The sequence below is a fragment of the Falco cherrug genome, chromosome 11 (assembly GCF_023634085.1).
Source record: "Falco cherrug isolate bFalChe1 chromosome 11, bFalChe1.pri, whole genome shotgun sequence".
Lineage (NCBI taxonomy): Eukaryota > Metazoa > Chordata > Aves > Falconiformes > Falconidae > Falco > Falco cherrug.
Genome location: NC_073707.1, coordinates 20,896,124 through 21,018,019, shown reverse-complemented (window position 1 = coordinate 21,018,019; position 121,896 = coordinate 20,896,124). Strand labels below are relative to the sequence as shown.

Sequence of the window (121,896 nt, the reverse complement as noted above, 5' to 3'; positions counted from 1 at the left end):
GAGGCTGCTCCACCATCCTCTACCAAAGCTGGTTGCTTCACCAGAAGCCAGCCAGCACCCTGCTTCACTCCCCAGACTGCTGCACACCCCAGCAGCACACAGGGGCTGTGACACCCTCCTCCTGCTCTCCAAATTGCCTGAAGCTTGCCAATGGTACGTAAGTTATTAGGCGGCTGGATACAGAGCAAAGGAGATGGACAGGCAGCCAAATGCGCACAGAGAGGTTTGCTTAGTCCTGTCCACATCAGTTCTCTTGACACTCATCCAGCACGGGGCATCTGTGTGTGCCCTAGGGCCTGGGGCAGGAAACCCCAAAGGGAGAGGCACCATCGTGAGACAAACTGCGTATCCCCCAGTCTCCCCTTCTAATATTTGGCTTAAAAAAGACAAAGACAGGCCAAGATGTTGTGTTTAGTTTATTCCGCCTGGATTTAGACACAGCTCTGGCTAACCACCTCAGCAGCAAACAAGCCATGACTGGTGCCAGCCCCTCGCCTCCCCCCAGGAGGACCAGCCAGGGGGATCCCTGCAGCCCCGGGAGGGCAGGGGCTGCACTGAGCTGCTTGGAGGGGGCAGCTCTGCAGGATGCGCTCAGGCAGACATGGCTGTCAGGGAATAGCAGCACAAACTTGCACCGAAGGTACAGCACACAGGAGTCAAGCCTTGGATGAAATAGCATGGTGCAGGCAGGGGGTCAGCATAACTGGTGTTTCAGGTCTCCAGCTGCCTTCCTCTTCTTTCCCCCAGCTTTTCCTCTAGCTGCTTTTAAAAGGGGGTTTAAGCATTTACAGAAGAAGCATTTAAGCAGGGAAGGGTGTCTGAAGGCAGAGACCTGTGGGAAGTTCTTTGGGGAGACAACACAACAAATCTTTTCAGCGGTCTATGAGGAAGGGAAATAGACAACCTCAAAGAAACGCACCACTCTGGTGGCTCAGAAACACGCAGAGCTTTCTCCCCTGCAGATTCGACATTGGAGGAGGTGCAGCAAATAACTCTTCCATCACTTTCTAGGTGGTAATGGTGCCTGCTTCCCGGTCTGTGCATTTTGTTTTCTAGATGTGTTGAGCTCCCCTCTATCTTGCCCAGGACCAGTTTTTGAGGAGGTCTCTACAGAAGGGCCATCCTTGTCTACGGCCTCTGCATGGGAAGAAGGTGCTTCAGAGCCTGGAAGGTTTGGATAGGCACAAGCTGCATGAACAAAGAGAAAAGACAATTCCCTATTGCAGATTTTAAGTGCTGGGAATGCCAAAGCTGGCAGAGGAGCGGAAAAGGACTGAGAAAGTGCCAATGCTGCAGGGTGCTGAGCAAAGATGCTCAGGGATGCAAACTCCAGCCAAGATCCCTGCAGTGCTTCCCAGAGAGAAATTCAACAGTGAAGATTGCTGCAACTGGCCTTTTAGGAACTTCTTTCTAGCAGCAAGGAGCAGTTGTTGGGTCAAAATAAGAGCTGTCCCTATGTCTGGGGCATGGGCAATTCCGTGACTTAGTGCTTGTTCTGACTGAGATAGTGGCTGCTCTGATCCCATGCACAGGACTTGATTTAATGATGGGACAGAGATGATTTACTAGCTTAGCAGCAGTTACTGGCATAGTAAATCTCTTGTGATGTGACATGTACTTTCACTGCAACACCCTCAAACTGGGTCAGAAATACCCTGAGCAAATAGATGCCACCACACCATGAACATCTGCTGCTTCTGCACTGCCAGACTGGAGGACACAGCCAGGACATCCCGAGTACAAAGCCGCACCATGATCATCCAACACCGTAACACTGTAACTTCCCTAAGTCTTTCAGCTCTTTTCCAACATGGACCAGGAAGTGATGATATTTTAACTTTGGAATTTACCAGCAGCAGCACTGGGCTGGAAGCTCAAAGGGTGCAAGTGTGAAACAGTTTATTTCGTGCATCCCAGGATATTAGCCAGAGAAGGGACTGAACATGCGTGACAGACCCTGTTTCACCAGCGTCAGCTGCAAATCAAACCCCTTCATGCCTGTGCACAGCTCGTGCCCCTGCCCAGCAGGTGATTTCTGGAAGCTCTACTCAGAATTAATGCCCAGACTCCAGCTTTGCATGGCTACACAGAGACATGCATTTTGCTAGGGCTTGGGGTTTCCTTCGCTTTTTTCCCTAAAAAGCATTATTTCAAAGGGTGAAGGATGCCAAGATGGAAAGGCCAGCCACAACTGACTCATGCTCATTTCCCCCACGGCAGCACTGCCCCGGTCTTCAGCCTAGCACTTAGCAGGGGCAGCAAGACTGGGCTGTTAGCACACCTGAGACATTTCTCTAGCAGAAGCTAAAGAAAAGCAGCTATTTCTGGTTAAGAAAGAAAAAAAAAAAAGGTCCTGCAAGGGGGTATAGTGAGCCGGAATGAGTCCTGAGAAGTGCTAGAGAAGAACAGGGAATGCTGCTGGTGGCGGAGTCAGCCCCAGCAGGAGATGCTGGCACAGGATAAGGGGTCCCAGCAAGAGCTGTGCTAAACACAGAAGAGGCACTCCTGAAATCCACAACCATATTAACCTGTTAATTTATACAGCATCTCTGTACAAAAATAGAAGGGTTCTAATAAGATTAACAATATTAAATAAATATATAATAGAAAAAGTCTTTGGCCTAGTTCATAGCTCATCCTTTGGGTTGATATTCATTTCACTGGGTCCTAGATGCTCCTGGTCCAGCATGGCGATCACTTCATCTGCTTGGATTCGCTCCTGCAAAAGGGGAAGGTAAGAAACTGTAACGGCAGAGCTTCAGTGCCTGCTCCCAGCTTATTCAGCGTGGCTCAGCCTGCTGGGAGGGCTCACAGCAAGCAGCTCATCCAAGGGCCAGCAGTATAGCTCAGAGGACAGGGGACAGCCTGGGCCCTGACGTGGCGGTTTGCTGGGCAGAATTAATTAAATCATTTTGTACCTCAGTTCTCTCCTCCCTCCAGGGGCTGCAGTAGTTGGGGCAGAGCTGAGGTACTGCAATTCCCTTATCACAGCTCGCTAGCAGCCACAGCCACAGCACACCCCCCTCCTGTCCCGTCCAATTGATGTCGATTTCCAGCTCCCTGGGCAGGGCGGATCTCCTACCATGCACCAAGCATGGAAGAATTTCAGCTAGTGCCAAAAAGCAGGGAGGCAGTAAAGTGCATGTCTGAAAAGAAGCTTCTTCCAAAAACCTCACAACGCACCTGTATCGCAAGGCAAAGGCATGAGGGTTTTTCTCTCTCCCTGCACCTAGTTGTGCTTGGTCTTTTATCTTTTATTCTAATAGACCAGGTTTGCTATCAAAGGGAGACAGGGGCTGGCACAGCACGCTTTCAAAACAGAATCTGGAGGTTCTCTGGTAAAAGGCACTACAGCGCAGATCTTGCAAGGCATCCGGGCGCCCAGACCCATGGACTTCAGGCTACCAAACCACCTAGGAGGACCTAGCAGCTGCTGCACATCGCTCCGGCCTCCGAGCTGTGGATGGCTGCGGAGAACTTCCCTGTTCATCAGGTTATTGCCACTAGGTGTCAGAAATGGCCAGCCCAGCCCTGCAGAGCTTCCCACACCCCACTCCGCACACAGCCCTGCACCCCCGGCGTGCTCAAAAAGAAGGCTGGCAGGGAAAACCAGTCAGCCCTGGGGCCACCAGTTCAGGTCCCTATGGTGCAGTGGATGAGAAGGCTGCTGCAGGGCGTGCAGTGGGGGGAAAACAGATCTGCTGGGACAGGAGGCTGAAGATGGTCCTGGTTCCTCTGGGATGCTGGATACCCCTTCTAGATCCCCGCATATCATAATGGATGGACTTACCAGCTCTCTGTACAGTGGGTCCAAGGTGAACCAGAGAGCCACAGCACACCGCTGGCCTTTGGTAACTGCCTTCACCCCGTGGGGGTTCTCACCTCCTGACGAGAAGCTGATCATTCGCCCACACTTGGGCTTGATGGAGGCCTGTGGGAAAACAGGCAACACCAGGGTGGCAAGGAGCAGCATGGCTGCACGCACTGGCCTTGTCTGGGCTTGCCGTGGTCCAGGGCCTGAGACCTTACTGGGCATCTCTGCATCACCCCAGTGAGCTGCTCTGGAGGACATGCAGAGCTCTGGGCATGGCTGCAAAAATGTGCGGGGTAAATAGGGAGGTGTGAGGCTTGGTCCTGCTGTGCAGGTGTCACACACAAAGGAGATGGTGGCACGCAGTTCTTGCAAAGCCTGCAGGTGACCAGCTATGGCAAAAGAGAGCCACGGATAACTCCAGGAAGGTTCAGGCTAACCCTGGCATGGGCTGTGAAATGCCCTTCTTCTCTCTGCTGAGTTCACAAGAGGTATCCTGCAGGACCTCAGCAGCAGAAGTACCAACCAAATCAGCCCTCAGGCACTTAGGTAGACACAGTCTACCCTCCAGCATCTACCGGACTTCAGAGCCCCAGCATGGCGCCCAGACCCTCTGTCCAGTCATGGAGGGGGTGCCCGGCTTCCCTAATGACCCCACACAGAGCTGGGGGCTCGTGCCTGTGCCCCATCCGTCTCAGGGACTGATGTCCACTGCTGTGAGCCACTCTGGAGCAAGAGACCTGGGCCAGGCACTGCCTATGTATGGAGGCATCGCTTCATGTTCGGCCACGAGATGGGGTGGGAGCTCAGCAGTCCTCCAGGCAGGGACAACCATCAGCCCTCCCTCAGCCTGTGCAGGGGTGGTGCAAAGCCCTGATCTGCAGGCTTCCAGCTCTGCACAGCCTCTGGGAGTGGAAGAGGTCTGTGCACCTCTGACAGCAAGTTTTTGTATGGGCTGTTTGCACGGTAGGAGCCACAGGCTGCCTGGGGGACCCCAGAGCCCCTGAGCACGGGCTGCCAACGAACAACATTTGGTCCACAGCACTGACTTACCGTCACAGTTTTGGCATCCATCTCAGTGAAAATGAACTCGCCTCCTTCGAAATCTGCATTCATATACAGGAGGGCACTAGGGGAGGAAGCACAAGACCGTCGTTGAGGGGAGCAGCAGGGAGGGCTCACGGCTGACCCGACCCCCAGGACAGATCCCACATCGCTCCACCAAGATGTGGGTGGGGGATGCCAGAGCGGGAGAGGACCCACTGCAGGGCTGGTCGGGGCTACCCAAGGTACACCCATTTCAGAGCCACAGCTGAGCACCAACAGTTCTCGCCTAGGGAACAATTCTCAAAATGTCCCCTGGGTCCTACCAGCTCTCACCCTCCTGTTCTGCACCAAAAACACCTGACAGAGACACAGTGCTGTGGGCCACAGCTGGGATCTCCTGACCCTGAAATATCCCAGAGGCATTAGAGTTAAAACTCTGCCTTGAAGCTTAGCCACGATGCTTGTTGCCAGCAGAAACTACCTGCTGGATCTCCAGGGGGTCCCTGGGTGCCCTTGGGAGCAGCTCCCCCTTTGTTTCCTTCCTTCCTTCCTACCTGTAATCCCGAAAGGTGTAGGCAGGAGGCTCCTTCCAGCACTCATTGGCCTCAGGGTCCAAGAGGCAGTTGTCAGCATGGATGGGGTGGCTCAGGTCATTCCTCCTCTCCTGCTGGCCTAGGCAGGACCATGTGGAGGAAGGGGGAAGGAGAAGGGGTGGATGAGATGGAAATGCCATGGTGTGTGGGGTTCTTCCCAGGGTGGCAGCCTGCCCCGACCCCACTCCAGGCGATGTTCACAGGTGAGAGGAGGAAAGGCAAGGCTGGGGAGAAAAGGCAACATCTGAGGACTCAGATCTGCACAGCTCTCCCTGTTCCTTACTGCAGGGAAGCGAGATGGAGAGCTGGGAGTGGGATGGAAAGGAGAAGGGACAGTGAGAAGAGGCAAGAGAGAGAAGAAAAGAGGAAGTTGGAGACATAAAAAACAAGAGACATCCCAGAAATCAGCTTCTTTGGGACAGCAGTGCCCACCCTTTGCTGCTTTAGGGATGGTGACTTTCCCCAGCTCTTGGCCACCAGTCTAAGCGTCAGGCAAAACCAACCTACTCTCAGGCTTGGGTCCCCCAGTTGTAAACCCACCGTGGGGGGTTGGACCCCTCCTGTCCTCCCAGCCCTGCCCCGGTGGTCCCCTGAGCCCTCACCAGACAGAGCGGTGCGGCACACCAAGTGGGTGTAGGAGAAGTAGAGCGTGGAGTTCAGCATGAAGTAGGACTCGACGATCCTGCGAGCCTTCTCGCTGATATCATAGAAGAGCCGGGCACTCTTCAGCGGGACGCGGCCCTCATAGCCATACTGGGCAAGGAGAAGGCGCGAGAGAGGTCAGTGCCGCACACCGGCTGGGAGGGAGGGCATGGGAGAGGAGGAGGAAGGAGATGGTACCTTGAGGGCTTTGAGGACAGTGGCTCCTTCAAATCTCTCATTCGGGGTGTGAGGGGAGGTTTTTCCCCTGTAACCGTCTCCAGCCAGCATGATCCCCTGAAGGACACAAACCCACGTTAGGAGTGGACTGGTTCCCCAGGAGAGGGGGAGCGGCAATAGAAGCACCTGCCACCCTCTTCCCCAAATCCCCCAGGTGCTGCAGCTGTCCAGGAACACAGTCCATTCTGAAATGCTGGAAAACAGCCAGCGACCTCCCAGCCGGGGATGTTCAGACACCCACAATCCCTCCCAGGCTCAGTTAACCATGAATGAGAAGGCTTAACCAGGCTTGTGGATGAGCATCCTTTGGGGTTGTTTATAACACGGGGCAAGGAGCTATATAGATACAACAAGGGCAAAGAGCACAGGCTCTGTCTTGCAGCGTGTTTCCAAGAATAGCCCAAGATAGAGCAGCAGCTCCTGTGCTGCAGTTATGGATGTGTTAGGAAGCATCTGACTGCTCTCCATGGGCATCCTGGCATCAGTTGCAAGACTCAAGAGCGAGGTATGAACCCAGAGCCTCCCCAGGGGTTGATCACACATTCAGCTCTAACAAGCCAGATGCTGGGGAAAGCATCAGATACTCAGCCCAGGTGGCAGTCACATCCACGCAGGGGCATTGCCTACTCACACTGGCCACTCTGTGAAGCTCTCGGCACTGCTCCTCCGAGATGACATTATCCAGTAGTACTCGCTGGGTGCCATTCAGCTGCTGTGAGTTGTAGACAAACTTCACGTCGCTGTAAAGAAGCGGACCCCCTGATGGAAAGAGACACAAAACAACCCTGCTGAACATGCCCTGGCCTCGTTGACATCTTGTACCGTGGCTGAGGGCCAGCTGAAGTCACCCGGGTGTGTTGCCAGGGAAAGAGCTTCACAGCAGAGAGCCGAGTTTAGCTTCACATCAGCAACAAAAGAAAGAGAAACAATGGAAACACACAGAGATTAAATCCATTTGCTGCAAGAGCATCAGCATTTTCCACCTTCTCATTAGCTGCCTTGCAAACGCAGTGATCACAGCCTGAAAATGCCAAAACCTGACGAGACACGATGAGAGACAGGGACACTGGCTAACTTGGCTCTCCTGCCCAGCAGCCAACATCAATGGAAACCATAAGTTTCCATTGCATTTGAGCTGTGCAGATCTTGCCAGCTTGGCATGGAAAGCTGCTCTCTGCAATTGTCATCAGTGGGTTTTTTGTCTTACACACACAGAAAAACTAATGCAGTGCCGAGCTTGCAGCAAGTATCGCTTGTTCTCCACCAAGAAGTGGGGCTGCGAGTGGGTGAGCTGGGGGACCCTGAGGACAATCCTCCTCTGCAGAGGCAGAGGAGCTGCCATGGTCATCCCTGCCATCCCTTTCTCCCTGCCTCCAAGCTGCCTCCCCCTGCCCACCAGAAGCTCGGTTGCATTTTGGACGTCCCAGGTAGCATCCCTGGGATGGGAGTACAACTGTGGCTGGGCTCCCGCCTGATACAGGGCGACTGAGCTTTGCCACACGCTGAGTGAACAGACAAGAAGAGAGAGATTAGCTCTTTACAAGAAATTTGGATCCATCCCCATCAAATTTGCCTGATCAGAAAAACGTGGCAAGGCCACTAAATCACCATCCTCTGAAGCCTCTTCCCCTCATCTGCTCGAAGAGAGAGAACACAAGAAATAGCAACAATAAAAACCTAAACCAGATGTTTCTCCAGGAGGAGGGCGAAATGCATCTAAATTGTGGGGAAAATTATCTGTTGTCACAGAGCCACAATAAAACAGAGGAAACAGAGCCACAGAGCTCCTCTCACCATGTGGCACAAGGAAACTTCTCTGTTAAACTGTTTTTATAATTACTATTTTTCCTGTCTGTTGAGGCATACTGTGTGGTTTTGGAAGGTCTCCCTGGCCTATGGAGGACATGTAACCCTGAGGGCAGAGCCCCACCACTAGCCCACAACTTTATTGCTGAAGTTAGGATTCTTGGAACCGGAAAAGATGGGACATTCCTCATCCTCACTTTGCTGTTCTTGTTGCTCCATAATAGCATTTATTATAAATGCAGCTGGATCAGAAACAGGACTCTGAATTCCAGACCCCTGGCACTCTCCAACTCAGGGCTGAGTTTTCCCCCTCGGATGTTGCTCTCCCCCAGCCGTAAGCATGCGAGAGATGAACCTGGAAGGCATCACTCACCACTTCCCCAGTTCCTTCTGTTCCTCCCAGGGAACCAGCGGGGGCTGCCCTGTGCTGTGAACACTGAACACTTGTACCACACTGGTGCGCACTCCTGGCTGCCTTCCTTGCCCCCACCGCCTCTAAGCACCAGCAAAGAGAGAGACCCGTTCCCCTGTGTGTGCTCTGTGAAAAACACCCCAAGAAACTGGGGATCTTTTTGGGCTTTTGGGAGTGAAGGAAATGGCAGAAAGGAGGAAGGGGGAAGGAGAAAAGTACAAAAGAGAAGTACAAAATTAAAAAGGGGTTTTCGTTTTCTCTTTTGGCCTTTTCTTTTTCCAAGTGAAAAGAGAGAAAGAAAAAAAGACAAAAGAGAAAGGAAGCTGCTGGATGGACAAAATTTCCATTTTCTTTTTGAATGGTTTCAGTTTTCTTTGTAAACTGGAAACATTCTGCAACTAAACCAGAACAAAGGCAGAGAGAGAAGAAAAAACAGAGAAAGACACACTCTGAAATTATTTGGTTACAGAAGGCAAACAGGCCAACACATATAAATCAACCAGCGCTTGGCTTAAGCAAGCTCTACAGCATCTTTCTGCGGTATTCACCTATTTTATGTATGGCTAGGGAAGGGATAACAATACTCTGAACATAACGCTAAGCAGCTGGGGACAACTTGGGCCATGGAAAGCTGTGAAATTCCCCAAAAAGTGCAACCATCCATTGCATTACAGGGAGGTTTAATTGCCTGCTGCTGTGGAGCTGGCCCACTAGAGACACAAGATGCCTCCTGGCTTGAGATGCCATTGTTTTGCAGTGAGGAGAATGCTTTGGTATTTGGCTACAATACAGTTTTTCAAAATTGTTATGGGGGAAATCTTGTCTGTAGTAGAAAATGTTATGGTATCTTCTTTGGTTGCTGAAAATGTGCTGAAATTAGTTGAAATATCTGCCGACAGGCCCTAAAACCAAGTGATTTGATATAAACCAAAACATGAAATAACTAGCCAGTCTGCAAACAGAAATGTTTTTTAATATGGTGCTATCCAGCACATTTAGCAAAGCCAAACCAAAGTTCCCAAACCCTAATGCCTCCAGCATCCATCCTTCAGCAGCCTAGACAACAGGGAACATTTAAATCTTAAAAGTACTTGGGGAAAAGACTACTGGTTGCTGGTGCTACCTTCCCCATGGTGAGCAGGACCCAGCTCCACATCTCATGGCTCTCTAATGAGCAGCTCAGCAGGTGGGAAAAGCAAGCCCAAGAGCAGAGCAGTGCCCAGAAATGCTGTGACAGCATTGACAATTTCTCTGTCTCTTAAACAAAACTTCAACCTCTTCAGACAGGATTGGCCCTCATTACTCAGCAGCCGGCCTTTGCAGTCTGTAGCCTCTAGTGACAGAAGAAAACCTGATTTTCTTGAAACATCTTCATCAGACTTACCCTCCTTCAACTCTCGATCTGGCTTTGGCATGGGTTTCTTTGCCAGGGACAGCCGTGGCCCATCCTCTGGTTCACTGCTAATACTTGATGGGACACTGAGGAGCAAGAGAGAAGAGGAACATCACGACTTAGCCACAGGTCTCCAGTTCTGGGAACAGTCTGTTTTGCACTCTTCAGAAACCAATACATGGGAAAAATGGGCAAACTGGTACTTTGTGCAAATATCACAACCATACAAGTAGCAGCCCCCACCCTGTCCTGTGGCAAACTGAGTTTTTCTGGAAATGGGAACAACAGTTTCACCAGCAACACACAGACACCAACAAACTGGAACAGCACCACTTGCCTTATCGACCAAGTTCCCTCTAGAACCTTTCTAGTTTTGAGGCACTCAGCTAAAATAAGGTGCTTGTGGGAATGTTTGTAATGGTAAGGGGCAAAGGGCCCTAATTCCACCATGATGGTGTGCTGGCATGGATGGGCAGCACCCTGTAAGTGGCAGGCTGGTACCCCATCATGGGCACATCCCCTTCACCCCACTGTGGTTTCACCTGAGGTGGGTGGTGGCTCACCTGTGCTCATCCTGGCGGGCGCCGTACCTGTTCCAGTAGTTCTGTGGGAAAAGAGAGTGGTCATGCTTCTTAATTTAATGCTCCTGCTGAAACCAGGAAACTACCCGCTCTGCCTTGCACCCGGGGACATCAGGCAGCCTCTCTAGTATGGAACCATCCCACACAACTTTGGGCAATTGCCTGGAGTCATCAAACTGAAAACGTAACCCCAACCCAAATGGCATTATATGGTGAGTACAGAGGGAGTCTGGCTTGCCCAGCCTTCTCTGTCCCACCCCACCACCACAGCAGTGGCTGAGACACAGCCAGACACCACGGCAGGAGAGAGGGACTAGGCTGCACCTGCACCTCCTTCACCCTGGGAACAGCTGCCTTCCTTGCTCTGCCACTTTCCCATAGGGAACAAACCAGACAAAGACCCAGGTCCTGAGTCACCTACACAGGACTCGCTTTATAGGAATGGGAAGGGGGGAGCTGGTCCTGCAGCTCCTAAAGGTCCTTGCCATAGCAGACCCAGGCATTACCGGCTCTGTGTAGGTGTATCCCAGGCCGGCTGCAGCCACCTGCAAGAGGTGAGACTCCAGCTTATGGCGCCGCAGCAGCGTTTTTGCTTCCTGAAAAGAAGAGGAAAAGGGGAACAGTTGCACATCTATCTTGCACGTGACACAGGCAACACACCTCTGCTTCAAGAGGGGTTTGCTTTTCCTGCAACACCACAGATCCTGTGGGGCAAGGGATCCTTGGATCATGCCTTAGACCAACCCTGGACACAGGGCTGAGCCACTCACCATGTTACAGAAGGGGAGGTGTTCAGCAACCATTCAGGAAGCCTGAATACCCAAAATACATGTCCACAGCTGGCAGAAAGTGCTGAGCACCTTGGAAAGCATCTAGATACCTGGGCAAGAGGCTGGCCAGAGAAGGCCCAGCTCCAGAACAGGAGGCAGGTCCAGGCTGGCAGAGCAGGGACCCTGGCTGGGCTGTGCCTTGGTGCCCCATCCGCAGCGCAAAGCCCACAGCCTGGTGGTGGGTGGGCTGCAGCATCGCAGCCTGTGACACTCAGGGCACTCCGACAGGGACCACAAAGCACAGCAAGCTGGAAATCATCCATCAGAGGGCCTTTTTTTTTAAGAATTTGTAAACAAAACACTGGGGGGGGTTCTTTTAGAAAATTACTTTGCAAAGCAAAAATTATTTTCTTTTTAATGGAAAACTTCAAAACACTGGAAACAATGAAATGTTTTTGTCAACTTCAGGTTTTTTCCTAGACTCACTTTGCAAGGAGAAACGATAATTGTTCTTGTTTTCTTTTTCATCACTTCCCTTCTCGTTTTTAGACTTTTATCAAATTCACCTTGATATTCCTGGAAATCAAGGAATTCCAAAGTGGAGGAAAATCCATTTCCTGCCTACCCTCTGCTTATGGTGCCAGGGGAATGAGCCTCAGCAGGGCTATGATGGGATGGGAGGAACTTCTCCTCTTCTGCATCGTGAGAAAGGCAGCCCCAGGGCCACAGATAAAGGCTGCCTGGACCAGAGAGGAAGCCTGTCCTGCTGGGTGACTGAACACATACCGTTTGGTTGTTTGACCCCAGCCTAACCCTGTGATAGCAAAGTTACCCCCCGCAGAACAGGCTGAGCACTGAACTCTCAAGCTCAGTGACTTGAGAGTAACACTGACATCCCAGCCTCCCCCTGGGAAAGAGATATTTCTCAGCCCTTTCTTAATGGAGGTTGCCCTCTGCTCAGTGCTTGATTGCACTCCTCCTCCACATCCCCTTTGCGGCACTGAATGAGAGGAGGGTTTGTGCTGTTGAGGCACTCGGTCATTGCCCTCCCTGCCCTTGCTTGGGCTTTGCTAAGCTGAAGACTCCACTGAAAGAAGCAGCTGCCCTCCAGCTTCCCCCCTACACCAGTGACTCTGGACTTGCACCCTGACAATTTGCATCGCCAGTTAGTCCAGCATCTCCGCATCTGTTTTCAGAGTGGTCCTACTGTGGGAAAGCTGCCAAGCTGCTTTTGTTTCCAGCTGATGCTTTTGTTAAAGCCTCCCGCCAAGGGCTCTTAGATGACACTCACTCTCACCTTTCTGGGTTTGATGGTGTGTGGATCCACTGTACCTTCCAAGAGGCCCTCATAATAACCTGCATTCTCCAAGACATCTTCATCGTCTGGGTGGAAGAGGAGGTAGGTCTTGGCACACTCCAGGGCTTTTACGTAGTCACCAACTGGGAGGCAACACAACAGTTGTCAGGGGGGCAGAGGAGGCACAGCCCCACCAGCAGAGCTGGGGGCTCACACAGAGCACGGCAGGGCAGAGTCAGGGAGGGCAGCCCGCAGAGGGGGAGGGCACAGCCTGAGCTCTCCATCGGCTGGAGGGTGAGCCCAGCACTTTACAAGGCTCTTTTGATACAACTTTGTCTTAACTACTCCATTTCATTGACAGGGAAACTGAGGCACATAGACACAACTTCTCTACAGTCATGCACAGGTTGGATAGTATCCAAACTGGATCCCGCTGGATGGGCAGGATGTGGATGCTGTCCGGCAGCAAACCGCCTCTCTTCTGTGCAGCGTCTCTCAGGGCTCTGGGGGGGGGTTACCCACCACATTAAACCTCTAATCGGGCCGAGGAATAAAAAAAGCCTGTACACCACACACAAAATGCTGCTGACTCCTCAAGCTTTCTTCCCATTGCATTGACAAATGAAGAAGCTTTATGTTCCAGTACCAATTTTGACCCTCACACGTTCTGCCCTTTTCAGGAAAGAGCTCTTAGCACAAGCCTGAGATAGCAGAATTCCGTCTCAGTTTTCTTTTCTGCCACAGAACATAGTAAAATACCATACAGGACCACACAACGGGCAGTATTTTCTATCACTGCCAACTCCTGATATTTTGCAATGCTGCCGACTCCTGCAACTTTACTGAGAATCTTAAAATTAGGAAAAATTGGCATCTTGGGGTAAGCTTGGCCTGACTTGTATATCTGTTATATATTAACTTAGAAAATGTATTAATTGGTTTCAGAAAATGTGAAACATATAAATCCCCAGACCTTTAATATCAAAAGGCAAATGAAAGGACCCTAAAAAAGCATGATTTATTTAAAAAAGAATAATGTTTAAGCTAAAAGTTGGGGTTTTAAAACCTGACTGATGATATAAAACTTTCACAAAAATACGTAAATTGCATTTCAGTCAAGCTAACTTTTGAAGAGACAATTTCCAACGCTCCTTGCTTCCTGACCCTTTCAGACCACACCACTGCATCACTGTAGCACAGACAACATGGGGATATATCCTGATTTCCACATGAAACAATTCAAACTTGTACAAAATGTAGCAAAACTCAGCAAGCGCTACTAGGAACAGAAAAATAGCCTTTACCTCTGTAATAGGCAAACTGCAAGTAGTCATAATGGAGGGGAAGGAAATTTTCGATGGGCGAGATACGGCCTGAACGCGTGGCGAGCTCTCGGACACAGTCATGTTTGCAGGCCAGGACTTGCATGTAGTGGTCTGTCAAGAAAAGAGAGAGATGTTCTGAACTGAGAAGGATGGTGACGGTGCTGAGACGGGGACAGACAAAGGTTAAACCTCCCCAACTGAGAGACATGCAACTCATGCTGCTCTGGTCCAGCAGGTGACTGTGCATCTAGAGGAAGAGCTCAGACTCCTTCCCAAAGTCAACAGAGAGCTGCTGTCATGCTTTTACCCCCTTGAGAAACGCCTTTCTCCTTCTGTCATCTGTAGAGGGAGCCTGAGCATCTCTTTTAGGTGCCGGGAGCTGCTGCTTCTGCCCAGGAAAGCTGGATGGGTGCAGGGACGTGCAGGTGGCAGGTAGCTCTTCAACCCCAAGCGCAAAACCGAAGGCAAAGACACCCACACTGCAAGCGGAGATGCGAAGACAAGGGTGGCCACGTGTGCTGCCACATGAAAGCCATCTCCACACCCCCTTCCTTCAGCTCATCTTTAATCCTCTCCTTTCTGCAGCAAGAAAGCTCCCGAGGGCATGTGGAGGTCTAGGTAAGAGGGGTGGTTGCAGCTTCTCAAGCCTGGCAGAGCAAGGCACCAGCACAATGAGTCTGAAAGGTCTGAGGTGCAAATATTGGCAGCACAATCCCCGTGTCTGCTGCTTCTCAAAGATGAGGTATTTCCCAGGGAAATGCAAGCACATGGTAAACTTCTGCCATTAGCAAGGTTTCTTAATTGGTGGGAGTCCACAATATAAGCGTTGTATCAGCTGTACAATTTTGAAGCCAACACTGACATCTGATTCCAGTTTGGAGCCTTTGCTGCAATGCGCTTACAAATCTCCTTTGCTTGCTCTGTCTCTGTACACCATTAAAAATCTTAAGAAACAAACACAGGCTTGAAAAAAAACAACCATATGCTCAGCTACCAAAGCATTTCTCAGAGCTGCCAAAAAAACAGCCTGAGGAATTTGCAATGAAAGCAAGTGGAAACTCAAAACAGTCCCCATTTGCTCTGGGCAGGTAGTCCGAGTAGTTATCTGATTTACCATACACATCCAGGGTATTACATTAAGCAAAGCAAGAAGGAAAAGGACATAAAAAATGTTGTAATTTAAACCTATTTAAGCATCCTAGACCTGGAATAATCCATCACTGAGAAGCACTGCTTTTCCTTGGTACTGTCAAGGTGCCTTCAGAAACAGGCTACATAGACTGGAATCAGTTCACTGAAATGCATCTGTCCCTGGGGTGGAGAGGTGAGAGCGAGAGTGTTTCAACCTCCTGCAGCAGCACAGCTGACCAGTCAGCTTGGGATTGAAATGAGAAATGCATTTTGAAGAAACTTAAACTCTCTTTTCTTGGTGTTTCCTGCTGAAACATCTGGGGCTGAGTGCCCTGGACCCAGGGGTAGACTCTGGATTATGCTGTCCTGTACGGAACCACGTAGTTCCCTATAGCAATGCAGTAGCACTACTTATCTTATTTCTCTCTGTGTGCCTTCACTTCCCTGAATGGCTCTGGGTTTGGAGTTGTTGTTCCCAGGCATATCTGACCTAGCCAAGTCACAGCACTTTGCTGAGACCATCCGGCTTGGTCTCGCTCCCAAGTGACCACACCATGACCACATCTGTGCTCCATATGGCTCAGCGCAGAAATATCTTCTCTGCTCACCGGAGCTACACTCGATTTGAACAGCACGGAAACAATTTAACAGAGACCAAAACCTGTTTGACGAGCAGCAAGCAGCTTTCAGTGAGAAGGAAGGTAGGTTTTCTTTGCCACTGAAGGCTGCTCTCTTGGAGGGTTTGTTATGGTCCTTGGTCTCCTGGTCACAGCTTTAACAGCAGGCTTGATCAGCTGACAGCTACGCTAGTACTAGTTCAGCCCTTACAACACTTCTCAAATTTTTTGCATGGGTAAATAAACCCAACAAAGGCAGTTTCCCATCCGGTATGTTGGTGGTTTCTCATCTTGGTTGTTTCAATTAGATTTCCCGTCTCGACACAAACAGAATTATGCAAAACCAAAAAACAATCTGCATCTGAGTAAAGTATTTTCCACACAAGAAGCGAAACTCCAGAGCCTGATGTGACTCCAAGACCATGAGAAGATAAATAAGATTTCTGTCACCAAACAAACCTTAATTTATTGCTCTTCTTTCCCTTACGACTAATTAAATGTAATCTCATTTCTACCGAGAATGAACTGTTTTAATCCCCTCTGGCTCAGAGCCACACATGCAAATCTGAAGATTACATAGCAACGTTCAATTCTCTCCAGAGATCTCAGTCAAGATCATAATTAGATGGGCCTCCACTAATGACAAATCCATCCCTTTTTTCCATACACTATCTATATTCTGAGCCTTTTTGGCAACTTTCCTGGACATCTGGAGCATGGCCAAGAGGACTCTGCTGCTCTCTTCATATACACTGGCAAACAGAGAAAATACAGAGGCCAGCAACGTCTAGATCCCAGTGAGATATGTGAGACCGTGTACACGGGGAAACTGAGGCAGTTTATGTTAAAGCACCTATACTTCCAGCTCTTAGAGGAAAGCTGCAAATGCTCCACACATCTGAAAATGCAATTCTTCTAGCCCAACTTCTGTTCAAGACCAAAACGAGATGTTCTGGTTCCCTGCCCTCTGGATTTGCATTTTCTTGCCTTTCAAGTGCCTCTTGCAGCATTACTCACCAGCTGCAGTGATGGAAAGGAAGATGCTTCACCAAATCCAGTCAAAGGCCCAAACTTAATAATTAAAATCATCGCAGGGCCAAGGGAGAGAACTCTAAAGGCACAAGATGATCTCACCTGCAATAGCTTCATAGAGGCCAGCCTTATATTCCAGGTACTCGTGCTCCTCAAATCTCTGAGGTCCCTCGCACATGATCTGGCAGTCTTCATCCTCGGAGTAGTACCCTTTCAGTGCACGCTCCAAGAACTCAATGGCCAGCTCGTATTCCTCTTTGTCGTAGTGCTTTACTCCAGCACTGTAGTCCTCCTGCAAAGTAGGTAGGCAGAAGAGAAGACTGTGAGTGGGCTACACCGCTTGGATCACAGCATCCTGCCCTTGCCAATTACAGGTGCTTCTCAAAAGAAGGTACAAGCAGGCAGGGACACAATGATCTCCCCAGGTACCTACCAGATGTAAGCAGTGTGTACCAAACCATGTCTAAGCCATCAGTGGACTTTTGGACCAGTGGAACCTCGTAAAGCTGTCTAAATGCTCTTCTGAACTCCTCCATACTTAGGGAATCCTCAGTGCCACTGCTGGATTATGTATTATGTGAAAAAACATTCTTTGTTTTTTACCCTCCTACCCAACAACTAAGCTGAATGCTAAGGGAAAAGACTGCTCTTGACCCAGGCAGATCTGTCTTAGAACGGCCCCTAACGAGCACCTCCATTAATTACACCAAACAGCCATTCCTGCTTCCTTATGTCTTCTGAAATCAGAAAGTTGGGGGTGGCCCTGGCATTTGTGTTGGGCTTTTGCTTTGGGGAGGCAGAAAAATCTGTCACTCTCCTGCCTGCCAACCTGCACCCTCACAGCCACTCACGTGCATGTACCCTGCCAAGGTGGGAGAACCCAGCTCAAAAGAAACACACGTAAACCAAGACCTGTCCGTCAGTGCCCATGAGGCATCCAACAAAGCTGCCTGCTGGTGCACGTTCTCAGCCGTGGATGACCCCAGAGCTCCCTGAAGAGATGGACCAGGCTGGGGACACAGCCATCGAACAAAGAGCAGAGTACCTGAAAAAGCAGGAGCTGGCTTGTCTTAAAGGATAGCGCTGAAAGGGAGAGTTTATTTTGCAGTATTGTAATATGGACCTCAGAAATAATCTCCCCATTCATTAGATGATGCTCTCTTGGCCTCGTAGATCTCTCCAGACCGCCTGACACTTCACACAGGCACCTCTTTAGCTCAGACTCACCATGTGCTGCCTGGCCTCCCGGTCAATCAAGCTGACTTTCCCTGATGTGGTCTTGTAGTTCTCGATGTCCTGCTGTATCTCCATGTGCTCAGGGTTTGCCATAAAGAAGGTGTGAGCTGCATTTGCTGCCTCCTCCAGCTTGTTCAGCTGTAACAAGATAAGAAAGACCAAGTGAGCTGGTGACGTAGGACAGTGAGCACAGCAGTTTATGCTGCACCCTCTGACATCTATACCTCTGACACCCTTTTGACACCACTGGACTGGGCAATGATGGGATAACCAAGGAAACCCTGTACACAGAGGCTCAAGAGAAGTGCTGGAATGAGAGGAAAGCCCACTGCAAGGGAAATTGGAAGAGCTGGAGTTCCTGAGAGCCAGACAGGTCACTTATCCGTCTGCAACATGGTCTATTGGTGATGGAGTCCAGCCTAGTTTCCAGCTGCACATCCTCTGAACTCAGCTACTCCAACCCCCTGCACAGTCCCAGCTGGAGAGATGCTCTCATGAGATACAAAGTAGAGAGAGGAGGGGAAAGCAGCTGCTGTGACTGCTCTCTCTACAAGCCCTAGAGGCTGAGCTACATCCAGGCTAAAGGCTTCTACTTGTAAATTGGATCTTGGGATAATTTGTTAAGCTCAGCTGTGTATAGCTGCAAAGGGCCAGACTCAGCATGCTGACAGTGGCAGAGATATAAAGAGGAGTTTATCTTGGTATATCAAGTCACTTTGGATTTAAAGATTCAGAACTGACACCAGACATTAGTTTCACCCTGACGAAAGCCTCATGAATAAACAAAAATGTTAGTGCTAAATACACCCACAGCAGCTGCCAGAAGCTCAGGGAGCAGGGCAGATGTTCAGGTGAAACATCTGCATGACCCAGCAGGAGAGAAGCCACTTCCATGGCTAATGCACTTGCTCCTGAAAGAAAGCCAACACTACTGAGTGCTGGCAAGGTGCAGAGTCAGGCCCCTGGGATACATTTGCAGTCTGAGCAGGCTCAGTCAAGCTTATTAGCCAGGACCAAGCTAATGCTAGCCTTGGCAAGGCTGTGTCCAAGTGTTCTCCTTGATAGTGAAACCCACATGGCACCTGTGCCACTGCTGCTAGGCTCCTCCTGAGGCACCGGAGCCAGCAAGCTCAGGCATGTCTACGCTATGCTGCCATCACGGTACAGCAGCTCCCCTGCAGCAGCCTGCACACGTAACCCCTGGACAACTCGACTGGCAAAATGGTGAGAACGGAAAGAGAGACCTGCAGAGAAGCACGAGCTTCACACCCTGTTATCTTAAGCCTGGAGCAGGGCAGAGGTGAGGTGTTGGCCTGTTCGTCTCTGGGAGACAACAGCAGCTTCCTCGGGGCTCCTTAACACTGCGTTGATACTTGTATGCACTTACTGAGCACCAGCTATAGCTTGCCTTTCAGCCAAGCCATGAGACACATCCAAAACCTCTTTCAGTGAGCCCCTGTAAACTGTCTCGTACCCTGTGTATCTCAGGGGCTCAGAGAGGACATACACTCATCACCAGCCAGGCATATAAGTAGTTTCACCTCTGACACACGATTGCCTTCAGAGATCTGGCTGAACTGTCAATTGCCTGAGCAGCCACCTTGTCAGCAGGTTGCCCATTACTTCTGCAGAGGTGTTTGCAACCGTCTTTAAAATTAAATTATACATCCGATAACACATGAACTCCTGTTGAACCAAGTGGGATTGACATCTGAGTGAAATCACGAGGCCTTCTCCTTGAGGGACGCCCTGCGTATGTATATCTTACAGCAATTTTGAACGCACAGCTTGTGAAAGCTTTGTGGTGAAATACTAAGGGAAAAAATGCAAAGGATTTGCTCAGGGCACTTGGCTGCAGCAACAGTACAGCAAGAAGTCCTTTTTTATGCTGAACAGTGCTCTGAGTAGGAATAGCTGGAGTGGGGCAAGAGCAACAGGTTCAATTTGACTAGACAAGGAGAGTCCCCCTGGAAGCACCCAGCCCACACCAAAACACTCAGCAAATCCGCTCCTGTTTGGAAAGCAGGGCTGTCTGCCAGGGTTAATAAAATAGCCCAGTTGTTTAACTAGCAGAATGATGCCTCCTTTCCTACTGCACATAAAGCCTGGCAAGACTCGGGAGAATCCAGGAGGAAGATATGCATTATTTTTGCAAGGTAACCCTCTCTAAGGGCAGTGTGGAGGGAGCGTGTTTTGGCTGCAAAGGAAGCAGCTGATGTCCTTTGAATTGTGACTCCCAAACACAATTTCTAAGTGGCAAATATTTAAAAATTACTGTAACAGGTTTCCTTTGGCTGTTCCTTAAACCAAAGTGGAATTAGAAAGCAAGCATTTCAGCAAGCTGCTGAAAACAATTTTGGCCTTAAAGAAAAAGGTATAGATAGCTGACAGTGATTGGGGGCCCAATTTAAAGGCAAGGGAAGCAGGGAAGATGCAGAGCACAGCAGGACATGCACTGAGCCTCCTGGCATGCAGCAAATCCCCCAGAGAAGCGCCCAGCGCTTTCATCTGGGCTGTTTAGATTAGGACTGGTGCAAACACAGTCTGCAGAGCAAACAAGGGGGCTACCATGAGTCAAACTGGTGGCAACTGGAGATACCATAGCTGTGGGCAATCACTGGCTGAGCTTGTCAGGGATGCCTGAGTGATTCTGTTAGGGAGACACTGAATGGAAGCAGACACCCAAATCTACCAGGGGATTTGTGAAACTGGCACTTTGATATCAGACAAGCTGTTCCAGACACACTCTCACATTGCTTGCTGGGGCATGGAAATGTTTTAAAAGCAGGTACTCGGATACATGAAGACCCTTTGGAGGAAAAGCCCAGTCATCACCACGGGGCCAGACCCATGCCAGGCAGGTGCTCTCCTAAACCCCCTCTGATGCTCCTCAGCTCCAGCACAGCCAAAATTGCTTGTGCAGTTCCCAGAAAGGCCAGGGCAGAGCTGGCCGAAGAAGCACGTGTGAATACCTCCAAAAGGAAGATGAAAGCTCCAGTCAGATGGCATTTCAGTCCACTCCCCAGATCTGCCCTTTGAACACCAAAGCACCACTGTGTTGCAGTGCCCACAGAAATGCAAAAAATTTGCCTTGTGTAAACTTCAGAAGTTTTTCAGGATTTTCTCTGTGCTGACAACATATACAGGGAAGCCAGCTTTTACTGCAAAAACAAGACCTATTCCAGTCCTTTGCTTGGAGTTTTCCTAAGGACATCACGCTCCAGAGTAACCCCTTGGCTTCCCAGCAGGCAAGCAAAATTACTATAGGAAATTTTCATCCAGGGCAGCACACAAAAAAAAAAAAGCCAAGCACCTTCAGTGTAGGAATTATTTTTTTTTAAAAAAAAAGAGACATTCCTGTTCAGAAATATACATCCCACCCCAAAAAACCTTGTTCTACCGTAATCCCATCCTGGAAAAGCTCATCCCAGCTGGACAGCATCTGATACAGGATAAAGGATAGACCAGAGCATCTCACGATGGGAATTTTCAGGTCATGCCAAGTGTAGGTGGGACTGCCACTGCAACTGGTAATTAGAGAGGTCGGTCGAGATGGGGCAAGAGGTTTGTTATGGACACATGAGCTGCTGACCTGATCCAGAGGACTGCTATTAAGCTACTATTTGAGCTGCTCGGGAGAACTGCATTCTTCCATGCCACACCACACATTTCTATTCCCAGACAGCATCCTGTCTGTGCAGACTTAAAAGGGACCAAATGCATTTCAGCAAGGGTACTGCTTGTACCTTTGGGTACTGGGAACTGGCCCTTCAAGACACAAGCTGCAACAGTCTCTTGTAGGATGTTCTTTTTTCCTTCGGTTCTAGCTCCTTTTCAGAAAACTGTCAAAAACTGTCACAAATCCCAGGATGGTCTTAGTTCTTCCTGGGTAACATCCACCCAGTGAGACAGAAAGAGTCTGGTTTCTAGCCACAACACAAAATCCCTTTCCCACCCTCCAAACAGGGCTCATACTGTGTCTAGTCCCGCTGGCTCTTCGCAGCAGAGATGACCTTTGGAGTTTGCTAAGTGAACTCAAAGCAGAACATTTCAGCTCAACACTTTTCAATCTATCATGTCTCATATTTGCCTTAAAAACATTCAAGTAACACAAAGAAGCCAACAGCTGCTAGGTTTTGCAGAGTTTTTAAGTGGATGCGTGCACATAAAAGCAAATTCCTAACTGGTAAGACACATTCACAGTCTAGCACTGACATTAATTATGAAACACTCTGGGGGAGCTTTTGCCAAAAACACTCTGAATTCACAAGGAGCAGGATATTTTGGTATTTAAAGGTCTGGGCTGGGACTCTGGACACCTGGACTCAGTTCCTGGCCCTGTCTCAATCTCACTGTGCAGCCACTGGGAAAAAACATTTTATTTTCTTTGCGCCTGACTTTCCATTGTTTTAAATGAATAACAATGAAAATAATAGCATTTCTCCTACAGGGTAATAATTTTGTTTATTTAGATGGCAAGCAGCTCAGGGACTGTAAGCATAGCAAGCATATAACACAAGGGGATTTTGATCTTTGTACAACCATCGCTAAACGAAAATCAGCAAGGAAAAAAATGACAACTGGAGGATCACAACCTTAGTACGTGCTCTAAGGTCTGCTTGTTCACCCCACTGGAATAAGATTGCTGGGCTATTGCTGCAGCTTTGCACCAAACCCTGTGTATTTCGGCCAGAAAGGACACATGAATTCACACCACCAGCACTGAGAGAGCCCTGGGAACACCCTGTCGGTTTTGATCTTACCAAGCCAATGGCTAGAGCCAAGAAGGGGAAAACACAGAACTTAAGTGCTGCTGGGTTTTGACGCTGAACATACTTTTTTCCCTCATTCAAATATTAGGAGTGTTTCATTTCACACAAAAACAGGGAAATTATTTCAAGCAGCAAAACCTCAGATTAAATTGCAAATGCTAGGTTTCGTTCCCATCTGGGACAGCGCTGGCCTGGACTTCAGTGGGACTGTGACTCCCAATCTGCTGTAGTGGCTTGGATTAGGAAGGCTGTTTTAAACTGGAGCGTTAAACAGGACCAAACACAGGCTGGAGAAAGGACCTTGAGTGAACATCTTGAACATCACTACACAATTGATGCCAATTCTCATTGATAACCATGAAGAAAATCCTTTATGGAACTTCCAGGGGCTGTTCATTGACATTCTGGTACCTGTTGAGCTATGTATCAGCCAGTAAACTCCATGCCAAGCAATCTAATTTGTACCTGTAGTACCACTGTCACCAACCTGCCATGCTTAGGAAATAAACTGCCTCGCTGGAACACGTCTAACTTGCTGTTTGATTTTATCATCACTTCAGCTGCTCCATCCCTCAAAATGAAACACGGAGGATTTACCTCATCACTGATGCCTACCTGAAAACAGCTCAGGCTGGCTCAGCTCCACGTGCAAGCACATGCTCTGAATTCACGCTTGCCCTCACTATTTGCTGATGAATGAATTCTGACCAAAGCCCCTCTCATACCAGCTGCTCAGCAGGCTTGCATAAACCCCTAGCCCCTTCCTTAGGAGACACACCATACAGCAGCACTCTGGGTTAGCTACGACTCTAAACTTGCAGTCCTGAAAGTTTGCTCTGTAGTGCTTGGCAGTGAGGATAACGAAGTGGAACAGGTATTGTGCCAGGGCTGTGGGATGAGCATCACACAGCTTTACAGTCCACTCATGCAGCTGGGGGCACGGTGTGCCGTACCACCACCACTTTGCTTATGTTGAACACTGACATAGTGCGTTTTATGGAGAGAAACAGCTATAGACAGAACATATACAGGTATTCAGGTGCTTCCAGCTCATCCTGAAGTTCTCACAATGAAAACAAGCATAAAAGAAGTGCAAAAGTCAGAGGATTTTAGAGACAGTGTAGCCAAAGCACTATTGATTCTGACTGCCTGAGACAAGGAGTCACAGCGCATGATATAACCAAGACCTCAGACTATTTTTCACAATGAGTTCCCATTTTATTTAACTTATTACCAGATACTGGCAACTGTCATGCGTTCTGTGTGACAGTCGTAATCCAGCCTGGTTCTGTATTAACATATCTTCAGCACATAAGACATCGTTTGAATGAAAACAACTTTTTGGGGAGGGGAAGAGAAGTAAGACCTATGCACTGGAAAATGTGTCAGATCCCTCAAAACTCCTGCGTTTCTTGCCATGCCAAGACTGGAGCTACCTGCACATAACCTCAGTTAATTGCTAAGTGCATGAGCTTGGCATGGAGCTTGTGAGAAAAAATTTCAAACCATTCAGCTGACCTAGAAAATAAAGCCTCAAACCTCCCAGACAACTCCTGGTTTGCTGAACAGATATTGTTTTTTTAAACTTTTCCATAGTTCCACTGCTGCTGTGTTGTATCAAAGGCTTAGCGCACTGGGCTCTGCAGAGGAGGGAGGCTCTGGAGTCAGTAAGCACAGATAACAAGGCAAATAAAAGGTTCAATGTCATGAAGGATTAATCTCGCCGTGTCTGTGCAGAGCTTACTGCCTGGGTGAGTAGCAGCAAGTAGCAGTGAGATAGCTATAAATAGCATGTGACCTCGTCTCAACTATTTTATTATTGCAAATAGAGAAGGAAGAAATTCTCCAGAGAAGTTAATCAGGAAATTTTCCCTCTGCTGATGGGATTCCACATATGCAGAAAGATGCTTGAGCTGTCTGCAACCCACAACAGCACCCACTGACCCCACAGAAACACCAGGATATGGCAGAAGAGGACCTTAGTCAAGTGTAGGAAATAGGTACCAAGTGACAAAGACATGAAGCAGCCTTAAAGTTCATTAACACACCATCGCCTGCTCTTCAAAGACTTTACCAGCTTCTTGGGTTCCAACTCAAGATGAACAGGGTTGGTCACTGCCCTTGCTGCTACTGTGATAGGCGGCAGTAGTGATGCCTTCCTGGAGGCTCCACATGCATCTTTTCAGGTCTTCTCCATTTTCAAAATGCAGACAACCTCCAATGTGCTTTGGACAGTTCCTTTCAGACCACCCCAACTGCGTGCTGCTGCTCACCAGTCACTCTGGTAGACTCAAATCCAAAACAGAACAAATTTGGAGAAATGCCACAGGGAAAACTTCTCATGAGAAAGGAAACTTAGGAAGGGTTTGGGGATTTTTGTTAAGCAGTTTTTCAGTACACAAACACATGCATATTGGTAGGTACACGGTCAAAACAACTGACTAGACATCAAATTAGTCTCCAGAAAGTGGCAGATGCTTGGAAATTTAAAACAAACCACTTCAATATTCTTCATGGAACAAATTCTTTCAATTAGCCAAGATAGAAATTAGATTTCCTAACGAATCTCTCACTTGAGCCGTGCTGGTAGTATTTTACATAAGTGCATGTGCACACACCAGCGGACTGAGGGCATCCCCTGCCTGAAAAGACCATTTTGCATTGAGAAAGCAGATCAGACTGAGACCCCTCCTTCCGTCCCTCTCTGACATTCTTCTCTTAAACTGTTCCCAGGCAGGTAAGAATGAAGATTTTCGCATGTTTCTGGCTGTGCATTATATGCTTCAGTGCACACATGATGTAACAAATACTGCAGAAGGAGCAGGGCATTACTCACAGCAAGTGACTTGCAAAACCACTTCCCAGCAGGAAGGACCCTTCCCACATAAATCTCAAACACATTGAGGCATTGCAGAGCAAGCAGTGGGAAATGTGTTTGTGTTTACTGAACCTTCAATCTGACTGATTGTGAAAAACACTCTAAGCCAGATTTTGTCCTGCATAAACACTCTGTTCTGTCTAACATACTCTGACGACAGCTAAGTTGTGTGTGAAAGAGATTTTCAAGAAGGAAAAAATCCTAGGATATGCAGTGTGGGGCCTCCTGGCAAAAACACAAAACCCATAGAACTGGGTTTTTAAAGCCTGGGCAAGAAAGAAACCCCTTGTAGGTGAGATTCTTCCCTCTGTGCCAGTAGACAACAGTTAAGATCACAGACAGGAGCTGGCAGTACATGGATTTCAGCACATTACTCTGTACAAAAAAGTCACTTCTGTCCAGTTGATAGCTGGTGAGTTGTCCCCTTCCCTCCATCCGCAAACAAAAAAACATGCTGCCAACACACCATGGCCATGCTACAGTCAGTGCTGTGAAACACCCTGCACCCTGGACCATGGGCTCTGAGCAGCTCCTCCAAAAGCTGTGTCTGGCTAGAAATGGGCTTTTTCTCTATACTTTAAGGATGCCAGCATAATTCGAAATCTAAGTAAGAGTTTCCATATTAATTATCACTGGAAGAGGTGGGATGCATTCAGTCCTCAGCAACATGTGCAGATGGTTACCCATGAGGCTCCTACACCCCAGAGTTTTCCTTGGTCAGGTAATTAGACATGAGCCAGTGGCCCTTGGGGATGAACAGCAAGGGAGAAGTAATACACTTACAGACTAATGGCAAAAGGCAGTGCTAGATACTAAAAGGGGGGTGGGGATAGGTATAAAGCCAGCCAGGCTTTCCAGGACAGAGGTTTTCTCATGCATGTCCTTCCTTCTGTTGTTACAGCATCCCTGTGGCAGCCCCAGTCATTGCACACCTGGGAAAGTATCAGTCAAAGATTAGCCTGTGTGTTTTAAGCTAATGAAATCGAGCAGCTGGGAACAAGCAGTATGTGACTATCCCCTTCTCACAGACCACCAGCAAGAGTCCCATGGGCCACAGCCTGTTAGGCAAATAATGAGCTTTCATCTGATATATTGGCTGATAACAGACAGAGAGGCAGGTGGTCCCCTTCAGAGAGTCTCGGAAATACGTGGGAGGACAGAGGTGAATCTTGCTAAACCCACTGGCAAGGAGCGAGGGAGCCCCTTTGCCCGTGAAGGGAGGAAGGTCAAGGTTGGAATGCTTCAATCTGATTAAGTCTAAAACTGATCACATGCTTTTAGGGGGAAAACAGAACAAAACAAACTTGGCAGGCAGTTAAAAGGGCTGGGGGGTGCATCGTGTAAGTGTGAGTCACAGGAGGAAACAGGCAGGGCGCTCTCTCCAGCAGATACTACAGGAACATATTCTACATTTCCACAAAGTTTTCCAGCCTTAGCAATCTGAAGGCTTAATTTGGGCCAGAAAGAAAGCAAACTCTGTGATGAAAGAACTGAGGCAAAGTGATGACACGGACATTGAGTGGGAAACGCTTGGGACAGGATCACTGCACGGTGCTGTTGCAGACAGTCCTACAGTGTCTAAGATCCCAACACAAGTATAATCCGCAACACAGAGGCATCAGCACAGAAACAAACTTAACAGTAAAAGGAGGATGAAGGCCAAAGCATGCTGCAGCATGTCTCTATCAAAAGACTTCTCATCAGTAAAGGATTTCACTAAAACAACAGTGACACACAACCTCCTTACCAACGAGGGGACGAGAGTTATACTCCTGTGACTTAACTGATGAACAAATACTACACAAGTAACATGGGGGGACTGGGCACGACAGGCTGATGCCATCCATGTGCCTACAAGAATAAGGCAAAGCAGGTTATTCTGGTGAACTTCTGGGTATCAGTACTTCTGCCTGGAAAAGATCAATAGTATGTCTCCAGTATGTGTGCAAGAATCCAGCAACGCAAGTTGGAGACTGGATCCCAAATTAGCAGAACTGTCACATACTGTCTGCTTTCCAGATACTGCATTTTCCCTGCTTTTACATATCTTCCCTCTCTTGAGACCCAGAAAGCAACAGCTTTACAGTTTGGATGTGAATTTTCTCTAGCATCCTGCCTCCCTCGGACATTGCAACTAGGTGAGGTGCGCTGGTTGACAACACAAGGCGCTGGGGCAGACTCCTAACCAAGCTGTCTCCATGCTGGTATCTATAGAAATAATTACTAAAACACTTACGAAAAACACAACAGAAAAATCCGAGACAAGCAGAAAAATTCTTACAGAGGAAACTTTCCACCCTTTCCAGGGTTTAGCAATGGCTCAGCACCTTTTAAAAGAGTCAGACATGATGAGCTGCTGAATGCCCTTCGGGAGCCAAAGTTTCCTGTGAAAATGTGTATGCTTGTCTGCTGTCACCCAACCTCATCCAAGCAGCTATGCCTGCCCCTAGGAAAGGCCTTTCTGAGGGGACACATGAATTACCACTCGTGACCACCCTGGAGCCAGAAAGCCACTGCTGACCTGGTGATAAAAGTTTTTGCATCCCTTTTCTGATGTAAATATTGTCAAAGGGCTTATCTAAGCCCTGTCCCAAGCCTGAAAACAACCTCTCCCTACCCTTCCCTTGAGCAACAGAAAGGTCATCTCCTGAAGAAGGTACGGACTGACCCTGACAGTGATTATGTTCAGTTTATCGTATTAACACCAGAGCATTTGTTTGAAAAGCAGAGTGCATAGCCCTGAGGGTGGGCTGCAAATAGGACTGTGCTATCTGAGGTAGAGGCTATCTCCCTCTGCACTGAGCCGCCGCGGGACAGCAAAGGGAGGAAACAAACCATAAACCCCAAGGAGAAAACAGACTCACAGCATATCTATTCATTGTCCCCTCACCTAAAACCCCTGATAGTCTTCAAGGAAATTGTTTTAATTACTGTGTTTCTTCCTGATACAATGTTTCTGGAATACCTTTTCTAAGGCTCAAGTCATAAACCAATGGATCATGACTCACAACCGCTGAATGCCTGGAAGCCATCATGACAGTCATGGACGTTAGAGTATTGCAGACCTGATTAAATAAATCATCAACAAGCATTTTGCAAAGACTAAAGAAGACCTACAAATCAGGGGGTGGGCTCTGCTCACCATGATGGGAACTGACCAAGGGGAAGCAAACTGAGCTTATGCTTTAAGTGACTTTGGAGAAAACTGCCATCTTTGAAAATAAACTTCTGTGCTGATCTGATACATTCACCACTACTGGGCCAGCATTAAGGCACTGCACTGGAAGCAAAGCTTGCAGAGAAAGGTGTAGACAGTACAAGGAGGGAAGTGAAAATATATCCATAGTTCTGCAATACCTCAGCTGGTCTGGAAAGCAAAGGAAAGGTCTTGCAAGGGTAACTACGTGTATAGGTTGCCCAACTAGTTCAGGCCAAAGGTTCATGTATTGCCGTGTGACCAGGGATGGCCACTTGTAGGCAGAGCGTAAGGACGTGGCAGGTACACAGAGACTTGCACACAGCATTTTGTCAGTGAAAGCAGCAGCTTACAGGCTTCCTGAATCAGGATTTGCCTCTGGACCACTGTGCTTAAAAGCCACTGACGGACCTATCCTCCGGGGAGCTGTGTAATCCTTTCTGGAACACATTTATACAAGCTGCAATAAATAAGGGATTTGGGAGCTTTTAAGACAACAGTATATTATTTTCCCCAGAGTAGATGTGTGGCTGAGAAAGACCTACTGCTAGGCTACATTAAGAGTTTTCAGAAAATGTGGGAGTTGCTGCCAAATACACCCGTAGGCACGTTTACATGCCTGGAAGGCAAGAGCCATTGTAGCAACACTGCAAACCCCCTCATGTTCCTACAATATTTGTCACACTAAAACTCAAACCCATCTGAGTAAAACAGAGATCTTCCTAAAAAAATAAATAAATAAATAAAAAATACAGGGTTTTCCCACAAGAATGCATCCTCTGAAAGGAAGGCAAACAAAACAGGGCAGGAGAGGGGGCCCACAACCCACCCTTTCATCCAGAACTAAGAGCACATCAGGGCTCAAGGGTGTTCCCTTGGTAGACAGGATGGGTATGCTGACATGAGATGGACTGTGTTGATTTCACAGTGTACCAACTGCCAGACACATTCTCAGCAAAATCTGACCCTGAAAATCCTGGAGGAGAGGGTCTCGTTCTTAAAAGCTTCTGACTGCTGCAGCTGAGGTTGACACACGGAACAAAAGCACGCTGAAGAACCCACCTTCATGCACTTCCACCTTCAGTTCATCCAGCACTACTGAAGAAACAAGTATTTCATTTGGCGAGGATGTAATTCTACCCTTGCAGATGTGACTCTTACCCTACTCCAGCTCCCCAAGCTTTGATGAGCACTGTTACTAATTTGAGAGAGAAATTGCTGGCTGTGAGAGAAGAGTAACACCAGTCTCCAGAATGACACCTCTGAGCCCCGGGGCACGTTACAGAGAAGTAACTCTTCTGAGCTGCTGCTCAGGCTCCTGGTGCAGTCCCAGCTTCTCCTGTGGAGTTACAGCAGGGTGAATTTGGCTCATGCTTCAGTGAGCGAGGCCACATACCATTGGACAATTGCCTCCATACATGACACACACCACAAGTCTCAGCTGGCTTTGCTGCTTCTGAAACGAAAACACTTTGCTTGCTTTCCCCAGCCATAGCTTGGTAATCATTACTAAACACTTATCAACTAGACGGCCTTCATTTCCTGAGAGCCTGGACCTAATTACACCAGGAAATGCTCTGCTTTTTTCTTCAGACACTGAGAAATGCCGGTTTCTGAGCCCTCCTCCTACAAAGTCAAACTCTGCTCTGATTAGTAGTGGATAGGGGAGGGAAAAAATGCAGCCAAATCTCAAAAGGCAAACAACAGCGATTATTCACAGAGATGCCCTGGCTTCACTCTACATCATTAATAATAACAATAAAATGTCACAGTTATTTCATCTCCCCTCCCTCTCTTATTAATCTTAGCTGAGCCCTGCGAGGCCCCTGCAAAGAGGTATCATTTTCCCCCGCTTGCAGGTAGGGATCCGATGTCTCACAGTAAATCAGAACCAGATCTCAGGGTCACTGGCTCCTAATGCCATTCCTCGAAGGAGTGAAACAAGCCCCCTCAGCTCCGTTTCTTTATCAGGACGTTCAATCCAGCAGTGGGATGAAGGAGCCTTTGCCAAACGTGCTGCATACAGAGCAGCACTTTCAAATCCCTCCTTTGTGCCACGGGGCCAGCTGGGATGTTGAGTTACAATCGCGCGCTTGTAACAGAGTTTAGAATACCACAATCAAATCAAACTGTTGGTTAATTAGTGTATCAAAAGAACTCTACAAACGCACAGTAATGGAGTTATAATGCCAGTAGTACCAAATCGGAAGATGTGCTGCTGCACCAGCATGAGTTCTACCCTGTGAGCTGCCCAGGAGCTGCCACCCATCCCGGCAGGCAGCCAAGCAGCAGCTGCAGGTGCCGCATCTGATGGGAGTGACCTACAGCAAACCTGCTTGGGGAAGAAAGGTGAGGAAGACTGGTGCTAAGGGGTCATGTTTCCTCTGACTGAGGTTTCCAGGCAGTCTCACTAATTCTATTATCCTGGCTTGGGAAAGAGCCTACAGAAGGGCTGGTGGAGTTGGTGGAACCGCATGGGTAGGATGTGTCAGCTCCCAGTTTGGCCAGTGCATGTGTGGCCAAAGGCGTGACCCAGCAGGAAGTGGGCATGTGTCTCTCCTTGAGAGCAACCAATGTGCCCTCTACAAAGGGCTGATCAGCAGCACATCCCACATTTCTGACTCTGGGTTGCTCTCTTACAGGTATGCATCTTCACCTTTCTTCTTTCTCCCAGCTAAAAGCTGGCATTAAGACACAGACCTATTACCCTGGGCAAGAGCAGTCCATGGACTAGACTGCTGGGGACTGGTATAATCTAGGATGGCCAGTGAATCACAGCCTGCACTTCCCATTGACTGCTCCAGCACTGGTGACCAAGCACCAAACTAGAAGCACCAAAGAGCCTGAATGAAACAGAGCTGAGGTTTTTTGTACCACCATCCTCCTTGGTCTCCCACACAAACACGTTGCCAGTGATGCAGTTTATTTATAATCTACAGTACAACATGCACATGGCTTGGAGATTGCAAGCCTGCGCCTGTATTTCCTTGGCATGTCTGCCTGGACTTTTCCTGCCAATACGGCACAGGAGGGAAGCGGCTGCAGGCTCAGGGTGCTTTGGCAAATCACCTCTCACCCCTGACACATATTAAGCCCTGCCTCTGCAGCTCTGTCATGATTGTAGCAACTTCTGTGGCCCTTCAGCAACGGAGTCTTCTCATTTCGGGCTGGCAGACGACACTTTTGGGAGCACAGTGCTTTGCAGCACGGGAAGAGCTCAGTCCTTGGGCAGTGAGGCTGCTGTGCCCTGACGCTGTGTCCTGCACAGGGACATCTGCAGCAGCCACTTGCAGAACACAACTTCAGACAGGAGACCTTTGTTCACCACTGGAACCAACACAGAGACAAAATGCACGAATACCTAGCTCTAGGCAGATAAATACTTGGTCTGCACAGGTTCCTGTACTGGGGACAGATATAGGCAGAGCCAGGCTGGATGCCAGCCACAATCTGGGCAAACGCACACATGTAACATTCAGCTCCAACTTCTGACACCCTTGTGGCCCTACTAGCTGGAAACCCTGTAGAGACACACTCCTCCACAGCTGCCTCCATGTCAAGGGCTTAAAAGCACCCGCGGTGGTGGGTGATATTCACTGGTCTCCTACCCAAGTGCTGGATCCTCAGTTTCTCAACTCTCAGCAGCACCAGGAAGCAACATCCTAAAGAATGTGTGTGTCGCTTGTAGGCAGAATGCAGGTGTTTATTCCATTACTGCTTGCTTTGCTGTGCCTGCCCGGGACGGGGAAAGCAGCTGACTGGTGTGGCTCCAGCAAAGGACGGCAGCCCTCTGGAGAGGGAACCCCGCCAGCAACTGCAGGATGAACAGCAGCCCAGAGCCTGCAGGGAGCCGGACACTAGTATCATGCAGCTGCGTACGCGGCAGTGGTGTCTCTCGCAGGGATGCTGGCAGGGACCCCCCGAGCACAGGCTGTTATGACTCACAGCACCGACACAACTCTGCATCCCGGCCCCGGCTGCAGCCCCACCACTGATGTCACCCTGGCAGGCTGAGCCACGTTACCCGCTGTCTGGGGCAAAACTGTTTTCTAGTATGCAAAAAATGAGAGGCTGTCTGTCCTCGCTGAGGACACGGCTGAAGTCATGCTCCTGCCAGAAGCCAGTGTTTTCTGAGCGCTTCCGAAGCGAGTCTGGATTTCTGCTTTTAATTCCTGGCTCTGGTTGTGACTTACTGGGAATTCTTCTACCAGCCACTAAGCATCTCCATGACTCAGTTTCCCTGTTAAACAGGAGCATGAAACTTTTGGCCCTGGCTGCTGGGAGGCTGAATGACGGCATTTAAATACCTCAGATGACATTTCAGGGCTTAAGACATTGCAAGATTTTTCTGTTGATTTTAAAATTATGCACTGGTCTCCTGTCAGGGCTCACTCAATCCTTGTAAGTGGCTCTTTGTCACTGTTCTCATCCACACCCTGGTTCCTCTTTGAAAAGCAAATACCATAAAAGGCTGTTTGTAGAGACTGAGATCTAGAAAGGAGAAGTCAAATAGGGTCAGGTTCACTACAGCTTTGCTGCCCTGAGCTGCGGCCAGGGAGAGGTGGCTTCCCACTCCTCCCGCAATCCGCAGGGAACAGCAGCCCATCTGTCTGAGGAGCCTCTGACGTGGGTGGGTGTCTCCTGCCCCTTTGCAAAGAAACGTTTCATCTCCAGTGGAAATAGTGAAGATGGAAAAGGCGGATGATGCCAAGATTAAGTAAAAGAATTTGGAAAATAGCAAGCGACCCTAATCAATCACGCTTGGACACTGAGGGTTTTATGTGCACAAAGGCTTCACTTAAATTCTTTTTTGCATTTATCCACAAGAAAGAAAAAATATAATCTGGTGGCTGAGGAAATTGCCAGATGTTGATTCACCCTTGCTTTCTGCAAATGTTTCTATTTTGTCAAAAACCCAATTTGCAAACTCAGGAACCCTCAAAAAATAGTATATTTTTTTTTAAGAAAATAAAACCTGCAAGCAGCTTCAATGACAGCACATGACATGGATGAAGGCAGAGGAACTCTGCCACCTAGCAGATTCATGCTGCTAACTTTTCCCTGGTCTGGAGCAGCAGAACCGAACCAGTTGCTCTCTTGCAACCAAGTACCAAGTCTGGGGGTCTTCCCCAGCATGGAGAAGAGAATGTTTAAAGAAACAGATATGTCAATGCAGGGATTTTTGAAAGAAAATATGGCTAACTATTAATAAACCTTATAGGTTAAGGATCCTAATCATCATCTGATTCACGAAGGTCCTTTAACTTGGCTAAAGATGATCCAGGGCCACAACTGAGAGGTGCAGAGACTGAAATGGATGCCACAGAAGGCAGTGAGTTAGCCAGGATGCAATGACATCCTGTGGGACTCACCCCAAAACACCTGAATGGAAACCACGAGCCCTAAGAAATCCCATCAAAGCCAGTAAGAAGGATTTGCATTTTATATCTCAGTATGAAGACAGCATTTCCAGCACAGCAGCCCCTTAGAAACAGGTCAGGGGATACTGCAGTATCAACTTTAAAAAGACATTACTTAGGAAATCATCTGTGACTTCATACCTCATCTCTCCTAAGGTTGAAAGCACGCTTGCTCAGCCTGAGTAATCCACAAAACCTAGAGCCAGTAGGTATGGCTTCCCCAAAAAACCTAAACCTGTGCCCTGGTTGCACCAGGCAATGGTACACCACAGACCATGGAGCCAACAGTGGGTCTCTCAGGCCCTGCACACCACCATGCACCGCTACCAATATCTCAGAGCACCAAATGCTGCAAAGCGCGGGAGCTGCACCACTTTGCAACGTTCTAAACATAAATTTACAGCCAGCTAGTGATGGATTAAATAGGAAGGAGGGAGACCAAGTCACAAGTCTATTGTCTCATTTACTCATTTAGCCTCCTGGCATGTGCACCTAACCATAATACCACATTCAACTTCATTTTTGTTTTTAAAACGAATCACTTTGAACTTACTTTCCACAAAGTCCTTCTGTTTGATTTAGTGCACAACAGCTGTTCATTTCAAGAAGCCATTGGAAAAACATTCATCTGCTCCCAGCCCAGACTACTGTTAAAAAAGCAGAGCATACTTGTAAAATTAAAAAAAAAAAAAGAAAAAAAAGATGCTTTAAAAAGTACAAATATGAAGAACTTTTGACAAAGGTGTTTGGGTCGTTGCTGAGGATAATTCAAAACAGAAATCACCACAGGTGTCACTTCACTAGAAAAACACAGCTTTCCATCCAAAATAAATCTGGGCCACAGAATAGCATCCACATGACCCAAACAGTGACTTGGTTGGCAAATGGAGGCATGGGCAGACTTGCATAGCTAGCAGCAGTACTGCATTCAGCCCTCTGGGTTATTATTTACAGATGCTTCCTATGACGACAGCATCTCTTCCCTCCTGCTCCTTGGGAACACAGGGTGCTCCTGAGCCTCTGCCCATGCCGGGAAGCACAGCTCCCCAGGCTGAAGCTGCTCTGGAGGTCCAACAAAGTAGTGAACAGGTCTCTCAGTTGCACTGCAAAGCCCAGCAAAGCATGGCATGGTGGGACAGAGCCCAGAGCCTGTGTCAGGGCCCTGGGCTGCACCTCCAGGCCCTCAAGGTCAGACAAAGCGTGCTCAGCTTGTGCTGCCGGGCTGCGGCACAGGCGTGCGCAGCAGGAACATCCCAGAAATAATGCAAATATAAAAAAACCCACCCGGTTTCCACTGACGGCAGCAAAAAGCTCTCTGGCTGCCAAACCATAAAGAATCTGGAGACATTTCCCCCCTCATCTCACCTGACACGAGAGCTGAGCCAAACTCATTCTTCAGCAGCTCTCCAAAGGGTTTACTGCAAGACCATCCATATGTCTGACTCCCAGTTGCGCACAGACCTGTCCTTCCACTGGCGAGGTGAAAGGGCTCTGATTTACAGGGCACTGATGGCAGCACAAGCACTGTCTTGTGATGGGTGAGGAGGGACAAACACCAACTTCCAATTTTACAGCAACCCCAGGCTGGATTTTACACCAGACCAACAGCAGCAGTAGCAGCTTCTGACTCCTGCGAAAAAACAGAGCCCCAGCTGAGCTCCTCAGCAGCTGTGCACCTCGGTTTGCCCCGGTGTGCGGGCAGGGCAGGGTGGGCTTCTCACTGCAGCTTGAGATTCAAACTTGCCTTCATGGGTTGAGGGCCGCCCACCGTGCCTGGACCCCTCAAACCAGGGCTGCAAGGCAGCCGCCGTATCTCACTCATTGCCACATCACACGCTTTTCTCCTGCGCCCAGCAGGTCAGGGGGCATGCCAGCACTTCGGGTCCCAGGCTATGCAGGGAAAGAGGCCAGACTTACACGCCTATTAATGGCACAGAAAAACAGCCCTCTTCATCAGCCCTACCATGGAAAAGTTGTTCCTTAACGTACCTGGTGACAGTGGTCTGAAGAGACAGCTGAGCAGGCCCTCTATGCCAGCTGGCCAGGGCAGCCCCAAAAACATACAAGGTGGGTAACTCCTTCTCCCGTGCCCAAGTCAACTGAGGGCTTTAAGATGCCCTGACCCCAGAGCGCTCATGAACAAGGCTAAGGGAAGGCCCCAGAGACCAAGGACGGGAAGAGAGGGATGGCGAGGACAAAGAGGGATACAATGAAATTTAGCTTTTGGAAAGCAGATGGGCCCAACTCATGCAACAAGGCTTGACAATCCCTCAGGCAGGATGTCAGCGATGACATACCATCATGTTGCTGTGTCAACAGCTGACACATCGCAGCAGGGTAATTGCACAGACTCCCACGTTATTTTAAAAGCTCTCTTTGAAATTGCAGAGCTAGGGCAGGGGAGCTTCAAGCCTTACAGAGCAATGGCTCTGTAGCAGACACACTGCTGTGGGAGACCTCAATCCCTGGGGAACCAGCCTGTGCAGAGGAGCTGCAGCCAGCCCTGCCATATGCAGAAGGCATCTGGGGCTCATCGCTGATGGCTGCTGACACAAGACCAAAGCACCAGTCTCCCTTCCCTTTCCCCCTCCAAGAAAACACTACTTTGACCCAAAATGTGTTCAAAGGGTTCATTGTTGTCTGGCCGGCACACGCAATGCTTGAAGCTAGCCTGGAAGTCCTCAAGGTTGTGGACAAAGTTCTGCATGTCTCAAGCAGGCTGCAGCACTTCTGAGAGTCTCCTTTAGCCGTGAGAGGGGCTCTTTGTTCGCTTTTAACATTACACACCACAAACAAAACATTCCTCCCTCCTGCTGCTCTCCCTCTCCTTCTTATCAGAAGCAGCCACTGGCATTTTCACCGACAAAACTGACAGGCTGTTTTTCTAAGGGACTGACTGTGTGTTTACTTTCTCTGCTTTTTTCCAGCAGTGGGATGCAGGATCCAAATCCTTGAGGACTCACCCACTGGGGTCCTGCCATGCTGGAAACCAGGAGGTGTATCTCTAGGAAACCTTTGATTTCATAGCACTGCCAACTAGAACTGTTTCTGCTTCCAGCAGTGGGTTTGGCACAAGGTACATACATAGATACCAGCACAAAATGCAAAACCCTACCAGCCTCATGGAAAGGCTACCCCTATTCAGCACAAATTCTGGAAAATCCATTCAATCTCTAAGGAACATCTTAATTTATAATCTGGTTTCATTTTCTGGTCCATGATGTTAAAGACAGCCTCTGTGTAGATGCATCTCCCATGTGGTTTTGCTTTTCAGTGATCCTGCCTTTGGGAGAAGTTTGCTGGAGTTACCAAGTGAGCACACACAACCCTCTCCCCGGAAAGCAACATGTTAGGAAACGGTCTGGGCTCATACATCAGAGTAAGCGTTTTTACTTGTTAACCTATTCATTTACTCACACCAGCAAAGCCTCCCACCTGCTCCAGGGCAGTGCCTCCATCCCCTGCAGCAAGCAGCACACATGAGCATCACCAGCAGATCTGCTCTGAACCAGCCACAGTGCTGCTGGCCAAAGCGGGAGGCAGGATCCTGGGCCACGGCTGTGACTCATTCTCCCAGCCCTGCCAAAGTAGTAGTTCTGGAGTGAGGAAGTGACAGGGAGACTTAAATTAGAAAGCTGGTGAAACAAAACGAAAGAAAATCCTCCGCAGCTCTCCTTGCTTGGATTCAGCAAGGAAAAAGGGGAAAAGGTGTGCAAAGTGTGAGACGTGTCCAAGCATGGTATGGTGCTGCACTGACACAGAGACAGGCTCTGGCCAGGCAACCTTTTCTTCTGCCTGAGTGAAACACCCTTTCCAGCATTTCACCACCTGCTCCAGTAGAGCAATGACTGCCGTTTGGCACGCAGCGTGCAAGCCCATGCACTGCACAGGCACGTCAACATGCTCTGTAGGGTGCTGCCTACTACAATGGTGCTGGGCAGGTGTTCCTCACTACCCTCTTCCATCGAACATCAGAAGAAGTACAATGTGCTGAATATTTCCCCCACCACTACATGTAAGGCTGAATGGTTCTGCGTCCACATATAGGTGCAGGAAAGCATCAAGACTTAGAACCACTACAGTCAATGGCAAATCTCCTAACGCTAAGTGGAGCTCAAAATACAACCACAGTGGCCCAAAAACCAGACGCTCCAGGTTTGCCTACCCCTTCAAAACCACTCGCCAAGCCCCCTCTCAATTTGGCAGATCAAATCCAGCTGTTTCTTACATAGTGGCTACATAGCTACAGCTGTGTGGCCAGGCTGGCACTCCCGCTGCAGCACAGACACAGGCACACAGAAGCAGACTGGATGGTGCTCAGCCAACAGCTCTGCTCCCCTCCAGCTCACACTTCTCCCTTCCTTGCTGTGGGGACCCTCCTAGGAAAGACAAATCCACCTCTGAGCATCACCATGGACAGGCTGGGTCACAGGGGACCCCACACACCTTCCATCCTCTGTGGCCAAGGGTTAACTCCACAGCTTGCTGAGATGGTTATATCAAATCTGCAGATGGGGAGAGGGGACCTTTTAAGTTTCCCAGGGAGAAATCCGTATTTCTCTTGCTATACTTTGACCATCATAATGAATGACTCTAACAAGACTCAACCATGCATTTAGCTGTCAAGAAGATATCAGAGGTACAGCAGATCAGCATGACGCACAGTCCACAAATACTAACAGAAGAAATCTGAAACTAGGACGAGTGCCCTGCCCATAAATCACTCTCTGTGTAGAAAGCTGGAGGCATAGTGATGATGGTTCAGGCTGGCATTAGCCTTGCAAGATAATTTCCTGCTTTGTGTTCGTTTAAGGCAGATCCCATTTTCCTGGTCTCTCAGGTCAATATCTGCTTAGGCAGATTAAATATGCAATATGCTACTAATAAAGATTAGGAAAAAGAAGAAAAAAAAGAGTGGCCAGTGACTTGGACTCAGCCATCACACTGACCCAAGAGATCACTGTGCTGGGACCCACTCAGCCATGCCCCCAGGCTCAGTGAGGACAGAGCTGAGGGAGGTGCCCATGGCTGCAGTCAGCACCAAGCGCGATGCCAGCCCACAGCAGCACAGCTGTGGTCGACACTATGCCAGGACACATGCTGGTAAAGCTCAGCAGGACTTGGTGACAGCAGCTCAGCACCGGCAAGGACAGTGTGCAGAGTAAGCTCAGCCATGGCCAGGGAAGTGCCGCATCTCCTTACCTGCCCTAGCTCCCAATGTAAACCCAGATACTACAACTCCAGCATTTGCCAGTATAACTACTAGTTTAGCATTCAAAATAAACAACAAACTGCACCTCTAAGCATCAGCAGCCAGAGTTTCCAGTGCAAAATCCCTCCTATTCATTCTCCCAGCCAACTTTTACGGTAAAAAGCTGTTATTGGGACTGCTGGGAAACAAAGACAAGTCACTTGGGTTGAGTCTGCAAGCCAAGGGAAAAGCGGGCTTGGCCAGGGGAATGGGCCTGGACCAGCTCTGAGCTAATGGAGTAAGTAGATGCTTGCTTTTGAGGTTCACCATCATTACAGGATACCCATCCTGGAGCAAGTACAACCAAGTCAAACCTGACCCCTCTTCCTGTGCTTATGCCCCTGATCCAGGATGTTTCCTACAGGAAAATCCATTATATTCTGTCACACACACACACACTTCACCCAAAAACCTTCTTCGCCAAGTCTCAGCCCCTGACTGAGAGTTGATAGCCAAATGAATAACTTGGGGAGGTGTCAGTTCTGAGCAAGAATGATGACAAATTCAGGCTTACTCTTTCCCACAGCCCTCCGTGCCTGGTAAGTGGGACGAGCATCCGGAAAGGGAGAAGGTTGCTATGCCATGGCCCTTGGGAAAACCTGCTGCATGACCAGCTGGGCATGGTGGATCAGCTCCCAGGCAGGCAGGGCAGATATTGTCAAGGAAAGAAAAGGTCTAATTAGGCCTTTCTACCACTAATAATATCAAAATAGCATATTGCTTTCATTGGTAGTCAAGCAGAAAATGAAACGGTGCAAAAAAAGGAGAAGCTGCAGGTGAAGTGGACTGGAATAATGTGGTGTCTGCAGGAACGACCGCTTTCAAGTGCCTTTAATACTCAAGTTTTTCTCTCGCACACCAGGAGGTCTGTGAGGTACAAGCTATCAACTCCTACTCACCACCTCATGGGAATCCTCCCACGCTCCTGCCTTTGCATTTCTGGTAAATTGGCGTCTCCTCCAAGCTACAGCAAGTCCCTGGGAAACACAAGCTAGATGGTCCTCTCACCCACTCTGATGCACCGGAGGAAGGACATCCTCCCTTCCTACCACGGAGACCCATTAAAATGCACTTTCTTCAGTGCAAAGGGGAGCAAAACCGCTTTTGGCTTGCATTTAACCCCAGTAATGAATTGTGGCTGCTCAAGAGTCTGACCTGTAGGTTCTCGGCTCTTAAATCAAACCCTGCAGAGGACATCTCCTTGCTGGTACACAGAATGACAGCTCACACTTGACCAGACTGCGATGCTTAGCTCTCCCGCACCGGGTACATCACCCCCCATCTGCCCCACAGCCCAGACACAGCCTGGGCTCTCTGGGACGGGGCGGGGGTTAGTAACATGCCTTTACACTGATTAACAAACTAAAGCCCTGATCTTTTGTGACTCCCTACTGCTACGGCAGCAAAAACAAATAAAAGCAGGAACAGCAAAGAATTAATTGAAGCAACTTACTGGAACTCGCAAGAGTGTTCTTAAATTAGCTTTTTTTTTTTACCCCTGCAGACCCTGTGCAGAACCCAGAGCACATGATGGGAGGGAAGCAGTATACACACGAGAGCACATACCTAGCAGGTAGCCTGCAGTGGAGATAAAGGCACGCTGTAAATCTTCAGGATGTTCCCAGGCTGCAGCTTCCTGAAAGCATTAGAGCTCTCACCATTTAAACACACAAGCATGCTCATCATACACAGCAGCCGGCATGTTGCGACAGCATGCAAACTGTGTACAATGTCTGTACGGACCTACAGGCACTTATATGTAACACATATATAACAAGGGCAAACTGTATGCTGGAGTCAAAGCTAGGCGGAAAGGATCAGTTCAGAGATGGTGCGACCCACTTCAGCTCCAGAATTCAAAGAGCTGGATAGAGTCCAAAGGTATTTTTCCTTTTTCCTCTCTGTGCTGAGCACCCCCTCCTCCATCACCCTTACCCTCAGGAAAGGCTGAATGTAAATTGTCTGCTAATTTGCAAGAATAACTGAACAACCTGGGCTGCAGCAGGGCTTAGCACACTCCCGAGCTCAGGCGCCCTTCAACTCAAAGCTAGCACCAGCAGAGCTCAAGAAAGTGACTGGAGACACCCAGGCTGTGAGGCTCAAACCCCAGCCTGCTCAGAGCCACTGAACCAGCAGCCCAGCAACTGACACAGGGTCTGGGATGGTGGGAGAAGGCTCAGTGCGAGAGCAATGTGAATCTGTCAGCCTTTGCAAGGGGGTTACAAAGGGTTAAAGGTGGCTGTGGGTGAGCAGGATGATGGAGCTGGCAAACCCCTGAGCCCTCCCCTTCTTTGGGATGCTAAGACCGGATGGCTTTTGCTGCTTTCAGTAGTTTGTGCAGAGAACAGATGCCTTTTCCATACACAAAGCAAATTGTTTCCTTGCTCTCAAGGAGGAGACACTTTCCTCCCACACATCCATCTAGTTAATGCACATTTACAGCTCCTCAAGGGGAGTGAAAGACCAGGGAGCCCCACTGCAGCTCAGCTGCTCGGCACTTTGCTTCCTACAAGCAAGCAGCCCCTTTGCTGAGGTCCCCTGCAAGGTGAAGGACAGCAATCAGGGCCAGGATTTGGGTTGAGCTGGCTTCTGGCAGCACTTCAGCTGGCTGTGCCAAAGTGAAAAAAAATAAAATAAATAAATAATAAAAATAGGGGGCTGGGGAGTTAATGTCATTAAGTATCTGACAGCTGGAAAATGTGAGCAGCCATTGTTTGCAGCCCCCCTACAGCTCCTTCCGCCAAACAAGTCTGCTGAAAGCAGCAGTAATAAAGTGTAAAAGCCAAGACTGGAAAACTGACTCCCCTCTCGGCCCTGCTGCTCCCATCAAGGGAGCAGGATGGCTCCAAGCTCACCCTGCCCTGGCTCGTGGGCCCATGGCTTCCCCACGCTCCCCGTCCCCTGCCCTCGTCCCCCCTCACTGCTTTGAGTCAGTGGCTCTGGGACTCGTGCCCAGAGGCCTGGGGAGGCCATGGCAGGAGCTTTCTCATCTTTCACCCACTTGGAGCAGCTGGGCTCCATCTCCACACGTAGCACCGATGTTGCTGCTGTCACCAGGGAGGTGAGCAAACTGCTTCTGTCCCCACTGAGCTGCCGTGGGGAGGGAAGGAGCAAGCCAGCTACAGCCCACATCACCAAAACCTCAAAATCATTGCTCCTGCCCCTCCTCCCAGCTCCACTGACTGGAGATGCTAGAGACCCTAGGAGCTGCCAGCTGAAACAGGTTTGTATCTGAGCACAGGCTGGTCCTGGGTTCCACTGTCACATCAGTGAAGGACTCGAGAGAACTGCCACTGGTACAGTTCAATCTACCCCACACTTCAACAAGAAATGAAGAATTGCCTTCGTAGCAGGCAAAGTAAAAGTTCATACCTAGACGCTCCCTTTTGCATCTTGACTGGGTGCTCCTGCATCCCGTATCAATAAAACACTCACAACCTACCCACTATTTCTTCAGTCCCACACACACGAAGGCAAGTGGCAGCTGGGAAGCAGTGCTTCCAGGCGCTTTCCTTTCCTTGGTGGAAGCAAGCAGATTTGACTATTTTGCAGTAACTAGCAGCTAAGAACAGACCCAAACCAGATTGCCTAAGAAAGCATAACAACAGCTCCTTCCCTCTCACACCCACGAAAACTCCTGTGGAAACGCAGAGGACCTTGCACGGTGTGCAACTTCTGCATTACCAAAGACATATTCCTCAGCACATCCTAAAGGAGATGGCAGGTAAAGGGGTGTTCAGCTTAGGCTGAACCCACTGGTAGGATACAGAAAGTACCCTCACGTTTCAAAAAGTGTCCTGAAAATATCTGACAGCATATCCACTTTCCAGGTTTCAAGTGAAACAGCAGTGTGAGTGATGATGTGATGGCCAGCCAGATCCCACTCCCAGTTGGTCACAGAGAAGGAATTATTTTTGGCCATGGCACATTTTCCTCTGTCCTGAAAACCTGCTAAGTGCTGGGTTCTTAGAAAAGGACAGGGTGGGACTACACCTCTTCCTTGTGCTCAGATGCAGGTGCAGACCCATTCTTGCATGCACCAAGGGACACGACTGTACTATAACCCTCTAATTTGAAACTTCAGATGTTGTTTCACTGTAATGGCAAGAAAAGAGTGTGAGGAAATAGCTGAGAAGAAAACTAGACTTCTGACTTGGTCTTTTTCACTCATTGTGTCTCTGTGACCTGACAGTGTCCTTTAGGCGTTTGGCGACTGTGTTTTATAAGCAATTGGCATCCTGGAGGCGTAACACACATACCGAGGTATCTCATTAGCTTACTCATGTGGGTCAAATCCTGTGAAACACTGAATGACATCAATATCCCTTGACCTTCAGAGATCTTTGCTCAGCACCTCATCAGATGATATAACTGCAACAGATTGACAGCAATAGCGCAACATGTACACACCCCCACATACAGGCAACAGCAGTAACTGAGATCCCAAAGACATTAATTTTCCCACCACTTCTCCTGTTGCATCCCACACACTTCCGCAACGAACAGGAGGATTTTGATCAAGGCAATTCACATGGGAATAAACCACATTTTCCCTGGCATCTTCCTCACTGAGTACTCACCAACTCCAAAAAGAGCATCAGAGCACCTCACAGAAGCTTGTTTCAAAGCCTTTGTGCCTCCTTCCAGGCCAGCTGCTTTCTTCTACTTTGCCTTTGTCCAACTGGGAAACACACATTTAATTACATTTATTTATGTTCAAACAGACCTACTGAAAAATAAGTGGATTAAAAGCTGGTCTGGAAAGAGAATTAAACCCTACTGTGGTGCAGCGCAGCCTGCGTACTTGGGCTGCGATGTAATGCAGGCAATGGGAATTCTCCTCTGCAAGAGGCGTTGGGAATTTCATGCTGCAGCACAGCCAGCCCTGCTACCTGCAACGCACTTAGCAGATGGCTGAGACCCACAGCCTCATCCATCTACCTTTGATCTTATGTTCCAGTCCTTCCTTCCAGGTCTAAACAGCCATGTAACCACTGCAGAGGCTCAGTGCATTTCTGCAGATGGATCTAAACTGTTCTCCGAACTTGCAAGGCTGGGAGCTGCACACACTCATCTCCAGGCGGCAGAAAAATACATCTTTTGTGCTCGTTCATACCATCACTTGCTTCACTGTCATCCAAGACCCACATACAGATATTCTGCTTGAAGATGGCCTTTCCATTGCAGCAGATGGTTAATGCTATAAACAAGCTGGCTGGGAGCTGGCTACTGAGTTTGAACGTCAACACCTTCCTGCTTGCAATTCCCACTGGTCAGCGCAGCCAGGACAGCGCTGCTCAGTCTCCAGCTTCCCAGGAGAGGACCCCTCAGCAGGTGGTGAAGAAACCAAGACTGGGCAAGTCTTTCCCACCTCTAGGTCTCAAAGTCCAGCAGTACAAGGTAGAAAAATGCAACCAAAAAAAAAAAACCAAAACCACACAACCAACCAAACCCGTAAGAAATTAAAAGCCAAAGAGTCAGAACAGTGAAGCACCAGGCATGCCCACCCCATGGGTGCAGACACCTGACTGTACGTAACACACAGTAACCATAGATCTGGGAGCAGTGGGACTGCTCAGTAGCCCATCATGTAGCCCATCAGTGCTCCATGGCTGTGACAAAATAAGCACATTTCCAGGATGCTGTGCTGAAATAAGTTAAGTTCCACCTCGAATGTTTCTCAGTTCCACCTAGGATGTTTCTCAGCTGAGGGCACAGCAGTATGCAAACACAGCCATACCGTTTCCAGACCCATGCCGGTGACTCTGCATGGTGCTGTACTGCTCCATGCTGACTTGCTGACGCAGATGCTGGCTACCACAGGACACCCACTTTCCGCCCACTCAAAGCAATCAGGGGGATACCTAGAAACAAACTTCAATGACATGTTAAACCAAATACCTTCCCTTCCAATCTATACCATACCAAGCTGCTGGCTCACAGAGTTGGCTCTGTGTGAGGAAGAAAAGAAGGGACAGGAGAAAGAAAAATTTGTAACAGCTTCTGCAGCCCAGTGAAAAAGTTCAGCAGCATTTGGCAGACCATTAAGACCTGCGCAAAACCACTTTGCTTCAGGCTTCCTCTGAACTTCCCCCCTCCCAGCTTTGCTTGCATCCCTTCCCTAGCACAGCCAGAATGCAGAGTGGGCACGCTCTTTCCTTTAATTAAGCAACAGCAATTAGGCAACACATTTTTAAGCTGTTTTCTCGTAACCGAACTAGCTGTTCCTTGGGAAAAGGCTGGCTTCAGCATTAAACCAGCAGCTGCGTTCACAGTACCGAATCACCATGTCAGAAAGAGGGAGCTTGGTATGTGAACAGCCTTGTCTCTGCCCCACGCCTTCGAGTGGATTGCCGTGGCTCCGTTGCATTAGAGCCTCGACTTCTTCAGGGGCAGGGCGAGCAGGCAGGGATGCTGCAAGAAGCAGGGCTTTGTCTCATGGTTAAACCAGAGGCCAGGGGACTTAACAGGAACAGCCTCACTGAATGTTTAGTGTTGCACAAATGCAGCCACCAAAAGCCAGTTACATGAAGCAGGCCCTCTCAGCACGGGCTGGGAGGATTCACCTGCCTGTCCCACACACTCTGGGCTGATGTTTATTATCGCAGACTGCACAGGAGAGAGGCTGTTTCTCCCTAGTCCTTTGGAACGGAATTCAGAGATTGCTGCCCCCCCCTCAGAAACTCCTCAGGAGGGACCCAGCAGACCAGAGGGAAGGGGAGGACTGTCATACCGGCAGGGAACTGCACCCAGTTCTCCTCCTCACTCCAGTGGGAACCAGGGACTCCACGTGATCCACGTGGTGCTGAAAACATCTCCCAAAATCCCTGAGAAAAACACTGAGCGACTCTCCCACAGACAACATTAAGCAGCTGCAAAGTAAGCAGCTCCTGAAGGATGGCATCCGAGCCACCACGGCTCCGGCTGTGATCCACCAGCACAGTCCCCGGGCAGCACCACCGCTCTTTGTCTCCGAGAGTCTTTGGCTTTCACTGGAATGTAAAATCAAGGCTATCTAATCTACGTGTTCAGGGAAGCCACAAGCAAAATTTTAAAAGTTTTCCCATTTAAAAAAAACCAAAAAACAAACCAGTAATGGCTGTTCCTCCTCTGCTTCAATAAGGGTGAAGTTCACCAAAGACACCCAGTAAATCACACACACATGCTCCACTTCTCTCTCAGCTGAATATTCACAAATTTCCAAAGTGCTGAACTTCTTCAAGCCATTCAGCTTCTGCTTTCATCTGTAACATCTACAGCGCTTCTGAGATTTTCCTGCAGCTACCCTAAATTAACAGAGATCGGAAACTAGGCTTCATCTGTAACCCTAAGGGTCAATCACATCATTTTGCTTCAACATGCCAAACAGACCAGAGGAAAACAAACATATGGAGTTTCCCAAAGGAAGACCGATTAAGAGCCCTGTCCCAAAGGAAAGCAAAAGCCCTAAACCAGGAAGGATGATTTAAAATAGTTATTCCCATCTGTCTAGATAGTGGTAACACACGCAATGCCTAGACGCTAGCAAGATATCCCAAGCTATGTGGGTTTTCCCTCTATTTCCAAGGGGTGGTAAAACATTCCTTGCTATTTTAGGAGAATGGCACCATAAAATTTTTGCATTCAAAATTAAATGCAATTTTGCAGATCTGAGGGGAGTTTCCCATCCCCAGGATAGCCCCAGTCCAGCCCACAACACCTGTGTTATGCTGAGAGCACAGCTGCCAGGGCAGGAATCCCACCCCAGGGAACGGGGAGGGGTTTACAGCCTGACATCACTGAATATACCAAATAGCAAGTTCCAGATTAAAACTCACCTCCCTGGACAGCCCTGGTTCCAACAACATGGACAACAGCATGCAGTGCATGTCCTGTGCTCCACAGGTTGCCCCACCTGGTACCACTCCTTGGGTTCAGTTCCAAAGGACGCAATGGGCACTGGGAGCACAGGGGACATGGCTTAGCTCTGAAATGATGGCGTGCAGACTGCCAGCTATCCAAGGATGGGATGTGCCCCACCATGTGCATTTCAAGGATCCAGTACCAGCAAGGTGAAGGCAAAGCCATGTCTCCAGCTGTGAGACCGGCTAGTTCTGCCCTTGCCACTTGTACTGCCCAACAGGCTGTCACACTCCAAGGGAGGCATCAAAAGATCAAATGAAAAGAAAAATACGGTCACCAGCAGTTCTGAGTTACAGGGCTGGAGGACAAAGAACATCAAAATAAGTGACAGCAGTCTGAGGGAACTGCACACAGCTGGAAAGTTGAGTTTTCTTGCTCCTGCCAAGGAAGAAGAAAATAGAGCATCCTTTGGTAGTTTCCAAAAAAGTCTCTTTTTCTAACCATCCCCATTTCCATCTACATGTGGCCAGCAGGGAGAAGTAGCTGTGTGTCACTGCACACAACCCATAACCAGCGCAGACTCGGATCACAAGCCACACATGTAAGATAGGAAATCATGCTCCAGGTGAAAGTGCACTAAGGATTTAAATTACATGTTTGAAAACTGTGTTTTCTCAGCAGTTGAAAATAATCAAATATAAAGAAGCATCATGAAAGCTTCTCCAGGGACCTTACTTTCTAGCTAGTCTTCAACTCTCAAAGTCACATCCCTCATTTCTAATTCATGTAGTGCTTCATTGCCTTTAATGGTACTTTTCCCCAAATCTGCACTCTCTCTTCTGTGTAAAGCACTAATTTCCATTACCTCAAGAGGTATCAAATTCCAAATCTTTGCTGCAGTTTCAGGTTTTCACACTCTGATTGCAGACACCTCATTAGCTTACCCACATCTGGTCCAGGCTACAAGGTGTTTGTTGTGCAACATGCCAGAATCAGTCAACACGACTGTCTGATTACGTACAGGCTCCAAAATGTCTCGTGTACAACAACAAAAAAAAAAAAAAAAAAAAAAAAGAAGAAATTCAGCAGATGGCCCACGGAGCACTGAGATTTGCAGTTTTCTTCCTGGAAAACTGGTAACGCCAGTTCCAAAAATAATACTAGGAATAGCCCTCCACAGAGGAAGGAAGCATTTTCTAACAAACTTTGATCTCTGTGTTCCAGAGGAGGAACTGACACATTAATTAGAACATATTGCTGAATGGGGTTGCTATCTCACACCACAGGGCAAAACCAAAGCGGGGACTCAAATGCTGGTGCCCAGCTCCCGACAGAAATTTACTGTGGGGTTTTTTTTTCCCCCCAGGATCTTTTTTCAATTAACAAAGTAGGAACGTATCAGTTCAATTTTTCCATAATGGCCACTTATCACCTCTCCTCTAAATCACTGCTCAACTCCTACTAAAATTTCTTTCCAACAGTTCTCACCCAGAATTGTATGCAGGTTTGTATCTGTTCTTTTTTAATATGCATATATCATGAGACTTTCCAAATATCATGAATTTATCTACAGCTACATGCCTCGTTTTACAAGTGAGGCACTGAGACACTGCAGAGCATGGGCTCCATGCCCTTGGTGAGAACTTCAGTTGTTTACATCTAAAGGATAAATCCAGGTAGTCAACACTCCAGAATGACCTTGGAGTATCCCAAAACTCCATAGGATAAAAGTCACACTCACAAGTCACACTCACACACACGTGTCCCCCTCCCACCCAGGTTTCAGTGCAATCCAGAATTTACAGGAAAAACGCTTTCCAGATTGGACCTCCAGCACGTACCCTGCTCTCCATGACTTGTCACCACTCTCAGAGGTCATCTATGGAGGACACCCATTCCTGTCCATCTACTCCCCAAATCTTTACCTAATCAGTGTGAAGGGCTCTTGCCATCTAATCCTTCTTCATAAGGAGGTTTCCTCATTTTGGAAACAACTTCCAAGTCATCACTGGCCCCTTCTCCCCTTACTCCAGCAGCAGCAGAGCCAAGTCCCTGGACACAGCAGCACACTGCAGGGCTCACGTCCTCTTACGGAATTGCCTCTCTCTGTGGAGGCCACAAGCTGACAGCACTTGTTTGGATTCCTTTCTTGGATGAAACCTTGCTTGAAGCACTTGATATTCTCCGCTTCTTCCACTTCCCTTCTGTAACATGAAGCAATATTTTTTTCCCCTATAAAAACTGAAATTGGGAGCATACAACCTTAATTTCAAGGGATTTATAATTTTTGGCCCATGCTGTCTCAGCATCACCCTGCCAAGCACTACTTGCTGCTTGGAAGGCTGACAAAATGTGATCAGCCATAAACAAGTGAACTTTAACTCCACAGAGGGAAAGGGAAAGGGAAAGGGAAAGGGAAAGGGAAAGGGAAAGGGAAAGGGAAAGGGAAAGGGAAAGGGAAAGGGAAAGGGAAAGGGAAAGGGAAAGGGAAAGGGAAAGGGAAAGGGAAAGGGAAAGGGAAAGGGAAAGGGAAAGGGAAAGGGAAAGGGAAAGGGAAAGGGAAAGGGAAAGGGAAAGGGAAAGGGAAAGGGAAAGGGAAAGGGAAAGGGAAAGGGAAAGGGAAAAGACAGTTAAAATTCTATACTTTTTAACTAGAACTCTTTAACTCTGGTAAAGCCAAATGCAAACAGAATAAAAAGGGTATATGTAAAGCTGTTAGAAATCAATAGTACAAGGTGGTAGGTGTATTAAGAGCAACTAGTATCAGAAACCTATCACTTTCATTCTTTTGCAATGGTGAAGGATGATGACCCTGCTGTGGAGTGACAGCACACTTACAGACTGGTCTGTTGCCTACCAGCAGTTTATGGTAAGCATGAAGCGAGGATGAGGGGAAGACAGGTTACCAGCTCTTTGCTTGCAGAAATAACAGAGTCAGGGAGCAATGGTGGAAAACGCATCTCCAGTTTTCTAAAAAGAGCTCATCTAAGAGCTTTAGCCTGAAGGAGCACATATTCTGTGTGGCTTTATCCACAGACATGATTGTAATACAGACACATGGGTTGAGCTGCTTGCTGATGTTTACATCTGAGAAGGGATATAGGAAAGCAGAAAGTCAGCTACCCAATTTGGACAGCTGGAATTTGGCATAGCAATCTGACCTATATTAAGTTTCCATCCACTTGAGTACTACTTGGAGGAGATTCTTAACCACTGTTCTTGTATCCTGTGCTTCCAATTTGTAAAACAAGTTAATTTGCATAGAATCTGAGTTACCTCAGAGGAGGAGAATGATGACAGACTTCCTTTGTCTGGATCTGATAATTCATTACCCAGTGGAGAGGAATTTGCTTGTAAGGGTGACCACAAGCAACTCAGTAGAACACTGAGGAACTCACTGCCTTCAGCACTAGTTGCAGCTTCATGGTGCGCATAGCTGGCTCAGACCCCGTGCTATGACCTTATCCTGTTAACCAGCTCCCATCAAGGCAGAAGGCTCCCCGAATGCCATCTGCTTCCAGAGCAATACCCTGCAGCTCTGCCCCTGCTCTTTAGACCCCTCCTGATGAATTCAGCATTGTTTTCCAATCAGACTGACAGGCAGCAGCATCTCGTACCTCCCTGGTCTGCTGGCATGGCAGAGCATGTGCAGCCATTGCACTGCACACCATTAAGCAAGGGCTCAGCACCATGAACTCTCTTGCCCTGGGAACTGGAGAATCCCGCTGCAACACTGAACAACAGGAAGCACTAAATCAGCATCTCCTCTGGAAAAATACCACAAGGAACCACCCACGGGACTCTTCTGCTCTTGCTCTTTTGGCCCTCAATCCAACTTCCTCAGCAAATTAACCACCTCTAACAGGAAATGCTGCCTTTGTCCGTCCTATCACCTCCAAAACATCTGCTCATGCTGTCAGCATTCTCGAGTCAGCGTCACCCCCCCTTGGTCTGTATATACAACAAGGTCCCTCCTCCTACTGAAGAGCCCTTTTCACAAGCACTCTCCTCCAGGGAAAAAAACCCTCTGTAGTTCTGTATAGTCTTAACCCAGCCTTGGATTTACAAACACAGAGGATATTCCTGCATGGTAAATAATCTGATTTCTGCAGAAATGTAAGTGCTAGAATAACTGGAATAATGTTGTCTGCTCTTGCAAATAGCGTATTTCACAGTAACATCAGTCTTAGTGGTCCCACTGCAGGACACAGGCAGCAAGAAATGCAAAAATCAGCGCTTTGGGAAAAGTGAACACAAGCTAAGCAAGAGTCCAGCACAGCTGGGATGGGGGCGGCAGGGAAGAGAGATAAAATGATTCTAGAAGGTCTGGTGCAGGACCAAGGGCTGAAGGTAGTGGGCTTTCTCAAGCTAGAATTGAAAAAACTGAGAGGGGAGCTGAAAACAGCCTTCGAATATATAAAAGGCTGATAGATAAGAAGAAAGGTGAAGAGAAACCAGGGTCTATCCACTGGCTTAGATTGTAGCATGCAAAAATATTTATCTAGGTATCAGGAAAAAAATCGCAGCTTCCAGGACAGATTCCTTTGGGAATTCAGGATTCTCATTCTCAGGAGGATTTTAAGAAAACATCTGATAAATATCTGGCATGTACCTATCTCACAGCAGGTTGGATGAGATGGGTTTTTAAAGTGCCTCCCAACTCAACGTTCTCATGAATCTATGACTTTTCAGAATTAATTTCAATTTCCGAAAGAATTTCAGCACTTCTAGTTCAGAAAATTTCCCCAGGACATACGATTTGCCCTCATTCTTACTGAATCACGGCAACTGCTGACTGGCCCTAACACTGAAAAGCAGCATCCTGTTTGCGCTCTGACCTTGTGCAGTTCCAGCTCCCACAGCCCCTGTTGCGGGTTTGCCGGGTGCACCGCAGAGCCTTCTCCTGGCATTTTGATTTTCCTACACTGCCCTGTGACCCCTCCATGCCACCAACCTCCCCATCCTGCCTCCTTCCCACACACAAATACACATGCACATTATTAATATGGCACAGAAATCTGTATGTCAATTGCCTGCACAAAAGGACAATTTAAGCAGCATCACCTACACAGTGACACTGCCTTCCTTTTTTTATTGTTTTTTTCAAGAACTTCTAGACCTCTGAAGGAGTTGAGTGAGTTACCAATAAATACATACATTACAACACAGGGCAGCAAGAGGAAGGAGGTGACAATTTCAGACCAAAGGCAGGGTGCCAAGTCTTCAGGCAGAGCATCATTGCCCTTTGAAGGGGCGGTGGATGCAAAGTTTATGAAAGTTCAAAAGCCAGCGAATTCATAGAGGAAAAATCCTGTGGAGGCTCCCACAGACACAGACACCAGTGTCAGATCTAGGCTGCTCCACAGCCATCAGTTCTGGAGGCTGGGTGAGCATTTGAGGTAAGTGTCACAATATTTTTGCTGTTCTTCTGTCCTTCCTTGAATGCCCAGTGCTGGCCACCCTTAGGGACCTTTATCCCAAATGGATACAGCTGCTCTTGTGTCAGTTGCCTAAAAACAAAAACAAGCCTCCCCCTCCACCATACTATTAATCATCTGTTTTCTGTGCACACCATGTTACTAAGAGTAACAGCAGCAACAACAAAAAGCCTGGGACAAATAGATTTCCTCACTAGAAAATCCAAATGTGGTTTCTGCACGGTATGTCCATAGTCTGTTACTGTGAGGAGCTTCAAAGGAGCAGAATTGCAGGGAAGAGTTTATGACACATCTGGTATGGGGCTCAACTTTATCTGGAAGGGATCTTAATTGAAACAGAAATTCCTAATTAAGATTGGAATCCCTAACAACCTTCCCAGCACCCAAACAGGAAATTCCAGGTGAGAAACTGCTTCTCTTCCAAGTCCGACTCCTCCTGAAACCAGATTTCAAAGGAGCCCTATGCTGGCCAGGCAGCGTGACCTCTGACTTCACGCTGCTCCTTGGCGCCCCGTTGAACCCAACAGCATAGACCTGGGAATAAGGAAGATGAAAAAAAGTTGCTTGACTGATGTCATGGGTACCTTTGGAAACACAGGAGCAGAAAATGAATCTGTAGTGCAAGATCAGTGCATCAGGCACAGGCATCATCAGCCTTCTCCTCAGCTGGTACCTCAAGCTTCAGCCTAATTCACTGCTCTCCTTCAGAGCACCCATAGATGTGATCGCTCCCCCATGCTGGGACATTTCAGCTGGAGCACTTATTGCGTGAGAAGCACCAACACATTGCTTGATGAAATTCCGATTAGCACTTCACACCTTTTAGGATAAAAATAACCAAAGGAAACTGGGATCCATCCCAAAACACACTAGACAACTCACATTAATCAGGGGACAATATACCTGTCTCATTTCCAGTCCTTCACCTCCTCTTCTCCAGCAAGATAAATGGCAAAGAAAACAAACCAACACCCTCTGCATTTTTCTTCTGCAAGACCTAGTTTCCATGAGACTAGTCTGCCTTGGCTGTGAGCTGGAAAATAAACCAGAGCTCTGCTCTTTTTCAAGGGCCAAGATGAAGAGGCTTTGTACAACCAAGAATGAAAAAGCCCATGACTCTCTACATTTTCCAGGCTTCATTCCAGGCTGGTAGCTTATAACTGAAATTGTGAGGGCAGTACAGCAGCTCTCTTTCCGGAAACAATCTCTTTTGGACAAATGTCACAACTTAGGCATCTTCTAGCATCTTCCACAGCTGCCCTTCCAAATCAGCACCACAGTAACTTCCCAGCCCAGCAAGGTTTCCCAGCTCCAGGTGCCGCAGCCACCAGCGTAACAGCCCAAAACATCACAGCCAGAAAGTGTCCCGACTCCCCATGGCTGAAGCAGGAAGGTGATCAGCTCTGCAAGAGGCCAACGCTGATGTTTGCCTCTGGAACTCCAGTGTGAGGATCATGGCAGCTGTCGGAACTCAGAGCTTCTGAAAACTTAGCTGCTCTCCTACAGGATGAGACGCCAAACTGCAGGTTCCTGGTTTCAAAATGTGACCAAATGGCTCTCAGTGACAGTTTGGCCCATTTTGTGGCCCTCAAGACAAAGCCATGTTGGTCTTTCTACTCTGACCTATTACTCAGTGTCGCTTCTGTTGACACAGTGCCAGTACAGCAATCCCCACATCCCAGTGAGGGGCTAAGAGTTGGGAGCAGTTCTCAGATTCCATACATTGCAGGGCTTCAGGGGATGAACTCCTAAAGTCATAGGATCAACCATGCTTTCTGCATGGAAGAGACATGAAAATCCAGGTCTTTCCTCTGCTCTTTCCCTGAAGGATTAATCAAGTGCCTTAACTCTATTTTTAGCTGAAACCACAAGGACCAGCTGGGAGGTCTGCAAGGGTGGAAAAACCTGGGAACTCTGAGATGCAACCTACATCATCTCTGGACTGCATCTGCTTGACTCAGCAAGCTGTAAGGGGGTAAGACCAGCATCTGTGGTAACTGAGAGCCGCCGCCTCCTCCCCTTGCAAAAATGTGCAGTTGTGGCACAGCCAGATTCTAAGCAAGCAGTGTATTCAGAGGTGAAAGGGAGGTGAAATAAGAATCCTTTCCTTATCTAGCAGATTACAGCAAAACTTTCTCAGCAGGGAGTGTGAAACGTCAGTTGTCTCAGGGAAGCAGCTCTAGCACCACAGCTTTTATGGTAAAATGGTTTAATTGCCCTGGCTGCTTCGTATCAGGCTTGAGACAGCCAGAGAGGGACCCCATGGCAATGTCAGCATCCACCGAAAAGATGTGACAAACCTCTGTCTTGGGAACATTAAGAAAAGACCAAGAGTTGTTTCCCCCTTATATCCCACTCATGAATTTGGTATTTGGTTAGGTCAGCAAGACCATCAGCAGAAGCACAGGATGGAAACAACTGGCTGTGCTGACAAATCAGCATCTGGCATGGGAAGAAGATACAGAAGAAATGCAACATGCATTGCAGTCAGCAATTCACACCTGCTGCCCCACAACAAGTTTAGATCAAACGTTCACAGCTTGCTAATGAAGAGGTAATTCTTGTCCACCTGCTAACACGCACACTTCAGCTCAATCCCCACAGTGCCATGAAGCCTTCCCCTTTCTGCAGTCATCTGCAATGACAATGTGTAGAGCAAAACCTCCCACCTGCACCTGAATGACTGAAATTAGTTTAAAAATTAAGAAAGAGGGGTGGACATCAGGTCACTGTAGAGACCCATGCTGCCTGGAGCAGGGCACAGAGCAGCCCTGCTGGTCCATTCGCCATTGCTACCCTTCTGTCATACATCGCTTTTGGGGGGGATTTTTACATTTACTAGGGGAGCCAATCTACTGGGGCCTTTTAGTCTTCTAAACTGAGAAATTCTAACAAGCTGTGGTGTGATCTGTGGCAAAGCACATGATCAAACATCTAGCGTCTTCGTATCTTTCCATTTTATTGGGGTGGCGGGTGTCTGATGCCCAGCAGATTCTGCCCACAGTCAGAAACTGAGAGCAGGGAACTCTCGTTCCTCCTTTCACCTTGCTGAACTTGTACGCTCTCAGTAATTTATCTACCACACCAGCGCAAGCACGGCAGGGTCTTTGAGATGAAAGTCTATCAACTCCAGAAGCCTGTACACCCGTTACTGGCGCTGAGCATCCCATCCGCTAGCACAGAGCAGAACCACAAACTGGCTCTGTGCAGATTACACGTGAAAAAATCATGAGCTGGAGGAAAAAAAAGCCATCACCACCGTGAAAGAGGGAAGCTATTAGATGAGCTTTGTGTGCTTATTTCCTCAGCTAAGGTAAGCTTCTTGCCTTGGACCCCCCACAGCACAGACAGAAGTAACAGTTCTTCTTTCTCAGGACTGAGAAGTCTTCTCATCTTTATTTTTTCATACTCCAACAACTTTGCATTATAACATCAGTCATTTCTGTCTGATTGCTACCTTGCTGCTTAAGCAACAAACAGTGTGATTAATGAACCTCTGAGGGAGAAAACAGAGGCTTCACTAAAAACACCAGCTAAGCACTATGAACTTCGCTAAAAATGAAAAGCAGCTGCCTGGCACCAATTCCCCCAGCAGCAGTAACTGCAGCATTCGGGGCTGCTCTGGTTGCTTCTGAAAATAGGCATGATCTTGTGCCAAAGAAAATAAGCCTTTAATTTTATAGGTGTCTGAATAAAAAATTTAAAAAAGACTGAAAATGAGAGTGTTTAGGGAAACGCATATCATGCATTGCCTGGTATCTAAAAAGGCCTTTGCCTCTCTCCAAGCATCAGCAAGTGGAACTTGCCTGGATCTGAACTGAGAGTTTAGGGGGTTTGAATCAAAACCCTTTTCACTTGATGTTCAGTTTGCCATTGACTTTGGTTGTTGGGGGTCAGGCCACTCAAAAAAAAAAAAAAAAAAAAAAAGAAAAAAAGGAAAAGGGAAAAAAAAAAAGGCAAAATTTAAAATCTTTCCCAAGTCCGAGCAGCATCCCACAACAAAGTCCTCAGCAGCTCCATGTATTGCTTGCTGGTAGAAGTCTGCCTAAAATCTTTACAAGATCTTGCAAAGATTTTAGGCTCTCTACGTAGTAGTGGCATATACTGTCACTGTCGCCTGGTGCAAAACTAGCCAGGATGAAAAACTGGGCAAAAAAAAATACATTTTTTTTGTTCCTGGGTATGTCTTCTAGTCTACGTTACTGGTGGCAGGAAGAGTCAGGTTGGAAGCAACCTTGATGGGGCTTGGTGGTGAATGTGGGAAGGGGATGTTCACGCCTAGAAGGACATATGCCCATTCTGGGGAAGGCTGAAGTCCCTCTGCCAGGAAACCTGCACCCAGCAGAAGAAGCAACAGAGGAATCTTGTGACTGCCCATGCCACAATGCCCTGCTAACCCAGTGATGCATCAGTGAAGCAACACATGAACCTCTGGAACAACTTCTAGGGAGAAAGTAGGGAAAGCTCCCACCAGAGCACGACACAAAACTCTGCAGTTATTTAAAGCATGGAAAATACCAAGAATGGCCCATGAAACGGCAGCTGTTTGGGACTGGTCTTTTATAAGCTACTCTAAAGAAAGCACTGAATATCCTACTTATGCTGAAAATTATACAGGTCATCTTCCATATTTAGTACAGAGTTGCACAGAGGTAGCCAGGGGGTAAGACACATTCATACTCCATCTTTAGCACAACTGCCACCCACGTCCATATGTGATCTTGGCCTTCTACCCTGTATTTAAACTACAATAAGCTGTGCTCTGCATTCAAGGAAAAAGGAAAAAAAATTAAAATGAATCCAGACCTTTGTGGAGAGGGTTTCAGTGAAAAGACTGGCTGCTTTTCTGTGGTTACTGATGTAATGAAACTTCAACAGGGGCTTACACAATGTCAGCATGGAAGAAATTCTAAGCATCTACTAGAAAGGTTTTAAGTTACTCAAAAGCCTTACTGATAGGATTTCAGAGCCAGCTACTCTTCGGACACTAATGTGCAAGCGAACACGTCTTTCAAAACCACATGCGGCCAGGCTATTCATACGCACAGTCTTGTTCCCTACCATTCATAAGCAGGAGTGTGAAGCAGCAGGGCAAATCAAATAAATGACTTCATTCCTCTGGGGATATGAGCAAATGTGAACAAAGTAGCATGTTCACAAATGTGAACAAATTCAGGATGCCATATTTTTGCCAAGTTTTCTTCCATTGGGGAACTCTGAAGGATTCAAGGAATACAACCGCTATCTTTTTCCTAAAGCTCCGCGCCCACGAGTGTACACGGGTGTGTATGCACAAGCAAGCTCTGAGATCTCCCAAATCTGCAAGACTCCCTGCACAGTTCTGCAGAAGACATCACAGAGCAGCTTAATATACTAACACACTTGTGCACTTGGATACAAAGTTGTATGTCTCAGGTAAAGCAGAGTTTGGGGTACTGCATCACATGCCAGGTAAGTATATCCTTTTTGCCAAAGCAAAGGCCAAAAGCTGCTGGAAATCCTCACTTTGTAGTAGAACGGGTGTTTATGAACTGATGCTCCCAACTGCTAACCTGGGAGCCATCAAAAGACCACTCAGCTCCGCTATGAATTCTTGTCTGTAACGATTTAAGTAACTGTAGCTCAGAAAAGAAATGCGTCTGCGCTCGCTGCTGAAGACCAATGCCCCAGAAAATAAAGGTTGGATTATAAATACGAAATCTTCTAACGGGATCCAGACACACACACACACAAAAGTTATCAACTTTTGGACATGCTTCAGTGATGGGAAAAACTGACGCGCACTATTTGAGAGCAACCCTGATTGACTCTCTCCAGCTATCCATCCTGGAGGACCTGTCCGTCCCTGGGGGAAGGGCCGAATTCCCTGTGTGACAGCGCTGGCTTTGCCAGACACCTGGTACACAGGTTTACAGGGGTGGAAGCAAGGTTACACAGCCTTCAAAACTGTGACACAGACAAATCCAACCTTTCTGCAAGTTTGAACAAATCAAACCCACCACTACTCATCCTCCTCAAACCTTGCTACAGGCAAGTGCCCCGCAGCATGACAGCATCCCCATGACCTCCTCCTCCTCCGGTTTGGCACAGGAGTCTGGCAAGCACATTCAATGCTGTGACTCGTTTCCCCTGATTCCTCTGCCATTTCTGTTCCCCGTCCCACTTTTCTCATTTACATTTCTCTTTTGACACTCCCATGGGAGGAAGACAGACTGAAACATGCTCCAGAGCTGAAATTACAGTTCACTCCATGGATTTGAAATTAAGCAGAATATCGACTTTCCAAAAAACTCTCAATGAATGTTGAAATAATTATTTTTCCAGAAGTGCTTCTTTTTTTTTTTTCTTTTAAAGTGAAGCAATATGAAACATAGCTAGTCTTGCTGCAAAGATAGAGTCACTCGCAGTAGCTCTCCTCAAGCAGCACAGCTGCAGACAGGATGAGCTGCCTGCTCAGCCTCATGGCTGGTTGGGCTATAAAGATGGGTCTGAGTCCTTGCACTAGCTCGTGCTGATTGTAGGGGTTTTGCTGATGAGGTTCAGCAGAAAGAAAACCAGAGACGCACAGAGCAGATTCCCAGGGGAATTTGTGGTGTGATGATGGGATGGGATTTATGGCATGGTGTGACGATGTGACAGAGGGATGGGACATGACAATGTTCAGGACATTGAGGACCTCCACTTCACCTTTCATCCTCAGCCAAATGTGTCCTGCTCCGTGAAATGAAAGCTGTTGCCCCTGGACAAGGCAGCTGGCTTTCCAGATTCAGTTCAGGTCCCAGCCAGAAAGTTAACTCAGGAACCATTCCAAAAAAACCCTCTTGGGCCACATTTCCTACAGTGATCCTATCAGGCTTTAAAGGCCCAAAACAAGAAGAACCATTTTTCTGCAGCCTGGCAATAATTTAGGGCTCCCACTCATCCAAGATGCTCATTTTTCCCCCAGATCCCAGGGACGTCATTGGGTTTTGAGGGCCCTTTAAACAGCAGCAGCAGCTGCTCAGGGAAAAACATCTGGAATAAAATATACCGAGGGTCCCAAAGTCGAAAAGATCTCTGCAAAGGTAATGAGGAATACATAGCCACAGACGTTGGCTGTATGGAGTACTGTGCTGCTGAAACACACGATACTGCTCCCTGCAAAGGAGCTTTAACAAAGGCTCGTGTCTGAAGCTAAACCTGTCTTGGACTCTCACGGCTGTCACATATGCCTCCTCTTGCACATGTGGGACAACTGCGATTGTTCACACTGCTGTGTGACCCGTTTCCCCATGAAGACCCCAGGCAGCACTACTGACTCTGAACAAACCTCATCCGTAATTGGGCTTTTCTCTTGCAGTGCAGGACATCTTTAATTAATCTGCTACTGTTTATGCGTGCTATTCCCATCAGAGCTCACTCACAGTGCACAGACATCATGTGGCACATCTGATACTCTCCAAATACGTGGTGTCAGTTATGCCGTACAATGCTGAGTGCCTGGTGTATAATTACTGCACATCAAATGCATTCCACTGACGAGCAAATCAGGGCATGGCATGCTGGGCTGGACCAAACCCAGCCATTTCTGTCCTGTCTCATGAACTGTTGCTGGTGGCCACAGCAGCACTTGTCTGGATCACACACTTTCAAATAAAATGCAGCTGAGACCGTCAGGCAGCTGCTATGTATAAGCATGAGGTCTGACAGGTCACACCTGAGTGCCGTGTCGAATGAAGACCCAACACAGTGAATTCAAAACACGTGGCACAACGCACAACGCAGTTGCTGTGCTCTAGGAAGTCATCAGGCACCAACCTCAGCCATGATAAACTGATGTACGTCCACAGCAACTATACGTACCAACTCAGCTAACTCATTTTTCTTTCTGCGTAAGCTAAGTCACACTCCCTTCCATTTATACCAACAACCTCCAGCTCAGTGCTTTCAGATTAAAGGACAGATACACCTATGCCATTACACAGTATCAAACTGCAAGTTTTATTACTAATATCACCAGATATCAAATCCAGACACCTGTGAGGACACTGCTAAATCCATCGTCAATCTACAGTGCAGTCTGGCAGTCAGAGCAGTTGTCCTCAGGATGTACCAAGAACAAAGTGTGCAATTCAGGAGGCTCCAAACCCTGCTATTTTCAGCAGCATTTAGTGCATACCTCTGCCTGACATTTGCCAGCACTGATATCCTTCTGTTGTCACCTGTCACTGGTAGGACAAAGTCTCTGCTTGCACTGAGCAGCATCCTGGCTCTGAAACAAAAGATAGCTGAGCACTGCTTTATGACTCTTAATGCTAAGTAAAAGCAGATCTAGTTCTCCATTTTCAAGACTGCTAAAGCACTAAGTGGATACAAGAGCACAGGAAAGAAGATAAAAGAGCAGAGCAAACCTTGCCAGCACATAAAAGGGAGGGTATAGCACAGCCTAAATCTCCTGCAGTTTTGCCACGGAAGAATCTGCAAGGATAACCCCCAAAAGGCCTGATGGTCCTCCCAGTGCAAGGGCAACACTATGAAAAGAGAAGTAGCTTCTCTCTTCCTTGTCTTTCTCCAAGCTCTACCTTTCCCACCCCAGGCTCCAAGAGCAAATAGATCAAAATTAAATATGGTTGAGAGCTCAGCTGTCTGGGCTCAACTCTCCCCCCCAATAGCCGAGGATAACCTCCAAACTTGGCATTACATAGCTTAACCAAGATGGATAGCGAAGTGGTTCGTATTGACCATATCACTGTTCACCCAGTTGTACCATGGCACCTGAAGCACCGATAGCTACTCCAGAGTAATGCTTCACTTGGCACAATAACCCTGATCACTTCCCAAAGATGCTTCTTTTTAGCCTGGAGTACTTTCTTATCCCAGTGAAAGAATCCCTGACTCATGGGGCCGAGCATTGCTGGCTTTTACACCTGAGCAGTCTCTCCTGTCTCAGGCGTACAGCATGGGCAAACACCAGCAGGGTTTTCCTGTTCATCACCCCAGCTTCATGCATATCTCTGCACATGAGAAGAGCCTATGACGCACACCTAGAGCATGCAAGGGCACAACTATCAATCCTACTTAGCAGGACTCTGTTATTCAGCACTGGCTGGCTGCAATACCAAAGCAACCCCAAAGAGCAGCACAGAAGATCCCTAAGGACCTGGAGCCCTTTCTGAGCACAGCTCCACAACATGACTGCTGACAATTCCACGTGGGAGCTGAACTGCAACGTCCACTGCGTAACGTAACAGCAAAGGAACAGGAATGTAAGCAGTAAGCCTGAAGCATGTAAACCTTTCCTATCTGATACTTCTCAAAAGCGTCATGAAAGACAGTACGGTTTCTACACTGCATTTTCCAAGATAACCAAGTGCAGATCACTGGCAGGTCAGTGACAGCTTTAAGGGCTGTAACTTCCAAAGAAAAAGTCCAGGCAAATGATTATTCAGGTGTCTCTACCTGGTTTGGTTTGATTCAAAAAACATTAGAGGCTAAAAATGGTTTATTTAAGAGTCTATAATCTAGCTAGATTTCACAGCAAGGATCCAAAAATGGATTTGGAAAACAGAAGTACACTGATTAAAATAACAGTGATTTGGAGTTAAAAACACCACTGCGGGAAGCCTTGTGCTACAGTGCAAAAGTCATTTTCCAGGGACTGTTTTGTTGAACATCTAAAACCCAAACAGTAATCAGGCTGGAATGAGTCCCCTAGGATGAGGAAATCTCTTCTGGTAAGCTCAGACCTGAGCTTGGGAACATTCAAAGAATCATAGAATAGTTCAATTCCCAGAGCTTCAGCTGTCACACTGGATAGTCCAGCTGCCAAAACAGAATCTCTCCTGCACATCCCAGGCAGCCGGGGAGCTACAAGCCTTGTTCTCTACAAACCACTGCTTTGCAGAGCTGCCTCCCCCAGGCACCTCCTCTGACGCTGCTCACTGCAGCCCTCCCATCATCCTGACTTGAACCACCCACTCGGGCACTGGGGAACCACCAGGAACCGATGTCGCATGTTGTGCCTTAGTTACACCCAAGTCATTGAGGCTACTGGGATGAGACCCTAACCCAGCATTAAAGCACTGAGTATGTATAGGATCTGCCCCTTTATACAGCGGTGAGTCAGGTCTAGGGATGCTCAGGTCACAGTGAGGCATATTCAGCCAGTTTGGGTGGTGGAGAGCAAACCTGAGCAGCAGGAAGGATGGCCAGGAAAGCACAACACACAGGCAGAAGCAGCAGGAAAGCACAAGGATCATGCTGATGGGAACCAGGGGTGCAACACCTTCAGCTCTCCCACGCAGGCAAAATGCTGCACGAAGCCTGTCTGAGCCAGGCTTCAGCTGTAACCCAACCGAAGGCTACAGGCCAGGCATGGACATTACCTGGGGAAGGAGCTTTGTGGCAAACAGAGTTAGAACAACTGTCCATCGGATGCACACACAGATAAACAGGGCACGGCCGGCCCACAACAGCAGCCAGCCGGAGGGGACTGCAGGATGCACAGGCAGCTCAGACGCAGGCGAATTGGACAGGCAAAGCTGAACAGGCACTGCTGGAGCTGACCACCTAATGCAGAGGAGTGGGAGCCTGAGGATGTCCTTTGCATCCTTAAAACATGCAGACCGTGCTCACAGACCAGAAGCTTGCGACACAGCCTGAGCTGTACAGAAGGGACACACAGTCAACAGCTGCCGAATGGACAAACTGTTTCATAAAGCACCGCACTGCTGTTTTATTTGCTATTTGCCTGCCTTATAAAAGAGTCCAGCCTGAAAACAGGTTTTATTAGCAGTACCCTAGTGAGCGAAGGTGGCTGGCTGGAGGAAGAGACAAACTCGAACGGGCAGTTGCAGCCAGCAAGTCTGCAACTGACCCTGGAGCACCAACTCCAGAGAAGCAGCAGAGCCACCAGCATCTGGACACCAGGATGCAATGCTTATGTTAAAGGAAAAAGAGTGAGACTGCCAACCAAGAGATGAGGGGAACTACTAGCTGCCAAAAGACATTAATATTTAAAGCAAAGGGAACAGAAGTGACCGAATGCAAGAGCGATTCGACTCTTGCCATGCTGTCTGCTTGAGGAGGCTGTGCTGGCTGATAGACGCCCCAGTCGGCACCAACACCAGTGATGCTGGTGCTGGGGACTGCATTTTGGCCCACTCATCCCCCAGCTGAGCCCCTTCAGAGACAACCTGGGGGGCGCTTAACACCTTCTGCACCATGCCAACCAACCTCATGGCTGCACGCGGCTGTACTGAAATGGGTACCCTCTGCCTGCCCCGGGGGTGGGAGTGCTGGAACAGTCCCTGTGAGGCTACAGACCAGCATCTCCAGAAGCCCACAATGGGGATTTGCAATCACTGCAGCACCCTGAAGTGCCTATGCACAGTGTGCTGCCCATGCACAGTGTGCTGACTCTGCAGCACGGTAATTCATAGCACAAGATGCACCAGCACCGCAATAAACCCTGCGCCAACCTCAGCAGGAGAGATCAGCAGGACTCAGGAACGCCACCCAGGCAATAAAAGCCTTTCCTAAAAGCGTCATGAGTGCCCTCTAAACGAACAGCCCTCCCTCGCCCAGCTCCAGAGATCAGTGCATCTCACAACTCTTGTTTAACAGCCTGCAAACATTTCCCCAGGATCAGTGCTGCCCACATGTGCAACAGCTCCTGTCTGTCCTTAGCCCCTGTGACACAGAGACCAGCAGTCCTGACAGGTAGGATGCTTTGCAACACACCTGAAAGGGACATGGGTCAGGTGAACTCTCTGAAAATAATGTTTTTTAACTAATTCTAGCTTTGATAAAATAGAATTAGGTTTTATAGAGTCCTTAAAAAGAAAAGGAATCCCTTCTCACCTACCTACGCATCTCCAAGATTATCCCTAGAAAGACTCTCAAGAAGAAAATTAAAAGTTTCCTTCAACGAAGCACCTCAGGAATACCAGTGCATAAAAAATTCCACTTATTACACAGCTCTATAAGTAAGAAAAACGAGGATAGGACACAATGCTTTTTCCTCCCCATCACTAAAATATCACTAAAATATTTTGCCTAATGACTGAACTTTTGGATGAGGCTGGCAGCCCTGGATGAGGAAGTTTTCCAGCAGCAGCACAGTGCAACGTACCACAAGTCAGGGCTCTTCCTTTTCAGACTATTTCAATGAAACTTTGCAGTTTCTCATCTGCTTCCAAAGAGACAGAGTAACTCAGGACACAGATGCCCCAGAATATATATAAGCCTTAGAACAGGCAGTGCCTTGGCAAAAACCGCTTTAAAAACAGAGCTCTCTAAGCAGGGGAACCAACAGACTCTGCTTCAGTCCCTGGGCATTCACAGAAACACCTTCAGCAAATATTTTGAAGTATATTTTCCAAGCTTTCTCTCTGTACCACACTGATCTTTTCTGGGAAGGGATATGGCTGGCTCTGTCTTCAAAAGAAGTTGCACCCACAGCCCTGGGCTATGAACTTCAGCACATCTCCCCATCACACCCTCGGGAGTCCAGCCCTGATCTCAAAGAGCTGTGGGTTTAGGCAGTGCCCTACCTGCAACAGTGTCACGCAGGATTTGCCCGCTCTTTGGTTTTGCAGCAAAGCTGCAGGCAGAAGGCTCTCTGGATTCAAGTGCTCCTGCCTCTGACCTTGACAGGACACAGCATGGCCTCAGGCTCGTCTTTCTGCAGGGACATGATGTGAGATCAAGGCCACCACTGTAGCTGTTTTGCAAAAATCATGGTGAAAAGCAGCATGTTGGTGTCTAATAGTAATTTTTGTGATTTTTCTGATTATTTCTTTTTTTAATTCTGTTGCAAAATCCCCATGTGCTAGGAGGGAGAGAAGCACATGCAAGACCCAGGGTGGCTTTGCACTGAAGAGGAGCAGAGGATTTCCATGTATCTCCATGCAAAGAAAGGAGTGATGCCACTTGGCAAGGCAGCAAGTAAAGGTTTGGCTCTGCCAGGGCACAAACCCACCAGCCTCACGTAGGTCAGCAAGCAACCATTTATTGCAGCCACAGCAATTCCTGATGGCCATGTCATGTCCAATCCCCCTTCCACCAGCTACACACTGCAGTACCATGCTCACAATACTACAGATAGCTCGGACATGTACGTGCCAGAGGTCAACTGCACACAGCATGGTATCACCCTGGACAAACCTGGTGATGAGAGAGAGGCAGCAGAGCATCCCCAAAACATGCTTCTAATTTGCTACCAAATTACAACTCCATATCCTAAGGATTCAATTTGCTACAGTGGAAACAAGCTTTTTTTAAAGGCACAAATTCAAGTTTGGCTTTGGACCTAAATCTCAGTTTTCAAGCACTGAACGCATCTCCTGTAGCAGCCACTGTCATTCAGCACACTCAGGGAAACCATTCACTGCACAAATCTGATGTTAGTGCCTTGGTTGAAACTCTTGGGACAGAGATGCATTTTGGTGGTGCAGACAGTCCATTTCTGACAATGTCACTTCATTTTCTTCTCCTTCAACGGCTTTCTGCCACCTCCCAGATGTTCCCCCCACCTGTAATAAAACCTTCAGTGCTACAAACACAGAAATTTCTCCTGCCTGTAGCTATTCCACTTTTAAGTGCCCCTCAGCTGCCCTGCACCCCTGATGCTACCAACATTCTCCCAACCAGCCATCTACAAACTCTGCCTGACCTGAGAACTGGAGTGCCCCTCAGCTGCCCTGCACCCCTGATGCTACCGACATTCTCCCAACCAGCCATCTACAAACTCTGCCTGACCTGAGAACTGGCATTAGGGCAGGGAGTGGAGGGCAGGGGCAGCTGCCACCAGATCCACCCTCAATGGCCAGCCTGTCACCTCCACACTGTGAGGGGACATGTTCCTCAGCGTGACAGCATGGTCAGCATGCTGTCCCACACCCTATCTGCTTCCCATCTCAGCATGAGCACAGATTCAGCCTTTCTTCCAATCCTGAAAGAACGTGTTTTTCTCCCTTTTTTTTTTTTTTTTTTTTTTTTTTTGAGTGAACAAGAAGCTACAAGCAAGTATTTGGCCTTCACAACAAATGGGCTGCAGCCAAACTCTGCCATATGTTCCAGCTAATACATGTGGGCTTTGCTTCCCAACCAAGAAAGGAAAAAAGGACATTTATGAGCTAGGATTCAGCAGGAGCATGTGGGAAGGAAAGGGTGGGGAGGGGATACTATTTTTGTTGCTATAATTATTTGGTGGCCAAATCCCTGACCCTTGACGTCAGCTCTGGAGGGTCTGTTTAACTGACCAGTTGTCATGGAAAGGAGAAGGACTGGTTGGGAGGTACAGGCTGATGAGGAACAGCTCTTTGCTGCCTGAACCCACCCACAGGCAGACCCCCTGCCTACATTAGTCATCACCAGCTCATGGCCAAGAAATAAAAATGTCAATACCTTATTGCCGATACGTTGGCTGGAAACAAAAGCATCCAGGGAACTTTGCACCCTCCATCCTGCCATTGGTTACTGTTAAAAAGCACAGGCCAAATCCTGATCTCAGTTTCCCCAGGGTAAAAGCAGAGAAACTCCACAGCCCTCAGCTGGGTCACTCCGGGTTCACATCGATTTATCCAGACTCAGCCTGGCCTTAGTCCAGACTACACACATGGAAACATGCCATGTGCAGAGTACAGGGGTCCCTACTCCTCAGGAACAAACCCAATCACAATGACTAATTCCTACCACCTCCAAAGGAAAAAACTAAGATAAATAACCCCCAAATCCCTTGCTCCAGATGTCAAGCACTGCCTTGAGCCCAGAGTCCTGCTAACAAGGCTCCTGTAACGCTCAGGAGGGTTAGCAGCAAATGGCTCAGTTGCTGACACGATGGTTTCTCATTACTGCCCATGCCATCCATGATGAAATCACCATTTGTACGAGGAAACGGGAATAATCCTTGTTGAAACCTCAGCCACAGCTCTTGAGTACTGGGCATAAGTTTGCTTAGCAGGGCTAAATTGCATTGCTCATTCACATGCAGTTCATTATCAGCTGCCATTAGTTATTCCCATGGCCAAGGACAACAAAAGGACTCGGCAGAAGCCAGGGCAGAGCTCACTGGGATGTATGGATGAGATTTAACAGGCAGTGAAAAAAGCCATTTAACAAATCCCAGTGCAATGCAGCACATGGACAGGGCAGTTCAGCAGCAAGGCTCTGCCAAGGAGCAGTCGGCGAAGGAAGCCACTATGAGATGAGTGAAGAGCAAGGTGCAAAAAGCATGAGAAACTAAGGAGATAAAAGAACAGAGAAGGGGCAGGTTCCCAGCTTACAGCACAGCAGCAGGAGTCTGTTCTCCAAAGCCAGGGGCTCTCCTGCGCTCTCCGTGCCCCGTTTGCCCAAGTTGGGGCATTAACCTAGCCCATGCACTGGGATGCCTTCAGATCAAGGCCTCAAAAGATCCAAAGAAACCATGTGAGTCGCACCACTGTCTTCTCCATAATCCAAGCCACGGCACCAGGGATTGCTAAGAAATAAGGAGAATCCAGGCTTACCTCTTTTTGTCCAAAAGATTGAGAAAATTTGCAGGCTGGGACCTGCTGCCAGTATATTATGCCCTGGCATGACTGCATAGCTATGAGGTGAGAAAGAGGAACTTGGCAAGACAAAAAGGTGGCCCTGGCCATCAAATGGCTGATTACCAGCCTGTATGAAATGAGCTTAGCGGGTCTAAGACCAATTTGTGCTAACTGGTTGTATCCTGATTTGCAGTGGTGCCTAGCAGGGCTGTGCTAATTTACTATCAATTGAAATGATGTAGAATTCCACAAACATCACAGCTTTTCTTTTGGATTTGCTCTATTTGAAGAAAAAAAAAAAAAAAAAAAAAAAAAAAAAAACCACAGCAGAAAGTCTCCACAACCATCTAGTCTAACTTTTAGTACAGCACCAGCCTGGAGTCAAGTCCGAAAAGTGAAGACTGAGTCTCTTATGAAGACTGCAGGGGAATCCAGTGTATTTCCTGGTACACTGGTTTCAACAGCTAGCTCACCTTCACCACAAAAACGTATGCCTAGTCTGCATTCGGTAGTGTCAGTATTGTACCACTGGTGCATTCGGTAGTGTCAGTATTGTACCACTGGGTCACGTCCTTCCCTCTCTGATAATACTTTCAACCCAAAATGAAACATTTCAGAAAAATTTAATTTTAAGTGGTAGCAATAACAGGGGCAGGGGCAGTTGGGTCAGTATCCTGGGTTTAGGGCAGGATATTTAGCCCAGCCCTAAACCCAGGACATTGACCCAACCATCAAGACTCAGAGTTTTCCATCCCATAAACTGAGTTTATTTTTGTCTACGTAATTTTAACTTTCTGAGCACTAACATTTACCCTCTGGTGAGGATGAGGAATGCTCTCTCAGAAAATCTAAATAAAGAGACGTTCCAAGAGATTAGTTCTGGGATCTATTTATTTATCCAGTATCTGAGTAATACCAATCCTCAAGATCAAAGATAAATAAACACCGCTAATAGTAATAATCCAAATAATACCGATTATCTGACAGCTTTATTACAGGTCTTTGTCTGGGATGTGTCATATAAATCCTGTGAAAACAAGACCAACTGACCAGGCAGACCTTGCAGGACAGGTGGTGGCTGTGGTGAGAAATAGCCTCAGTAGGCTGCTCCCACAGAGACATTTAAGTAGTGGAGTTTTGCACCTTATTCTGTGTCAAGATGCCAGAAGTGAAATCACCACCTTGCCCCCAAAGGCTGCAGTTCACCCCAGGACAGGACCCTATTATCTGCTTAAGTCCATGCAGCGTTGCTGCATGAAGCAAGAGAGAACATAACATTCACAGAAAATACCAGCCCTTGAGTGAAACAAACCAAACTCCCAAACTATATTGGTGTGAATCCAGAGTTACTCCACAATCCCTAGGCAGGTAATCCAGACACCTGTGAAGGAGGCAAAATACTCTGTCCCAGTGCAACAGCACAGAGGTGGGCAGCAGCAGTGAGTAGTTACTCAGGGTTGAAAGAATTTGGTGATGTCTTAACAGTCACCCTGAGCTCTGCTACAGGCGCTCAGAGACAGACACCCAAGAGTGGCTGATGGTAAGGCTCACATAAGCACTGGCAGAAGACAGAACAATCCCTCCGGAGTGGTCAGGGGCCTGGTTTTACATTCACAAGTCTCCTCCCTTGAGTTTGGATTCTCATAAATAGGGAGTTTTCAAAGGCAGAACTGGAGTAGAGCAGTAATTTGTATCACAAAGGTTCTGAAGTTTGGGCTAACAGGTTTCTGGTGGTTGTTTTTGTTCTCCTATGGTCTTTTATCAAGTCTGGGTTTTTTTCCTCCTGCGGTCTTTTATCAAGTCATTATTGTGTCTGTGTTGTATTTCAGAAATCTCGGTGCAGGTGGGCAGGACAGCATGGAGCAACCCAAGGACACGCTTCCACCAACACCTCCAGCACTGCCCCATCAGCTGCAGCGCCCGAGACCCAGCAGAGCAGAACACTGCAAAGTCAAAGTTCTCCCAAAACAAGCCCACTAGAAAGATTAAGTTGCTTGTATAAAGTTTATGTGACTAAAAAAGATTTTTAAAAAAACAGCTTTAAAGAACAAATAAACAGCCTCTCCTACAACTATTATTTTATGCTTGCAACACATGAAATCATGATGATAACGGAACTGACGCATATCTCTGACACAGCAAGGGGGAACAGAGTAAGCCAGATACAGCCAGACACTTGCACCTTTTGCTCCACTTGACATCTGACGTTACTAAGAGGGGAGAAATGCCCTATGTGCTGGAGACTTGCTTTATTTGTTGTTTTAAACCCAAGCACAGCCTAAAAGGCTTTTTCTCATCCAGATCCAAGGCTGGTTACAGACTACATACCCACGACTCCTGCCACGCTTCACTGGTGTGCAACGGGGCATGCAGGCAAGTGGGAAGACAAGACCATTGCTAGTCAGCATTTACAAAACCCGAGCAAGCCCTCAGTAACAGCACACCAATACACAAGAAAATGAAAATGGGCTATAGTGATCAACCCAGAAAACGGGCCAGGGGATGCTGTGGCTGCAAACAAGATGAGACGAGGAAAAACAGACCTCGAGGGAAGGGTTAGTAGGGTCGAAGAGAAGCAAAACCTGGTTTTGTAATTGATACAGTGACCAGCTTTTCCAGGTTACTTGTTATTTTTGGACCAAGCTGACTTCCAGGAGTCAGTACAGCAACTGGAAGCAATGTTCTGTCACAGGGTTCGTGGCAGACCATCCACAGCCAGCTCCAACACGGCTACTGAATCAGCAGCTTGCGGCCAGCACATGCTCTAACAGTGTACGTTGTCTCCTCCCCTGGCTCTCAGAGACAGAAAACTCCCCAAAAGGTGGAGGTTAGAAACATCATGGCCTGCAGGCTAGGTTTTAAGAGAAACAAGATGACTAAGGCAACAAAGCAAGGATGATGTGATTAATAAAATATTTAAGAGGGCAAAGAGATCCCCACCACACCTGCCTGCCAAGCCTAGCGGGTATTTCATTTACAAAGACCAAGCAGCCAGCATGCAGCAGAGAGCTACCAGCATAAGGGAAAGTGCCCTTCTGCCCATGGGACATGACATCAGAAACCCATGGAAGGACCTTTCTCTATGGGCTGGAGAGCCCCCTAGCCCACTACATGCACTATAAGCGTTAAATCTCATGTTCTCATCACCTTCTCTGTTTCCACATCTTCTCAAAACTCATCCCATTCTAACTGCCTCAGGTATCTGTACCCAGTGTACCTTTAAATTACCTGAAAACACGACCTACCCTTGCAAAAGGAGTCTTCCTACTTAAAATATGCAAATATGCATTTGGAAGCTGCAAGAAGACTTGCGAGCACATTTACACTTGGGCTGCTTGTTCAATGCAATTTATCTACCATTTCTTTAGAGACTAACGTCATCCTCAGAGGCCTGATCCAAAACCTGAAGTCCACAGAAAACTTCAGCTGAACCCACAAGCTGTCCCAGTCCTGCAGTGCACCACAGCCTCCCCTCACACCATGCTGGAGTCACCAAACACACTGTTCACATCTGTGAAACAGAACCAGTTTCTATTTCAGAAAAGTACAGAGAAAAAAAAATAAAACTAGGAAATAATTTAGGGAACACAGACAGGATGACATGGGTTTAGAGGCAGATGGGACATGTTCTTATAGAGGGATACCATCAGTATTTCACTTAACCACATCATCACCTCCCTGTGCTCCATGCAGAAGTACCCCGAGCATCTATCTGCTCAGCAGCAGCAGCAACACAGCTCAGGGCAGCCACTGCCACGGTCCAGCAGGCAGAAAAGGGTGTCCCAAACCTCCAGTTCTAACACAGTTTTCCACCAATTCACCGCAGAGACCAATTCATGTCACCACGACTGGGTCAGGCTGTGCCAGCACTCGCTCTGCAGCAAGAGCCCGCAGGCGGTGGGAGACCCCAGCCTGCTCCCAGGATGCACAGGTTGGCTCCGCTCACCCAAGAGCAGCGGGGGCACACACAGTGCTGGCCAACGCTGCCTGTGCATCTGTCCAGCAGGGCTAAAAGCCTTTGCTTTGCATACCCCACAGGAGTGTTGCAAGGATTAGCTCATGTATATTCAGCACCGTTTTTCAAAGCACTGCACAAAAGCCAAACCTTTCTTTTTTCTTTTTTTTTTTTTCTCCCCTGTTCCTTGCTCTGTCACTCCCTCCTGAAGGGATGTGTTTCTCCCCTCCTGAGAAACAAACAAGCACAAGGTCAGCAGCAGTGGGAGTGGGGAAGTACATTCCAGGCTGCTCCTCCTCTCTCAAACCAAATGCCACCAAACCCTGCCATGTGTCCAGCCCCACCAGCACCTTGCACAAGTGCCCAGCACCCAGACCTCCCCATGCAGCCTGGGGAGGACCAGGCAGGACACACTGCAGGATGTTTAACCTCATCTCACTTTTTTGTTTCAAGAAGCAAAACAGGGGAGTCAAACTGCCACCCCTGGAGCCATGCAGCCTGCCCACACCCCCACAGCAAGGTGCCGGGGTCTCTGCGCAAGTCCCACTTTGCAGCCGCCCTTCTCAGACGAAACATCGAGCAGATGCTGCAGCCGAGGTCTCCCTGGAGGGTGAGTGTATGGATGCATCCCAAGCCTTGGGGAACATGCCAAAGCCTTGGCACTCAGCCTTGGCATGAGGGGATGGTTCACATCCGAGTGTATGCAAGTGCTAGGCATTAGACCTCCTGTTTTGTGCAAGTGCAGGCAAATCTGATGTGGGGCATTTTCTTCTGCGCACAGACTTGTTGAGCCAGATCAAAAGAGCAGTCCTGGGAGCAGAGCTCAGGAGCAGGCAGCAGCAAGGTGAGCACATGGACAAACCACTACAGGCTGCTCTGCAGGACAAAGCTGATCAGAGTCCTGCTCACAAAACCCAAAAGTGTCAGAAAGGATTAAAAAAAAAAAAAAAAAAAGGTATTAAAAACATAAACAGCTCTATTCAAAGAGCACCCTCCCTCAGCTAGAGGGCCCGAAACCTGAAAAAAGACTGTTTTCAGCACATTGCTTTGATAAGTCTACAATGCATTCTTACATGAGGAAAGTAAAAACCTCAGACCCAGTAGAAGCAGAAATGGAAGAACAGACCACATCCCAAAAGTATCTGAATTTTTGTATATCGATTTTACTGAAATGGGGGACAAAAAAAAATTTCCCTAATTCAGAGAAAAGTTTTTTGATGAGCTTGACATGAGCAAACCTTTGCGACTCTAGGAAAGGCTTTGAGTTCAGGAGAAGAAATCACTTAGGTTTTTTAGCATGACAAATTTAGTGTCACTTCCCACACATGCTAACATTACATAGAGCATCCTTTAGGAACGCTGGAAAATTCTGCCAGCTTCACTGGGATCACATACAAACCAAGTTATAGTCTCAGTTCCCTCCCAGGATTTCTTTCCGGAACCCTATGCAGTACATGGACACCAGAGTTTAAGCCAATGCAGTTCTAGCCCCTGATGTGTAAAACTGACATTAAGGCAATGGCAGAAAAGTACTAAAAAAGCAACATAGCTACGATTTTCCAGAAGGTTTTAAAATGCAGTAGCTGATGACTTGCTTCATTGATCTGCTACTATGTAGACATTGATTGCACCACAGGCACTGCCCAGGACAGATGTTTGCTTCTCCAACTAGAAATGGATTTCAGCAGAATCACCCTCCCCATGCTCTGCTGTACAGGTCTTCACCTATTAAGTTGCCTATAGCAACTAAAAGGCTATGAATGTGCTCAAATAAAGCAGAAATCCAGAGGGAAATGTTCCAGAAATGTTTTAAACATTCAGCTTGGCATGAAATAAAATTCCCACAGTTTCTGTCCTTACTAGTTATGAACAGGAAGACTTACTACAGGTACTTGGCTTGAGAAAGCACAAGTCTTGAACTACAAGAAAAATACCATTAACTATCCTGGCGTGGGTTGGGGGTTTTCTGTTGTTGTTTTTCCTTCTTTTTGGCAAGGAAGTTCAAAGAATAATACCATTTTCCTCAGGGAAGGTAACAGCTACAAGGCAGAAGTTACCAGGCTAAGAGGATGATACTCAAGATGTCAGTGGCTGCTAAATAGCGCCTGTCCAGTGTTACGCAAAGTATTTCATATCGTTCAACAGCACAAAGGCCATCAGATCCCAGCAGCAGAGGTTATATATCGCCCAGTTTGCACACACTCCCAGCTCCGGGAATACACCATCAGTCCAGTTTGCCTGAAACACGTCTGGCAGAGGGCACTGGGGTGTTACTGGGGGCTCTTCTCTGCAAACTTCAGGCAGACCATTTTCAGAATTATACAACGTTTACACTAAATGACAAACAACATCCCTGCCCCAAAACAAAACAAAACGTAGGAAAAGCAAAGGTGAGCCAAGGCTGGACAGAGTCCGTGTTGCCATCCGGGATGCTCCAGGCCACGGCCACCCCCAGCCCGCATCAGTGAGGACGGTGGGGGGGACTCATCCCCGGGCAGCCTGAGCGGGCTGGGGCGCGGGGCGCACCCGGGGTGTTTTGGGAGGACAGAAGAGAGGGCAGCGCCGGGGAGGGGGCGGTCAGCAGGGCCGGGGCGGGGGGCAGCCCTGCGGGGGGCGGCCGGTGCCTACCTGGATGTAGGCGCGCTGCAGGTAGCTGTAGGGCACCCTGCGCTGGAAGTCGGCGCGCACCTCCTCGGCGGCGCGGTGGCGGGAGGCGGCTCCCAGGCGCGGCTCCTCGCAGCGCCGCACGCAGCCGGCGCGCCGCAGCACCGAGCCGAAGAAGGGCAGGTCACCGGCGGAGCCCGGCCCCGGCGCCGCCAACCGCACCTGCCCGCGGCAGCGCCGCCGGCACCGCAACCGCGCGGCCCGCAGCTCCCGCCGGCTGCGCAGCGCCCGCTCCAGGCACCGCGCCGCGCCCGCGAAGTCGCCGCCGTAGTACGCCTCCACGCCGCCGGCGTACAGCGCGTCGAAGGGCTCCAGCGGGCCGCCCTCCCCCGCGCACCCGCCGCCCGCCCGGCACGCCGCCGGCAGCAGCAGCGGCAGCAGCAGCGGCAGCAGCAGCGGGGCCGCCCAGGGCCGGCTCCCCGATGCCATGCCCGCCGCACCGGCGGTCCGCGCGATGGGGAGCGGGGGGTCCGGTGCAACGGGGGTGCCGGCCACCGTGTGGCGGGGCTCGGTGCGATGGGGTCCGGGGGTCCGCGCAACGAGTTTCGATGTAGTGGGATCCGGGGGTCCGTGCAGCGGGGCGGTAGAGCCGGGGGGGGGGGGTGGGGGTGGTCCGCGCAGTGAAAGCCAGGCACCGCGCAGCAGATCTCGGTGCAGCGAGGGGCTCCGGTACGGCTCTGTCCGCGGCGGTGGCGGGGCCCGGCCCTGTGCCGCCCTCCCGCGCCGCCGGCACCTCTTAAAGGGCCCTGCGCCGCCGGCCCGCCCCGCCCGCCCGGCCCCGGCCCGGCCCCGGCCCCCCCGCAGCGGTGCCGCGCAGGGGGCGCAGCCAGCGGCCGGGCGCCGCTCGGAGCATCCCCGCTCCGCCGCATCCCCGCGGCCTCGGGGGTTTTCAGTGACGTCGTGAAATTTAAATCGCCCCGGGACAGTGTAAGCGGCAGCCGCCGCCGCCTTTCCTCCCGCTTCTCCCTCCCGTGCCCCGCAGCTACTCCTGCCGCCCCACGTCCCCGCGGCTGGCGTCGATATCCGCAGGATGCTTTTTGTGTCCCTCTGCGAGTATGTTGCTTGGAGCCATTTTTCGCTGGGTTCCCACCCCCCGCCCCCCAGCCCCTCTTGCCCTGACAGCCTCCCGCCGCTGGGAATTCTGCAAATAAATCATCTGGGATGGGCACAGTGAGCGGCTGGCGAAGCCTTCCCAGCTCCCAGCTGTGTGTTTGTCTTGCTTCCTCCAAGGTTTCTCTCTTCCGATGCTGCAAAGCACTGCCCTGCCAAAGATGTTACTCATTTTTTTGCATAAATTTTCAGGCATTCTTGTGACGAGACGTTTGGCAATGATGGCTAGTGACGCATGAAAAAAAATATCTGAGTTGGCATTTTAAATAATCTCAGTGTCGAACACCTGTCAGCAAGAAGTTTCTCATATTAATGCAGTTAATTTGGCTGAAATCAGCTGTTCCTGAGTGAAAGGGAATGGGCAAGTCCTGGATCCCATTAGAAGCTTTACTATAGGTTGTTGTGGACTCAAGTACTCCGAAGTCTGTGCGTACAGCATAGTGCTCATTAGGGTTCCTCACCAGGGATTGTGGCCTTCGTTATTTCAGACATTTCAGGAATATCTCTATAGATGTTGGCTATCTTTTCATAGGCTAAAATAGCTGCAAATGGGAGATGCTTGAAACCCATTTGGTCCAGATTTTGTTATTGCATCATGCCAGATGTCCTCATAGTCATGCTGAGTTTTCTCCTCTGCTGCTCTAGTGGCTTTAATCAAATTGCGCCTTGTTTATACTGCTGTGTCCAGGATCAGAAACAGGGCTCAACACCCTCTCTTTGGGCGAGTGATCAGATTATGGAGTCTGGTTTACAGCAGTTTCACATAAGGGAAGGGTTTTTTCCACATAGCTAGAGATTTACTAGAGTTCTTGGTGAGGAGCTTTCCCATCTGGCAAAGATTTCATAACAATCATCCTTGTTGCTTTCTTGCAAATTGGCACAAAATGCTTTAAAGGCTTGGGTGTCCCTCCATCCTTCTGCCCTGCCAGACTGGCATGCTGGGGAGGGTACTCACAACAGGAGAACCAAACACCCTGAAGGGAGATCCCCAGTGGGAGAGGTACGTGCTGTAACCACTTGCCCATGCAATCGTGAGTTCTCAGGTCCAGATAAAGCCTTTCGCAAGGGAAGGGTTATCAGCACTCCTTGGGAACAGAGGCGACATTACAAGAGGGCTACTTCACCTTCTCGAGGGTCACAGAGGTGCCACTGGTAACTGCACAAGTTTAGAGTGGGAGTCAGCTCTGCCCCAAATCACAGAGATAAAGCACCTGGCTCCTTGGGTGCACTTTCTGAAGGATGCTCCTCAGGTGATCTATTTGCAAAAGTGCTGTGTGTAACTCCATATAGTTTCCAAGTCAGCAACATCTCTGTGCATGCAGTGGTAACACTGAGGCCCTGCACAGGAAGGAATGCAAAAAGTACACGAATGACTGGAGAGAGAATGAAGTCAAACAAAACATTTTATTTCAGACTGCTGCATTTTCTGATCCAGATGTTTCTTGCATTAAAAGTCCTTTTTGAACACTGAAGAAAAGGTTCTTAGTTCTGCCACACTGCAGCCTGGTTCCACTACACTTCCTCCAGGGTTTCCTCTGTAGGCACCCACTCACTCTAAGACCAGGTTGCCACCACCCCGGTTTTGTAGTCCTCCTGCCTAGGGTCATGTTTTCTTTGCTCACAAAAGCTTGTGCTCTCCCTCATCTTGATGCTTCATTGCTACGTAACTGCAGCAAAGAACTCAAAAATAGTTGACATACACAAGGCACACAGATCAAGGTTATCTTTCTTCACTGCAGCCACCTGAGCAACCACCCTTATTTTTATACTCCTGCTCACTGCCTAAATGAAAAGGCAGCGACCAGATAGAAAGAAGTTTGCTGGTCCCCTGATTAGGGGTCTTGTTTTTGCAGATCTGACCCGTAACAATCCAGCAATGCAGCTGCTACAGCCAGCAGCACTGTAGGCAAGGTGGGTTTGCTGCCTTAGAGTTGGCAAGGAGCTGGGTTTAGAAGCCTTGCACATATGAAGGCAGGATTTCACCCAGAAGAGCAATTACTAGCTTCGGATGTTACAACTCCGAATCAGGCCCCAAGATGCCTGAGATATCCCTCATGCCTCTAATGAAAGGAATAATTCTAAAAATGTAACAACTCAGCCCGTGTTCAGATGTTGATCCTGGCCCCTGTGCAGTTGTTTTGAAAGACCTTTTCCTACGTAAATAGATTAATCTAAAGCTTTTTTTTTTCCTCTTCTTGAGGAAAACTTTGATATGTGGGTCAAACCACTGATGATTTGGCAACAAGATAAGAGCAAATTTTAGAATGCCTTTCAAAATTGCTTTTCAACATGCACTTTACAAGCAGACCAAAGTTTCAAGCCCTCTCTGTTTCATTTGTAGACTTGCCTTCGTATTTAACTTATGGGCAAACTTCGTAATTCCCAAATCAAACACAGGTGACCTCTTCAGCCATATACCTTAGCGAGAGAAAAAGATCTGAATCAGATGGAAAAGTACAACACACCCTCACTGAACGGCTTTGGTTCTTGCCTCATGTACAAAAATACAAGTTTATTGAATATATCAAAAACATCACTGAAGTACTTCACAATTAAGACTCGAATCCAGACCTGAATTCTGTAGAGTGCCTCCATCTACCCAACACCTTCTTTACTCAGGAAGGTGTGGGAGTGATTGTGAATGTCAGTAGATGTCAGGAAATTAATACCAAATAAATAGATGTGCTGCAATAATAATCATATGCCAGATTTTGGGACTCTCCTTCTAGGAAAAATCCATCATCCGAGTCACATAAAACTAGTCTAGGTTTGGGAGGGTTGAAAGGATGAGTGACCGAGGAGAAATTTTCTCTGTAAATTATTATTTGTGTTATAGCAAGATGTAGCACATTGCAACAGAGCAGGATATGGATGAAGAGAATACACGGTGCATGCTGGGGATGCCACTGCATCCACTCCAAATTGCACCAGTTGTTTCGTTGCTGCTGGCTTACAAATCTGGTCCCTCACTGCTGTTCCACTGTACATTTGAGCCTGTCTTTGATGCATTGCTCTGAATAGGTCACTGATGACTTGAGGTCAGCACAGATGAACAGGAGGCCTTTAATTTTTCTCCCTAAATCTTTTCACTTTTACTTCCTTCTAGCAATATTTCTGTAGGTTCAGGACCCGGGAGCAGCTGACTATCATTTTTCTCCCAAACAGACATCGACCTGTGGTCAAATGCTGTATGTTCTTCTTCCATAAACTACAACCACAAGAACCTGGGATGTTCTCTGTCCTAGCAGGCCTCTATCCTGACATTTCTCCAAAGCATGTCCGTCTCATATTTTGCTGATGACAGCCTATTTTTTTTATTACTTTCCTTTGACATCGGCAGAGACATTACCTCTGCAGACAGGGAAAATGACTGCCAGCAAAGCTTTGCTTACAGTATTGCTCTAAGTGCATAACCCACTTGTGTATCCTTCCTTACATTCACTGTCAAGGTTACCTCATATCGTCCTTTGCAGTATCCACTAAAGTTGCCTTGGCCCAGGCTTGTCCACATCTCTCTTTGCTACGCTCCGTTATCAGTACCAGCCTCAACAGCTCATTCTTTTCTTTGTCCTGGTCTGGCCTGTCTCTCTGCTTTGTTTCATGGGACTTACTGTATCTCTGCCTGTTTTGGACCAGGCTTTGTGCTCCAGAATTTGCCATTGCTTCTCTACAGCAGCACAAACCAACACTAACTCCCCAAAGCTGTCTCTGCAATGATCCCTCCATTGTGACTCTCAAGGCTTTGGACGTTGCTTTAGTTTGCAAGTGCCTGCTGATACACAGAAACCCCCGTGCTGGATCTGTTATAAAAACCTTAATACAAGAGCACAGACAAGAACAGCACAAGGCTTGCTGTTGGCACTCAGCAGAGAAATACAATCATATAAATCACATAAGCAGAAGATCCTTGTGTCTTCCCATGTGTAGGCAACAGTATAACCTTATTAAATTCCAAGTGCCTGTACACTTTGCTTACTTGGAAACTTGGACTCTACTGCCGTTATAAATTAAAACCCAATAAAAATAAAGTTCAAAAAGTACAGAATACACAACCACAGGCACACTGGTGTCTTGGAGGGGTTGGCCACATGCCTGTATCTTTCAGCTTGGATTTAAAATACCTCCATGGCCTATATTATTTAGGATGACAACAATTAATAACACTAAGGTATTATTGCATTGCGCTCTACATAGCACTTTTCCTACACTGGCAGCACAAAAAAGTTTACATATTTAGAGAGAGTTGCAGTTATGAACAGGAAGGTACCTATAAATGACATAAACTGAGAAAATTTAATCATAGACTCATATGACACAGTTCTTTTCAGTGCATAGCCCAGAGTTAATGAGACGTGTGAATGGTTTCATTGTGAAACAGCCTGAACTTTAGCTGTAAGCTGTGGCAGTTTCAGTTTCAGAGGGTGAACAGGGTCCAATTCATGACTGTTGTAATTGGACTGAAATTGGTGACATTGCCAAAATGATGGGTCAAGTGCAGAGCATGTGCATGCATAGTCAGCGTCTGGCTGTAGCTCTAGGAGGTCCCACACGTGGTGAATGGATGGGGGTGGGACGGGCTAGTTGAAGTAGCCTGTTTGAGTAAGGTTTAAAGGACATGAAATTCATCTAGGAGGGGTAGAGCCACGAGTAACACTTCTCTCCAACATGACCTGTGGTGGTATGTGAAAGGAGAAGAAAGACAGGGGATGGCAGAGACATGCCACACAGAGCAAACCTCCTCTTCTGCCCAGAATGAGGTGGTTGTTGGAGATGAGTGTGTGGGAAGGGGTGGCCCAGGCTCCTGTGCAGCTGGTGTGGATGTTTGTGGACTCACCACCCCTCCAGGGAAGAGCTCCCCATGAAAACCATGACCATGAGAACTTCTGGGGTAAACATCTAGTGCATTTGATTCCCAGGTTTCCTTGTGCTGGCAGCACCTGCCTGCAACGGGGCTGTTTGTGCTGAAAATGTGAGAACTGAGCTGCTGGGAGAATCAGTTTGTGAAAGCAACGTGGGCATCAAAGTGGGACAATAGGGAAAACACTCAAGGGCCCCCAAGGGCTGTCTGAAGCAATTTGTATCTTTTAGTGGAAATGTCAAATGAGTCCCCATCAAAATAAATATAACTACTCCCAAATCCAGTGTGGCCATATTTTCCTCTGCATGACCTTGTGCTTATTTTTCCTACACGTTAACTCATAATCTGGGCACCTTGATGCATTTATTATTTTGGTCATTCCCTTTATCAGTTTTTGTCTGGTCTCAAAAGCTCATTCAGAACTTGGAAAATATTTAAAAGTAAGATTATGTCAAAGCCATGAGGCTGCTGAGCCAGCTGAGGCAGATGCTGCATCCCACCCCAAAACGTAACTCACAAACAGCCAGGTTTTATCCACAGACCTTTCTCCCCACATTGCCTAGCAATGAGAGACTGGATCTCCGAAAGTAAATATTTCCTTTCCCTGCAGAGCTCTCCACATGAGCTAGACCCCGACTTATTGTGGGAAGAAAGAAGGAAATGTTGGGCAGGGGTAAGAGGCCCACTAGGAGGGCAACCCAATGGGAGAGAACGAAGACTTGTCACAGGGGGGAAACCAAACGTCCTGCCCATGACATCAGAGGAAGGCAGAGAGCTGCAGGAGAAGCCCAGGAGGCAGAGAAAGCCCACTGAGGAAATGAAAAGCTAATTTGGCAATGGTAGGACACGCACCGTGGAAAGGACCTCCCTGGAAGAGGCACAGCTGAGCGCCAGCAGTGATGGCTGGGAGCTCTGCCTTCCCCCAGAAGGACCACAGCAAACACCAGCAGCTCTCACCACTGGTGGCACGGCAGAGGAGGGAGGCTTTCATGTTGCCAGTCTTTTCCTATTTTAATGTTTATGATTCAGTGAAAAAGTAGGGAGCTGAGAGATTATAAAAGATGTTTAGCTCCCTTCTTTCACAAGTATTGGGTTCCCTGCAGCCTCCCTTTAACAATCCATCTTTCCTGTACATTAATCCAGTTCTGACTAATCTGCCCAAGAGGTGTAAATCAACATCTACAGCCCAATCAGCTGTAACACAAAGGGAACTGAAAGAAATGGTGTGCCGTTAAGCGTAAGTCAGTATAGCTCCCTGATCTCCTTAAAGACCTGCCCTGGTTAAAAGTCAAAAATCTTCATGAGGGTGAGGTGATGCTGGGGCAGCTCACAGACATGCTGTGCATGCAGAGACAGAGGCCCAGAGGTGGTTAAAACCACACTCCAAAGTGCATTTGGCTGAATCATTTTTACTGCAAGGTGCTAGGTTTATATGGCAGTAGTTTTCATCCTAGAGTATCCTAAAATGTTCTGCTAATGCTATACGCATAAAACTCACTTCACTACAGCTGCTAGGCAGACAGGTTGCTGGCGCAGTTCTTCCCACCCAGATGTGGGAAGGGAATGACCTACCCAGGACATCTCAGCAAAATCTTGTTTTAAGGGAAGTTACCCTGGGGAAAAGAAACAGAACTTGAATTCTTAACATTTCATGTAACACGCAGACCTCTGGGCGCTCTGGTCTCTCCTCACAGATGTAATTCTGGAGGTGGAACACCAAAGCCAACTGCGTGGCCCAGAGGCAAACAAGAAGAAACATCAAGACTTCAGATCTGGGCTATGAGCATGCAACAGACCATGCCTGGATTCAGCCAGGGCTGGGTCCATAGCACCTGCTCCCCATTGCTTGGTACCAGCTTGGTAATACACAGCAGCAGGGGTACCTGCTGGCCCCCAACCCATGAGAAACTTCCTAACACTTGATCGGCCCCAACCAACAAGCCCGACCAAAAAGCATCAGGAGACTGAGGGTCTGTGGCCAGCCAAGGCATGCAGGAGGTTGCATCGTCATTTCTCCTCTCACCCCATCCTTTGTACCTTTACCAATACTTGGGGAAAGCTGGATGCTGCACAGATATTACACAGGACCCTTCCTGCTGGAAGAAGGTCTGGAAGGGGTGAATGGAGGAAGGAGACTGGAATAGGTGGCTGTATAACACCATTATTCGCAGAGCTGCTGCAGGCCAGCAGAAAACATTCAATTTGGGAATAATTCTGCCAATTCAAGCAATGACACATTCCCTTACTCGCTTTTCTCTTTCCTTCTTTTCCCCCATGGCTAATTTTTAGGCTTTGTTAAAGCTGGATGAATTCCCCTGCAGCAGCATATTTACTCTGGTTTCACAGTGGTATGAATTACAGAAAAATTGGGTATGGAAGCCATGGGATATGGTGGAGCAGCAGTGTAAAGATATGGAGTGACTCCAGTTTGCTCAAGATCAACACTGAAACCTGTGAGATCAGTATCTGCCTTGAGCTCCCCTGTGCCACCCTTTCCTTTCCTTCTAAGGGATGCCAAGCACCAGGGATGCCAGCTGCATGCCAGCTGACAGTGGCACTGCAGAGGGTGGCTGTAACATCAGCTGGGGAACATATGGCAAGAGCAGCAAATCCAGATGGTGATAATGGAGAGGAGCAAATACCCTGTCTCATTGAAGCGTTCCCTGTAATTAGAGAAATTGCAGAAGAGAAACACTGCTAAAGAAGAAGGGAAATTGCCTCTGCATTTCCTGTGCTGTAGTGCTCTGTGAAAGCTGATGTTGCTCTTCCTCCAAGCAGAGCAGGAGAATGCTTCGGAGGGAGCAGATTCCCAATACACCAGGTGCTGTGCACCCAGGCAGGGAAGCAAGCAGCTTGAATTCACTCAAAACAGAAGAACCAGCTCTCCCGACCCTCCTCCCTGGAACCTTGCATGGGGACACCCTTTGCTAGGTCAGGCACCAAAGGCGAGTGCCCCAGCGGAGAGGGTGTCACTGGCACAGGCTGTTCACTACAGCTTCAGCAGTTTCTGCAGGGCCTTTTTTGGCTGAGGATGGGCTGGGGCAGGGGAAGCAGATCTCAGTCTTACTGTAATCACTAAAAATAGGCCCTAGTGTGCATTCGCTCCCTCTCTCCTCGAGTGCATTACCTTTGGGACTTGTCCAAAAAAAAGATTTAGGAAGGTAGCCAAGAGGAGAAGATCTCTGAATACAGTAGTAAGGACTCCATTTTCCTTAATTTTCTAGTTTCTGTAATATAGCTGCTAGTGAAAAATAAGTAAGTCACAGACAGTGCTGCTTTTGTATCTACTCCTTGCATTGAAGATCTCAGCTGTTAGAAATTAGAGTGTGGTTACTTCTTTGACCCCTGTAATTTCTGCAGAGAACAGTGATCTGGTCTCACAAGCATCCCCCTGGCCAAGCCTTCAGGACTAGGAGTGAAATTTGCTCGGTATGCCAGGCCAAGGGTGCTTTTTGAAGTATATGCCCAGAGAAGGAGAGCTAAAAGCCTCAGCAACCTTTTGCTGCGTTAATCCATCATACCCTGACAAGCGGATGGCTCCAACAGGCTAGATCTTTTATGGAAAGAGGAGGGAGATTTCTCATGAGAAGTGTGATTTTAATGGCAAAAGAGATACAGGAAAGCTTTAACCTCTGTGCCCGGACATGTTCCTGTTTAAGAAGATTCTGACCTTATTTGTTAGGAAAGATCGCTGTGAACCTGGTTTTGCAGCTGGCCAGATTGTATGTTTATTTCTCCAAACAGCCTCCGTCGTTATAAGCCAGAAGAGTTGTTGAGCAGCAGCTGCTGAAGAGGCTGAAAGGCACCCTGAAGGTCAGGAGGGTGGGTGGAGATGCAGTCCTGAAAAGCATCTCAGAAGGTCCTTGGCCACAAATGGATACTAATCTGGGGGGTCCCTCACACCAATAGGGCTAGCACTGTTATGAATGACTTCAAGCTTCTGAAACAGCACATGCTTGGAAATGCTGGGGTTTATGGTTTTTGAAAGGGGCTAAATGAACAGCCCTGCAGAGTGTGTTTCCCTCAGCCAGCTGTGCTGGCTCACAGCTGCCCCCAAGGGCAGTGTTGCTATGAATTTCTGCCATGCTTTTTGCCATTCTGTGCTTCAGGACACCAGTTCAGTTGGCATCAGTTGGCAAAGGCAAAATTGAGCCTTATTTGCTGGTGGTGTCCCTGCTGTACTACCAACAGCAACACTTATGGTGCAAATTGCTGCATATAGGCAGCAAACATATAAATCTCAGGCTTCACTATGGCATTTCCCACTGGAACAGCCAGCAGGAACCCTTCTCTGCCAAGAGTAAGTGGGATGTGAGAACAATAGGGAGTTTGTACCCCATTTTGGGCTCAGACCTCTTCTTGCCACTTTAATCAAGACAGAACTTGAAATCTCTTGTCTGTGGCAGTCCCTGAAGGGACAGGGAAGAGCATCCTTATAGCCAAGAGGTCTTTCAGATAGAAAAGCTTTTGAAGCTCAAGACTCAAATTGAGGTAAGACATACGACAACACACTTCTGAGGGAACAGGGCTACTTACCTGTTATTGTCAGCCTCCATGGAAGACGAATGACGTGGGTAAACTCCAAAATCCTACTTTGCCTCTATGGAAGAAACAGGCAAGGCAACAAGAGGCCACTCTGAGGGCTCAGGGATGCTCTCAGCCCTTGGAAAGAGGTGGCAGAAGAGTCGTTCAGAGGGCAGAAGGGCAGCACAGCCTCCAAAACGTTCTGAATGGCAGTGTAGAAAATGCCATCAAATGCCTGAGCCCTGCAGCAGAGGGGATAAAGAGGCAAATCATTACATCAGATGGGGTCCTTCAGCATTTCAAGCTACCAGGCAAAGCTCTAAAAGTGACAGAGCACAAAAAGAAAAGAAATCAGGGACGATGGAGTATATAATCAAACCTATGCCCCTTTGCAAGCCTCCATAAGCAGTCAGTCTGCCATTCTGCAGACAGCAACATACCTTGGGACAAATTACGCTGATACGTTGCAGGATTTTCAAGTGTATCTTGTGCTAATTTTCCAAACTTCTGGGAAAAGGAAAGTGTATGGGGGATTTTGTACCTAGTTAATTTTATAGAGTGCATTGAGTAAGAGCGGATTTATTTTCTGAGCTAGACATCATTTCAAACACTGCTTTGTGTTTCTTCATTGGGGATGCAGGGTACCGTTTTATTACCCTGTGTAAATTGCTTGTTGTTTTATTGAAGCATAAAAACGCTTGGCAAGACTACAGCGTCCCATTATCTTTCAATTGGGTGGGCAATAAGTCCTTAAACAAACACAAAACCTTATTAAACTCTCAAATACCTAGAAATCAAAACAACTTAAGAACAGGGACGTCCAATATGCTGCGGGTAATGAAGAAATGAATGTGCTTTTTAACTACTGAACACAATTAAATCTGGAAAATCACCTTGAAAGCTAAAATAAAAGCAAGTCTGATGTTAGCACTGCCTGCAGTGTTTCCTTGTTTTTCTTTCTGCTTCTGTCTCTGCCTATAAGCAGGCTACATTGCTGCTTGTTAGCGCTGACCAAACGCCAAGGAACCACTTATATTCTGGTTCCAGACAAGTTTGCAGGTATTAATCCAGTAGGGGAGATGGCAAAGGAGAGGCTGGCAGTTTCTTGTGTTTGCTCAGCCCTTGGAGAGGGATGTGCACTGGTGCCGGACTCTGCACTGGGGCTGTTACTGGTGCCTCTGTGCACACATGGGATGGAGACCAAGTCAACAGCTAACCCCCTTCTACAGCATTCGTGCTTCGTGAAAGCTGACCTCATCTCAGACTAACCTCAGCACATTCATCACCAGGAATTTGTGAGTCATCCTTGGGAAGCTTTTCTCTCTCTCTGCACTAACCATCTGAGCAGCACAGCTCATACTGCATTGGCCAGAGCTGGGCTGCCAGGTAGGGCTTTGGGGGATTTTCTCTCACCATTAAAGCAGTTTGCCGATAAGGATCCTGCGTATCAATGACACATGGAGAAGCTGTGCCCACAGCTTTTCCTTCAGCGTCTCTCTCTCTAAAGAGCAGAATCCTGGTAGGGATTCAAAGGTCAGTCCCTAGGCCAGGTGGGATGGCTCACGGACAGCACAGCAACTAGAGACAGAGCCGGAGGAGAGAAGGCAGCAAAGTTCAGCTGCAATGACAGTGCTGAGGGTTGCCATCGATGTCAGGGTCAGCGCCAGCTAGCAGCAAGCCAGGGCATCTCCCCAGGCCTGTGGTCTCACTAAGCCACTGTCAACCCCCCAGCTGCTTGAGAACTGCCACCACCTTTGGCTCCTGTCCTCAGCACGGCACACATCCAGCCAGAGGTTACATGGGAGTGAAGAAGCCTGTTTTGAGCATCACTCCCCAGAAATGAGAAGTCAGACAGATCTATAACAAGCCCACTGCCCCAGCTGAAATGAGAGGCTGCACTGATTTTTCAACCTCGTGATAGCCAGATTGACAGGATCACCAAAGGTCTGTGATCTTCCTCCCTCATAAGTTGTGGCAGGTCTCTACAGGGCATTAACCATGGTTTTGCAGACACTCCATAGGCCCCCTGCCCTAGGAACAGAAGATGTAGCTGGAGACTGAAGGACCTATGTAAAAGCATACTTCAGCTCTGGGACAAACTGATCACCAGATCACCAGCAAGCAGAGAACCCAAGACAAAAATAACGCTGTCCATGTTACAGTGGGGGAAGATATCAAATCACACAGCTCATCAGCTGGTGCTGGATTTTCCCTAATTGATGCTGTATCCGTTACACACAAACTTTGTGCTTCCACAAGGGGAAATGCTGCCTGCTAAAGCAGCCCAAGGGAGATGCTTGGTTTTCCAGTGGGGCTTGAGTTAGCCTGTTTATTTTAAGAGGAAACCCTTCAATATTTGAACCCCTCCCCATGGGCATCTGCAGAGGGCCTGCTCCATCAGATGTCTTCCCCAGATTCAGCATTTAGGAAAAAGGAGGCTAATTCCTGCTCTCAGATGGGAGGATGGTGTGGAAGGAGTTCGGGCAGCTGGAGGAAATGGCAGTAAAGGCCTTAGGAATTCTCATAAATCATCTGTGAGCGTTTGGATGCTTTGGTTTATGCTTATGCCAACATGCTCCCTTTCTGGGCCAAACATCACTGATTTTGTTGGAGTTTCCCCAGTGAGGCTTGGCCAGAAGAAAATGGGACCTTTTTTCTTTAACCGTGTCTCCACTTTTTCATCACAAAACATTACAGCGACTCATTCTTCCCTACGCTGTACTCCCAGCTTTGCGTGCACACAAATATCTCTGTGTTACTAGAGTGAGCCTCTATGCTCAAGAAAGCTTTATTTGAGGTTTGCATGTGTCCAGCCGAAAAGCTGTCAAGGCTGAGTTCCTTCTGCCTTCAACAGAGAGCAGGGTCAATGCAGAAGCGGGCAGGGTTCACCCCAAATACGAGGGAAATCAGCTACCAGTGCCAGCAGGGCTTTGTCTCTCTGCAGTGGTTTGGCCACGGAGATTTCTGCCCTTAGCACAGCAAAACTAGGGACCGAGACATGTCAGTGACATGTAACGACCTGACACTGAGACAATAAATGCATCAGGAACTAAGATGCTGCCTCTCCTTGTCCCAAAGAGGAAGTGCCTGGGCAGGCACCCATGAATAAGACCACCCTCTTCTACCCCCAGGCCTCCAACCATCTTATATTTCTTATATGTGTCTCAGTGATCTTTTTCTTATCCTTTATTCAAACAGCTAGGAGATAAAAGATCAAGGTGTCCCTCACCTAAACATATATTGAGCCAGATTTTATCATGTATCAGTGCTACATATTTATTTCAAAGAGGTTTCTGCTGATTTCCAGCAGTGTCTGTAAGGTCAGTGAAGCACAGAGCTGAGATGGGGTCCCCGGCACAGCCACTTCTCCCTGAAGAGCTGACACTTGGCGAGAGATAACCAGTGCTGCCCAGCACCAAGCATCTCTCAGTGACAAGTGCATGCGAGAAAACGCAGACAGAAATCTTTAGCCCATGTAGTATTTCAGTGACTATCAGGTTAAACATAGTAATCCTGCTACCACAGGACAAGAGCCAGGCAGTTATGTCGCTTTATACCAGCTATGGAGCTGGTCCAAGCGTTAGATGTATAGGTTAATCATGCACCTCATTATGAGACCAGGAAACAACATAACCTATTACACACAGAGGAATTTTTAGAACAGGTATGTGTTAAGGCAACACTCAGGACTTGTCCAGAGAGCCATACAAATGCAGAATAAAAATTAAAAAAAAAAAACAAAAAAACAAAACCACCAAACCCCTCTCTCAGGATCTCACAATATAAGAACAGAGAGCAGCCAGACGCAGAGATAAGGGGAGAAGAACAAAACTTACAATGCCTAAAATATGCCCCTCCTCCCCAGCATTCATCTCATTTACTCACCACATTGATTGCTACCCGTTTCCTCACGTCTGCAGTCTGCTTTCACAGGACGGTCGCTAGCTGGTATTTTCATTGAGAGCAGTTGTGTAGGGACGGGGGTGTTATTTTAATGCACAGACTAGAGATACTGAAAGGTTGAGAGCAAAATCTTTTTAGGAATACTTTTAGGATGAGACCTAACTTACTAGTACAGCCACCAGATGTCAAATCTTAAACTAGGGATTTTCCATGGTAAACAAAGATCTCCCAGACTTTTTAAGGCCAAATAAAGCTGTTGCAATGCAGCTGACTGTACCAGGGGCTGCTGCTCTCTGTGCCATGTCTGCTGTGATTAGGCAGTCTAGCACAAACTGGGAAGAGGATGATCATGGTTACATGGAAAAGTCTGCTACATGCATCTGAGCCAGCAGATGGAGAGCACAGACTCAGGGCCAGGTCTCTGTATGAGCCTCTTGCCTCTCTGGAACCATATTCCCAGGGTTCTGGTAATATTTGAGCAGCACTTTGAAGGCTACAGGTGCTACATATGTGCTAAATGCTGTTTCTAATTGGAAGCCAATAGGTGTGATATTGCCTGCACTTGTGCCAAAAAGCAGAGGGGTTTGCATGACTGCCACACTAACCTGTAAATCAGCACAGGCTCTTCAGGAACTTTATGTGAACGTAATCAAAAGGTGGGTGAAAGGTTTGCAGTCCAGAGTCATGGTTCATGATGAAAAACAAACCAAGGGAAACCTCCTCCTTGCCATCACCCCACCCAGTCCCAAATTATGGAGAAGGCTCCCAGCCTCTGGCTGCCTTTCCTCCCCTCGGTCCCAACCTGGCATCTTGGAGTTGGGGGAGAGAAATGAGCCCCATGGCGATTAGGCATTTTTGACATTCATCTAGTATACCAGAAAGCTGAAGAGATGTCAAGGCTGAGCCTGGCCAGGTTTCTGAAAGAGCCATAGGACCTCAGAGATCCACAGCATTAATACAAGCCCAAGGCAGGTTGAAGAGCCAGGGATACTGAAGGCAAACCACAAATAAATGTCTCTATCACATCATGTAAGGAAGTTCTTTGTTCCTAAATTGGCTAATGAAGATGAAGGATAATTTTTCTCCACCCCACAGTAATCAAAAAGCCTGGGAGTAATTTATTGTGAAACTAAGCTTAATGTTGTGCAAATGTGGCTTCTTTGTGGGAGAGACCTCTCCTCATGAGGAGAGGAGAAACAGAATGGGGACCCCATTTTGCAGACACACACCTAGAGTGGATTTTTAGGGTGAATAGGGTAATGGAAGAATAATGGGGTTTATACATCTCCAGACATGAAAACAAAAATTTTGGGGAGGCATAAGCAAAAATTTCGAGGTTTTTTTTTATTCACTGAATAAATAAAGGAAAACATTAGGAGAATGTGACAGTTACACTGTCAAACAATCTGAAGTTAGGGGTTATCAGAGCTAAGGTTGCTTTAGTTTGCTTCCTGCTATACCCATGAGATGAATGCACTAGAGGAGGCCTCCAGGGTATGTTGTTCATTATTCATGCTCTCTGCCTCATCATCCCTCAGGATTGTGGATTGCTCAGACCAAAGTAGACGTACATGTATGAAATAATTCCGTTTTGTATTCTCCTCATTCTTCAGCATGCAGTTTCAGGTCTTATTCAGTGCAAGCATATACATTCTTTGAGGACACAACTTCACTTTAAGCTTTTCTCTGATTTTTTTGTGCTGTCTAAATGCTGCCATGCTGTTCATTAATTTCTTTGCACAAGAAAACCTTTTAGCTCCATGTTAGCTGCACAAAGTTAATCCACACAAAACGAAGATGAAATATAGCAACAAATTTTGGTGTGCCTTCTGAGACATCAATATGCTGATTTTTCGGAGTATGGCATATTTCTATATCTAGGACACAATTTTTATTAACATCAGCCACATCAGTCAGCATCCACAAGCACCATCACCCTGAACAAATGCTACAAGAATGTTTTCAGACACCTGTAACTTGGCCAATTTGGCAAAAGCAGATGAAAGACAGAGATTCAGTACAGTTTCCCATACAGTATGTGTCTTCATTACCCATAGTCAATGTTGGGTTGGGTGGACCCATCTCACGATCCACTGAGTCACCGGCCTTACTGCTGGAACTGCCCTCAGGCAGCCAGGATGGTTATTATTCCCTGGGCAAGGGGATATGCTGCGTGGCACAAGATTGAAGCCATCAGGCTCGTTTTGCAGAGCCAGCACTTGACTCTTTCCTGATGGCCTTGCACAATGGTTCCCATAGAGGTCCCCAAGGACATCTCAGGACACCATGAGCACAGAGGACCTGAGATAGCCCTTCCCCTTCTCCTTCCCCTTCCCCATCCTGGATGGGATACAAGTAATCTAACAAATGTCCAGGCATCATGGGGTTCACAGCACCACTTTCTAAAAGAAGCCTATTTGATGCATGGTACATTTGGGGATGTGGAAAAATTTATGAAGTGTGCTGTGCTTGACAGCTTTTTCCAGGAGGGCTTTGAGTCGATTTTCTTCCAAGAGTCTGCATCCAGTTATAGTTTGGAATATGTGATCTCATGGTGTTTGTATTTATACCTCTCACAAAACCATTTTTACAGCATCACTATCTATAGGTTACTGTGAGACACCAAGTGAAGTCATTGTGAGGTCACTCCCAGGACACTGCATCCTACATGGAGCGCATCAGTTTGGCTGCAGGATAGCTACAGCTGAAGTTACCTTCTGTAGCTATGAACTGAAGAATTCCAAGCAAGTGATATTAAAGTGATGAAATAACACAATATAAAGGGGAAATATGCTACAAGGAAAACACCCCCCTGGCTGAGATCATTTATAAGGTTTTGATAATGGAAGGGGGATTTTGCATCACCTATTCCCACATTAGGAAAACTTGCAGTTTCTTAGGCAAATAAGCTCAAAGGGCTGTTTTTTCATGACTTCTTTAAAGAGCCTCCACTATCTCATGGATTAACAAAATTTCCATACCAACATGCTTCTGTATCTAGTCCAAGATTCCTAAGCTGTTCTGGGAATATCCCCCCATCACACAGGTGACACCCTTGTTACCTATCAGCGTAACAGGAGGCAGCGAATTGGCCTCATGCCATGCAAGAGGTTTGGCTTTTGCATAGAGTGCTCTTCTTCCCTCTTCTCAACCCATTTTCAGAGGAAAAAAGTAACCTCCTTATTGGAGGAAGGGAAAGCATGGCGTAACAGACCAGAGGAAGAAAAGGGGCCACAAAGGTTGGAATCAGCCTTTGGCTGAGGTAGCAGCCTTCCCTGGGTAGCTGAGGAGGAGACACGGCTTCCACGAGTCCAACAAGTGAGCTGGGGTCATGGAAATATCCATGATGTGGGAAAGCAGCACCCCATGGGCAGTGTTGAACTGCTGGAAATCTGCATCTCAAAGGTCCTCCCAAAATGAGCTCTGCTGCGTACACAGCTGTGTGAGTCTGCAGAGTGGGACTTGGACCTTGTTGTGCCATAGGAGTGGGATAAATACAGGCCTTTTGGGTAGTTTGGCTCATTTGCCAGGTAAGGTCTTTGCTCAGAATGGAAATACCAGCTCGTCTGACCCAGGCTGTATGTTCCCATAACAAACTGGGGTTGAGAAACACCCTGATTTCCAAACCAGTCAGTGCTCTAAGGTGATCTACAGTGCTCTGAATGCCCAGAGCCTTTAAGAACAAAATGTTCCTTTTTTTTCTTTTTCCCGTATTCAAGACACTTTTTTTTTTTTTTGCATGAAAGACATCTATATGATAACACAAGTATTTCCAGAGCTCACCGCTGCCGATTATTTTATCCAGTGGAAAACCTAAGCCGTCCTTTACTCATTAAGACAGTCAAATTCGTTCTGCCAAATAGCTTAGAGGCATTCCAGCACCCAGTGGAAGTGGTGGTAGCTTTTCCACTGACTTCAATGGGCACAAAATAGTTCCAAAGTCTGGAAACCCCAAATTACCTGCATCTGTTCTGCACATTTCTGAAACCTTCTAACAAGACCATCATGTTGCAACAGTGAGTACAGCTATGTGAAACATTAGCGAGATGTGCATCTCTGTGTAAGTCCTGGTCTGCTCCAGCTGGAAAACTGCCATAAATAAATCAGGATTTGGCCTCAAGTGTGCTGAAAACTAAGGCCAGGTTCTTCAGCATGCTGCATGCACAAGGAGCAGCCCTTGGCTTGGGGTGCATAGGAAGATATTATTCAATGTTAAGATTTCTATAGCTGCCTGGGGAGTTTGAATGCTTCCCACCCACCTTGTCCTCAGCCACTTGGCCCCAATGGGTGCAGGGGGCAGAAAGAGGATACAGCACCCTGTAAACTGGAGCAGGAGAGTATAGGAGTGTTATAGAAAGAGTGTAGAAGTATATAGGAAGTATTTGGAGTGTTGCTAGAGGGCATGGAGGGTAGCATGAAATCTGTATTGCAGAAGAAATTTGAGATGCAGTGATTGTGGGGGGCATGGCAGGAGAATGAACCACTGGTGAGAAGTTAGGGTCTCCCTTGTCTTTCTTTTCCCTAGCACCTGCCCCAGCTCCTTGTCTCCCCACCCTGTTGCCCGCCCCCGCAGCTCTTCCTCTGGGGCTGGAGTGCAAAGGAGGATTTCTGAGAACTGATGCCAAAGCAGAGGAGGGACAAGGATGGCCAAGAGGAAGGTGTGAGGGTTGTACTGGGTGCAGGCAAACCCAAGGGGACGCAGAAAACCTTGGGTGTCATAGGCAGGAGATGGCCATGAGGGAGACCTCCCCATTCCTAAGTGTGGGGGTGCTTGCCCAGGCTCCCATCCTGGGAGAATTTAAGGCTTTAAAAAATAAAATCAAAAAATACCAGCCCATGGTTGGAAGTCCCTCCCTTTCCCTTCCCATGCACTTGTCCCACCCAGCACTGCCTCATCCTGCCAGAGTGGTAACAAGTCCAGGGGAAGCACTGGTGCCCCTCACATCCCCCTGCTCTCTGGTATCTCACCCACTCCCACAGAAATGTAGCGGTGCCTCAGCACTGGATTCATCCTCTTGGAGGAATAAATGGACTCCTTGATGCCTGGGAAGTGTCTCCCTGTAATAGGGAAATACAAAAGGGAAAATTAATTTTGTGGAAGGATAAGGATTAAGTTTGCACAATTCCTGTGTAACAGAGCTAGGTGCTGTATAAGGCAAACAAAACCCAAGGAAAAGAGGAGCCGTAGCAGAGGCAAGGCAGAGAGGGGTTGAGCCATCCTCTCTTGATGTCTGAAGTTATAGCTGGCAGCCCCTTGACAGGCCAGTCAGCGTTTTTGGGACAAAGCTGCCTGGCTGTACTAAGGAGGCAGAAAACACACTTTGAGAACAAAGTCAAGCCCTTTACTGACAAGTGTCAGCTCGAGGGATTAGCAGGGTACCCTTCCGACCCACTCACCGGCCTTTCATTCCCTGCAGGACGGGTAAGCAGCCGCCCCTGCACCCAGGCATGGGAGCAAAGGGCAGTGGTAGGAAGGTCGGAACGGGCTGGTTCTTTAGGCGAATTCCTGCCTCCTCCTTCACAAGGTCACTCAGCTGGAGGCTGCGAAACACACGCCGGGGACCCAGCAGAACAAAGACCAGCTGCAAGCGGCACCCCCAGGGTTGGGTTTTTTTTGGGGGGATACGGTGGACTTTTGGGACTCTGAGCTTCTTGTAGCTGAGGGCACAGGGCTCCGCATGGCAGGATTTAGGGCTGAGAGCCCGGTAACTGCTGCTGCCCTCTCTGTGACCCATCCCTGCTGCATCAGCGCTGGAAGGAAGCGGTGCCAAGATCACACCACCATCTACCGGCCTTTCCCGACGGCACAGCCGCCGCAGCAGCTCCGGGTCCCCCCGCAGCCGGGCTCAGCCCCGCTAGCTGCCTCTGCCACGCACCCGCCTGGACCCTCGGCGATGCCAAGCAAGCAAAGCTGCCCCGAGGCTGGTAAGCAGCTCCACAGCCCTGGGGCTTCTCAGAGACCGAGATCCTCTTTCCGCTCTTGGCTTTCCCAGCTGCGTGCAACGGCCGTTTTCCCAACGCACCCATCTGCCTCACTGCCCTTGTCTAGTTTTGAAGCAATCAAGGCACACTCTGCTCCAGACTGTACTGCTTGGATTTACCATGTGTGAAAGTGTAAGTGCATTGATGCTATTCAGGTGCTTCCTGACAGCTCAGTCGGTATGGAGAGCTTGCAAACCTGCAGGTGAAGCCAGGCCAACAGCAGCCCAGCCACGCCAAGAAAGGCACTGGGCTTGGTCCAGGGGTCTGAAATCACCCACGCTGGTGTCTGCATCAGACAAATATGCTGATGAAAGAATCATGCTTGACCGCTAAAAAAAATTGAACAGGACCACAGTGGTTTATTTCACACAGACCGGTAACATCAGCCCTGACAAGGTCATATACACAAAAGGTTTCAAAAACTCTTCTGGGAGTCTTAATGAGAGTAGTCCGCTTTAAGTTCTCAAATGAAATGAATGTTGTTTGCCTGCATGGAAGGCGGTAATATTAACATTGCATTTCAGATAACTACAGCACTTTGCAGAGATTAACTAGTTAATCCCCATAACAGCTCTAAGCAACTTTTGCTGAGACATAATTATCCCCTATTTTATATATCACAGATGGTGGGATTTCTCTAAGCCTGAACTTCAGAGCTGGCAGTTCCCAGACTCTGGGCTGGTGGTTGATCTAACTGTTCTGCTGCCATCTTCTCCTGATGGATGGATGAGCAAAGGCCATGCACACAGGCACAAGAGACAGAGTGCAAAGTGGTCATCTGGCTGATAGGAGGGACCATGCTCACGTTTTCTTAGGTTAATGGGATCAATACACACCCCATAAGCAGCCCAGTCTGAATGCTTTGCTTCAAACAGAACTGGGAGCCCGATGGACTGACCATCTCTGGCTTATTTCATCAGCTTTGTTTTCATGTACCAAGGAAAATTGTTGCATTAAAAGCCTTGTAGGCCAGTGATCCTGTTTATCTTGTAATCTTGTACAACAGCAGCAGCCACCAACCGTGAACTCTTACTTGAGAGTGAGTCAGTCCTGGGCTGAGGAGCCTTTCTTCCTGAGCAGTTCTCCCAGAGTCTGCTCCAGTATCTCCACATTCTCACCTGTGGAGAGTTTGCTGAGCTTTGCCCACAGACATCTCAGAACAGGTGCCTTCCATAAAGCACAGCAAACAGGCCACAAAATGTATATGTAAGCCTCACGCTAGGTTTTGTAGGATTGCTGTTAACAAGCATTGCTGTTATCAATAGTGCAAGACCAGAAGTCATGGCTGCTCCTGGGATATCAGTTTTAGTTGCAGATGAGGGAGTTTAAGATCTTCCCAATCCTCATATTCTCTCCTTGTAGAGCACTAATCTGAATGTCCACCATCTGGGTCAATGCACTAACCCCATAGCTGTGGTTTCAAAGGTGTACAAGAGCCATGACCACAACTGCTGCAGTCACCAAAGGAGCAGTGAGAGCTGCTCTGGTCTGTGGATGATGTGGGCACTCCAGGGGAGAGACTGCCAGCATGCAGAGGGACCAGCCACAGCCCTGCACAAAGCTGGGAGCAGGCTACCACAGTCACCCATGGGTCCTGAGGAGCACTGAGTGAAGAGGGACACTGGGATGACGAAATGTTGTTATAGGCTCTGGCTTAACTGTTTCTGGACTTTGCACTGAGGCCAAATACACCTTTCCGTCTCCTCCAGGGACAGCTGCATGTGTCAGGGGGTGACATGAGCTGAAGGAGAAAGGACACTGCACGCTCAGACCAGCTTTCTAGGACTTGCTACCCATGGCTTTGTCCTCTTGTTCTCCAGAGAAACCCAGCAGCAAGCAGAACTGCTGGAGAGTTTAAAAATGTGGTCAGCAAATGGTTCACATCACACCACGAGCCTGTGTCCTAGCAGAGACACGTGTACCCACGTACCACAGCACACCCTTCCTTTCCTCATAGCTAGACGATGAATTTCTCCTCAGTGTCCTAGTGAAATCCTGTCCTGAGGGAGGATCTGAAGGAGGATAAGAAGGATCTTACAGCCTGATTCAAAGAGTTTGGAGGATGAAGCATGGGAACGCACCGCGTGGTGGGGCAGACAGCGGGACAGCCGGGTGGAGCAGCACCCCGGTGTCGCAACGAAGGGCAGGAACCCGACAGAAAGGGCCAGACAGCAACGGGCTGTGCAAGCCCAGCATGAAATCCACGCTCCGGGGAGCTGGGCTCTGTGCAGGCACAGCCTGGGCTGAGCACCTGCAGATGGAGCTGCGAGAGCGGCTCCGGGAGCAGCAGCAGCGGCTGCAGGCAGCACCCCCTGCCTGCAAAGCCCGGGGCGAGGGGAAGGCAGGCAGCAAGGCAGGGGGGAGGGGAGCACATCGACCCTCAGCTGGTCGGACTTTGGTACGGGAAAATCCAGGCTCACCAGCAGCCGTTGCGTTTGGAGGAATCTGGTGATGCTCTGCAACGAGTTTCCAACTAGAATAAGAAATCCCGGGGCGGGGGCTGTGTGTGTCGGGGGAAGCCCTGCCAACAGCAGAAGTACCCAAATTAACAGCCACTGACCCAAATGTCAAGGCATTTGCTTAGAAAACAGGCTGACATTAGTGTTCTGCGCAGTTTAAGACAGGTAATGGGACTACCACCACATGGAGCTGTAGAGGCAGCCTTCACCTTGCCAGGCTTTTCAATTAGCATAAATATTCAATATTCACTGACCCAGAAAGACTGGCCCTTTCCCCAGAGCCAGTCTACAGAAGATGCTGCTAGACCTTCCTCAGATTTCTGTCTTTTCCTGCAAAAACCGCTTCCCAAAGTCAGAAATTTTCTCAAGGAAAAAAACCTAAATGCCACCTGTGGCCATGAAACGCTCTGCAAAGTTTTGCAGTTTTCTGGAAAATCGTTGCCATGAGTCCTCCTCCCACACAGCCTCCAGGGGAGCAGTGGCCAGAGCAATTCCCCCCTGCAACCGTACCACAGCCCAGGGAGGATGCGGGGTTCCCAGCACATCTCCCCTTCCAGCCCCACATCCTTTCCCAGTGCTGCTCCAGGCACTGTGGGGTGCTCTGGCAGCCCCTGCCAAGCGCTTCCCTGGCGCAGCACAGTTCTCCAGCAGCTTGGCTGGCTGCACTCGCAGCTCCGCTTTGGAAGCGGGAGCACTTGAAGCGGAAACTCATCTCAGAGCAGTCCAGGAGCAGCAGGTTCCTGCATTCTTGGTAAAGGGAAGAAAAAAAAATATTCAGCAAGTGAGCAGACATGGGAAATGTTCGGCTTTAGGTACGTGTGTGTCAGTCAAGGATGGGAGTTAAATCACGGTGCTACAGTCCCTGCAGAACGCTCCACTGGCTTGTAAAACACTTAGACTCTCTAAGACATTGCACCCAGAAAACAGCCCATCCCCATGCACCCCCCCCCGGGTCAGGCATCAGCCCATTTCACCTGAAAAAATGTTTTTCCTGCTGTTGTTTAGTGTGAGAGCGGCCAGGAAGGGTGGTGGTGTACAAAGAGATGGTCAGCTGGTAGGGGCGAAACGCTCAGTGCTACAGTACATAACCACAGCCTAGCTCATTTCTCTGCCAAGCTCCCCGCAGCCCCCTGAGCCTGACTCCTCACCAGCGGCTTCCTGCTCCCTGTGAGATGCGAGCCCTACCCGTGGGTTCATTTCCCAGGCTCAGCTGCTCCCAAATGACCCCACTCCCTGGGAGGGGACTGCAGGGTCCAAGGATCGGGAGGCCAAACAAGGAAAGCCTTTCTTGGCAAGGCAGAAAAAGGACCTGGGAGGAGGCCCCCTCAGCTCAGGTGACCCACCCGACCCCCATTCCAAGCAGCTATAAATCCTCCCGCATCCCCGCACACTCCCCCTCTCGCTGGGCTTGGCTTTGTAAAGCATGTCAGTGCTGGCTGGCATTGGAAGGTAAATACACAGCTGGCTGACTTACTTATCAGAGGATTTTTCTGGCTAGGAACGGAGCTGACTTTAACTAGTGCATAGTAGAGTGGGCAAAAGCTGGCTGGCTTTGCCAGGCAGCCTGCAAGACCAGCTCACCTGGACCCCGTTCCCAGCTTCATCGAGGCTCAGCGTGGTCCCTGCCAGGAGCCCCAGGGGGAGGCGAGCCTGGCACCCCGCAACCCCATCCTGCTGCCATCTCCCCGGACTCACTCAATCCCTGCACGTGCTGAGTTGGCAGCAAGCAGTGCCTATCCACTGGGTGCAGAAGAAGGATGAGGCATGAAGACTGGCTCCTGCATGCCCCATGGATGGGATAGCTGCTCAGCAAATCTTTAGAGAAGTGTTAACTCGATAGAGATTAGCTGAATCTTCATATCTGTCCTCAGAGCCTCTCCTACTTCTGTTCATTTTCCACAGAAAGCTGGGAAATGATCAGACACATTTCCTTTCCTCCAGCCCCATCCCATCACCCCAGCAAGTCTGTTCTTAGAGCTCCCACAATCCAGCATCACCTTCTCACGCTACACCTCAAACAGCCTCTCCTCCCCAGCCAAGACTCTAAGCACTCCCCCTTCTCCAAAATCCCACTTCAGTGAAGCCTGTTCTGCCTCCTCCCTTCCAGGATCACCCCCTCTAGCTCCTCTCCATCCCAAGTCCTTTCCTCTTGCCTTAGTTGTCTCTCCAGACAAGCTTGCCAGGGAGGTATGGGTACCACTCCCTGTACAGGGGAAAGCTCTCTGGCAGGGCTGGTACCTTGGCTCCCTGCCACACAGCATCATGGGTTTGGTTAGCCTGGGGCAGCTGGGAGCCCATGGGTGCCACTACCAGAGGGGCCCAGGCACTCTACCTGCAATTTATCATAGTTCACAGGTGATCAATACCCTGGAAACCTGGGTTTTATATAAGTGATTGCTAATCATCACCACCACTGGGCTTGCCCATAGTAATGGCACATGAATCACAGCTGGTGCAGATTTCAGCTCCTCCTCTGGCAGACAGAAAAACGAAATGCACAGCTGAGATCACGTGGATAAGGGTGACGCAAACTTGTTCCTGCTTCAAGGTGCCAAGGGATCACCCATGTAGGAGGTAGGGTGCTGGTGTAGGGGTGCTGCCCTGTGTTGCACCTTCTGCCCTGTCCCAGCACTCACAGCACAAGCTGCTAGCAAGGAGGCTGCAGTGTCCTGCCCCAGGTCTGGGTTTCAGGGGCCATCAGCAGAGGACACACGTGGCGGTGCAGGGTGTGGGTGACACACAGGGCAGGCAGGGAGTGGTGGCAGTCTGGCAGGGCAGTTTCCAGGCAGAAGGGCTGCAACCTGTGCAGTGCTCAGGCGGAGTGTCAGGCAGGTCAGGTGAATCATGCCTTCCTCCCGGTTTCTCCCCATCGATTATGAAAGGAGCCGAGATGGCTGCAGCAGATAGCAGTGTCACGTCCCCCCTGTGCTGCAGCAGCCACCCACAGGGTGACCCATCACCCTACAGTGACGCACCATAGAGGCCAGGACCACTGAGGATTTGGCGCCCTTGGGATAGAGACCCAAGATCTCCAAGATGTTTTTAAGGGGTTTCTGGCAATTTGGTTAAACAACGTGCGCAGCGCAGCGTAGTTGACAGTGCAAACAGCGCAGGGGACTGCTTCCTCTGGAGCTCCTGCTAAAACTCACTAAACTTCCACCATCACCTTTTATTTTTCCAGCTCAGTCCGTAAGGTTTGACTGCCCATGTCTAGCTATCTCCCACCCAACTTCCTGAGATTCAACAATATTATCCTTGGGAGTGTTAAACTCAAATACATAAGAGAATCACATGTAGTTAACCTAAATAACAAGCTGAGGGCTTCCAAGAGATACTTCCTTACCAGCCCAACCCAGCTACCCAAGACATGTGTGCCTCTGAGTGACCACACCACGTAGCATCAAGATAGTTGCCATCATCCCCAAACCTTTCTATTAAACCATCTTTGGGGGCTGCAATGGTTCATCATAGTCCTGTGTCTCAATTGGATGGAAACAGTCTTAGCTCCTGTACAGGGAATATTGCAGCCAGGGACATCTCCATCATGTCTTTACCCTTGTGCAGTGCCTGCATTTGACATGGAGCAGCCCAGTGCTCAGATACTTTCCCCACCTGATTTCTTTTTCCTTCTTCAAGAGCCATCGGTTTCCACTGGCAGAATATCCCCCTGGTTTTAGGCAATATCTGTGTAAGAATTATTGTGTAGAGAGTGTCAGCTCTCTCATTTGCTCCACACTTCCGTCAAGAATGCCCTTCCTTTTTTCTTTTTTTTCTGGGTTTTTTTTTGTTTGTTTTTTTTTTTTTTTAAATTTCAGGAATGTTGTAAGTAAATTCACAGCTGAACAACAGTGGGAGTGAAAACCCTCAGAGCTGAGGGCTGCCGACGTTACAGGTACAGTAATTCCAAACTGATCCTCCTTTGTGCTGATAACAGGGCTGGCTATTGTTTTCCTGAAGTCCACATGTCCGAAAACACCGCAGGCGTAGATAATTGCAGTGAGCATGTGCTTTTGAATCTGTTTCTAAAACATGCCTGGGATTTAAGCTTTTTTAAAATCATGACCCTGATTCTGCTTTTTTCAAACTGAAAAGCAAAAATTCCCTTGGCTCGATATGAAGAAGGGTCTAGCTCTTAAATACAACTCACAAAGGGGCAAATGTGCCCCTTTTTTTCTTTCTTGTGATGAAAGAAAGAAGTCTGAAAGCTTTCAGCATTTCCCCAGCTTTTTTTTTTCTTTGATTTTATTTCCTTTTTTAGAAAGTCAGTTCTTACCTGAAGTGACTGCACAATTTTAAACTTTCCCACTTTCGCTATTTTACTCTGATGATGATGCTCATTTAGGTTAAGCTTTATCTTTGGCTATAGTGTAGGGTTTTCTTTTAGCTTTTGGTTGAGCACTTGGCTCAGGACAGCCACCCTTTCATCCTTTCGCGTTGTGCCACTGGGCAGCCGAGACCGCAAACTTCATACAGCTAAAGAAAAAGAAATGAGTGAGGGGTAGCTTCATGAGCTTACAAGGACGTTTACGTAGGCTATTTTTTGGTGAAAAACAAGGTACGTTTTGGCTTCTTTGTTATCTAACAGGGTAGTTGAGGTTTGGGGACCATTAGCTTGGGCTCTGAACCTTCATTTTACTTTTGCTGGATGTGAGCTGTTGCTCTGCAGTCCCTTCATCACCGATACACCAGCAAAGCACATGACACACAATGGAAAACAGGGGAAAAATCCTGACTAAATCTCTCTCCAGTTAAATATTTTTAGGACAGGACACAAGAAAGGAAAAAAAAAAAAAAGCCCTATGTCCCTGTGTCCCTCTTCCCCATCTCCCCTTACACCCAACAAGATTTCAGCCTGGCCAAGATACGATGCGCTCTGAGTTACGTCGTCACGGGGCTGGCTTGGCTGGGACAAATGTGAAGTTGTAAACATGTTGTTACTTGGGGCCTAATTCTCCTTGGTGTAACACGGCTGCACGGCTGATGTTTGTGCCATGGATCCTCGGCTTCTCGTGTCCCAGCTTAGAGGGATTGTAATTACATCTCACCTTACCGATCTTTTTGCCTTGCCTGCCTTGAATTGCTTCCACAGACCTGCTCGACTTGTTTGGCTGCTACTTATTATTCAGCATGAGCCCCCACCCACTGCCCTTTCATGTACATTCATGTTTGTGTCTCAAAGCCACAAAGGGACATTTTTTGACGGGGGAAGGTGATGAGCGTTGGCTGCTGAGGGGACCCCCAGCTCCCTGGGCTGCTGGGGCCAGTCATGGGGCAGGAGTGAGTCCTGTGCTCTGTTCAGCACAGAGAGCAAGGACAAAAGAGTGGCTGGCTTGGTAAGAGTGAGTCACTACGTTTCAAAATATGGAAAATTTAATGAGATGCTTCCTGAAACTTGAGTTTTGTTCCCACAAAGCACAACAGCAAATGCAAACCAGAATAAAGCAAGAAGCTAAGGTGAGAGTGTAGGTACAGACTCCATCAGCGACAGAGCCTGGTCCTTTCCTGCTCTCCCTCCCTTTAACTTCAAACTGAGTATCGCACAAGCAGGCGCTGGCACCATCAATAGGAACAGCCTCTCCAGGTGAAACTTTGCTCTCTGCAATGATGCCAGCTCCTATTTAACGTGGGAAACTTGGCCTCACATCATCCCTTTGAGCAACACGGCTCTCACACTAGCACTGAGAATTTCCTTGCTGAACATGGCTGCTTTTTGACTCTAGGCTTGAGCTTACCTGTTGCAAAAGGACTTTTTACATGTAGAGGAACATGCTAAGGGTTAAGAATTATGCAGGAGATTCCAAACTGCTCTGATTTTGCATGAAGAAGTGGCTGCACAGCTCCAGGAGCAGCAATGAAATGGAGGAGCGTTCTTGCAGCAGGTGTCTTGCTGCCTTAGACTTTGTGTTTTGGTGTTGCCCTTTAGACAATGACCGCAGCCTGAGCAGCAGTTAAGTTTGCACTTAAATCCATAAAGCCTAGAGTGACTCCTTCACTGAGTGTCTGATTCATCTGAGTCTGAAGTCACACCATGATTTAACAGGTGCTCCTCAGTGAAGTCAAATGGGAGAGCTGGGCTGAGTCAGCCACTGAGACTGCTGCTCAACTGGTCTCAGCTGGTGGGAATGGGCCAGACTCCGCAGCCAGCGTTCCTCACTCAAGGGTGTCCAAGTATCCAGCAGGATCCCAAGCTTTCATGAGCTGTGCCAAGGTGCCCCAAGAGCTGAGTACCTGCAAGAGAGCAGCTCAGGCTGGATGCCCTAAAGGAGAACACACAGGCATTTCCCCAGCCTCTGCCCCCGGGCTTGTTCAAAGCCGAGAATGGCCAGCTCGAGCAAAGGCAGCCGTGTGGGTGCTGGTGGTTGGGATGTCCACGTGACAGGTGGAAGATTTAATTCACGTTCCTGCTCTGGTCAGTGTGGAGGCTGCAAACATGCTCCCAAGGGAGTGTCCTAACCTTGGGCTGGCGGCTCCCTGTCCTCCGCTCTGGTCCAGATGTGCCTGGGTAGGAAAACACTCACCGGGAAAGACAAGGCTCCCGTGCTCCCGGTGACTCAGCCACCACTCCAGACATCTAAGTCACCCAGTATTTGTACCCAAAGGCCTGGCTCCAGCAGGTGTAATCCCTCCATTCCCACTCTCCACGTGGTGCTGCTGGGCCAGCATTGTCACAGGAGGAGGCTCCCCAGCTTCTCTCTGGGTGGCTGGGTACAGGCGTACGGGGGCAGCGGGGATCAGTAAGGTTTCATCAGACTTCTGAGACGCTGGCATTGGAGCAAGCCTGAGCATGACTGAGCGAGGCAGTTGGGACAGCAAATTCCAGGGGAGGAGAAACTGCAGCAGAACAAAGGAAGTTTGTCTGAGGACAGAAACACAAAGAAAAGTTCTCCTTGTTGCAGCTCTAAGAAAGAGATTAAACTGTTTCTAAAGTTAGGTGAAGCTCCCTGCCTCCCAGCCATCCCTCATTTGTCACCCAAATTAAGTCGAGTCCTGGGGCAGCACCTATCTTTATTAAACTGAGTTATTTGCATCTGAAAAGAAGTCCTTAAAAAAGAAGGTTCAGGCAGTGCTACTGATCTCGTTCACCTGACCCCCTGTAAGATTACGGTCTGGCTCCGGATTTTATTTATGCTCCTCTAGCATTTGATTCCAGTGGAGTTATACCTACCCTGCCACAGTGCAACTGAGCTGATAATCAGATTTATCGATGCAAAGAATATGCTTCCCTGAGTGGTGCCAGCAAGGAGCTGTGGCAGAGGCAGAGGTGGGAAGCCTTCCTCCACCTGGGCTCCTCTGCCGGTGCTGCCAGCTCAGCTTGGTGCTGTGACCAGGCAGCGTGCCCTGCCTGCTCCCCACCGAAACTGCTTCTGACCCTAACGGAAAAGGGGAGAGTCTTTCTGCGTGACTCACAGCACTGAATATCATGTTGGGAAATGAGCAGTTTAGATCAGTAAATTAGCTTGCTTTCATTTTCAGGAGTGGCTGTTCTGTTGGATGGGGATCAGGGAGGCAAAGGGTGGTTTGTTTATCCGAAAGGAGAAAAGGCTTAGTTGAAGTTTCGGTGGCTGATGGAAGTCCACAGTTGGTAGCCTCAGGGCACTTCCAGATCTGAAAATCTGATGGTATTTTCAAATAACAAGTCTGGAGAGACTGGGATCATTTCTGGATTTGAACTGACCTGAGCACCCAAATGAAGCAGGGACTCACCACTGGTTTTGTCAGAAGGTCACCAACCACATTTAGGACATTTTAGCTCAGAACTCAAGAGCTTTCTATTTGATCAGCTGCAGCGGGGAGTTTCTATCATCAGAATCGAGGGATACCCCTTCCTAATAGGGTCCATAATATAGGATATATACATACCCCTATATATATAGGATCTATATATACCTCTTCCTGCTCTAGTGTAAGGAAAAGTAAATGTGTTACATCATTGATCTGCTGCTTGCTTAATTCAACCTGATTAGAAGCTGGCTGTAACTTGTTACTGTTTACAGAAAGGTAAGCTGTGGACAAGATCTTTGCCAGTTTGAATACAGACCTCAAACAGATGAGAAAAGGGATATAATGACAAAGGTAGCTGTAATAGCAGGATAAAAGGAAAACCTCTTCCCTTCCTTTGCTGTTACAACAAACAAATGGAATGAGCCTTTTTCCCAGTGGGAACCCCATATAAAATAAGTAATATAAAAATAACAGAAACTGCCCCACAAATGGCAGCAGTCCCAAGCTTTCATTACTCTTACAATGCTGCTAGAAGCCGTTTTCAAGCATACGTTGTGATCGTTTCTAACATTCTGGTCTTTGCCCTTGCAAAATTAGTCCAGTGTGTGTTTGTCACCTACACGTGTGTGTTGCCACGTACATGTATGCATACATGACCTACACGTGTGCCCACTTGCACACACACACTTTTACTCCTGCAGGTCCCAGTTAGAACAGATATCCACTTTCCACTCTACTGGGTAATTAAAATTCACCCTGCTGAAGGCTCCCTGTGTTGGGCTGTGCTGTGTTACACTGATACACATGAGCAGCGTTTCCAAAAGACAGAATTATTCTGAGACTCTTAACTGTACCAGCTTAAAATTTGACCGATCATCTGTAACAGAATCTTGCTAACTGGTTTTCACAGATGAGTAAGAACAGATACTGCTGCTTTTTTTAATTGCCATCATCAAGCTTAATTGGATGTTCAAGCTGAATGAGTGTAAATATACAGAGGCGGGTGTGGGAACGTGTCCCAGATTGCACACACCACATTCTTCAGGAAGGAGATATCATCCTAGTAACCATCCCTAGCTACCCCACAGATTTTGGGCTGAATGGAGCCCAAAGCCTCCCTTCCTCACCTGCCCTGGTCAGCCAGAGATAACGTGTGGGAGCTGACCCTGCCACCCACCCCGTTCCTCTGGTCTGTGCACACAGCACCTTCCACAAACAGAATTAAATCCACATGAGAAACATCTACCAGGAAAAAAGAAGTCTCTGACAAGGAGAGATTGCACTGCTGAGGGGCCACTGAAGAGCACGGGGAGGAAGAAAGCTGGTGCTGAGTCACTGGTGTTAGGAGCAAGCCCATGTGCCATGCCCATGGGGGAAGGACACCTTCTCCCATCCAAGGCTGGTCATTATGGCATGTCCAGCAGCAAGGGCACCAGTGGTCCCCACAAATAAGCGTGGCCACCTAGCCTGAGAAAACAACACTGCTACAGACACTGAGCAGAAACACCCTTTCATACGAAACTACCTCAATTGTTCTCAAGAGGAAAAGGCATGACTCTGGGAGAACCTTTCCAGTCTTGATTAGCTGTAGTGTGCATCCTCTTGCAGATGAATTCCAGTAGAAGAAGGAAGAGTGTTTATTTAGCTTTTATCAGCATATCTTCTGAACTTCTTTCAGTTCTGCAAAAAAGTAAAAACTCAAATGTCCTGAAAGAATCTCCTGTGGAAAGTCATTGTAATCGCTGCTTTTAGCTCTCATTTGTCCAGGAGATGTGAATCAAAATTACCCATGTCACAGGGGAGCCCCAGACAAGCCTTCCTCTAAATCTCTTCGTGAAAGTACTTGCACTGCTTTACTTGCACATCTCCCTTCTGGCAGGAGGGATGCAGAACACATCCTGCACTTCATGTGCCATCTGTAGCTATTCTGTAAGAAATGCTTAACTGACCAACATAGGGATGGGACTGTCATCAGTCCCGGGACCCCCTGTGCTTTGTTTGTCCTATCACTTCCATAGGTATCCCTTCTCTAAAATCAGTAGGAGCCACCAAGTTGTGTACCAAAGGGGAGTCCAGGTGCTGCAATTCTGGGTGCAGGCTCAGGGACACTGAATGCAACACCGCCTGCTTCACTGCAGCTATTACTGCATTTCAGTCATGCATGAACCAGCCGATTAAGGGTATATATTTGGTTCTGTGCCACCCATAATATATTATTTATTTTTTCAAGCTCTGAGCTGTTTGTACGGCACCTGGCACAGCTAAAATGAAGCCACTGCTCGGAAGGTCTGGGGAATGATGGAATGATGTCATTTATATCATACTGAAAGAACTGGGGTTAGCAGTACACCGATGGAAGCCTCTGCCAGTTTGTGTGCACAGTGTATCACTGCCCCTTTCACACGGCATGGATTTCATTATCCAGGTGAATAACAGGAGGAAAGGGAGGGCTAACTTCTGAAAGCCAGGACACAGATAAGCAAGTTTGCCAGTATTAGGAGGTGGTAAGCTGGCTCAGAGCAGTTACTTTACGAATCAGCTTGAATCCCCTCCAAAGTCCTTGTGTTTTTGGGTCCAAGCAGACAAAGAAATGCAACCCTCCAAGTGTTCTTAGTATTGACACACACTGCTGAGCTCAGCTTATGCCAAGATAAAAAGAGGCAGCCTCCACTAGTCCATTATTCAGTGCTAGACAACTTGATTATGATGGAAATAAACTACACTTTTGCAATATTGACATTGCCATCTACAGTAACAAACAAGTTATAAAAGGCTTGCCACATTTTGAACTACTGCTGTGGCTGTAATTAATGTTAACTCAATCTGAAACACCTGATCTGTGTTCTTTGGAAAAAGGTTCATGCAAAGCGTGATGCTCTAAGAGCAGTTTTTATCTGCTCCTAACTCGGGTCATGATGTCGTCACCTTTTAGAGCTGGCCTGAGCCTGGTTCTGGGGAAAAATTGCAAGGAAACTCCTATTGAAGCATAGTCTTGTACTAATAAGAGCTATTCTGAGTCAGGACTAAATCATGCCTTCAGCAGAATTAGGTGTGTGCAAGGGAAGCTTGGTCACTTCCCTTCAGCATAGAACATCAGAGTGAGTCTTACTTACTTTTTTGTTCTAGTTTCTGAGGAATTCTGCAGGAAGCCCCTGAGCTTTGCTGGCCTGCTGTACCCTGGGGCTCACCATTGCCAAAAGCATGGTCCTACCCCACTGCTCCACTCTTCTGCCTGCCTCCGAGCTGAAGGGTCTCAGCCCTGTTCCCTGTGTTCTGCTGGGCTGACCACCCATGTGAGAAACCTGGCAGAGAACTATTTGCTCACCTGTGTGCTCCAGAGATGGCAAAAAGAAGGATGGAAGAGTACACAGGCAGCAAGGGAGACCTCCCCCTTTCCAGGGCAGCTTGAGGACAAAATGGTCCATCTTTATCCTGTGACTGTACCCAGAGCCAAATAACTCCTCACAGCCGGTCAGTCCCAAACCAACAGACACAGAGATCCTCAAGGGTGTAGTAGATTTGTGGAGGAGAAGGAAAGTTAGAACACCAGCATGGATGAGAGGAGACTCAAGTTCAAAGCCTTGTGGATCTGTAGGCACTTCCCTTGATCTCAGGGGTTTAAGGTTCAGGGCTATAGTTTGTCTGCTGCCCATCTGTAAGCAGAGTGAACACCCTATCCTCACCCACCAGGCTGCTCTGAGGATGATGAAGAATTTAGATGTGCAGATGAAGCTGTAAAAAGCCATCTCTTCCCATGAAGATAAATACATGCTCCAGAGTTGGCTTTTCTCTACCTGCAGGGCTGGGTCCTGCAGACTTACTCTGAAACGTGAAGCAGCCAGCCTGGAGCAGTCCCATGAGCTCAAGTGCTGCATAATGTGTAAGCAATTATTGATAACAAATCTACTGGGCAAACAGGGAGGCATGTTTAAGCCACTACCATATTGCATCCCAAAGCAGGACCAGGTCACAGCGCAGTAATTATTTGCTCTCAGTGCAAGTCTGGCTGCCCAGTGTCCCTGCAGGGTGTATCACCCTGGCACCCCAGTCTGTGCCTTGAGATCATTCATGTTATTTCTGCTATTGGTGTTAGCAACAACAATATCCTTACCATTGCTGTCTGGACTCAAAAAGCAGCAGTTAGAGGAAAGCAGTTGTAGACAGGAGATGGAGCTTAGTTTTTTGACACTGTCGTCAGTGATTTGGGGCCAGTTCAAAAGCTTTAGGAAAATATTGCTTGATCTAGTGCTGACACTTTGGCTTTTAATTTACCTAGGCAGTAGTTCTTGACAAGGAGCAAATGTTACTGCAGCAGATGCCCAGCTGTCACATCCTGCCTGGCTCTGGAGGGTTCAGGGGGCTGCTCCCATGTCAGGGAAGCCCCGACAGCTCAGCCTCAGCTGAGCTACTGCCCCGTTATTTTTGCAAGAATGGTCCAGCCACAGCCCAGTGTGGTGTTGTTTTTCATGTTCATGGAACATACCACAGCTCCAATGTGAGTGTACACGTTAATATCAACAGAGCCTTTTCCCCAAGCTAAACATATTACGGCATCAGCAAATTACAGGGCACTGTAAATTAGACTCCCTCTTGTGCAGACTCTGCTTGCTGGGCCAAGGCCATATCCCTGAAGGAAGGCAGTGCAGAGGGTTTCGCTGCTCCTCGGTGTTCCCTGCTTGCACAGGGCTGTGTGCTCGGGCATGGGTATGGCTGCATCTCTGCTCATGCTCCCGGAGCATCCATCCCATGCATACTCCCCAGCAGATGCTTTTGTCACGTTAGACTATGCCAGCAACCAGTAAACATCCACAAAAAAGACAACCCACAGGTCTAGGTCAGTGGTAGGGAATTTCTACCCATTAAAAAAACAACAAAGAGACACACATAGGGAGGGACTGGCCTTCATCTTTTTGTCCCCAGTTTCTAAGCACCTGAAGTCAGGAAAGGTTCAAACAGCTCCCCCGAGCACCTGCTTTGAAATCCTGGAGTCAGGTAAACAAGCAGACCTGGCTCGCTAACAGATGTGTTTTGACTGATGTGTTTTTACCAGACCTTTTCCAGAGAACTGCAAAGTGTGGAGAAATGCTATTGCAGATCTGGGAAAAACAGTAATTAAAACGAAACGTTGAGTTCTTTTCACTGGAAAAATAACAAATGCAGCCCACACGTTCCCATCCCCCTTACCGCAGCTGCAGCTTTGCTCGCAGGAGTAACCCGGGGCCACCAGCTCCAGCCCCGGCTGTACGTGGGGCAGAGCTCTGCCAGCTCCAGCACCCAGGCTGTGCCGTGCACACCTCGGTGCAACCACCCTTCCAGCAACTGCATTTAAGAAGAAAGGCCCTAAAAAAGGCAGCAAAAGAGGAGTACACGCAGGTAAATGATTATTTACAGCTGCTGCGTGGGGAGTGTTACACAAGGGGAGGGTGGAGCGCGTTCCACCGCCCTTCCACGGCTTGTGGGCAGAAAAGCCTATCGCTGCCGCGGTGTTTCTACTCCCCCAAGATGGAGTTAATGCTGTTTACCTTGTAATAAGAATGCTATTTCTTGATTTTTTTCCCTTGACTGAGCTTGTTTTTATGGCTCCCCTGCTGCTCCACTGCTGGGGGAGTTGGCTCGGAAGGCAGCCAGGAGCACTGGGCTGGGAGGACCAGCATCCCACCCCTCCCACCTGCTGAACAGAGCCGTGTGGTTCCCAAGTTAAAAAGCAAAGCCCTCGGCTGCAGTGGGAGGTGAATCCACGGCAAGGAAGAACACGCTTGGTACTAGCACTAGGAAGCTCACATAGCTGGGTATTTCCTAGGAGCCTGGGAAGTAGGAAAGCTTGGCACTAGCTAGTCTGTGTTGTTTTTCTCTCTCAGCCTCCTGCAGGATAGCTTCTTTCTCAACCTTATTTTTCTTCTTTTTTTTTTTTCTCTTTTTTTTTTTTCATTAAAAGCCATCTGCAAAGTATAGGGCGTTGGCAAAGGCTGTCTTTGTACTCCTCAGTCGTGGGGATCCTTGCTGGCAATGCAGGTGGAAATCCTTAACTGTGATGAGATGGTGATGTGAAAATGCAGTTCTTACATCAGTCACATCCTTCACCTTCCTGGACAAGAGCCAGTGATGCACCTTTTGCAGGTATGGTATTTGATGTTGCAGTAGGTGAAGTACAAAAATATCATGGTAAGAACGGGAACTTATGCCAGAATGTGCAATGTGCCAGAATGTGCCACCAGCCCATCTAACGCAGCCTCGGCTGTACTGGTCAGGAACAGCCTGGTATGCTCAGATGGACCTGGTGATGCAAGGCATTTGGAAAAGACCATCCTCAAGGAGGAGGGAGGACCTGGGCAACTGCAGAGAAGAAGGGCAGGAGGGGATCAGAGCCCAGTTTCAAAGCAAGGCAAAACCCAAACACACAAAAATACCTTAATATGGTAAACTCAACATCAAATTTCAGGCTTCTGACATGAAAGCTGCTTCTGGGCCTGGATGATGAACCAGCCAGGAGCAGAGGGCAGTTTCAGTGCCTCAAGGCAAACCCATGGATGGGTTGCCCAGTGCTCAGCCCCCAACCCAGGCAGGACCCACTAGCTGGTGGCTGCTTGCAGCCCCTGTGGCAGCAAAGCAGAAGCACCCACAGGTTCCCATGGTGGGGGGCTCCTAGTGTCTGCAGCACATCTCTGTAGGAAATGTAGATCCTAGAAACACCAAGTCCCTGACGCAGTATGCTAGGAATCCAGGCAGGGCTTTTCTGGAAAAGCTGTAGGAGTTGGGATGTTTTCCAATTGAACACGAGGCTCAACAAAGGAGTGTTTTTCCCTTTCTGCACAGTGATGCAGATGCCATAGCATGCAGGACTTCTGCGGGGACTGTAGACAGGGTCAAAAGCATCGTGCTATAGAAAAGCAAGCTCCTTGTTACAGGCTGGACTTCTAGAAGCAGGGAAAAAGCAACCAGGCAAACTGAAGAACCAGTGGGATTGGATGAATGAAGAGCATAATGAAGGGGGAGAATGAGGAAATCCTTGCAATGCTGTTTGTGTTGCAATCAAAGGTCCTGTTTGCAAAGTTCAGATCAGTTGCCCAGTTGGGTGCAAAGCCCCGTCTGAAACACATCGTTGTGGTGCATCTGGCTGCTGGGGTAAACTGCAGCACCTTCTGGAAAATGAGTGCACCTGAGCCAGGTCTGTGACTGGCAGTCCCATTCCTCTGGGACCCCTGCAGAGACATCTAAGCAGAGTAGCTGAGAAGGGGACTTTTTCTTGACTGTAGCGATGGGGCTCACGGAAAGTTTAGAGAGACTTTCTGAGAGGCAAAACCCTCGCAAATGGGGTGTAAGTAGTAAGACTCAAGCAGCTTGAAGGGGAAGGAGGAATGAAAAGCCTCAGGAAGAGCAGACAAAAATGCAGTCACAGGCAGTATAAGCTCCTGCTGGGAATGCAAGTAAAGAGATCCAAGTTCCAAGATGGCAAGGTCTGCAACCCTTCATCTTGTCTCAGGGCAGCTGTTCCCGTGGGCACGGAGGGAGGGAACCCACCGGCAGCTCTCTGCTCTGCATGACACCAGCAGTGTCATGTCTCCTCTGCCCCTCGGTGGGTGCTAAAGTGGTGGGCAAACCACATTGTGGGGGAGGAATCCTGATGGCACTCGTGCACATGGGTGCTACTTACTGGCAGGACTCTGGCCACTTGCAAGGTCTTACACTGCAAGATCTGACTGCAGCCCTGCCACTGTGCAGAGAGCTGACTTGGCGGAATGCCTTTTCGGGGAGACACAGGTGTAAGATCCTGGAAGATGCTGCTGCTGTCGGCATCTTCTAGAAGCCCCTTGTGAAAACACAGAGAGTTTTACATCACTGTTAATTCACTGGCTGCCCCAGTTACTCTGTGTCTCCATGCTCAGGACAAAGGCTCTTTCAGTCTCATCACTCATCTATATTTGTAAATCCACTACATTTGAGCAATTTCAGGAAGGTTGATGGCATTTCTGCAGTTTGCTCTTAAGCAGAAGTGCTGCATTAACTTTGTTCCCTTAGTAATGCTGTTATTTGTGCTTCTGCCTTATATTAAAAAGATTCTGAGCTTGTATGAATATTTCCCAAACATTTCTTATCACCAGCTGTCACCAGTTCTATTGGTTATTTCTGGGATCTCCATTGTCAGAGTTTTCAGTGCTTCGATACAATTCATGTGCCTAGATCAGTACAGAAAACAAAGGCAGATTTATTGTAAGAAGCTCATGTAAATCAGAAGCTGAATCTGATAAAGGCATTAGCATAGATGGTTTCTTAAAATTACTGAGTTGGAGAAGCTAAGAAATCCAACAGGCTGATGCTATTCCAAATCTTGAGCTTTCTTACTATTTTGAAATATCTAAGCAATATGAATAAGCATGTAAGTCCCACTGACAGTGAAGCTCCCCACATAGTATACACAGCTCTGGCACCATGCGAGTAAGTATGGTGTAGAAGAAGACGCCAAGAAGCTGTCAAAGTTCTCATTGTCTGTACAGACAAATGCCATCGTTTCATTGCAAGATGGCTTTAGCAGCAGGAATGTCAGTCACATGCAAGGACTGAAATCCAGTGGGAAACTCTCCCCCAGCTTTCAACCCATGTTACTCCTCTTCTATGCAACCTACGGCAGAGATGGCCAAAGGGCTGTAGAAAACATGACTAAGTAGAATTACATGATTAGGCAAGAAAGGCAGGGGATAAAGATTGAAAAACACCCTCCCAAGCAGGGTCAGGGGCATCTCTTGAGATGTCAGCCCTCCAAGAGATACTGCCCCTTGTCACCACCAGACAGGAATTAGGATCATGAGCCATGAGATTACATTTACCCCCAAACTTCACCCATGGCTTTCCAACCAGCCTGCTAGCAACCCGCAAGCCCAATCCAAATAGAAGTTTGGCTGTGAATTTTGTCAAGTTAAAAGTATAGCAAACAAGCAAGCTACCCTCTGGCTCCTTCCTCTCTGCCAGCCTCACACACAGATCTGTCTCCCGCAACAGCCCAGTTTTGCCAGCAGCCAGGAAGTCCTACTGACCATTTTGTAGGTGGGATTGCTTTCCTCCCTCATTCTGCCCAGGAAACTTCAGAGTGGAACTTGCAAAAGTCCTTGAAGAGGGAGTGAGCACGAAAACATGGGAAAAAATTAATCTCAATGGAAATTCTTGACTAATTGACAGGTTGGAATAAGAATGACCATAGACCCCAAACTATGCCAGGCAACCAGTCTGCTCCAGGCACTGCAAGCTCCCTCAGCCAGCCACATGCCTGGCTGTTTTGCTGTGCCAGCTTTACAAGGCCTAATTAGCTCTATTCCTTTTGTTTGTAATTACAAAAGCAAACAGCCCTTGGAGAGTGAGGGAACAGAGGCTGCAGCTCCTTGACTGAGCTTAAGAAAATGTTTTAAATAAAGTTTGCTTCTCATCACATGTACTTAAAAAAATATGAAAGGGATGAACACAAGAGCCCTGGTGAATGGAAAAAGTTTTTTCAGGGTAGGTAGAAGGGGGAATAGAGCCTTGCTGTCCTGTGGAGGTATCAGAGCAGGTCCGAAGAGATCATCCACAGCTGGAACCATTCTCTACCTGGCCTGACTGGTTATGCTCATTGTCACAGCTGGAAGAAACGCAGTACCCTCCCAAAGGGGCTTTAATATGAGACGAATCCTCTCACAGCCCATCTTTTCATGATCCTGTTAACCCAGAAGTGTGAAGGAATTGCATATTAATAGTTCAAGAAAAGACATAAATCAGCAGGTCTCTTCCTGCTCTGGAGGCAGAGCATCTCATGCAGATAGCCACAGCCTGCACATACCCTACCCCAGAGAAAGCTACAGAGAGCAAAGCGCTGCTGAAACACAGAGCATCTCTCCTGGGAGCACCGTGGCTCCACACCCCATCCCTTCCCCATTCCTCCAGCTCCCACTCCCCTGCAAGGGAGCCATCTGCTTTCCCCCTGCCCCTTCCTGCTCCACCCAGGGCGCAGCCTGCCTCACGGAGGAGCAGACCTTCTGGTTCCTGGGCTGCAATCATAGCAGATTACTGGGTGAGTTTCTGCCAGAGGCCACAACTGCCTGACTCACTGCAGAAGATCTGTCCCCACCTATGTCTGCTGTAGATACACACAGCTAAACAAGCTCCATCCTGGCAGGCAGGCTCCCAACAGCTCAAGCCCCAGTCTTCTCTTCCATACACACTATGCAAGTTCTGCTCAAAACCAAGAAATTAAGTAATAGAGTCAAGTTTTCCTTAAAAAAAAAAAAGTCCATTTATTGAAATTGTTTAAACACTTTATACAAGTTCCCAATACAAGCATCTGCTCCCTGGCTCAGGGTTAATGCAAATACAAAAGCACAGACTTCAGCAGCTCTTTAACATGACCTGAGCTGCCACCTCTTAAGACAAGGTCTCCCGAGGCAGCTGCTGTACACAGGCAACAGTTCCCCATGGAGACGTGAAAGCCACATGACCCAGCTCCAAGTACAGGCCAATATCAATTCAAGCCTGAAGCAAATGCTCTGGTTGGTTTCTTTTAGTAACTTTGATTTATGTTGCAGAGTCAGGTCAAACAGAGGTACAATGCTTATACAACCCGCCAACACCATGGCTGTACACAGCTCAGCCACAGAGGCTCTCTCCCTCTCTACAGAAGGAAAGCAAGAAGTCTGATGCCTCTGAGCACATATGTAATTGTAAAGCCTGGTCTGAAGCAAGTAGTTTCCTTCTGTAGAAAGAGCAAGGTTGAGCTTTGGAAAACTGGTACCACCTCCTTTCTAGGAATTACAAGACTTACCTCTGGACAGCCTCAACCAGTGTTAGTCAGACACCAAGTGACTGACTTGGTGTTTCAAAGGCATGAGAACCTTTGATGAGCTGCATTTTTTATTTTTATTTTTTTTAAGATATGACTTAATATGCAAGGATGGCTTTATCTTTAAAATGCTAGTTTCTTCCTCTTTGGTGAGCTTGGATTACAACAAAATGCCATAACCTTTGGGTCAGTTTCCTTGGAATTTGCCTTCATATCATCACTGAAAGTGTTTACAAGAAAAGACAGGATCAAATGGCAGCGTGTGAGGTATCCTTGGGGAAACATCAGGGAGTGGCAGTGCATTCAATTTGGTTCAGCACATTTAGCTGCTTAAGGCAAACTGAAATCAGTAACTAAGCCCAAATGAGAAAGACTCAAGGAAAAAGGAGAATGTTAAAAGGTGGCTTGTAACACACAAGAGGATAAAGCTTCAAGCTCAGTTAGGTACTATGCTGGGAACACAGGGAAACAGTCACTGGCAGCAGCACTCGGTGTCTAAGGAACAGCAGCAACAGCCCTGCCAGAGACACCCAGTGAAAACAGAAGGCAATCATTTTTCTTGAGCTCTTCCCTGGCACCAGGGAAACCTGCAGCTACTTTGGGAGTCCGCTAACTTGTGCGGTCACCACCTTACACATCTGCTGTTGGTCAACAACATGTGCATGGACAGTTAGGGATTTCAATTTAAGTCACAGTAATTTAGTTGTGCCTGACCCTTTGTCATGCCCATCTGCACAGAAAGGAGGGTGCCGAAGATTATGCCAGTAGGACAGTACAAAAGCACTTTAGATCTCTTCAAACATTCCTACATGTAAAGCCTTTTCCTTAAAATTATGTTTCCCCTTAAGCTATTGGTTTCATCACTTTGTATATATGTTCCTTTAATTTCTACACGCACACACCACACTGGGCTCTAACTTACTGGGATATGGGACTGAATTGTTACCATCTATTTTTTAAAAAACTAAAAAAAAAAAGCACCAACATCCATCTAAAAAACAGTATCATTTTCCCTTTTACTCCCAAATACTAAACTTAACCCAAGCTTGGAGGTTTCATCTTTCCAGTGGCAATACCTACGAACCTAGGCTAGCCTCCCTCCATGGGCTGGGAGAGAAGGGAGAAGTTATGTCCAGTAGCAAAGAGGATTACAAAAATATACACATTTTTGGGAGAAGAGGAAGGCAGAACCTAGAGTCTGAACTCTGCTCAGGACAGTGGCATTGTAGTGTCCTCTCCAAAATGCTCTCACTACCAGTGCTGGTGGCTCCTCTTCTTTGTTTCATTATACATAATCCTTCCCTGTGGAGGGGGCATTTTTTGGGTAGCCTCGGCTGGGTGGATATGAAGTTTCTCTCCGTGGACAGGAGCAGCAGAGGAAGGCCCCCCCCAGCATGGCCAGAGAAGCAGCTGCCCAGCCGATGAAGAGAGCTGATCCAAACTCAAATCTGGGGGAGAAAGAAGGAAGAAAGTGAATATACAAGTAATACCTCTGGATTACCATGTTCGTACAAAGCAGAAGGGAGCTGAAACTGGGATGGAAGTGGCTTCCTGCAAGGCAGCAGTTTGAAGCAGCCCGAGACCCTGCTGCCCCTCAAAGCCCAGAGCTTTGCTCACTGCGATAGTCCAGTCCTTTAGGTCACCCCGCACAGAGGCGGTGGGGCCAGGCTCTGTGCAAACCGGGCCTGAAGCATTTAGTGGGGGGAAATTGCGTAAGTCACATCAGTTAGGTCTCTGGCAGTGATGCTGCCTTAAAAAAAGCCGAGACTTAAGAGCCACATGGATGATGAGATCTGGTCCTAATGCTCTTTCTGCACAGTTTGAAGCCAACGCAGCCAGCTGAGAACTCCTTCCTTTGTTTTGAGCTACTGCTATGCAAAACTAAGCCCTGTGAGCATTTTCATACTATACGACAGTGTTATATCAACTGGGTCAGTACCTGGTGTTGACAGGAGTAAAAGGGTCATAAAAGGCCCGAGCCACTCTGTTGCCGTACCATGATGTGGCCACCAGTGCTGCCAAACCTGTCGATGAAGGGAACACAATGTCATGACTTAAGAAAAATCAACAAATTTACTGCAAAAAATTACATGAAGCAGAACCAGCATCTGGAATGGTGCTGAGCCACTGCTATTGCTGCCTGGGAAGCTCTGAGCTGTTACTTAGTGCTGGCCGAGAGAGAAATTAAGAAACCAACAATAAAATCCAAGTACCCACAGTTACATAGCATCAAAAGCCACACTGCTGACAGTCTTTCAGTGAAGCAGGTCAAACTCTGCTCTACTAACACATATGGAAGGCCTGCAGTCCACATAGAAAGTATACTGCTAGTTAGTGCCAAGAGACCCATTTGACACCTCTGGTAGCCAGCAGCTACGTGCTAGAGCCTGCTAGAGAATTCCCAGCCCCAAATGCTCTTGGAGCAATGACAGCAAGCCATCCCCTATCCTTTCACATCCTGTGCAGGATAAATGCCATCTGGGAAATGGCACATTTAACACTAAATATGTTACCAACCTGAAACGATGAAGATCACCCCACCAAAAACAGCCATCCGCATCTTCTTCACCTGGTCATCTTCCATGCATTTCATGCATTTCATGCCAGTCACAGCAACAAATACAGCAACAAGTCCCAGGAGTATTGCAGCCACCATCAAAGCCCGAGTGGCCTGCAGACTGCCTAGAAGATATTAGGATTGGAGTTACCACAAAGAAAACAAGATACAAATAGAAATTCAAATCACTGGGCTCAGTAATCATGTGTCAAAACACTCTGCTCCCTGTTACACAGTATACCGCCAAGCAAGACATTTCTTTTTAGCTTTAAGCTCCCAGAAACTGTCGGGCATCAGGATCAGAGGACTCTCAGCCTCTTCTAAAATGCATGACAAACAAGGGCATGCAGCTTTTTGCAGGAAATGACCTGGGAATTGCCCTCAGACATCTTTTGTTCCTTGATCATTTGAATCCCAATTGGAAGGACCTATCTGTTTATCAAAAGAAGTATTCAGATTTAGGCTCTACCTTGACAAAGCATTCAAGCACATGTTTTAATATGAATAGTGCATACATATGAATAGTCCCACAGCAGACAGCAAGGCCCCTTTATTGCTCAAAGCTTCCAAAACCTGTGTTTTATACAAATACCTCGGTGACAATTTCGGCATTTTTTGTACTAAATCCTCAGAGTCCCAGAGGGTACAAAAACACAGTTGCAACAGAAACAGGATTTTCCCAGCCAAGTGAAAAATGCAGGGGATGATGGGACACAATCCAACCTAAAATATTTAGCTTAGACTCAAAGACATTTAGATGTTTCATTTAAGAAGCCTCTTGCACTTTTCAAGTATTGGAGCATGGGGTGATGCCTCCCATAGGCAAGGGTTGTATTGGCCTGGCTTCTCAGCAGACAGACGCAATGTACTTTTATCCAAGGTTTGGTTTTATATTGACTCAGGTGAAGGCACACACACTTTAACCCTAGGTATGTGAGCCACTGAAATCAGCTATTCTTGACCCCAAAGGAAAACGATATAAATTAAATCACTACTAAAAAACTCAGGTGACAAAACACCTGAATAGCGGTGAAAGAGCCCGAGCGTCACTGCCTAGCACATCAGGTTCGTTTGAACAGCATGGATTTTCACATGCAGTCCTGTTAAGATCTAGGAACAAACAGGGCTGGTTAATCAAAGGAACAAGCTCCCAGGAGCATGTGGTAACCAAGGCAAAAAAGTCCCCTGTCACAGAAGGTTATCTAGCAGCAACACATGTATAGTTCTGCAAAGCATCACCAGAATCTGCTGCCAAGTCTGGAGCTCACTCCTCGGAACACACCCCGACACGCTCTGCCAGAGCTTTGCAAAGCACTCCAAGTCTGGGCAACTGCAACTGCCACACCGAAGCCTACAACCAAGAGAGCACCTGCAAACTCTGTCAGCACCCAGCAGCCTGCACTGCAGCAGCAGGTTCTCCGGCTCAGCTCCAAGCCCAGGCAGCAGTCCCAATTCCATACTGGCCAGGAGGGGAGCACAGCCCCACACCTGTCCTCTGCGGCTTCTCTACTACACTTTGCCCCGCAGCACCGCTCGCTCGTGCAGGAACACTCTTGTGACTCACACCAAGAACAGGCTACCAGGCTCTACTTCTGCTTTAAACCAGACCTGGATCTGCCCCTACGCGCACATGGTTCTGTAAATAGATTATGAGAGCAGTTAAACAATACAATAAGAAAGGCAATATGCAGAGCAATAGGAAGTGACACACTTTCATAAGAAGTCTTGGCTTTCTGAGGAAAAATCCCATTATCAGCTTGGCCAAACGTCATCTCACTTCCTCCAAAGGGGAAAGGTGACACACCCCACCGGCGAGGTGTTCATCGAAACCCATCTGCTGCACCCATTGTAGAAACCCATTTCCAAAGCAGTTTATCACTTCAGCACAAATCACAATAGCAGTTTCCAAACATTTTTAATGGATTTATCTCCAGTTGTCAGGTGATGCTCTAAAAATAATTTTAGCTTACAAAAGTTATGCTAATTTTCAGAAAGACTTCAGCTGACAGGTTACCACCCAGGCAAACAACCCAGCTACCATACATTTAAGGCTAAATTGTGCATTACAGCAGCAGCTTTGCAGAGGCAAATGACTGAACACTAGTTCATACTTTGCATGGGAAAGGATGTTTTCTGCAGAGGTACCAAACCTCTTTTGTCAACTCTACAGTAAGTTAGACTTAGTCTTGCTGCAGAAGGCATTACTTTGTAGGAGAGGGTTTTGAAGGTGTTTTTTTTAAATGAAGCTGAAAATAGGATATGTTCTCAACTAGAAAGCTAGTTGTAAGGGTGGGAAGAGACCTCTCACTTTCAAACACAGTACTAAGGGACAAAGCAAGGAAGATGCCTCAAAGTTTCTACGACCTCAGAAGACCTAGCTAGGAAACCTGCTAAAAATCTCAAGATGTACAAATACTAACTGGTGCTTTGCAGAAGCAGCTGTACAAAAAGCAGCACTGTAAGCTTTTACCAGGGCCACCCATTTGCAGTGACAGATATGGAGGGACCTATCTCCTGGTGTCCTCACCCTTCCCTTACACACAGCTCCATGGCGTAAGAGGACAGAAGCACTTAGGAAACTTGTAGTAGGACAGAAAAACGGGTTGGAGCATTGGCAGAACAGACTGTCCCTTTATCCCAAGTTTTACTATGACATGACTGTATTAGCCAACCAACCTCCCCTCCACCCAGCCTGGCTGCCCTGTGCATACAGCATGTGCTGGGAGACAGCGCTTTTGTCTTCCTACTGCTTTTGCAATGTGTGCAGTACTTTGACTGTGGTTAATCATCATACAAGCTATTCGTTATTATGTACACGTTAACAGCCATGTCGTCAATGGAAGCTGCACATCCAGAGGCTGAGAAAGCTAGTTTAATAATAGTTCTGTTGTTCACATGGGCATTTCCAGGTGCTTTAAAAATCCCAAATGATACAAGTATAGTATTGTCTTAACCTGCTTAACAGGACTGGCTACCAACAAGTAGAAGTGCTCCACAGCAATTTAACTTTACAACCTCTACGATGTTAGAGAGAAACAGGATTTCCCCTGCACTCCTTGCTGCTGCAACTGTCTCACCAACAGGAACAGGTAGCACAATGCTTGTAGCCTCCCACACTATAC

At 48.1% G+C, this 121,896-nt stretch overlaps 2 protein-coding genes across 4 annotated transcripts in view; both read right to left on the bottom strand.

The window, feature by feature from the left end:
- Positions 1-403: 403 nt before the first annotated feature.
- Positions 404-75,598, bottom strand: P3H2 (prolyl 3-hydroxylase 2). 3 transcript variants are annotated; one of them, XM_005443637.3, is made up of 15 exons: positions 74,823-75,587; positions 17,922-18,068; positions 16,797-16,986; positions 13,894-14,025; positions 12,590-12,732; positions 11,029-11,118; positions 10,505-10,545; positions 9,933-10,027; positions 6,962-7,089; positions 6,292-6,387; positions 6,054-6,204; positions 5,413-5,530; positions 4,865-4,940; positions 3,791-3,931; positions 404-2,719 (listed from the first exon to the last, which is right to left on the bottom strand). In XM_005443637.3, the coding sequence occupies exons 1-15, from the start codon at positions 75,285-75,287 to the stop codon at positions 2,627-2,629; spliced, it is 2,106 nt and encodes a 701-aa protein (XP_005443694.2). In that variant the 5' UTR covers positions 75,288-75,587; the 3' UTR covers positions 404-2,626. The 3 variants fall into 3 exon arrangements, with proteins under 3 accessions (XP_005443694.2, XP_055579686.1, XP_055579685.1); XM_055723711.1 differs by lacking the exon at positions 74,823-75,587 and adding an exon at positions 46,538-46,678; XM_055723710.1 differs by lacking the exons at positions 404-2,719; positions 3,791-3,931; positions 4,865-4,940; positions 5,413-5,530 and adding an exon at positions 5,663-5,756 and having other exon boundaries at positions 74,823-75,598.
- A 40,051-nt stretch (positions 75,599-115,649) lies between these two features.
- Positions 115,650-121,896, bottom strand: part of CLDN1 (claudin 1) — an 11,742-nt gene continuing 5,495 nt past the window's right edge. Inside the window, exons 2-4 of the mRNA XM_027811815.2 lie at positions 118,735-118,899; positions 118,157-118,241; positions 115,650-117,665 (exon numbers count right to left, since the gene is read on the bottom strand). Of these exons, the coding sequence (XP_027667616.2) occupies positions 117,503-117,665; positions 118,157-118,241; positions 118,735-118,899 (413 nt within the window). The 3' untranslated portion in view covers positions 115,650-117,502. The remainder of the gene's footprint in view (positions 117,666-118,156; positions 118,242-118,734; positions 118,900-121,896) is intronic.

Bases quoted from the DNA above. Each gene is read 5' to 3' on its own strand.
- P3H2 (XM_005443637.3), bottom strand. From the start codon at position 75,287: ATGGCATCGGGGAGCCGGCCCTGGGCGGCCCCGCTGCTGCTGCCGCTG. The intron at 14,026-16,796 runs GTGAGATCATCT...TTTTCTTGACAG, and splicing joins CCTCTATGAAGCTATTGCAG to ACCACTACATGCAAGTCCTG. The intron at 6,388-6,961 runs GTGAGTAGGCAA...TGTGTCCTTCAG, and splicing joins AGCTTCACAGAGTGGCCAGT to GGGATCATGCTGGCTGGAGA.